The sequence below is a fragment of the Budorcas taxicolor genome, chromosome 1, assembly GCF_023091745.1.
Source record: "Budorcas taxicolor isolate Tak-1 chromosome 1, Takin1.1, whole genome shotgun sequence".
NCBI lineage: Eukaryota > Metazoa > Chordata > Mammalia > Artiodactyla > Bovidae > Budorcas > Budorcas taxicolor.
This window is the reverse complement of record NC_068910.1, coordinates 140,434,221-140,554,799: the sequence shown is the minus strand read 5'-3', so window position 1 is coordinate 140,554,799 and position 120,579 is coordinate 140,434,221. Positions and strand designations below refer to the sequence as shown.

The following is a 120,579-nucleotide window of genomic DNA, read 5'->3' as shown; positions in this document are numbered from 1 at the left end:
CATTCCTTATTCCTTCCCCTCCTCCTCTACTCAGAGGTAGCCACTGTAATCAATGTTTAAACTTCTTATTCATATTTTTATGCCTTTATTAAAGCTCTCTCTAGCACAGAACACCTTTCATGCTTCAAGCATTCTTTATATAGAGCCAAACAAAGTACTGAAGAAATTTCACAAGGTATAACATGACAGCAATTCCTTAGATGTTTTATCCAAGAATCTTCTAAGGCCATTACAGTGCTAACAACTTGAGTTACACATGTTTATCCTGTTTCCTTCTCTTAATTTGAATTTATAGTCTTGCCCTTTTAGTTATAGGTATCATGGGGAAAATAACATGGAGAAAGAAGATTCCTGAATTACGGGTCTCCTGCAGAAAAACTGAGTATGCAATTCTTCTTTAAGAGTATATTCCAATCTTTTCTAGGTGGAAGATCTTTTCAATTTAGACCTTCCTTCATTCACAATTGCTTGCAGTTACTTTTGGTTGAAAAAAAAAATACATCCACAGAAAGTCATGCTGACCTTAGTAATGTTCATAAAAAATTTTATATATGAATCACAAATGTACCTGAGTTCATTAAAAAAATGGAATTATGTTTTATGAGAGATTTATTATTCATACAATTTGTAGATCATTTCATGTATATATATGTGTGTGTGTGTATACATATATATAAATTAGTGGAACTAATGATAGTAACTCCATCACACAAGATTTTTCCCCCAGAGGCTAGGAATATTTTACTATAGCTCACATTGCTGTATCTTGCTTTAGCTCTGTCTTAGGTCATGATCCTCCTCCTTGCATGAGTCAGAACCTGTGCCAGTGTACTTAACATCCCTGGATATGAAGCCTGTTGACATCTTACCCTAGTTGCTGCCAAGTCTCTTGGATGAGAATCCCTTGCTCTGGCTCCATGCAGACTCACTTTCTTCATTGTTGTCTCTTGCCTGCACTCTCGTGGCAGCAATGAAAAATCCCCCAAATGACAGTGGTATCCATACTTACTTTTTATGGTCCTTATTTTTTCACTTAAGAAATGTATTTGTATGTAAGAAATAAATGTCGCATAAGCAAAAGTTAGACTTCAGGACGTGGTTATAAATAAGTTAAAGTTTCCTTTTGGCAAAGTTAGAGTTCTGTCTTTTAAACCTAGTTGTTCCTCTAAATCACTTCAAGGATGTTTACAATCTAGTAAGGTCTAGATTTTTTCTCTTAAAAGTCATTTTTGAAAAGAAAATATTAAGAAATTCACTTTAAAAATATTGTTTGATCAGCATTTTAATACTTCTTTACCAAATACTTTATTCAACAATGTATTCAATACATGTTTCATGAGCAGTTATTATATGCCAACACTGTTCTATGTACTTAGGATTCACATAGGCAAAGATCCAATCCTCTCACCCAACCAGACAGATGTATTGAATAAACATATAAACCTGTAATATCTGCAAGAATAACTGACATGGAGAGGAAAAAAAAGAGTGGGCAGATATGGAATGACAGATAAGGTCAGGAAATATCTCCCTGAGAAGGTGGCATTTGAGTAGACACTTGAATGAAATTAGGGGAGCACGTCATGAAGTTGTTTGGCCAGAGGTTGTGCAGGGTGAAGGCTTTCCAGGAAGAAGGACCAGTTAAATCAAAGGTATTGATGCCAGAATATGCATGGCCTACGAGGAACAGCAAGGTGTCAGGGTGAGAGAAGGCCTCTTCCTTTCTTACAAGAGCAAGGAAATGAAATCAGAGTGGTAGGGGTGATTCCAGTAGATTATGGTATGCACTTTGGATTGTATTCTGAAGAAGATGGAATGCCACAGAGATTCAAGTGCAAAGGAGTAACATTCTTTGACTCTTGTTTGAAAATGTGGATGATTCTGAAGATATAGAGAAAAAACTAGTAGTTACCAGTGGGGAGGGGAAGGGAAGGAGAGGGGAGCAACACAGAGATGGGAAATTAAGAGCTACAAACTATAAAGTATAAAATAAACCACAGGATACATGGTACCACATAGGAAATGTAGCCAGTATTTTATAACAACTATAAATGAAGTATAACCCTTAAAACTGTGAATCACTCTATTACACACCTGTAATGAATAATATTGTATATAAATTATAACTCATTAAAAACTCAGAAAGCAGAAAAAAGAGATTAAAAAAAAGGTATTTGTTTGTGTGTTTCATGTGATTGAGGCACTATATCCATCCTCACCTGAAATCTGTCCAGAGATGTTCAGTTACAGGAGCCAACAAGCTTCCTTCTCTCGTGCACATCAGTATGGGCTGCATTTTCTGTTACTTGCCACCAGGCACCTCCTGTCTGCTAGGAGCAACTTTCCATGTACATGCTGTCAGCAGTTCTCAGGCAGAATGCTCTCACCACCTGGCATCTCAGAACACAGGAAACAGTCACCCCAGAAAATGTGCAATCCATTTGAGGCTAGGTTTGGAGAGTTACATCATGTTCTGAGAGAGGAAAGACCACCTTTGGAGGGTACACTGTTCAAAATTCTGGAGGAATGGATCCTGAGAACTGTCAGAGAACATCACTTGCCATCAGCTGATCTCAGCTGCTCCCTGAGTAGTGAGAGCTGAGCGTCCTTCCTGAAACAGAGGGTCTTTGGCAAACTTGCTTCTGGATACTGATGTGTTTATGGTTTATCCATCAGTTGCCAGAAGCATGGGGAGGAAACTGATTCTGAACGCACAGTCTCTGTGAATACTGACATTCTGCTTCAACATTTATTTCTGAAAATGTTTTACCAGTTTGTGCTCCTTTCAGGACAGTTTGGTTTCATGATGAACAGGACTACCTGGGCTTCTTCTCTTCTCGCTTCTCTGGGGCCAGTGAACCCCAAGGGGTCCAGGGCTGAGTTCAGCTGGCAGATATGGACCTTACATTCCAGTCCCAGTAAATCCTCTGCTAGGCACTTGAGATCTTTTAGGATTGTCATAGGGTGGGCTTCCCAGAGCCTGTTCTCCCCAGCTGTCTTGATTGTCATCAGTTTGAAAGGAATTCTACTCTATTGACCATAAGCATAAACAGCCTGCTGCCAGACTGTTGGGATCTGCATCTTAGATCCCCACCAAGGACTGTGCAAATGACCTTACCTCTCCCTGCTTCAGCTTCCTCCTCTGTAAAATGGAGATAATAAAACCAAACAAACACACATACACACACACACAAATTTTTAAATTTATATTTCAATGGGAGCGTGGCTTTGGTGCATTTTCAGCAGAGACTGAATTGGATACCTGGATTCAATCCACCATCTTTACTGAAACATCTCCATTCACTTTTTTCTTCTCAATAAATATATTTTATTGAAGTTTAATTGACTTACTATGTTTCAGATGCACAGTAAGGTGATTTGGTTATACACATACACATACATTTTTTTCAAATTTTTTTCCGTTATAAGTTATTCCCTTTGTTGCTCGTTACATATCCATTTTTTTAAAAGCAGAAATCTAGCATTCTATTCACACTGAGTCAAACAGGTGGAATCAAAATGTCATACACTTTTTAGTTAGGAAAAAATTCATGTTTTCTAAAATATAAATATTATACATACTTTATATATATATATTACTCCTTGGAAGGAAAGTTATGACCAACCCATATAGCATATTAAAAAGCAGAGACGTTATTTTGTCAACAAAGGTCTGTCTAGTCAAGGCTATGGTTTTTCCAGTGGCCATGTATGGATGTGAGAGTTGGACTATAAAGACAGCTGAGTGCCAAAGAATTGATGCTTTTGAACCAGGAGATCAGTCCGGAATATACATTGAAGGACTGATGCTGAAGCTGAAACTCCAATACTTTGGCCACCTGATGCAAAGAGCTGACTTATCTGAAAAGACCCTGATGCTGGGAAAGACTGAGGGCAGGAGGAGAAGGGGATGATAGAGGATGAGATGGTTGGATTGCATCACTGACTCAGTGGACATGAGTTTGGGTGAACTCCAGGAGTTGGTGATGGACAGGGAGGCCTGGCGTGCTGCAGTTCATGGGGTTGCAAAGAGCTGGACATGACTGAGCGACTGAACTGAACTGATAAGTATACAAAAAACTTCGTAATCTGATTACTCTCTCTCAACTCTCCTATTGCTGCTTCCTTATGAATAACCTGGAAGTCAATCAAAAGTTCTCTTTTCCAGTCCTTGTTGCCCTTATTTTGTCAACATATTTGACACTACGGCCAATCAAACCTTTAAATGAATATGAAACTTAGCAGTTGGATACATGAAGATGGAACTCATGGAGAATTTGGGTTGAAAATATAAATTTTGGGGTTTGTCAGAATATTAGGTTGAACCACATTAATTGTCAACTTTTTTCAGTCAAAATTGTGCCATACTGGCAATTTCATTTACCCAAGGGTTAATAATTAAAGCAAAGAGACTGGATTAATAACTAAAAGTAATAAGAATAGTTAGGAAGGAATAGTTTGAGTACTAAAGTGCAGTCTGAAACACTCCAGCATTTGAAGGTCTAGGAAATTGGGAGGAACCCATAAAGAAAGACACATAGGAGTGTGTGTGTATGTGTGTTTAGTTTTGGTGTACATTCTAGGGGTGGTCAGTTGCCTAACTAGGAATACAAACTGAGGTGTTATAACCTAGGATTTTACCAGAAGGCTACACTTCAAAGAAAATTGTAATAGGAACATTAAGCTATTTTCAAAAAATTTAGATTAATAACAGAAATTTCATAGCACAATATAATGAACATTAGGAATTAGTTTAAATTTGGGAATATTTGAAATATATAGATATGTGAATTGGTTTAAATATTTTAAAGAAATTCCCCACTCTTATTTGGGTAGGGTGTAAGAACCAACAGAGTCTTTCAGTCTTTAATTTGTACAATGGTGCTCAAGGCAGGATTCCAAAATAATGTGTGTGTTTGCACAAATCTTTTATGGACTGTGTAGTTAGAGGCTATAAAAGGATAAGGAATTGAGGCTTTATTAAGTTTTCAGAGTGGATTTTATGACTTTGTGCCTAAATGTGTGTATATATGAATTTGGTTTCAGACATACTTTTTTTATAACCTGGTAAAAACAATTCAGATGGAGTTGCTAGCTTATGTGTGTGTGTTCAGTTGTGTCCGACTCTGTGACCCCATGGACTGTAGACTGCCAGCCTCCTCTGTCCACAGGATTTCCCAGGCAAGAATAATGGAGTGGGTTGCCATTCTCTTCGCCAGGGGATCTTTCCAACCCAAGGATCGAACCCTCATCTCCCGTATCTCCTGCATTGGCAGGCAGATTCCTTACCCTTGCATGACCTGGGAAGCCTATAACTATCTCCAATAATTGGCAGATACCAGTATCCAGAAGAACTCTCAAAAGTGAGCTTACATTGTTTGAATCATTTTTTAACAACATGGCTAGTGGTGTAGATAAGTGAGGGAGATAAATGAGGTAAGTGAAAATACAAAAACTAAAACCAGCCCAAAACAAAAAAATGTATTAAGAAGATGAGTTAAATCATATCTATTACATGGGAATAGTAAGCCAATAGGAGGAAAGCTGAGAATTCACTCCTGGATTTGGCAACATGGAGATCATTGTTAATTCTAATAAAAACAGCTGTTTCTTGGAGCAATGAGGCTAAAAACTATGATTGAAATAGTCAAGAAAGACCAAGAGAATAGGAAGTTGAGATCATATGAATAGATGTATATGTTTTATGGTCTTACAGTGATCATAAGAAATGTCGATGTTAAGGAAAAAAAAGCAATGACCCTTTGGCATATCTCAACTATACTAATCAGAGTCTAGGCAAAAGAAGGCACACTCAAAATAGTTAAACTGGAAAGAATATAATTAAGGGATTATATACAAAGGTATGGGTATGGTTAAGGGAACCAGTAACAGTGTGAAGCTATTACCATTCTGGGCCTGAAGGGGCACTGTAAAGAAATGGTATTATGAGAGACTCATGAGAGCTGGAACTCTGGGAAAGAGGTTTTTAGACAGACATTGTAGTCAGAGAGACACAGTATGACCAAAATTTTGGCCTAGGTAGCATAAAGGAAAGGCATGTAATATACACCCTGACATTTCCCTCCTCCTTTTTTTTGTTTTTTTTAATCTTTTGCCAATGTTGTGCATTGGTCTAACTCAAAAAGAAGCCACAGGGCAAGGAGACCCTGGTGATGTTTTCATAAATGTCACCCTCCCAGAGCAGAGCATGACAGAGGAATGAAGACAATGAATTTGGGGGAGGAAAACAGACAATACTGTTATTATAAATATTCTCTATGACCATGGGAAGTTAAAAAAAAGAGTCATAGAAGGCAGGCAACTTAAAAATCCCCACGAAGCTACTTTTCTAATATTTCTATTTACACACTTAATTTGCTGGTGTTCTTTCTGCCTAGTAATAGGGTTGGCTAACCTTTTCTGAAAATGATCCAATAGTAATTATTTTATAATTTGAGTACAAAGAGGCAAGATTGAAAATATTATGTTGTATTTCTATAAGCACTTAAATGTAATCATTTAAACACATAAAAAGCAGCCATTCAAATCCAGTGGCCCAGGGTTTGCCACCCTCTGGCTTAGAAAATCCGCTCTTAATTTTTTGCTAATCTTAAGTCAATGGCAAGTCCAAATAAACTCTCCTCCATGTGGCCTCTCATACAGTTACTCTTTGAGCTGTTGAGTGACAGAATATCAACTTTTACTAGTTTAAGGTAGTAAAATGTGCTAGCCTAAATTGAGAAGATGCTGGAGGTAAATACCAGAATCCAGAGCAGTGGGAATCTCAGGGACCAGCTGGTTTGCTACTATGGTAACACCAGAACACACCCTCTTCATCTTTACTGTCTTCTTACCTTTACTTCTGTCTTCAGTTTGGCCTCATTGTCTATTAAGAAGAGTCAACCCTCCTCACAAGAAACAATGCTTACCTGTCCTTCTTTATATAATAACCTCAGATAAGTATTCTACTTGACTTGTCTTGGTCACACACCCATCCTTAGACGAATGTATGTAGGTGAGGGAGGAAGCTTGTTGATGGTGGAGAGGTTCTTTGATTGCACAAGCTTGGGAGAGGAGGCCCCTCCCGAAGAGGACTTCCCAAAGGGAGGGAGAATTCTGTTGCCAGGAGATGCTATTTCGGGGAAATAAAAATGTCACAATTATAGACCAATGTGTGACATGCCAGAAGAGGGAGATGTCTGACGCATGTTGTTATCACCCACAGTATCTAACATTGGACTCGCTAGACATTCGTGCATTTTTGATGAATGAATGACTCAGTTCCCTCAACTGGTTGTGAACATTCTCTTAACTCGCCTAGCTTCTGATCAGCGGCTCCCTAGTTCTGTACATTGTAGTAGAGAGTTTTTAATGACCAAACATCATCTTTAGACAGAGTGTCCCAGAGAGCCAGGCACACAGGAAGCATCCTGTGGAAAGAGCCCAAGAATGGGGACTACACCGGCGACAGAAACGACTGTTGTGGGGGATCCGTGCGGCCTTTTGGCCGAGGCCTTCAGGACACAAGGCCCCCGCCGACAGACGCGACCCTCCCTTGGGAGGGAGGCAGGGCGAGGGGGCGGAGGCCCTAGCCGCCGGCGCGTCACTCGGCACAAAGGAGACAGCAGGGAGGCGGCCGCAGGAGCCGATCTGCGCTCGCCAGCCACTTGAATTGCGGTTACAGACCTGCAGCTCCCCTCCCCCTCCCCACCCAGGCCCGCCCGCCTGCCCGCCTTTCTGTCTCCTTTCTCCCTCCGTACTGGCCGGCCCAGGTCCATTTCCGGGCTCCGGGTATTCGGTATTGATCAGGGCCGGGGGCGCGGGAGCAGGTGGCTGCCGCGGCGCAGCCTGCTGCGCCCGGGTCGGTCTCCCGCCGCCCTTGTCGCTAGCCCTTGCACGGCGGCCCGCCCCGTCCTCCGGGCCCGAGCGCTGCCGGCTGGACTTTGCGCCGCGTCGGGCGCTGCTGCTGTTGCGCGCCGGGCCGTGCTCTGTGCAGGCGGCGGCTGGGAAGCCGGAGGCGAAGTGCAGCCCGGACCCCAGGCCAACATGGCTGAAGTCACCATCGACCAGTCCAAGCTGCCGGGAGTCAAAGAAGGTAGGGGCCGGGCCGTGGAGCGCGCGCCGGGCCCCTCCGGCTCCCAGCGCCGGGTCCCTCCCGAGGGAGGAGGGCCTTCCTAGTCTCGGCGGCCCCCGCGGCCTTCGCTTGGCGCCCACCGGGTGCCGGCCCGCCGTGGCCGGGAAGAAATTGAATTCCGGTTCTGCTGCGGGACCTTGGGCAAGTCACCTAAGTTCTGAGCCCGTTTTTCTCCACCGTCGGGAGATGGGGGGAGAGGCCAACACCACTCTCATCAAGTGGTTGTGCAAAGGTTCTCCAGAATAGCCGTGCCGTTAGTGAAAGCTCCAGAGCTGGGTTCCTCTGACTTAACTTCTCTTCTTAAAAATTCAGGCCCAGCCTAGCTGGCTTGAAGGCTAGGAAGTGGGGAGTGGTTGACGTTCAGTTCCTTGTGGAACCTTTGTTTTGAAACTTGACTCTTTCCCTCCTTCTGTCTACGTTTCCTAGCGCTGCGTCTGGCTGGCTGACTTTCCCACCTTTTTCCAGGTTTAAAAGTTTAGTCTGGGCATTGCCCAGCGCGAGCAGCCAGATGGGAAGCTGCTATAAATAAGCATTTTCTCACAAAAAGCAGTAAGCGAGGGGAAGCAGGGGACTCATTGTGATCTCGAATTTTGCTAGTTTCCTATACTGATGTCCAGATGTAAGAGCTTGATTACTACTGGTCTGGCTTGACTTCTAGCAAGAAGCCCATTGACTTCTTGCCTCTTGTCTTCATCCTAGACCCTTTTTTTTTTTTTTTTTTTTTTAACTGAGCTCTTTGGTGCTGGATCGCTGTAATCTTTAGTAATCTTAGGCTGTTATTTGTCCCTGGGAACCATAGAAGTCCCAGAGTGCTATCCCGGCTTGCAGAGATTGCCGTTGTAGTGGATGTCATTTGTTTCAGCTGACTCTTGTGGTCTTAGTTGTCCTGGGAAGGTGGAATTGAGAAGGATCTTTGCTTTCTTGGAATTGTGTGTTTCATTGCCAACCTGATTTGACTCAGGGTCTTGTGGCTGCTAGGGCTGAACCCAGGATCCAAAGAAAGCTTGACTGCTTTAGGCCCCAGAGTTCCAAACACCAGGAGACAGTCGCTGGTTTTGTGTAGAATTTTTAATGCGTTTGGGCCTGTCCTGTTGTTCCTAAAGGATGTTAGAGTTTTTTAGGCCGGAGATTTTTTATCAAGTGGTGTTTTTCAACCCTAGAGTTCCCATCTTGGTTTTGGTAAAGGTTCTTGCATTCATATGTAAATGATTTTTTCTTTGCACGGTCCAGTCTGGAGCTGAGTGGTGGGAAAGGCAAATTTGCACTTTGAAAGTCCTAGTCTTAGAGATTGTCTTTAACCTTTGTGGTATGAAGTTGTGCGTGTGTGTTTATATATATCCTTGCATATATAATGCTTCCTTGAGGGGTGTGAGGAGTAGGATAATTGGAGTTCAGACACAACCTCAATTTGTTAACTAGGGCTTCCCTGGTGGCTCAGTCGGTAAGGAATCTGCCTGCAGTGTGGGAGACCTGGGTTTAATCCCTGAGTTGGGAAGATCTCCTGGAGGAGGGCATGGCAACTCACTTCAGTTTTCTTGTCTGGAGAATCCCCGTTAACAGAGGAGCCTCGTGGGCTACAGTCCACGGGGTTGCAAAGAGTCAGACACAACTAAGCACAGCACGCAGTCATGTAGTGCTATGGATTTACCTTGCTCCATGTACAGGTTAGTGACCTGAAACAAACTTGAAACTCTCTTTCTATGTATGCATTTGTATTACTTTTCGTTCTTTTGGTTTCTAACCAAGACATGAATGGTTTATTCCAGTATATTCTTTTCTCAAGGGTTTCAACAAACACTTTCCATCTATAAATGCAAGATTTTTCCATTGCTAAACTCTGGAGTTTAACTCATTTGGATTGGTTTTCGTTTTGCACAACTTGATATGAGGCAGTCCAGTTTATATAATATGGTAAAGTGGTATGGAAATTTATGTAGCCGTTTCATTAAATGAGAATTACATATATTGATTCACTTTGAAGGTGGTCAGAAATTGTTGAGAGATCATTGTTTTTGTAAGCATCTGATTTTTCTGGTTCAAAGATCATCAAAGGAAATGATACACTATACTAGGAATGTCCTAATGGTGGTGTGGTTTTTGTTCTGGGAAGTATTCACATCTAATAAAGTGTATCTTTCTCTAATATAACTCTTGATTATAGTCTGGTTGCTCTCTAATGATTTTTTTTGGACCCTAATTAAAGAAAATAAAGTTGGTGACCATGATTGGGTAAAACATACACAAACATTGAGACTGTTCTTAATATTGAAACTCCAACTCAGTTTGAAAAGGAAGTTTAGTAATAATTTGCTTAATATTCTGGCATAGATTTTTAAACTCCAGTTTTGAAAACTCTCTACTTCTTGTATTAATGTAAACCTTTATATACAATTACAGTTTGGAATCATTGGGCAAATTCCAGTAGAGACTGAGAATGCGGTGGATGTCTGCCCCTTCCCACTGTCCTTTTCTTTAGGAAGGGACCGGGCACACTGGAACTTTTTTGTGAACGTCTCAACAGAGGTCATGGTAGCAGCTGACTTTAGGGAAGGGGGATATTTGAAAACTTTTTTCTTCTAGGTTAAAATCTAGCACTTGCTTAGTTTTAAGATGGTCAAAGATACTCATCATTTGGACAGACTTTAAAAAAAAAAACTACTTCAATATTTTTACCTTGGGAAATCCGTCTTAAATAGGAGACAGAGATGTGTTTGAGTTCATTTGTAGTGAAAAGAATTAAGTCAAGAATTAAGTCTAAGATGAATTTTAACACACATCATTGTTTCTGGGTTAAAAAGGGTTTTGTTTTTTTTTTTTGAACATCTGCATACTTTTTGTAATGGAAATACTGTTGCCATTGTTTAGAAGTAATGCTTTATTTCTTCGGAAACATTTGAGGTTCTCTGCTACAAGATTTGAAGTAATTCTCAACCATTTTTTTAATATCAGTAGATGTATATTTCGAATGCATCATGCAATTTGTGAATGCTAGACAAAAGTATTCTCCAGTAGAAAAAGGTTCCAACAATATTCCAATTTTTTTTTTAGTTTAGATAAAAGCTTTTTTTTCCCCTTAAAAAAAAAAGCACTTTCATTAGTTAACAAACTTAGATTTTTGGTCAGTTTTAGCCTCTTTGCTGAATTTTCTTTCTGAAACCACAATCCAGACTCCCCACTTTTTGCTCTCTCTGGTCTGATTTCCATCTCTGTGTGTCCGACTCTTTGTGACCCCCAAGGACCGTAGCCTGCCAGGCTCCTCTGTTCATGGGATTTTCCAGCCAAGAATATTGGAGTGGATTGCTATTTCATCATCCAGGGGATCTTCCTGTCCCAGGGATCAAACCCATGTCTCCTGTGTCTCCTGCTTTGACAAGGGGATTCTTTACTGCAGAGACACTGGGGAGGCCGCTTCCATAACTCTGCTTAGTTTTAATTGCTCACTGCTAATCTTGCTCTTTCCTATATTTAGCAAAGGTTTCACATTATCTTAAGATTTTGGTCTGAGAGATGTAGACTGCATCAAAGCCATTTCTAGACTCTAAAGTTTATTAACTCCTTTGCAGTTTTTTAGTCATTAGCGTTTTCCCACTTTTAAACATCGAACACGAAATATACAATCGACAGTCCTCTCATCTACCAGGCCAACCTTCTTTCTTCTTTACTCTCAGCAGGAAGGGAATTTATTATGTATTTTGTATTTTTACTGTCCTTCAAATGGGAAGTTCCAGCATCTCCAAAGTTAGTTTACTCACGATTAGCATCTGATGACCACCTGTGCACTTGTGGCAGAGACATTTCTTGAAATGAAGGTAGCTAGCTATTCTGAGAGCAAATTCTTTTTCTTTAAAGATCAAAGTTAATGCATTTTCAGAAATATGCCTAGAAAGCACTGATTCATTTTAGGTCCAGAACACGTAATGGCGTAAGTCCAGAACTTTAAGCAGAAGGATACAAAATTATGTCTGTTACAGTAAGTTAGTCAAATAGTCCCAGAGATCTAAAGCATGTGGCATGCCCACAAGACACATAATGTGATGGAGGTCTCTAAGAGGTCCGTGTACTGGCTCTCAGACAAACTCAGTTTCTCTTTTCCTCAAAATTCCATAGGTTGTTTTGGAGGGTAGGGGGTGGTTATTTTTTTTTTAAGGAGACCACTGCTAAATCTTGACTTAGGTATGTGCCTTGTTTTTCTTTACCTTGATCTGGCTTCAGATCTTTCACATAGCTCGCAAAGACTCAGCAAATATGTGAATGTGTGAATGAATGAATGAGTAACCCATGACTACTAGATGCTCTCTTGTTAGTTTAGAAATCCTATCTCTGGCGTAATTTCCTGTTCCTTCTCAGCATAACCTCTTAGAGGGCAGAGATAATGCCTTTTAACCTTGCCATCATGTATCTTAGTGCCACTATTATATTTATGAAAATGTTTTATGTATTTTTTCTAGTGTTTTTTTTTCATAGATATGTGTTATAAATGGAATCCATACAAAGTTATGGATAACATAGAAAGTAAAAAAAAGAAAAAGTCATTGCATGCTCTTCCTTATGACTTTGCAGGTAATCATTATTAAGAATAAAATTTTAGTAAAAACATTTTAAAAAATGCTATTTGGTGGTTTGAATTTTTTTGAGTAATATGTTTAATTTTTTTCCCCCTGAGGTAAAATACAAAGCAGTATCATATAATTTGGAAGCTGAAAAACCGTAGATACATATTTTTTAGAAATTTATGTGTGTCACCTATTGTGTGAGGGTAGTTTCACAGTAAAAGGTGCCCTGTAGTGTATGGTGTGATCTTGACTGTGCTGGAAAGGCAGTCCTATAGAGTTCAAGAGTTGTTCAAGCAGTTGTAAAGAACTCTTGAAATTCCACCCAGAATGCCTCTCATATTTGCTATATGCAGGTATGTAGTACCTTCTTAAATAAATACAGTGATTTTTAAAAACTGAAATAGCTGCTATTTGTAAAATAAAGATTATTTTAATAATTCAAGAAAAGCCTTTTTTTTTTTTTAAACTGACAAGTACATAAAGGCCAACTTCTCCCTTGTGGGAAACTATTAGAAACCACTGCTCCGCCAGATTTTCCAGATGAAAATCTGAGAGCCAGGATGGGGAAGTGAATTGTAATAAACCCCTTAGACTTAACGTATCTAAAAATTGCGATATGGGGCCTAAATTTAGAGAAGTTTAGAATTGAGTATTCCACAGCTCAGTCTTCCCTCCTCTCTCCTTTTTCACCTTCCCCTTCCTTTCCCGTCTTCTCCCTTCCTCTCTCTTCTTTTGTTGCCTCTCTGTGTTCTTCTCTCTTTTCAAGTATTCAGTAGATAAAAAAGAATCACTCCTGAGGTATTTCCTTAATGTGTGTGTGTGTGCACGCGCGCTCAGTAACTCAGTTGTATCCTTCTCTTTGCGGCCCCATAGACTGTAGCCTGCCAGGCTCCCCTGTCCATGGAATCTCCCAGGCAAGAATACTGGGTGTGTTGCCATTTTCTTCTTCAGGAAATCTTCCTGACCCAGGAATCAAACCTGCATCTCTTGTGTCTCCTGCATTGGCAGGCGGATTCTTTACTGCTAGATCCACTGGAGAAAAACAATGCTATAAAAATAATGAGTGGCAAAACAATTTCAGAGCTTTTTCTCAAGTTGTGTTAGCAATAATGTTTGATATGAATGTTAAAAAGTTGACTTAGGTTTTATTTTATTTTTTAATTAAAAGCTTTTTTTTGTTGCTTTAAGGTTTTTGTTTTGATTCAGCAAATGAATCGCTGCATGAGCTACACAGGAGGTCATATTCCTGCCTCAGTGGTTTTTCCTACATAGAAGATGCACTTCACCTCTGGTATACTCAGCCTGGAGGGGCTAACGTTTAGAGGCTTGGATATTTTAAGACAATTAAACATATTGTGGAAATAAAACCATGATCTTTACTCAGTCCTCTTCAGAGATGTAGAGTTTTGATTGAGATAAGTGAATTTTTGCCTCAGTAAAAGAAAACAGTGTGATACCGCAAAAATTTAGTAAACTTTTCTTGAAATCCCAGTTTTTTAAGTAAAGGAGTGTATTTTATAAGTAACTACCCAGAACTATAGGGGGAAAAAATAAACCTTATCACAGCTATGTTTGCAATTTCAGATGTAGCCACTGAAAGGATTGTTGGATTAATGCTTTTAGCTGATGACCTATTTAAAAGTGTCTTGTGCTTCAAAACTGTAAAACTAGGGTGCCCTAGATCCTAAATAAGTACTACAAAGGATCAGTTCAGTTCAGTTGAGTCGCTCAGTCGTGTCCGATTCTTTGCGACCCCATGAATCGCAGCACGCCAGGCCTCCCTGTCCATCACCAACTCCTGGAGTTCACTCAGAGTTGCGTGCCTCGAGTCGGTGATGCCATCTAGCCATCTCATCCTCTGTTGTCCCCTTCTCCTCCTGCCCCTAATCCCTCCCAGCATCAGAGTCTTCTCCAATGAGTCAACTCTTTGCATGAGGTGGCCAAAGTACTGGAGTTTCAGCTTTAGCATCATTCCTTCCAAAGAAATCCCAGGGCTGATCTCCTTCAGAATGGACTGGTTGGATCTCCTTGCAGTCCCAGGGACTCTCAAGAGTCTTCTCCAACACCACAGTTCAAAAGCATCAATTATTCGGCGCTCAGCCTTCTTCACAGTCCAACTCTCACATCCATACATGATCACTGGAAAAACCATAGCCTTGACTAGACAGACTTTAGTCAGCAAAGTAAGGTCTCTGCTTTTGAATATGCTGTCTAGGTTGCTCATAACTTTTCTTCCAAGGAGTAAGCGTCTTTTAATTTCATGGCTGCAATCAACATCTGCAGTGATTTGGGAGCCCCCCAAAATGAAGTCTGACACTGTTTCCACTGTTTCCCCATCTATTTCCCATGGAGTGATGGGACCGGATGCCATGATCTTTGTTTTCTGAATGTTGAGCTTTAAGCCAACTTTTTCACTCTCCTCTTTCACTTTCATCAAGAGGCTTTTGAGTTCCTCTTCACTTTCTGCCATAAGGGTGGTGTCATCTGCATATCTGAGGTTATTGATATTTCTTCCAGCAATCTTGATTCCAGCTTGTGTTTCTTCCAGCCCAGCGTTTCTCATGATGTACTCTGCATAGAAGTTAAATAAGCAGGGTGACAATCTACAGCCTTGACGTACTCCTTTTCCTATTTGGAACCAGTCTGTTGTTCCATGTCCAGTTCTAACTGTTGCTTCCTGGCCTGCATACAGATTTCTCAAGAGGCAGGTTAAGTGGTCTGGTATTCCCATCTCTTTCAGGATTTTCCACAGTTTATTGTGATCCACACAGTCAAAGGCTTTGGCATAGTCAATAAAGCAGAAGTAGATGTTTTTCTGGAACTCTCTTGCTTTTTCCATGATCCAATGGATGTTGGCAATTTGGTCTCTGGTTCCTCTGCCTTTTCTAAAACCAGCTTGAATATTAGGAAGTTCACGGTTCAGGTATTGCTGAAGCCTGGCTTGGAGAATTTTGAGCATTACTTTACTAGCTTTTGAGATGAGTGCAATTGTGCAGTAGCTTGAGCATTCTTTGGCATTGCCTTTCTTTGGAATTGGAATGAAAACTGACCTTTTCCAGTCCTGTGTCCACTGTTGAGTTTTCCAAATTTGCTGGCATATTGAGTGTAGCACTTTCACAGCATCATCTTTCAGGATTTGAAATAGCTCCACTGGAATTCCATCACCTCCACTAGCTTTGTTGGTAGTGATGGTTTCTAAGGTCCACTTGACTTCACACTCCAGGATGTCTGGCTCTAGGTGAGTGATTACACACTCTTGATTATCTGGGTCGTGAAGATCCTTTTTGTAGAGTTCTTCTGTGTATTCTTGCCTCCTCTTCTTAATGTCTTCTGCTTCTGTTAGGTCCATACCATTTCTGTCCTTTGTCGAGCCCATCTTTGCATGAAATGTTCCCTTGGTATGTCTAATTTTCTTGAAGAGAGCTCTAGTCTTTCCCATTCTGTTGTTTTCCTCTATTTCTTGGCATTGATCGCTGAAGAAAGCTTTCTTATCTCTTCTTGCTGTTCTTTGAAACTCTGCATCCAGATGGTTATATCTTTCCTTTTCTCCTTGGCTTTTCGCTTCTCTTCTTTTTACAGCTATTTGTAAGGCCTCCCCAGACAGCCATTTTGCTTTTTTGCATTTCTTTTCCATGGGGATGGTCTTGATCCCTGTTTCCTGTACGATGTCGGGAACCTCATTCCATAGTTCATCAGGCACTCTATCTATCAGATCTAGGCCCTTAAATCTATTTCTCACTTCCACTGTATAATCATAAGGGATTTGATTTAAGTCATATCTGAATGGTCTAGCAGTTTTCCCTGTTTTCTTCAAATTGGTCTTATATACTGTGGAGTTATGTAGACTGTTTATTCCCAGATGCTTGATTTTAGAAATCAGCACAGGAATTCCTAGATACTGTGTGCTGTTTGTGTGCTGTGCTTAGTTGCTCAGTTGTGTCTGACTCTTTGTGACCCCATGGAGCCCCCTGTAGCCCACCAGGCTCCTTTGTCCATGGGGATTCTCCAGGCAAGAATACTGGAATGGGTTTCTCTGCCCTTCTCCTGGGGATCTTTCCAATCCAGGGATCAAATCCAGGTCTCCTGCATTGCAGGTGGATTCTTTACGGATTGAGCTACCAGGGAAGCCCAGAATACTGTTGTGTTGGCCAAAACAGAAGAGTTTTTCAGTGAGCTGGTACAGAAAACCTGAACAAACTTTTTGGCCAACCCATTGATTATGCTCTTTGCAGCCAAACAGGGAGAAACTCTGTATAGTCAGCAAAAACAACACCGGGAGCTGACTGTGGCTCAGATCATGAACTCCTTATTGCCAAATTATTATCAGACTTAAAAAGAAGAAAGTAGGGAAAACCACTAGACCATTCAGGTATGACCTAAATCAAATCCCTGATGATTATACAGTGGAAGTGACAAATACATTCAAAGGATGAAATCTGATATAGGGCCTGAAGAACCAGAGGTAGTGATCAAGACCATCGCCAAGAAAAAGAGACACAAAGAGGCAAAATGGTGGTCTGAGGAGTTCTTAACAAATAGCTGAGAAAAGAAAAGATGTGAAAGGCAAAGAGAAAAACAAAGATATACCCATTTGAATGCAGAGTTCCAAAGACTAGCAAGGAGAGATAAGAAAGCTTTCCTCAGTGATCAGTGTAAAGATATAGAGGAAACAATAGAATAGGAAATGTTCCACGGGAATATTTCATGCATAGATGGGCACAATAAAGGACAGAAACGGTATGGACCTAACGGAAGCAGAAGATACTAAGACGAGGTGGCAAGAATACACAGAAGAACTATACAAAAACGATCTTCATGACCCAGATAACCACAATGCTGTTATCACTCATCTAGAGCCAGACGTCATGGAACGCGAAGTCAAGGGAGCCTTAGGAAGCATCACTACAAACAAAGCTAGTGGAGGTGATGGAATTCCAGTTGAGCTATTTCAAATATTAAAAGATGATGCAGTGAAAGTGCTGCACTCAGTATGCCAGCGAATTTGGAAAATTCAACAGTGGCCACAGGACTGGAAAAGGTCAGTTTTCATTCTAATCCCAAAGAAAGGCAGTGCCAAAGAATGTTCAAACTACTGCACAATTTCACTCATCTCACATGCTAGCAAAGTAATCTTCAAAATTCTCCAAGCCAGGCTTTAACAGTATGTGAACCGTGAACTTCCAGATGTTCAAGCTGGATTTAGAAAAGGCAGAGGAACCAGAGATCAAATTGCCAACATCCATTGGATCATGGAAAAAGCTAGAGTTCCAGAAAATCATCCGGTTTGTTGACTACGCCAAAGCCTTTGACTGTGTGGAAAATTCTTCAAGAAATGGAAATACCAGACCACCTGACCTGCCTCCTGAGAAAGCTTTATGCAGGTCAAGAAGCAATAGTTAGAACTGGACATGGAACAACAGACTAGTTCCAAATAGGAAAAGGAGTACGTCAAGGCTGTAGATTGTCACCCTGCTTATTTAACTTCCATGCAGAGTACATCATGAGAAATGCTGGGCTGGAAGAAACACAAGCTGGAATCAAGATTGCCAAGAGAAATATAAAAAATGTCAGATATGCAGATGACACCACCCTTATGGTAGAAAGTGAAGAAGAACTAAAGAACCTCTTGATGAAAGTGAAAGAAGAGAGTGAAAAAGTTGGCTTAAAACTAAACATTCAGAAAGCTAACATCATGGCATCTGGTCCCTTCACTTCATGGTGAATAGATGGGGAAACAATGAAAGCAGTAACAGACTTTATTTTTTCGGGCTCCAAAATCGCTGCAGATGGTGACTGTAGCCATGAAATTAAAAGACGCTTGCTCCTTGAAAGAAAAGTTATGACCGACCTAGACAACATATTAAAAAGCACGGACATTACTTTTCCAACAAACGAGCATATCGTCAAAGCTCTGGTTTTTCCAATGATCATGTATGGATGTAAGAGTTGGACTCTAAAGAAAGCTGAGAGCTGAAGTATTGATGCTCTGAACGGTGGTGTTGGAGAATACTCTTGAGAGTCCTTTTGACTGCAAGGAGATCCAACCAGTCCATCCTAAAGGAGATCAGTCCCGAATATTCATTGCAAGGACTGATGCTGAAGCTGAAGCTCCAATTCTTTGGCCACCTGATGTGAAGAACTGACTCATTGGAAAAGACCCTGATGGTGGGAAAGATTGAAGGTGGGAGGGAAAGGGGACGACAGAGGATGACATGGTTGAGTGGCATCACCAACTTGATGGACATGAGTTTGAGTAAGCTCCTGGAGTTGGTCATGGGCAGGGAAGCCTCCCGTGCTGCAGCTGATGGGGTCACAAAGAGTTGGACACGACTGAGTTGATGAAACTGAAAGTGGAGAGTGAAAAAGTTGGCTTAAAGCTCAACATTCAGAAAACGAAGGTCATGGCATCCGGTCCCCTCACTCCATGGGAAATAGATGGGGAAACAGTGGAAACAGTGTCAGACTTGATTTTTTGGGGGGGGGCTCCGAAATCACTGCAGATGTTGATTGCAGCCATGAAATTAAAAGACGCTTACTCCTTGGAAGAAGTTATGACCAACCTAGATAGCATATTCAAAAGCAGAGACATTACTTTGCCGACTAAGGTCCGTCTAGTCAAGGCTATGGTTTTTCCAGTGATCATGTATGGATGTGAGAGTTGGACTGTGAAGAAGGCTGAGCGCCGAAGAATTGATGCTGTTGAAACTGTGGTGTTGGAGAAGACACTTGAGAGTCCCTTGGACTGCAAGGAGATCCAACCAGTCCATTCTGAAGGAGATCAGCCCTGGGATTTCTTTGGAAGGAATGATGCTAAAGCTGAAACTCCAGTACTTTGGCCACCTCATGCGAAGAGTTGACTCATTGGAGAAGACTCCGATGCTGTGAGGGATTGAGGGCAGGAGGAGAAGGGGACGACAGAGGATGAGATGGCTGGATGGCATCACTGACTCGATGGACGTGAGTCTGAGTGAACTCCAGGAGTTGGTGATGGACAGGGAGGCCTGGCGTGCTGTGATTCATGGGGTCGCAAAGAGTGGGACATGACTGAGCGACTGAACTGAACTGAACTGAGAGACCAAAGTGACTGATTATTTTTAAAAGGACACCAGAAGCATGCATACTCAAAAGAAGTGTTGTTTTTTTTGTTTTTTTACTATGTCATTATTTCAATAATACAAACGTACACATTAAGATAGGTGGGTCTTCATATGATATTGGTAACCATACGCTGACATAAAAGCACTGAAAAGTTTCTAATAAACCAGAGCCAGTGTAAAACCAGTCTTGCTTATATATCAGTGTTTTTTTCTTTTTAGCCAGGTTCATTGATGTATAATTCATGTACAGTAAAGATTCTTCTTAATGTGCACTTCTGAGTTTGACACATGTTTGGTCTTGTAACCATCACAGCAGTCAAGATATAGAACAATTGCATAACCCCCAATTTGTTCTACCCCTTCCTCCCCACCCCAACCAACTGCTGATTTGTTTTCTGGCCCTGTACTTTTTCCTTTACAAAAATGACATATAAATGGGATCACACAATAAATAGCTTTTTGTGTTTGATTTCTTTCACTTAGCCTAATACATCTAATACCATGTGTGTATCAGTAATTTTGTTCCTTTTCATTGCTGAATTCCAATGAATGGCTGTACCGCATTTGCTTATCCATTCACTAGTTGATGAATATTGAGGTGTTTTTACTTTTGGTGGTTATAAATAGTCTCTATAAACATTTGCATACAGTTTTTTTGTGTGTGTGCATGAATGTGTTTTCACTTCTCTTGGGTTAGCACCTGTGCTTAGTTGCTCAGTCATGTAAAACTCCTTGTGACCCTTTGGACTGCAGCTCGCCAGGTTCGTCTGTCCATGGGGATTCTCCAGGCAAGAATACGGGAGTAGATCGCCATGCCCTCCACCAGGGGATCTTGCCAATCCCAGGGACTCAACCTAGGCCTCCTGCATTGCAGGCTGATTCTCTACCCATTGAGGCACCAGAGAAGCCCAAGAACACTGGAGTGGGTACTCTTATCCCTTCTCCAGGGGATCTCCCTGACTCAGGAAACAAACTTGGATCTCTTGCTTTGCACGCGGATTCTTTACCAGCTGAGCTACCAGGGAAGCCCTGGGTTAGAACTTGGGGTAGGATTACTGGGTTGTATGGTGAATATATGTTTAGCTTTATAAGAAGCTACCAAACTGTTTTCCAAAGTAGCCGTACCATTTTGCATTCCTGCAAGCAGTGTATGTGAGCTCCAAATGCTCTGCATCCTTGTCTGTACTTTACATTGTCAAGATATATTTAAAAATTTTTTTAGTGATTTTCTTAAGGGTTTAAATTCTGGTTCTGTTTTTTTGTAGCTGTGATCTAAATTTTAACAGTGTAATATTACCTCATGTGGCTTTAATTTGCATTCTGTAATGACTAGTGATTGGAGACTCTTCTTGTGCTTATTTCCTATTCTTACATCATTTGTTGAAGTGAGTGTTATAAAGTTTGCCTTTAAAAAAACATCAGGCTGTTTTCTTGTTATTGAGCTTTGAGAACTCTTTATATATTTGAATTCAACTCTCTTTCCAGATAATATTTTGTAAATATCAGTGGTCTTTGAACCTTGATGCAGTGTTAGGAGCTCTGCTGTGAGCAGGTTCCTGCTGTACTTGATACCAGCTGAATCTCTTGGAGATGGTCCCAGGAAACTGTAGTCTTTTATACCCAGATTATACATTGGGCTTACAATGGACATTTGGAATATACTGACTAAAAATACTGTGGCCACCGTAATGCAGGGATGCATCCTGCCCTACTTTAATTTTTTGTTTTTTTCAGTAGCAACTCATTACCTTTATCAGGGTTAAAGAATGGCAGCATTTTTTTCCTTTTAGTAGTTGAAATTTGTTCCTCTAGGATAGAGGTTTGCAAACTATGGCCTGTGGGCCAGTCCAGCTACCCACTGCTTGTTTTTATACAGTGGAGCTGAATATAGACTTTACATTTTTAAATGATTGAAGAAAAAGAGGAAGAAGAATGTTTTGTGACAGGTAAAAATGATATGAAATTCAAATTTCTGTGTCTGAAGTTTTATTGGATCATAACTTTACTCATTTGTCTACATAATGTCTGTGGTTGCTTTTGTGCTGTAAAGGCTGAAATGAGTGAGTACAGCAGAGACTATGGTCAGAAAAACTTTACATTGTTTACTCTCTGTTACTCTGTGGAGAAAAGATAATTTCTCTTGGACCATTTCAATGAAACCTTTTAAAAACTTCCCTAATTGATATTTTTTTGATGCTTCATTGATCACTATAAACATCAGTTATCAAAACTCTTTTTTGATATAGTGGTGCATTGTTGGAGACTATTATTGGTTGAACCCATGTGACAGCATGTATTATTTTTGTAGTGACTTTTAAAAATATAGACTTACATCTGATTTTCATTTTTTAAAGAAGAACATGTACTTCTTTAAAAATGTCTAGGTACTTCAAAATTGGTTATCAAAGTAGAAACCTTATGTAAAGTAAGAATAATCCATTTGCCAGTTCTGAGTAAGGGCCAGTGGGGCTCTCATGAGTGAAGTGTATGAGTAAACAAGTTCAACTTTTGAAAAGTTTGCTTATGATTCTTAGTTTATCACTTATTACTGACTCTCTTCAAAACACACAGACCAACATCTGCATGAATGAAGTGTCACTTTGTCTCTTGGAAACTTGCATCAGAAGTACCTAGGTTAATTTACCACTAAACTTTGAAGGCTCAGTGTGTGATGAGCATTTCCAGTTCTGATACAGCTTCTCAATGATTGAAATCAGGGGAGTCTCCCCTGGACTTTTTGGCTTTTATTTTTCCAGTGACTCATAAAGACTGAGTCACTTTCCGTTAACATTACTCAAGGATTTTAATTGCGTTTAGTAAAAGCAGGGATGACTTACAAGGATATCTTTCCCCCTTCTCTGCCTCCCCATCAACAATTTATTTATTTATTTATTTTGGTCTGTTGACTATATAGAGAGTCCATGGTTTGCTTTAAATTATACTCACTAATTTTTGAGTTGCACTTCCCATTAAACACTTTAAAATATTGGCTTTTTCTTTCATATTATGAAATTCTGCTAAATTCAGACTGTTAAGGTTGGCAAATACATTCAGAATTTTTTTTTTTAATTGTCTAGATGGGAAACCAGAAGTAGAGGAGGACAAAGAAGGGACTTGATTAAGATTCATATCCTCCCATCTGCACATGTTCAGTTTGGTCTAACATCTGCCAGCATCTATTTTAGAAAGGATTTTGCACTCTCAGTGTCTGCCTTTACAAACGTTCCTTATCCTGTTAGTGATTGCTGGATTCTAACTTACCATATCTGCTTCTGTTGTTTTCCCAGTTTTCCATGGTCAGACCTCATTATTTTATTTAAGTTGGACTTTAGCTTACCCATGAAGTCTTTCTTTTTTTCTTTTCTCCTTGTAGTTTCCCCATGAAAACTCCAAAGAGCTGATCTTTGAAAAATTATTTCAGCTATGTGTGTGTGTGTGTGTGTTGGAGGGGAGAAGCTGGAGGTTTAGAAAATGGTTAATTAGGGAGCTCTTATTAATAAGACTCCAGTTTAACGTGCTTTTAATATGCCCAAATTCCAGGAACTTGGTTGCAGTGGCACTCAGGCTCCCCAAACTGGGATACCTATTGAGGTTTAAAAGGAGTGCTGCCAAATCATTTATAGGACAAACCCAGACACTTTGTGAGTAAAAAGGGCAATTTTAATAATTGTACCAGAATAGATATATAAGAGATTGCTGAAATACCACAGGTGGTTGGATATGATGATCAAGTGAGGTCCTTGTTAAAAAACCCTGTCTGGATATATAAAGTTTTCATTGACACTTAGAGCATAAGGAATCCCTCTCTTGCGTAGACTGTCTGGAGATTCTTAATGGGTTTTCTATTTCATAACTGATACTAAATCAAACATGAAATCTGTTCTACAGAAGGTAGTAGGATTAAAGTTTCATTAAGCTGTTCATCGTTGAGTCTCCCAAAATTCTGCTTTTAGTTAGTTTTCTCTTTGTTTCCTATTTATCTGTTCTCCCCGAATATACCACCTGAAAGTGGGTAATGGGTGTTGAAAAGATTTGTGCAACCGAGGAGAGGTAAGAAATGCACACATTTCTGATTTCTACTTACTTGTCAGTATGTAACACAACTATCATTCTTTTCATTTTAAATGGAGTAGGAAGCTACCATTTTACTCTGTACGTTTCTGCTTATGTATCTTTTCAATAATTGAGCTCCTCCTAGAATTATTTTGCAGTATTTGCTCTAGTTTACCGATACATTAAATAATTTGTCCAGGTTGAAGTCAAGCTTGTATAAAAATTTAGTTTAAGCAGACTAACTTCTTTGGAAAGAGAGGTATTTTGAACCTAGGCTTGTAAGACTTGGTTTCACATCTCCTCATTACTACTCATTTGATGTAAGAACTCAGAGAAAATGCTCCATGTCTTTCTTCAGTTTCCTTATCTGTTTATTGGCAATAACATTTACTATTCCTGATACATGGATTTTCCATGAGAGTTAATTGAAGAAATGGATATGAAAATTTTTGCAAAATGCAGTCTTGTATATTCAGTCTCAATGATATTACTGTTCAAGTTACCCTGTAATACTCCCACTTATCTTTTTTTCCAGACCATTGTTCTTTGAGCCCTAATCCTTGACATGATATTTCCTTCTGTACTATCCAAATATAGCCTGTTTCTCTCCGCTCATCCTCTCATCACCTCCTCAGGCCCAGTTCAAATGCTGATTCTCTGTTACATCTACCCTGCTTCTTTGCTGTGTCTCCTTAACCTTGTCTCACCCACTGTATTGGTCTGCTAGCTCTCTGTCAAGACAAGCCTGGCAGCAGACTGATCTCAGTACTTCTTGGGGATCCTTATTCATAGGAGATACTCCAGAAAACTTGTCAGACTATCTGACAGGCCGTCGGATCTGAGCTAACTACACTAATGACCCTAGAATAAGAGCTGTGAGCATTTGCCTGAATACAGTGGGACTGGAATTGAGGATTAGAAGCAGTCACTTTCACTTTCAGTTGCATGAATTTTCCCCATCTCTCAGGTTTCTGTAGGAGGCTGATTGGTGTTAAGGTTAACTCAAGGCCTAAACACATAGTAGGTTCCTTTGGAAAAAATGATCTTACTTGTTTATGGGTTGATTTTAGTTATGTGTGACCATATTACTGTGTGTAAACTTTCCAGGATTGTGATATGGTATCATTTCGTTGCTGTTACTAAAGGATCCAGTTAGTTTCTTAGACGGCATTGGATTCTATTCAGAATTTTTATGTTTGCTATTTTCTTCTTTAGATTTATGCTTAGGAAGAGGGGTCAAAGTTTTAACAAAACAGGTCACATGTAACATGTATTTTTAAGTTCTTGATTATGGAGGTGATTGTGAAGAGTGTATGAGTTAGAAACTAAGAAGATGAATGTACAAATTGTAAACTTGCTATGGTTTATGAGATCAGGAGAGAGTAGGAAGGCACGAGCAAAAGAGCTCAAGAGTTTCTTGCTTTGGGGGTGGTATGTTTAATTCATACTTATTTGAGGATGGTTTTGTCAATTAGGACATACAGTTTAGTCTGCTTTAACTTCATTCTGATGTATTAGAAGTTAACCCTTTTAAAAACATGCTATGCTACAAAAACCAATTTATATTGGTAAGTAGATATTATAATGGTATTTTAAAATCATCAAAATGACTTTGAATCCTTAAAAAACAAATGAAACAAGTGAATGCTATAGAGCAGAAAAGGTATTTGGACAGCTTGTCTTCCTGTTCGCTGATGCAGGCTGCCTCTGATTTTCTTTCACTTCCTCTGCAGGGGAATTACATGATAACCAAATATACTGTATTGAAGCCAACTTCAGTAACAACACATAGAGAAATAAATCCAAGGCATCTCGAATCCATTCTAGTTGAATTTAAATTTAGTGATCTTCAAGATTTCTGAGTATGGAAGGTATTCGTTTTCCCAGGCTGTGCTCTGATCACCTTGCCCCAGGTTAACCTTTTAGTAAATCGCACAGTCCACAGTTGAGTTCATTGGACAGTAAATGAATCTTAACATGGTCTCATTTTATCATGAAGTTGAAGGTTCTGTGAGAACCGCTAGTTTAGACAGGAGGAGTCTGCCTTTTTATGTGACACTCCCTGGTGGCTCAGATGGTAAAGCGTCTGCCTGCAGGAGACCCGGGTTTGATCCCTGAGTTGGGAAGATCCCCTGGAGAAGGAAATGGCAAACCCACTCCAGTACTCTTGTCTGGAAAATTCCATGGACTGAGGACCCTGGTGGGCTATTGTCCACGGGGTCACAAAGAGTCGGACATGACTGAGCGACTTTACTTTCACTTTTCAGGGTGAACAAAAGATTATTTTAAGATTTATTGGTTACTGGTGGCTCAGACAATAAAGAATCTACCTGCAATGTGCAAGACGTGGGTTTGATCCCTGGGTGGGAAAGATCCCCAGAGAACAGAATGGCAGCCCACTTGAGTATTCTTGCCTGGAGAATTTCATGGACAGAGGAACCTGGTGGGCTACAGTCCATGGGGTTGCAAAGAGTTGGACATGACTGAGTGACTAACACTTCGACTTTCAAAACTTCTGTGGGTGGTGGTGGTGGTTTAGTCAGTCGTTCGTATCTGACTCTTGTGATCCTATGTATTGTAGCCAACCAGGCTCCTCTGTTCATGAAATTTCCCAGGCAAGAATACTGGAGTGGGTTGCTATTTCCTTTTCTAGGGGATCTTCCCAAGCCAGGGGTCGAACCTGGGTCTCCTGCATTGCAGGCAGTCTCCTGCATTGCAGACAGATTAACCAACTGAGCCACCAGGGAAGCCCACTGTATAAATACGAAAAAGCAGATGTTTGCCCTTTTGAATGGCAGAAATAAGAAAACCATCAGCAACAGTGAAGAAAACAATATCTGGTGTAGAAGAAAGTGTAACGGTCTTCCTGTATGGATAGTCTATATGGGCTGTACTTATCACGTTTTTAGATGATGTGCTTATATACTAGAGACAAATGTATATCACTTACACTGAATCAACTACACTTTATACTACCCTCTGTCTAAGTTGGAGGAATTATTAAAAATAATTTGAACTGTTTCCTTAATAGGTCAGGACATTGAGGTTCTGATTTGGAAAGTTCTGACTGGTATCTGGAATGAAGAACTGGGCTTTTTGTACTTCAACCCTGGAAAGAGATATCTAAATGCATGTAGCGTTTTGGTATCTTACTAAATTTTTGTATAGTAAGATACCAAAATGCTATGTGGATTTGGCAGAAAGCTTTTATAATTCAAGGAAAAGAAATTAGGAAAATTTATCTAGTTTTAGGCATGCAGTATTTTAAATCTGCGTGTTAGTATGTTGTTTAGATTTTGCCTGGCTCTACTTCTACTCAATAGTCTGTTCTCCCACCATACCTGATGGTGATACTTTGATGATTCTTATATTTTGATAAACTGTAACTACATGACTTTCACATAGAATTCTTCTTTGCTTTCTAATCCTTAATATTCAACTGAAAAAGGTTTGGTGTGGTGGAGCTTATTAAACATTCTAGGCATTCTGATTTTCTTTTAACTCGGGCCTGCAATGTATATGTGTGGAAAATGTATTCTCCCTCATGAGAAAACCTATAATGTAGGAAAGAGCTATTGAAATGTGGTCAGCTGTTGATTATACTGTAATTCCTTGCCAGGAAATATTTCCATGCTTTCATAAGAGAAAGTAGTGATTGCTTATTCCATTATAGATTCTGTATTAGGGAAGTGATAGATCTGTGTTAATCAGTGACTTAGTGGGACCTGTCCAAAAGAAATACTTAGTAAAAAATAACTAATGATAAAAATTCATTAATTCTGATAAAAAAAATGTTAGTTGCTCAGTCATGACGGACTCTCTGCAGCCTCATTGATTGTAGCCCACCAGGCTCATCTGTCCATGGAATTTTCCAAGCAGGAATACTGGAATGGGTAGCCATTCCCTTCTCCAGGGGATCTTCCCGACCCAGGGATCGAACCTGTGTCTCCTGAATTGTAGGCAGATTCTTAACCATATGAGCCACCAGGGAAGCCCCCAATTCTGATGATACCAATAATAATTGGAAGTTCCATTTGTTGAACTTCCTCTTACCGAGTGACAGATACATTCTTTGGCCTTTTTAGTCCTCACAACATTTATCTTCATTTCGCAGATGAGAAACCTGAAGCTCAAAGAGATCAAATAACTTGTCTAAAATCTTTTAGCCAATAAGAATGCAGTATTTGAATCCTGATCTATATAGCTCTAAAGGTGTCTTTTTCTTTTCTGAAACACTTTTTAAACATTAAAAATCCAAATCAGAACCATGATGCCATTTTATGTATTCTGTTTACTTCTGTGTGGTTGAAGAAACCTCAGCGTACTCCTTATTGGAATTTAGTACTGAACTTCAATTTTTGCTTCTCTCTTCCATTCACAGAGTTTCCAGTTTTCTTTGGGAATAGAGGACAATCAAAAGTTCACATCTAATTTAAATACCGCTAAGGTGAATACAGATTTCTTCCTCAAAAAGAAAAAAAAATAAAGTAAAATATCTCCTTTGATGAACTATCAATACACGGAAACCCAAAGTGATTGATAGAATCCTTTCTTAAAATCTGCACACAACTCCCTATTACCTGCTTAGGAAGTTTCTGGCTGTACTTTGGAACTCAGGCTCACTTCTTCCAATTTGCTGTTGGGTCCTTAACCTTCTTCTATATAGAGTATTTCTAGGAGAAGAACTCTTGATTTTAGTGTAATCCTGCTTATAAGAGAAATTTCCTGGTATTCCAAGGAGGCCATCCCCTAGTAAGTGTAAAAACAGTTAATTCTAGGAATGTACCCATGATCTTAAGATACTTTACCAAAAAACACATTTTTAGTCAGTAAACATGACCAATTATTGAACATATGGCAGCATATCAGAGTAAGATTCCAGAAATCTCGAGATCACTCATTTGTGGCAACCCACTCCATTACTCTTGCCTGGAAAATCCCATGGACAGAGGAGCCTGGTAGGCTGTAGTCCATGGGGTCTCGAAGAGTCGGACACCACTGAGTGACTTCACTTTCACTTTTCACTTTCCTGCATTGGAGAAGGAAATGGCAACCCACTCCAGTGTTCTTGCCTGGAGAATCCCAGGGATGGGGGAGCCTGTTGGGCTGCTGTGTATGGGGTCACACAGAGTTAGACACGACTGAAGTGACTTAGTAGCATACTTTGAGATTTAGTGCAAGATTACTGGAAATGTGTGTAGAATTCTGACAAATGGTTATCACAGTGGAACTGTGAGTGTCGCAGTTTGCTTTATGGGAACAGGTTGTAAGAATATTTTCCCCATACCTACTTATCCCATGAGCAGTTTTTTTTTTTTTTTTTTAACTTTGAGTATTACTGTTCTCTCAAATTTTTGAAGCTGAAATGAATTTACTAATCCTAACATGAAAGTGCTAGCTTATGTATCTGCTTGCAGAAAAGTTGAAAGTGGAAATGTCTGACTCAAGGATAAATAAAACTTGCAGTAGCTAGTACTTAAGAAAACTTGTCATATGAAGCCAATATAGGCAAAACGGTTTTTCTTCCCTTGGTGTAAACTTGTACTTAAGTTGGGTTGGTGTGATCTTTTGGGTTTTAATGGGCATGACTGGGTTTATCCTACAGAGGTTTAAGGAGATGGGTGGCTTTTCTTTCTAGGCTAAGGCAAACAGAGAAACCAAACCATTTGAGGCCTGCCAAACCATTTGAGGGCTTCAGTGCCAGGAAAAGTACCTCAAATAGAGGAACAGAACGTTGTAGTTTCTTTAGGGATACGCCTGGTGGGCTGCCGTCTATGGGGTCGCACAGAGTCGGACACAACTGAAGCAACTAAGCAGCAGGAGTGAAAATTAAATAGTTTTTTTTTTTTCTATGAGGATATTCATAGTGGAAAATTGCTTTGAAAAAACTGCCACTGCTTATCTAGGGATATTTTACCCTTTTGAAGACCCCTGTAGTTATCAGTGGTCTGCTGTTTTCTACATAAAAGGTTTATCTCTGTTGGAATAGTTTGTGAGTACTTTTTTTTTTTTTTTTAAAGAAACTGACACAACATTGTAAGGCAGTTTTCCACCAATTAAAAAAAATGTAAAAAAAATACAAATTTCCTCTGATGCTTAAGTACCATAATGGTTATTATTACTCATATTACAGGTGAGCAAATGTAAGTGATATTAATTTATTTGAGATTATTCATATAGTGAGTGTTAGAGCTAGGATTAGAATCTAAGTAAGCATAGTCTTAGTTAAAGTGCAAGTGTATGCAGTAGGTATTCACTGAATATCTCCTTACCAGGACTCTATGCAGCGCACTACAGAAAACACTGTTTAAGAGATTCATATTTTCCTAAGTGTAATTTGAGAGTCATCTTCTTTATGAGTAAATATGAAATTTTATAAATCTATTTGGAAATCAGCTGAATCATTTTAAAGCAGGAGTGCTTCTTTTTAAATTGTTTTTATGTAATGTACACAGTAATTAGCTGCTGTGTAAATTCGTATTTTCCTGAATGGTTCTGAAGTGAAGCACCCATGTAAAATGTAATTGTTCTTTAAGAAGGCCACCAAAGATAGTAAATTTAGAAGTCTTCTTTGGTTATGATTAATTTAATTTTATAAGACAGTTGAAATTCACGAATGCGTTTTTTTGCTAATGAGAATCCAAGCATTCTTCGATGAATAATCAGTAAGGTATTAGAGATCTGATAGGTTTATTCAGTAGCGGTTGTATTTCACAGAATCAAATTACTGTAACTGTATTGAATTAACAGCTCACTTTCCTTTCCAGGAGGATATTTGTTCACTTTGTTTCTGTGAGTATATCTGTGTAGTGATTACTTGATAAATGTAGAAAATCTCTTTTTCTTTTCATGCGGATGAGGTTAGCAAAACTACCATCACGTTAAGGCTGAGGAAAAGAAGCATAAAACACTTTAAAATTAAATCAGTAGCTACTACAAGACTAGAAATACATTTAGGATCGTTGATTGCCCATACTGGCAAAGTGAATTATATCTGTTGGTTAAAACGTAAGCATGCATTCTCTCTCTCTTGCTCTCGTGTACACACACACACACTCATGCACACACACACACACACACACACACACACTCTCACGCACACGATTAAAATGGTTTTAAATGCTGCTGAGTGGTCTGGTTGTCTAAACGGATACTGTCCTTTCTATTATGCTGTGATTATTGTTCAGAGCAGGGTTGTCCAACAAATCTTCCATGGTGATGGATGTGCTCTGTATTTCTCACTGTCCAAAATGGTAAGCACCAGTCCTATATGTATTTAGCACTGGAAGTGTGGCTAGTGAGACTGAGGAATTGGATTTTTATAATTTAATTCTAGTCAATTTAAATAGATAGCTATATGTGACTAGTAGCTGCCATAAACAATGTGAAAACAATTTTTTTTCTGACCCTAGTGGATAGAATAATGGATGGATAGAACATACAGAATTGGTTCAGTTTAAGGAAATCTTTTCTAATACCTGTTCCATCTGATGCTGGGCTGTCTGAACGCCTCCTGACTTGGGTTTTGGAGAGTTGTAACTTTTCTTGGGTAACGTTTTTATTTTGTTACTGCCAGTACAGAAAGTTTGGCTTCAGAGCACCATTCCATAAAGTTTATGCCTGTAGCCCAGGAAGCTTGTGAGGTACTTTGTGGGTATTTTTTTTTTTTTTTTGTAACCATTTATGGTAACTTGAGTCAGATATTTCCTAATGGAAAGTCTTCCCTCTGTCCAACAGTTCTACCGGGATGAGTAAAATTTGCTGTGTTTTCACGCTGCTACCTCCTTCCCTGTTTTCATTGTCCTTTTTTTCAGTATTTTTCTCATCGCCAGTCTTTCTCCCTGTCATATGGAAATTTCTGACTCAGCCATTTTCACTTTTCCAATAAGCTATCCAGTTACTCTGTGGTCTCTGATAATGATGTAGATGGTTTGTGATATTAAAGTACTGCTTCTGATTTGAGGACACATTATCTCAGCATTTTCAAACCCACTTGCCTGCAATCTAGTGTGTCTGTGGTTAGCTATAATATATCTCCTTGCCAAACAAGTGGTTTGGGTTACTGAGGTTTTCATTTAACTTTGAATTGGGGGAGGTTGAGGGGGGCAGAGAGAAACTCAGGAACCTATTTTGATAAATTGCATCAGTTAAATGTTTGGATTAAATCACTTATTCTGCTTTTTTAACATCTCTTTACTGAGCTCAAGTTTGTGCTTTTTATTGAAGCTGTGTGTGTATGTCTGTATATATGTAAACACAAGTTTAAAACTCAAACTGTGTATGAGTCTATTATATAACTTAATGTTTGCTACTAAAGTTCCAGTGTGTTAACTGACCTTGCTTTCATTTTTGGTGCTAGAAAAGCATTTCTCTTCAGTCAGGAACTGGTGTTTTTTTCTCCTTTTTGATAATGAGAACTGAGCATCTTTTCATATTTTCCTGATTGCTTTGGTTCTCAGGAGGATCAGATACAAATTTGGAGCCTCACGTAGACTTTGTTTTTGTTAGCATACTTTTTTCCTTAAAAAAAAAAAAGCTTCTTCTCTAATCTTAAGGAAACAGTATTAAATAATTAAATTGAGTAAATAAACATTGCAACTGCAACTCATTTTTTCTTCTAGTAAATATTTGCTGCTTCACCGTTTAGATGCTTAAATAGGATTAAAAACATATATCTATCTTTTTATTATAAAATTTTATAAAATACTATGAAAGGGATTATGAATAATAAGATTCCATTTCATGATAGATAAACTAGAAAATAAAATATAAATACGTTTTAGAAGAAAAATAAGCTACATTATAGTCCTACAGTACATAGTGAGTGTTAGGACTTTGATGTTTATTCTTTCTAGTATTTTCTAAATGAAATTTAACTTGAAAAACCAGGTATTTCAACCGTAGTCCTGCTCAGTCATGTGTGACTTTTTGCGATGCTGTGAACTGTAACCTGCCAGGCTCCTCTGTACATAGAATTTCCCAGGCAAGGATACTAGGGTAGTTGCCATTTCCTGCTCCAGGGGTTCTTCCCAACCCAGGGATCAAACCCGTGTCTTCTCCACTGGCAGGCACATTCTTTACCGCTGAGCCATCTGGGAAGCCCCCTGCTCTGTAGTATGGGCATATACTAGACAGGCTCAGAGATCAGCCTTGGGCTCTGCTCTTATTGTGTCTAGTGCCTTCAGGACTTCCTTCACCTGGGCATAGCTCATGTAATATGCCACGTGAATAGTCATCTATCATGTATGCAAAATAACAGACTTCTGAGTGCCAGCGGTTTTTTATAAAGCATTCACATACATTCTAGGAAAAGGTGAGTGCTCTGAGGCTGAAACTAGGACCAGGGAATGATATCTATAGATTAGCAGGAAAGTCCTTCCACAGACAACTTTGTAGTTGTTTGAAAGCTATATGGAAAGGAAGTGGGCTTCCTGTGGTTAAATATTTAGGAGGAGTCCAAATGATTATTTGGACAGGATACAGTTGGACATGGCAGCTACTCACACTCTTTCTGATAATCGGTTTTTATAATTTTAAGGAAGTGATGAATCAGTCAGCACCTTTTTATGAACAGTGACTGACATTTAGAAATATTTGAGGAAACTTGGGAACCTCAACCCATCATCCAGGAACTTTATTGTTCTCAGTGATATTTTGAGGGGATTAAAGCCTCTTGATATTCTAAGACATTTTGGATTTCTGACCAAGGTGGTGACTTTGTAGATCAGATACTTGGTGGAGCTTTGCAGAAAATCTTGAGTTACACTGTTCTGGTCTTTGCGTTTTTTTTTTTTTTTTTTTTTTTTGTAAAAAAGGGTAGCTTTCTGTCTTTCTGTAATGTTTATGGAAGGATAATTAATTTTGAAAACATCTTTCTGTTACTAGACTTCTTATGACTCCCCCTCTATCCCCTCTTTTTTTTTTTTGTCTCTGTCAATTTTGACTCATTTTCCATTCACCTTATACTTAATTTATTAACATTTTCGAATCTTCAGGACTATTTAGCAGCCTGCGGCTCCAGTATTCTTGCCTGGAAAATTCCACGGAGAGAGGATCCTGGCAGGTTGCGGTCCTTGGGGTCACAAAGAGTTGGACACGGCTGAGCGAGTGAGCACAATTGTAGAGGACTTCTGAGGACATGAGACAGTTTTTTTCAAACGAATAACTCAGGGGATTAGCTCCAGATTCTGAAAATTCATGCCAGCTCTTTAGTGCACAGAGTGTTCTGCTTCAAAACACCATGTACAGCCTATGTACCCTGTCAGGTTGTTTAGTCTAACAAACATGTCCTCATGTATACACATTTTTTGTAGCCTTGAGGTCTAATCTGAAAATGCCACATATTTAACTATGTGATTCTTGGCATGTTATCCCAACTTGCAGAGCCTTATTGAGTGACGTGCTTAATTGTCATCTGAAGGAACCAACAATTAACCACCTTCCTGAGTGTACAACTTTTCTAGGTATCCTAGGAGTCTGTCAGGTCGTTTTCCTTTCCATTATAATACATCTGAAATCTGGATGTTGGGAAGAGAAACCCTTTACTGTCACTTAAGGCTGTGTGGGTATATGTGAAGCTCCTTAGCTTTGTTTTGGTGGAGAATCAGGATGGATCACACCTCCAAAAAATATCCAATTTCATGGCACATCATTTACACTAGTCATTTTTCTCAGGATCCATCCTTTCTATAGGGATTTATCAGAAAACTATCATCCTAGGCACTGGGATAAACGTTAGCAAGAAGATCGTAAGATTTTTTTCTGCCTTTCAGGGTCTTGAATGTTTGCTGGGAAAACAAATGAATACATGTATTTATAATATGATTAGTTCTCTAGTGTTATGTTTATTACATGTTATGAAGTCATTGGGGAAAAGAGCATAAGTAAATCTCAGTTTTGTAAAGTGTCAGTTGTGATGGTTTTGGTTGTATGTCCTGTAGGATTGGGTGCATAAAGAGGTGACATTTGAGTGAAGTTTTTCTGAAGGTTGATTATGAATTTTTTAGAGAGTGGAAAGGTGCCACAGGCAGAAGGGAAAGGGTCCCCACCCTCACCATGTATATAGTGGTCATTGAATTCCCCTCAGACTTGTATGGCTCTCCTGTTCTGTGTGTTTCACTCCCACACTGACCAACCAAGAAAAACTCAAACCAAAACCAATAACCATAAAAATCCCCAAACAATTGAAACATTGGTTAGTGATTGGTTAGCCCTGATCAGTTGTACAATATGTGGAATGAAAATCTTTGCCTTTCACAAAGTAATTGCAGAAATCTCTATGTACTTTGTGGGCAGTTTAGTAAGTAGGGGTAATTATATCAAGGATAGTAAGTACAGGAAGGTGGGTCTGATTTAATTACCATATTTTATAGATTTCTGCTGAGAAGGACCCTCTGTCTCCCAGACAGCTGGAGTAATCAAAATAAATTGGAAAGAACAGGGGATTTGGAGACGTGAGATCAGAAAAGTAACACTTCCTACCATTGGCTACTTTTGACCAGGAACAAAGTAAATGAAAATGGAGCAGCTGTGCTGTTAACATCAGCCAAAATTAGGTGCCACTGTGTTCTCTCTGTCATACTGTACCTCAATTTTGTTCATTACCACAAGATGGAAATTAGAATCACTAAAATTCAGAGAAGGATCAAAGGTTTCAGTTACCATTTATCCCTAAAAAAAATCAGTTGCTCAAGCATTATTTAGATACTATTCTAGTTGTTTTCAGCTTTCTATCTGAAAGTGGGGAATTTCACTTTTCAGAGTGACCCAGGGACTCAACATTATTTTGAGGCTCCTAATTTTGGGGTTATTTGGGGGCTCATAATTGGGGCGAGTGGTTAGGAGAGTGTTTCCATTAAGAGACAAAGCTGAGCATCTCTAAGAAGCTGATGGCGGTGGTGATGGATGGGGGTTGGTTTTGGAGTTGATTTCAGTGGTGGTGATGTCGCTGTCACCTTACTACCTATACATAAACTTTGCTGGGATTGAGAATATGGAAGATTTGGCATTAGGATGAGGTCTGTTCACAGTTTACCTGCATCCCATTTCTCTTCTACTGAGGCAGTTTTATTAAAACTTTAAATACAGGGTAGAGACTCTTCTTTAATGGTTTAGAGACATTTCTCTTGTAAGGCAGTGAACTAGGGCAGTGAACAAGAGCTTAGCGATTTACATATGCTATCAGTTCTTAAAATTGTCTTTAGCAACTATTAGACACATTAGTTTGAATTCATTGATACTGTCTTACCAAAGGAAAGGAAATCTATTGATTTTTGGATGGAGATGGGGGAAAGTTGTTAGATCCCAAAGGGAGATTTTCCTTGGAATTTCCCACTGCAGTTACTACCTAGGGTTTTTCTTATAGGTCATCGGTGAAGCACTGTACAAATGACAGGAATTTTTTTTTTTTTTGTCCTTGCTTTTCAAAAGTGAACATAGGCCAACTGTGATTGTTAGTGAGATAAAGTAAACTATGTCCCATTTTTATTGCTCTATTTTAAGACTTGGAATCCACCTTCTGACCTGAATTTTATTTCGTCCTCAATTTCAAAGAACCTAACTCATATTTGTTTTATCTTAATTAGTATTTAATAATACCACACTTTTCTGACATACTTAAATACAAACCCATTTCTTCTACGAGTTCTTTGAACAGAAGTATTTGAGGCGAGAATAGTTCAGTTTGGTTTCCAATTCATTTGCTCATTTGTTGTGTTGTTTTGGTCAAGGCACTTTATTTCTCTTAACCCTAGTTTCCTCATAAATAAAGTGAGGATACTGATAAAACCTCTATCTTTAGAAGGTTAGGAGAAGTAGGTGTGAAAGTGCATTGTAATCCCCAAAGTACTCTATCAATGTCAATTGTAGTTGACTGTTATTACCAAACTTTTCAAGACAAAACATCTTCCCCATGCATAGAATGTGTATCCATGTGTACAGAAAAAAGGAAAGCAAGCCTAAACCCAGCTCTCAGTATTGAGTATATATTCCATCTGCTACTAATAGCATTTACACTAAAACAGAATAATTCACAAAATTATACCAGAACATAAAAGGTAATGCAGACAGTTGAAAGATACAGTTTCTAGTGAATGTATTACTAATCTAGGCATTTTTATGTGGGAGGAAGCTTGTTAAGATTGAGTCATAGCAATTGTATTTTCAGAATGTTTGCAATGTGGGTAAAAAAATGACAAAGGGGAATGACTTCTTTACTCCTGTTTTAGTTTGTATAGTTAAATGGTCCCTCTGCTAAGAATGCTTACTGCTTAAACCTTTCTTTGACATTGGCTTTGAATATTAGCTACTTTAAGGTTTCCTCTTACAGCTCTGCAGGTCACCCCCGTTCCTGGCGCCTGTCCCTCCCCCTCACTCCCCTTCATAACAAGCATAACTGCTCCATTTTTCCTCCTCTAAAGAATTTTCTATAGGTTTTCATGTATGTTTGCATCACTTAGTCATGTTTGACTCTTTGTGACCCCATGTGCAGCCCACCAAGCTCCTCTGTCCATGGGATTTTCCAGGCAAGAATACTGGAGTGGGTTGCCATCCCTTTCTCCAATAGGTCTTTATAACCTTTGTCAAATTTATTTTTTTGTCTGTTAACCTGTTACTTCTACCTGCTTGATGACTTGTAAATGACTTAACCCTTCTAATAATAGAATTCAGCAAATGTTTGTTCAATAACTGTGTTAACTAGGTGAATACTGTGCCGTTTATTTATTTAAGGGGATCCACAGATGAGTGAGAATCATCTTTCTTTTCGAGGAAAATAGGTGGGAGATCTATAAATCTTACTTCCCATTTATGGGACTTGCTTGCTTTTATGTAAACTGTTCCACTGTATATATGTACATATCTGAATTTTAAAAATCACTAAAACTCTGTTCTTTTCATGGGAAAGGAAGGGGTTTCTAGTTTTTATTTGAATGTCTGGATAATTTTACAAGCCTCTATGATGCTGTCATCAAAAACAGAGCTTAATTCTTTCTATTCATAACATATTGTCTTCATCCTTTGTCTATGGAACTCTGACTTTTTTTGACCAGTTTTTCTTCCTTTTTTCCCTATTAATGAGCATCTCCTGAAGTTTTACTTTATGCTACATCCAGCACTAATCGGGTGGAATATGTAGAGACTGCAGGGTTGGATGAGAATGGAGAATGATGCGATTGGCTATTCATGGCAAAAAAGATAGCCTGAGATTAGGGTGAATGAGAATGAACATGGGAGGGAAAAGTTTGAGAATAGGGAGGGTAAAAGCCCATGGTCCAGTGCTTCCTCTTAAATGTGCCTGCAGGGAAACAGTCAGATAAGTTGATGCTCTTTATTCTCAGTACAGTTTCTAGCTGTTTGCTTCAAAGTAGATTAGAGGAGGAGCAAAGATCCTGTCTGAACTTGTCCTGACTGAGAAGTGTTTTCTGTATTTCCCAACCTGGTTACTGATTCACAATAGTGGCTGGTTGTGTGACTTCCCCATCTTGCATTAGAGTAGCAATGCAAAGAATGCAGAGGCTGATTTTGAAAGGGACTAGGGAGGATGTATAAGAAATTATGGATTAAGCAAGTAATATTTCAGTATAAATGAGATGATGATTTGGAAGTTTTTAGTAAACCTTAGAGGCTCTCTGTGTATTGCAGTATAGCCTCATGCAGTTAGGGATGTGTGTATGTGTGTACATTTTGTAGTCATGGAAGATCTTCTAGGTTCTTTTCTAGCTCAGGCCGTACCCATATTTTGTGGGTACCAGTTCAGCCTCTACTGTAATAAGACTGAAGGTCAAATAACAATAATTGAATATATTTCAGCCTTACTTTTTAAACATTAAGAAATGATTGAGAGGAGTCATTATTAAGTTAATCATAAGTTCATAAAGTCCTTGGCTTATTATGATATGTCAGTGATGTCATCATGTTTATGGTTTAGCAATGTGTGCTGCTACTAAAATAAAAGATGTGAATTTTATAAGGTTTTATATTGTTTTTATATTAACAGTTTTAGTTGTAGAATTTAAGCGTAATATATATAAAACATCACAAAAAGTACAGAAAACATAGAAAATAAATATATATAAAATATACCATAAAAAACCCAGGAACCTACCACCTGAATTTAATAGATGTTAATATTTTGCCTTATTTGCTTCAGTCTTCTCTGTTTGTAAAGCAGTGGAACAGGATATGTGTTAAAGGCACACTTGCTCATGTACTTGTGTCTCTAGGGGTCACTGCTTTTCTCGATTCATTTACATCACTGCTGCTGCTAAGTCACGTCAGTCATGTCTGACTCTGTGCGATCCCATAGATGGCAGCCCACCAGGCTCCACCATCCCTGGGATTCTCCAGGCAAGAACACTGGAGTGGGTTGCCATTCCTTCTCCAATGCATGAAAGTGAAAAGTGAAAGTAAAGTCGCTCAGTCGTGTCCGATTCTTCGTGACCCCATGGACTATAGCCCACCAGGCTCCTCCGTCCATGGGATTCTCCAGGCGAGAGTACTGGAGTGGGGTGCCATTGCCTTTGCTACAGGTATATGTATCCATAAACATATTTTTAATGTCATGCTGACTTCTTCACATGGTTATCCACATGAAAACTGCACTAATTTTATAATTTTTATTTTATTCAGCATAATATTAAAAGCATAGAAAATATATATTTTTGATATAACTTTTTGCCCTAATAACATAAGTTGAAGTGGCTTTTAAACTTTTTTGAATGTAATTGGAGAATGATAATTTTTTACATTGTGGCCTATTGCATGTCACATATGCATGTATGTGTATGTAAAGCTGAAAAAAATTTCTCCAAACCATAGTTTCCTCTACTGTGTGTGATATACTCTATTTTCCAGGTTGTTCATTCTGAGATGCTTGTCCCAGGCTCAATAAATTGCTTTTATAATCTAATAATAGGTTGCCATCCATGGTTTGAAAAACATTAGTTTAAGATTAATCTAAAAAATTAGTCTTAATCTAAAGTTAATACTGCCTTTAGTTTGCAAATAATAAAAGCTTTTGTAGTTTAATAAATGTACTTCAGATAGTAAGGTAGTGTGACTCAGCGGTAAAGAAACCACCTGCAGTGCAGTAGACACAGATGTGGGTTCAGTCCCTGGGTCAGGAAGATCCCCTGGAGGAGGAAATGGCAGTCCACTCCAGTATTCTTGCCTGGAAAATCCCACGGACAGAGGAGCCTAGCGGGCTACAGTCCATGGGGTCACAAAGAGTCGGACACAACTGAACAACTGGGCACTCATATTAAAATAGCATTCTTCTGCCAAGAGGTTTGATTGCATTCATTTTGGCTAACTCATTCTGAATATTTGTTTTCCACGAACTAAATCCATGCATGTCTAGCCATTTAATTAATTGATGTTAATTATTAATAGCTAAGTGTTTTAGAAAAAGCATGTTAGTCCTTGTATCTCCTTTCAGTCTGTCCTGACTGTGGTCTACCATGAGTCCAGGAGGGCTGTCATGGTGTCAAGAACAGAAGGAATTCTTGCTTGCCCAAAAACTGACTCCCAGCCCTGCCACCAAGAGTCTGTGTATAAACCCTTAATAAGTCTTTTCTTCCTTGTGGGCCTCATTTCCTCACCTATTAAACAGAAGGTTTAACTAGCTCTTCTTAAAAGTAGGTTCATTCTGTGAAATATGGGAGAACTTTGACCTGGGCCTCAGTTATTAAAATTTTATGAGAATATATCTGGTGTGAAAGAATAGGACTTTCTATTGAAATTGCTGGTTTTGAGGTTGTGTTTGAGCCAGGGGTCAGCAGGTGATATTTGGTTTAATATGTTGAGTCAGAAATGACTTTCCATCATAAAGCCTTTTCAGAGTAATCTGATGTCTCCAAGCTCTGCCTACTTTTTTGTTTCATTATCTCTCAATCAGAGACAGGGCTGTGTGAATGTGAATGTAAACGTTTATAAGTGCTAAGAATGGCAAAGGAATATTTCTGCATTGTGTTTTAATTAAATGTCCTCACAGACAAAACCAGAGCTGCAGGAAAAAGTCTGTAAACTCTGGTAGAAACCCTGGAGGACAGGTTCCTGAGTTCTACACATGGCAGGCATCTGAGGCTTTGGGAACTTTGCTCTTTAATGTGAGGTACATGTTTGGAACAGAATAAGGATATATCACCTAAGCCACACGTCCTTAAACAGAACAGTATTTTTCATAACAAGAGTCCTTCGTGTGTATGTTTGCTTTAAGAAACAGTTTAAATTACAGTTTGGGTGGAATGAACCTTTAAGACCATCTCTTCCTATTGGTGTCTAAAAAAATAGTCCAGGAAATACTCTGCGTGGCTGTCCAGGTGGAGGCAGATAGTGGCAGATGCTTAGTTCCAAGGTTCCTACTGTCTTTTGGTTTGCGGATTCTTTTTAGGTAGCTCTACATTTAGAGAAACCTAGAGAACCAGTTCTAACTCATGGGTGAGAGTGTAGACCCACTGAATGTGACTGCATTTTAAGTTGAGATATGCCCTTGCCTGAGGGGCTAATAAAGGTGTGTTTTTCCCTGAGAGGATCAGGATAAAGGTAAGTCTCTGGGAGAGGATCTGTGGCATAAGCTGTGTGTATGTGTGTGTGTGTGTGTGTGTGTGTATGTGTGTGTGTGTGCGCGCTCAAGTCTCTGGGAGAGGATCTGCGGCATAAGCTGTGTGTGTGTGCGTGTGCGTGTGTGTGTGCGCGCGCGCACGCACTCAAGTCTCTGGGAGAGGATCTGCTGAACCGCAGATGGCTGAGGCATAAGCTGTGTGTGTGTGTGTGCACGCGCGGAGATGGCTGAGGCATAAGCTCTGTGTGTGTGTGTGTGTGTGTGTCTGCGCTCACATTCAGTTGTTCTGTCGTGTGTGTGTGTGTGTGTGTGTGTGTATGCGCTCACATTCAGTTCTGTGAGGCATAAGCTCTGTGTGTGTGTGTGTGTGTGTGTGTCTGTGCTCACGTTCAGTTGTTCTGTCGTGTGTGTGTGTGTGTGTGTGTGTGTGTATGTGCTCACATTCAGTTGTTCTGTCATGTCTGACTGTTTGTGATCCCATGGATTGTATGTAGCCCGCCAGGCTTCTCTGTCCAGGGGATTTCCCAGGCAAGAGTACTGGAGTGGGTGGCCATTTCCTGCTCCAAGGGATCTTCCTGATCCAGGGATCAAACCCTTCTCTTTTGCATTTCCTGCATTGGCAGACAGGTTCTTTATCACTGTGTCACCTGGGATCACTGAGGCATAGGCCAGATTTCCTTTGATCCTTCTGACCATGGAAAAACTCAGATTTTCTCCGCTGCAATATGTAAAACATTCTTAACTCTTCTACTGTCACAGCAGCACTTGCCCTCCTTTTATAGACATGGATTAGAATTTCTGGACCTCATCCTTAGGCCAGGGTCTCACCGTTATTTTGTTACTTTGTTGTACACCTGTACTTGGCATTGAGCAGATACCATCTGGATTTGTGTGAATGAAGACTTTTTACCAACTAATTATTCTTTTGTACATCGCCAGTTATAAAGTTGATCATCCTGAAGTATTAGAATGGATTCTTTGAAGTCCTGAACAAAGCCTCTTTTTTATTATGTTGAAGTACTACTAATGAGCTTTCCTGTCTGCCCTTCTCCCTCGTGCTCTGCAGTGTGCCGAGATTTTGCTGTCCTGGAGGACCACTCCTTGGCTCACAGCCTGCAGGAACAAGAGAGTGAGTAATAGCCCCCTGCAAGCTCCTCCAGTTTTCTTTTTTAGTGGTAGCCTTGAGGCAGATTTCTTAGGGTAAGGCGGGGAGAAGACAGAGTCATCAGGGTACACCACCCATCATCCCAAGGGATCTGTCTAGGCAGGTGACACCTCGGTGAAGAATGCACTTCTCGGTGTTTTGAAGGGAGACAGCTGCTGGGGATGAGAAGACCGTTGGGTGTATTGGAGGAAGAGAGGGACTTGAGCCATTTCCTTTGCTTTAATGCTGTAGGAGGGATACAGTGGTTATATGGGGATCAGGAGTATGTAGAAGGCTGGCATAAGAATAGGGGTCCAAATACCTTTACCTAGATTGGTAAAGATACCAATTGGTAAACATACCTATTGGTATCTAGATTGTAGGGTTTTCTGAATATTTATGTATGTAATTATGAAAAGTAAATCTAAGTTATGTGTTATACAAAAGTACATATATGTGAACTTTTAATTTGTGTGTCAGTATAAAAATCAAGTGTTGAAAAATGTAGTTTTCAAATGAAGTGGCAACTTGTGGAGCAGGAGGAGCACCGGCCCTGGCTTTAGATGGTTTGAGTAGACGTTTAGGCATTGCCACTGCTGACCAAATACACGTGACTTAACCTTTCTGATTCTCTTTTTCTTTAATGAAAAGATGAGAATGCCAACTCCTATGCTGCATAATATGCAGCATTACTGAGAGTATACGTGGCAATGATGGCTGTGAAGTTCTTTTTAATTGAAAGACTCTTAAGTTTATTCTTAAAAGTTTGTTACGGATAAGCCAAAGCATTGTAATTCCTCTCTCCAATCTTCCTGTCCAGTTGAGCATCACTTGGCATCGAATGTTCAACGGAACCGTTTGGTCCAGCATGATCTGCAGGTGGCTAAGCAGCTTCAAGAGGAAGATCTGAAAGCCCAGGCTCAGCTGCAGAAGCGCTATAAAGACCTGTGAGGACTTGGGGAGTGGGAGAGCATTGTGCCAGGACGGGTTTTCAGGGAAGAGGACTTTCGGTCTGTCCCTTTGATTCCTTTCACTATTAGATTATAAATCCTACAGTGACGATCCCATAGTTTTTTTTGATTAAAAAAAATTATCTTTGTTGTTGGAATTCCTTTCTAGGTTTTGGGGCATGCAGTTTCTGGTAGGACTTAACACTTTTCACTGATGGCTTTGAGCCAGTTGGTCCAGCTCTGTGTCTCACTTTTCCTTAACTGTACACTGGGGAAATGATCTCTGTCTCCTCTGCCTCCTGTGGTTTTGGGGGGAACTAGCAAAATACTGGATGTCACAGAACTTTCTGAAGTCTACTGGGTTCCTTTACTATTTCCTAGTAATGTTTGTTGCTCTTATTTTCCTTGAACCCCTTACCTTTTGGGGGGAGGGGCATGCCACTTGACTTGTGGGATCTTAGTTCCTTGAGGGATCAAACCCAAGCTATAGCAGTAAAAGTGCCAAGTTCTAACCACTAGACTGCCAGGGAAATCGAGAACCCCTTGCTCTTTACATAGAGGCAGAATCTTCTGGAAAGTTCTGAATTGTACCCTCCATTCTCTTCATAACTTCAGTGTCTGACCAAAATTATTTCTCCATCTCCTCCTAAATAGAGAGATCGTGTCTAAGGTCTCTTCCATCATAAAGACTTTTTAAACTTCTTTTTTAATGTTTTGAAAGCTCACAGAATACATCTCTTCTTAGAGAGAGGTTCCTATACTTCAATCTGTAGTGGTAGACTTAACTCCAAAATCGTTTTGAGGAGGAAGGAGTAAAGGAAGAAGTGAAGGGACCCTTCTATTTACTTTGTTTGTCTTATTTAAATAAATGAGAGAGCCTATTACTTTTGCCATCTTTAAGGAAGGGTTTTTCTCTTCTGTTATTTGCAGAGAGGACTTTATTCATTGTTTTATTCAGTTTTCTTATTTTGTTCATAAACATTCTTATTGGCTCTTGCTAAATAACCCTTTCAACCATGAAAGGCACCAGAGAACACACATATGAATAAAACATAGCCATTGTTTTTAAGGGACTCAGGGAAAAAACTCTGAGCACTGCCAAGGTGACATGCAAATTCATGAAGAATTCTGTATTTTTAAAACTAGATTAAATACTTTTTGGTAAGGTCAAAAAAGTGAGTGAATGAAAAGAGGATATAGAAATAATAAATGAGTAGATTTTTATTTTCAATTCTGTGGTTTGAATGGTTCAGAATCCTATAATATTATATCTGTAACATGAAGTCATTAAATCCCAAAACTTTTGTAGCTAATGAGACGACATGAAAGGGCATGATTCACTGGTTAATAGTGGCAGGACCGGAAGTCAGGTCTCCAGGTATCTTGTCCAGTAATTTTCCTGCTAGTGACTAAAAAAGCTTGCCATTTCCACTTCCGGCCTGCGCTCTCTCTCACGTGTTCCCTTCCCCCTTTCCTGTCCGATGTGCATGTTCTGCGTGTACATACACATCCCTGTATGTGCACCCGTCTACTTTCATCTCCAGCTGTCTATTTCCAAACATGTTGAAAAGGACCATTTCCTTATACAAACAAGGATAGTGTTCATCCCCTCACTTTTGTTAGAATAGAATGTGGGGATTTCTGTTCCTCCAGAGAAGTTAGGATATTACCGCCACCCCCACCCCCAACACTTTTCAGGTACAAAAGGCTGCTTTCAAACAGGGAGTATACAACCAAGACTAGATTCGTTGATACTCTTAAGTTCACCTGGCAGGGCAAGAATCAAAGGGAATACCGGTTTAGCAAGTGAACTGCTTGTACAAGCCACAACTGTAGTTTTGTTCCAGCATCTTTTACATAATAAGCTCTAAGCATATGTATATCTCTTTAGATAACAACTAAAGGTTGTAAGGGCCATGTAAACAGTGGCTCCCCAGCAGTATCACACTCTATAATAGAGTTAAAAGCTGCCTGTTAACTTTTCCTGGGTTCAGGAAGATCCCCTGGAGGAGGTCATGGCTACCCAGTCCAGTATTCTTGCCTGTAGAATCCCATGGACAGAGGAGCCTGGTGGGCTACATTTCATAGGGTTGCAAAGAGTTGGACACAACCAACGCAACTTAGTCTAATCTGACTGTTCCTGAAACCAAAAGACCATCTTTGTGATATCCAAACCCCATTTCTTGATGAAACTGCTATTCATTTGTGCTGTTTGAAAGGACGTGTTTCTCACCACAAAATGATGTGTCTGGTTTCTCCCACCAAAGTATATTGTGGGGTTCTGAGCACAGGACGGAGATTTATTTAGTTTTGTGTCCTCAGTGTTGAGCATGGTGCCTGGATGACAGCACATGTTGTGTGAGTCTTTTTTGAATGCACGAATGCCAATACAAAACAAAACTATGGTAGCAGCAGTATTACAACCTTTGGTTGCCTTAGTGGCCTGAGTGTTAAGAAAACTGACATCAGCCACAGAGGTTTCTCCTGGCACCTGAAGCTGTGGAATATACATCCACCTCCCCATTTTTAAAGTTTTATTGAAACTGGAAACAATGTACTTAATTAAAAATTTATAAAAATTGTTTTGAAGTCATACCACCACCTCTAAGTGACCACAGTATTACTGACATTTTAGTGAATTCACTCTTACTTTGTTTATGTGTACTTTGTGCATACTTGGATATTTGCGGATCTTATTCTCATAGTGTACATCTCCTTTGCAGAATCTTGAGGGACTGTGGTGGTGGTTTAGTCGCTAAGTCATGTCTGACTCTTGGCAAGCCCACAGACTGTAGTCTTCTAGGCTCCTTTGTCCATAGAGTTCTCCAGGCAGGAATACTGAAATGGGTTGCCATTTCTTTCTCTAGGGGATCTTCCTGACCCAGGAATTAAACCTGGGATATGATCATACAGAAAAGGCCTGGAGCTTTCCATTATAGTATCCGGGGATCACATTCTGATCCTACCACTTATTTTCTCTGTGACCTTAGGGAAGTGATTCTACTACTCTGGGCCTCAAGTTTTTCTAGCTATAGGATGTGACGGTATTGACCTCTTTGCATCATTATTGTAAGAATTAAGTGAGATAAAAATATGCCCTGGCTCATAGTGAGTATTCAGTAAGTTGTGTTGTGGTTCGAAAAATCATTCCTTGTGTTTTCCATTCATGTTGTTTTTTCCTTTGTTTTTTTTAGTGAACAGCAAGATTGTGAAATTGCTCAGGAGATTCAGGAGAAGCTGGCTATTGAGGCAGAGAGACGACGCATTCAGGAGAAGAAGGATGAGGTACAACTTGTTTAATACCCCTCCACCCCGTGGAGGAGGGCTGCTCAGCTCTGACTCTCTGTATTCACAGGCTTAGTGTAGGGTTGCTGGGTGGGCAGGAGAGCTTTCCCTTTTTGGGGGTGCATAGTCCAAGTGTTGCCCTGTCCATGGCCCACCGTTTATTGTCCTTTGGTCATTGTTTAAGTGGTAAAATCTTAAAAGATGATAATGGTTACTTTGACAAAAAGTGTGGATTCACTTCTGCAGGGCTGCCGTAACAAATCACTGCAAACATGGTGGCGTAAAACAATAAAACTTGACTCTCTCACAGTTCCGAAGGTTGCACATTGAAATTAAGGTGTTGGCAGGGCAATGCTACCTACTAGCAGAGATCCCTTCTTTGCCTCCTCTTAGCTTCTGGTGGCTCTTGGCAGTCTGCATTCCTTGCCTTGTGGTTGCATCATAGCAGTCTTTACCTTTGTTGTCACATGGCTTTCTTCCCTGTATCTTTTTGTCCTTTCATCTTCTTGTAAGGACACCAGTCATTGGATTGAGGGCCCACCCTAATAGAGGATGATCTTCTCTTAAATAATTCTGTCTGAAAGACCCTATTTTTAAATAAGGTCATGTTCTGAAGTTCTTGATATAAATGAATTTTTAAGAGGTAATTCAGCTCCATACAAGATATCTGTCTATGGGTTATTCCCACAACTTTAGGGAGAGCAAACCTTGAATGTAGCCTGAACAGGAGTCCTGGACTGGTCTTTGCTCTCCCTCTCTTTTCTTAGTGGGTTCACTTTCCTATGATACCCTGCCACAAAACAGTGATCCATTTAATTCTGTATATATATTTTAAATTGTATTGTTTTTAAGCTGAAAATGACTAAAATTAGCAGTAGTATATGGTTTGTGAAAAGACTTGAATTTGTACTCACTGATCATTGCTTTTGCGTTATGTTTTCAGCATTTCTTACAAACAATTCCTTTTTCATTGTGTTGACTCTGTATCTGGTTTTTTAATACCTATTCTCCTATTCTTGGCCCTTGTCTTAACTTATAATAAAGAAAAAAATGATTTATCATTTTTCATAGTAGTATGACCATATGATATTTTGTGTACTCTCCTGGGCACACTGGCACATACAAGCACCCTATTAAACAGATATTTCAGGGTTATCAGTGAACCAGCCTGCATCTTCTCTTTCTCCTACTGAGCCACTCTGTTCCTCTGGAACTCCTTGTTCAATGCCAGGCGAGTGTGAGACACCTGGTGTGAGTGTATTTAGATATTTCTTTAAGAAACAAACCATGATTATGTGATGATCAGAATTGTAAGTAAGAAAGAGGGATTCCTTTTCATCTTTCTGTTGTCAACACAGGAGCTCTTTCTTACTGCAGGATGTGTTGCTTCTCTATAGTCAAGACTTCCTTGGAGATGAGTCTGGAAGCTGAAAGAAGTGATTATGTTTTATAGACAGGAAAGCTTCTATTTTAAAAATCACAGAGTAATGAAGTTGGCTTCTTATAAATGCTCCTGGTGTCCTGTAATATTTTTTCTTTCCGTTCAGGGGAAAGCAGTATTAGGGAAAACAGATGCCTGTGGAATCTAAATAGCAATCACAATAAATAATCTCATTGTTATACTATATAAAGTATGCAGTGTTGTGAATAACTGCATTTCTCAGATGAAGAAATTAAGTCTTAAAGAAGTATATGAATGACTGGTCCCCGGCTATAGTAAGATGCCAGGGAAATGTCTCTGCAGTTCTGAACTATAGTAAGATGCCAGAGAAATGTCTCTGCAGTTCTGACTGCCTCTGACTTGGGTATACTGTGACACAACATAGAACATGTAAACTATGGAGTTTGAATCTTGTCTGTTTAACTTTTAGCTGAGACTTTCATCATCTCATTTAGCCATGTAGACCCTCAGGTTCCAAACTGAAGAAGGTATGATAACTACATTACCCTAAAGGGCTGCTTTGAAGTTTAAAATCATGTATTTAAGGTCTCTGCTACATATTAAGTTAATAGTTGTTCTTTCCTCTTTGCTTTCTCGCCAGGTGTTTGCCCCACCATTCTCCCTTTGTAACAACTCTGATTTCTCTAATAGAGAGATATGTGCTGAATTAATAGGTGGGGGTGAAATAAGCAGAGTTAAGTGTATTCCAGTATGGTATGATTTGAGGAGTCTTTAGGGGTTTTCTTGCCTTTACAGGCCTCCTATTACCTCCACTACTGTTTGACCTACTGAAATGTTTCCCCTTGTCCAGTGCAATGGAGAGATGAGATGAGGAATCTAGTTGTGGAGGTTTAATGAGACTAGCCTTTAAAAACTCAAGACTTTTTTTTTTTTCCAGACATTTTTGAGTTTCACTGATGCCTTAGTTTAGAATATGGCTGTCCTGTCAAGAAGTTCTTTAATTGTAGAAAAATGTGATTTCCAGCTGACTAGACTGTTTTAATATTAAATAAAATTTGCATTAAGTTTGATGTTGAAGGATGTATGATGATACTTATTTGTATAATTTAGTCCAAGGCGCCTCATAGTGGAGACTGAAACAACAGCGCTAATTTTTCTGGCCAACTTTGCGTTGCCTGTTACTCGTCAACTTTCTGGATTCTTTTTTTTTTTCTTTTTGTTATATTTTCCCTCTTTTTGTGCTCTTCTGCTTCCTTGTAGAGTCTGCTTAACTAATAAGTTCTTATCCAGCAGCAGGGCTGTGGAAAACTCCTCTCTGGATTTTCATCCAGATCTCTTTTTACAGATTTTTGGAGTTAACTCTCTTTTGTAGCTTACAATCATCCAGAACAACCCGATGTAGAATTCAAGATTCTTTCCTCTTGGGATAGATACTTTTTTTCTGAACAACATTGTTCATGAGAAGTAGAGTTATATGACTTTCTGTGGGTGAATTAGCATGTCTAACTTTGTGGTATAATTTTATTGTGTTTTTTAACAGAGCACAAATGTAGGCAGGTAGCATTTCCATTGGGGAGACAGATGTAGAAGAGTTTAAAAAGATCTGTACTCTTACCACCATGTGGCTTCTTCCCTTCCTTCCCTCTTTTTCCTCTTTCCCTCCTTCCTGTCTTCCTTTTTTTTTTTAAACTCTTACATGGTGTCTTGAATATCGTAGTAGTAGCAGCGTTTCTTTCGTGGCGCCCTATTGAAGGCACATGTAGCCTTTGGCAATACTGGACTGAGTTTATGGGAGTACTTACCTCATAATCACATGAGTTTGTGGTTAATATGGGTGGACAAATTTTATTGGGATCTTTCTCTTTGGTCACAGGTTTAGCATTTGTCAATATTGTTTAATCAAGCCAAGAAATGTGTTTTTAGTTGATTTAATTTAGTTATTCTTAAATAACTAAAAAAATAAATAACTTAAAACTCTTAAATAGCTAAAGACAGTTCCAGAAAAACATCTACTTTTGCTTTATTGACTATGCCAAAGCCTTTTGACTCTGTGTATCACAACGAACTCTGGAAAATTCTGAAAGAGATGGGAATATCAGACCACCTGACCGGCCTCCTGAGAAATCTATATGCAGTTAGAACTGGACATGGAACAACAGATTGGTTCTAAATTGGGAAAGGAGTACGTCAAGGCTGTATATTGTCACCCTGCTCATTTAACTTATATGCAGAGTACATCATGCAAAATGCTGGGCTGGATGAAGCACAAGCTGGAATCAAGATTGCCAGGAGAAATATCAATAACGTCATATACTCAGATGACACCACCCTTATGGCAGAAAGCGAAGAAGAAATAAGAGCCTCTTGATGAAAGTGAAAGGGGAGAGTGAAAAAGTTGACTTAAACTCAACATTCAGAAAACTAAGATTATAGTATCTGGTCTTAGTACTTCATGGCAAATAGATGGGGAAACAATAGAAACAGAGAGACTTTATTTTTGGGGCTCCAAAATCACTACAGATGGTGACTGCAGCCATGAAATTAAAAGATGCTTGTTCCTTGGAAGAAAAGATATGACTAACCTAGACAGCATATTAAGACAGCATATTAAAAAACAGAGACATTACTTTTCCAACAAATGTCTGTCAAGTCAAAGCTGTGGTTTTTCCATTAGTCATGTATGGATGTGAGAGTTGGACTATAATGAAAGCTGAGTGCCAAAGAATTGATGCTTTTGAACCATGGTGTTGGAGAAGACTCTTGAGAGTCCCTTGGACTGCAAGGAGATCCAACCAGTCCATCCTAAAGGAAATCAGTCCTGAATATTCATTGGAAGGACTGATGCTGAAGCTGAAGCTCCAATACTTTGGCCACCTGATGTGAAGAACCAACTCATTAGAAAGACCCTGATGCTGGGAATGATTGAAGGCGGGAGGAGAAGGGGATGACAGAAGATGAGATGATTGGGTGACATCACCGACTCGATGGACATGAGTTTGAGTAAGCTCCAGGAATTGGTGATGGACAGGGAAGCCTGGCGTGCTGCAGTCCATGGGGTCACAAAGAGTTGGATATGACTGAACTGATCTGAATTTATTCTTAAATAAAGCTCTTAACTACTTTGTGTATATGTGAATATTGATTTACATACATGCCTTTGAACCTAGGTACAAATATGTGTGAATGTGAAACTATTTTAGGGAAAGCCTATTTTTTTTCTTAAATAAATAGTATCTTGGCCAACCATGTAACAAGAAATCTGTGGCACTAATCCAACAATTTGGAGCCATTTATAATGTGAACTATTCAGGGATAAACATAATAACCACTTTACATTAAAAATTAATCTAATGTGAGCCATGGTACTTTTTCATAGCATTCTTAATGTGATTAGAAATTCATGGTCTAAAAATATATCTATGTAAATTGGTAATATCTAGAAAATATCTCAGGTAGTAATAATTTAAACTACGTAATTTTTTTCCCTATGTTATGGCACTTTAAAAATAAGTTTACACATATATAGCCAGACGGAGAGTGAGTGGGAGGCCTCTGGTTGATAAAACTAGTCTCTCCTTTTATCCTAGTTATATTGGTGTTTTTATGGCCATGAATTTGGTACTGTCTGTTCTTCTGGTCTTGCAGAGTAACCCTTTTGGGATTATACCTGATTTGCATTTCCTACTGAGTTAGATGTTAATACAGTAATTGCTAGGTAACAAAAAAGTTTAGCAATCTAATGGAATGGATTTCCTTTTTTTAACTCTTCTGATAGTCATTTGACAGTCACATTTTCACATCTCCCTTAGATTGTCTTTATACCCAAGATTTTCTCATTTTGAATCCCACTACTATTAGGATAGTGGTGAAAACTTTAAGGGAGAAGTAACCCTGATATAAAATTGTATAAACCATAAAAGTACCCAAAGGGATCCAACAGTTCAGTAATTTGTCTTCTACTTAAGAAAGTTGCATGGGGCTCCTCTGCACCTTACTGTGTGAATGTCTGTCTTAGAGCACTCATCTTTGCATGTCCTATATTATGTTAATCATTTTGCTTCTAGCACTTAAATGGACAAGAACATTAATGATAATGACCATGTATCTTATTTCTCTGTAGGAGGTCTCTAGCAGAATATGTGAGCCATTGAAAGGAATCAGTGAATCTTTTTTTCTTGACATAGCATTCCTGTAGCATTTCAGGAATCCTTAACTCTGCCTTTACTTATGCTCACAGCTTCCCATTTTCCAGAGATGAGTGTTATTTCAATAAGTGTGTTTACTTAGTCTTCTGTGGGAGGAGAGGAGGGAGGCTTAAGAGGGAGTGGATATATGTATAATGATGGCTGATTAGTCGTATGGCAGAAGCCAGCACAACATTGTAAAGTAATTTTCCTCCAACTAAAAAATAAATTAAAAAAAGAGAAAGTCTTCTGCACAACAATTATTTCTCATATTAACCCAAAGTAAGTCTACCAGATTAATATTATTAATTAAAAAAATAATTGAATGTGACTTCAGAAGGATTTTGGAGTTCTTTTAGATTTGTTTTTTCCCCAAGTTATATTTTGTCAAACACTAATTTAGTAAGGTTTATATATGTGTATATATTTTATATAACAAAAAGACCTCTGTCACAAAATAAATTTGGAAATTCCAGGGTTGCAAGAAGATAACATTACTTTTCTTTCATTAGAATGTTAACATGAGCCAATGTGTTTAAAGAATTAGATATAATACATGTTTTCTGTTTTTTTTTTTGTAAATCTTTGATACCCGTGTTCTCAGAAACAGCTTGGGAAATGCTGTTGTAGACTAACCTTTAACAGGAAGGAAGCAGAGGATCAAGGAGGTTGTTTATGTCAGGGGTGACTAAGCTGCATCCAAGCATGGTGACTAATAATTGCTGTCTTTAGCTTGTTTCAGGGAAGTTGTTTTTTTTTTTTGAAATCACCTAACTAAACCTACTGTGCAGTAATGTTGGAGAGCAGGGAAGAGAGCTGACTTGGCTGAGCCGTGGTTTATAGTATAGCAGCAGATTTCCGTTGAAATCCTTTTTCCTTTCCCACCTCAAGTACAGCTAGCTGTTCGTACTCTTCTCAGCCAGAAGAAGCTTACTCAAAAAAAAGGAGTTGAGATGTTAAAAGAACAAAGGTTTGGGTGCTGAGATGCATGACACATTGTGATTATTATTTTTCTACTTGGTTAAAAGCACTCTTTTTGACCAGCTAATACATTGTACAAAACGGTATCACTTTGCTTCTCTTTGGTTCATTTTTGGCTCTTCACATTGAGAAAGTGCCCTATTACTAGGTATATATTAGGAATAAATTTGATAGCAGGAAAGCAATTACAAAGTCCCTGGAGGGCAGTTTAATAATTATGGCTGGCAGTTGGACCTGGTAGTTTTCCTTTATATTTTTATTCAGTTACATAAAGGGGGACTTTTTGTTTTCGGTAAAACAAACCACTTAAGAAAATGCAGTGTTGGGTGTTCAGTCAGCATGACAGTTGAGGGAAGTGTTTACATTTTCTTCCGGCTTTCCTAGTAAGATGTATATGGATTTAGGAAATTCTGAAGTAGATATTAGTGTGAGGAGAATAAATTATCTTGTCACACCTGTCCCTAACTGATTACTATATTGCTTTGTAATGCATCAATGTAATGAACCTGGCACAGAGGAGGGCACCCAGTAACATTTCCAGAATTATTACAGTGTGTACTGGGATGTTAAGACATTTGTCTTTTAAGGTTCACTAGTTCAGACTCTTCATTTTATAGATAAAGAATTCAGGCCCAAAGAGATTCATTTTAATAGTTAATGTTTTTCTTCCAATGTCTCTGAAGCATCTCTGACTTGAACTGCTGCTGCTGCTAAGTCACTTCAGTCGTGTCCGACTCTGTGTGACCCCATAGACGGTAGCCCACCAGGCTCCCCATCCCTGGGATTCTCCAGGCAAGAACACCGGAGTGGGTTGCCATTTCCTTCTCCAGTGCATGAAAGTGAAAAGTAAAAGTGAAGTCGCTCAGTTGTGTCTGACTCTTCACAACCCCATGGACTGCAGCCTATCAGGCTCCTCCATCCATGGGATTTTCCAGGCAAGAGTACTGGAATGGGGTGCCATTGCCTTCTCCTGGAACTTATCAAATATATGTATGTATTCACACAGTTTCATGAGAAATTTCCAGCATTGAAGTCAGTTACAGAATATATGTTAATGACATAAATTTGAATTTAGGCCTATTTCGTGAACATTAGAAGCCACGTACATGGATGTGTGTGTCCTTACACGCGTGCTCAGTCACTCAGCCGACTTGTGTCCGACTCTTTACAATCCCATAGTTTGTAGCCCACCAGGCTCCTCTCTCCATGGCATTTTCCAGGCAAGAGTACTTGAGTGGGTTGCCATTTCTTCCTCTAGGGGATCTTCCTGACCCGAGGATGGAAGCCAAGTGTCCTGCATTTCTTGCATTGGCGGGTGGATTTTTTACTGCTGAGCCACCTGGGAAGCCCTCCAAGTATACTGATAACCTCTGCTAATTCATCTAGCCTCAGCATCCAACTTATTTCTACACTGATATAAGAGAAATTAAGTCATTCAGATGAATTTTATTTGCCTTGCAGTCTTAGTATATTCTTCATTTGACTTATTCAGAAAAATGCAGAAAGAATGGTAATTAATTCTTGCCTCAGAAGTAAGCCCTTCAGAACTGCCTGTGATTTTTATTACCATTTGTATCAGTGAGTACGGTTGCTATATTTGTAAGATCTTTAAGAATCTAGTAACATCTAGGGATCTTCTTTTTTTTAAAGTGTACATAAACAAAGTTTATGTGCTATTTTATTGGGCCTTTTATAGAAATAATCTTCAAATTCCGAACTCTATCTCCAGCTCAAAATCTTTAGGAACTTTTCATCCTTTACATTATAGACTCCAAACAGGGAGGAGGGAGGGGGTTCAGGATGGGGAACATGTGTATACCTGTGGCGGATTCATGTCGATGTATGGCAAAACCAATACAATATTGTAAAGTAATTAACCTCCAATTAAATAAATTTATATTTTAAAAAATTGACTATTAAGAGTGCCTAGCATCCAGCCTCTGTCTGTTAAACCTCATCTTTCTCTAACACCCCACGTACTATTGGTTGTTTTCTAGAGTGATGTCCATTAAAATATTTATCACTTTGCTGGTGGTGTTCTCAGCAAAGAATATCTTCCCTTGCCTGTTGGAATCCAGTTCTTTGTTTAAAACCTAACATTAATGTAAAGCCTTGAACCAATTCATATAAGCAGAAGTAGTATTCCCTTTTTTGTGTACTCATAGGCATTTCCCCCCCTTTTTTTTGAGACATTTACAATTTTATTGTGTTATAGTTATTTGTGTATTGCTTGTTTTCAAAGTGGGGTGATGATTTTTTAGGGGATGAAATCAGAATGTTATTTGCCACTCAGCAGCTGCTGAAAACTTGCCTGGAGATGGAACATAGGGGAGACAGGAGGAGGACTGTTTTCTGTTTTTTTTTTAGTTAAGACAGCCATCCTCTATTGCAAAGCTAAATCACAATCAGCTGAAAGATTCTTTAAAAAACTTTTTTTTAATGAAATCACTATATATATACATTACTGTATATAAAATAAACAGCTAATGGGAAGTTGCTGTATAAAACAGGGAGCTCAATGTAATGCTCTGTGACAACCTAGAGGGGTGGGGAGGAGGTTCAAGAGTGAGGGGACATAGATATGCTTGTGGCTGATTCATGTTATTTTATGGCAAAAACCAACACAATATTGTAAAGCAATTACCCTCCAATTTAAAACAAATTTTAAAAAAGGTTATAGATTATGACAGTCTTCCTCATTCAGACTTAGTGAATCATCATCTTGGAAAAAGGGCCCATAAATATGTGTTTTAAAAATTCTGTTCCATAACCAGTTTTAGGAATATTATATTTGAATATCTTCAGGTTGAGTTAGATTTAAATTTAGTTAAAAAACCTTTCTCCCTCATCTGTATCTTACGCGCTTCCTGTTGAGCAGTCGTCTTTGACATTTGGACAGGGTGAGCGTAATACCGGAAGGTCTGGAAAACCATAGGCAGAGCCGCGAAAGCCTGGAAGTGGAATGTCAAGCCACTGACCAGTAGGGTTGCTGTGTGGCATCTCTTATTTCTCTGAAGTATTTACTTTTCTTCTCTCTGTATTTGCAGGACATTGCTCGACTCTTGCAAGAAAAGGAGTTACAGGAAGAGAAAAAGCGAAAGAAACACTTTCCGGAGTCTTCTGGAGTCAGTGCTTATGGTGATAGTTACTATTATGAAGATGGAGGTAACAATTCCTGTCTTTAGACTCAGTTGCAAGACACCCTTTAAATTTGTCTGTAAAGTGACTCTAGGGCCCATTTGGATTTGTGGTGAAATTTTATCTTATCTAATGAATCCATCTGTTCTTTAGATGGATGACTAGAGTCATTTTTATGGCTGTAAAATGTGAATATAGTTTAGCAAAATCTGACGTGTTCTTTTGCACTGTTGCTACTTAGAATGTTATATTACATTCTAAGCACATAAACTAGGGTATGGAAAAATGGCAGAGGAGTCTCTGCCTCAAGGAAATCTGGGCAGTACTGTTTGAAGCCTCAAAGTAGCATAAATGATAAAGGAAGTACAGCATTTATAGATTACTGGATACCAGAGCTTTTTTCCCATGCCTCTTATCTTTTAAACCTAGGCCAATGGATCATCCTGCTGGTGACAAAATTGAATATTATGATTTTCTGTTGAGTGTTTGCTTTTGATGCTTCTTTGCTATTTCTGCCATATAGAAAGTTCTCTAGAGACCCCTTCTCTAGTGCTTGCTTCTGCAGTGTGGTGGTGATGTGCTGGTGGTAGCGCTTGTGGTAACGGTGATTCTTTATCTTAAAAGTATGTTGGGAAATGAGTATTTGCAAGTATTATTTGCTTCTTTTTAAAGACATGTCAAAGGAAGGAAATCTCGTATAGTTTTAGTGTCAGCGTTTAACTGTAGTTCAGCTTGGAGACCATGTGCTGTGCTGTACCTAGTCTCAGTCGCATCTGACTCTCTGTGACCCCATGAACTGTAGCCTGCCAGGCGCCTGGGGATTCTCCAGGCAAGAATACTATAGTGGGTCACCATGCCCTTCTCCAGGGGATCTTCCCAATCCAGGGATCAAACCCAGGTCTCCCGCACTGCAGATGGATTTTTACCCTCTGAACCAACTTGGCTTCTGTGGTAGCTCAGTTGGAGACCATACTTAGGATACCAAATACCAACCAAATAACATCTAAAGGCAGCTTCTAGAGAGTAAAGATTTTAAGATGAGTAATCCCCAAGGCCCCTGAAACTTAATTGTCTGTTGCTTTTCTATAGTATCATAAAACGTAAGTAGGTATTTTTCTTTGGTGAGTAGAATGGAAAGTATGTGTATGTAGATAATAGGACTATTATAGTTGAGTCTTCCAGTCACATTGTTCCAAATCTTTCAAAATGAGTAGAGCTCAACTCTTAGTAAGCAGACTGAGCTCAACACTTAGTAAGCAGACTGATTCTCTACTTGTGGCTCGGTGTGTTCTTTCACATGTGAAATGCTCAACTCTTTTTTTGATAGCCATTTTCCTTATCCGGGTTTTTCTAATAAAATCATGTGATATATCATTCAAGAAGAAAAACTGCCAGTATTTTTCTCTACTAGAGATCAAAAGGTAAAGAGTTACTCATCAGCTTTAAAATCTTAAGAGATATGATCTGGTGTTTTTTTGTTTTTTTGCCAGAAGGCACGTTCATTGCAGATAAAAATATAACCATTCTAAACTTGAATCTAAAAACATTAGGTTGGTAAATAAGTACACTAAAGTACTGATTTCAGCAATCCTCTTTTAAAACCTTACAGTTACTTGAATTGGGAGTCAAACCTGGTGGTTTTGACCAGAGTATTGTCATTGTAATTTATCTCTGTAGACTGTGTTAAGAATTCAGTAGATTTTCAGGGACACCTAAATTTTTAAAAAATTTGTATTTAGTGCTTTTGTAAAGTTACAGAGAATGCTGTATGTGCTTTTCTTGGAGTTGGGGCGGGGGGATTGGGAATAGGATCTAGGGGTCTCCTGAGTGTGTACTTGTAAAGTACTGTTGGAATTTCTCTTCAGTTGTGTTGTTGCTGGGAGATGATACATTGCTGAACATGTGATCTTCGTTTCTATGCCTTTGAGTTAGACCAAGGTGAATTCCATAGAAACCACATTGTAGTCCACCTGACATTTACAAAACAGCTGTATGTTCTTTGCAGTGGCCCTTTCCCAACACATAAGGGATATTCTTCAATTGTACTTCTCTGCCTTTGCGTGCAATATAATTTTTGTCTGTCTTACATAATAATCACAGCGAATCATATGGAAGTGGTCGCTTTAGCTTTAATTTTACTTAAACTTTAATAAATTAATCTTTAAAAAGTAATCATTTATAGATTTTCTACAAATTTGGAATTATCCAAAACCCCTGTCAGATTTATATCAACTGAAATTGTATATCTTATTTATGAATCCATGTTTCTCTTTCAAAGCCACTCAGCTGTATGGCTGGCATATTAGAGATTTTTTTTAAGTCATTGTCTTTGGAGTCATTAGACCTTGATTCAAGTTACATCCCTTCCTTAGAAAAATTGTAATATTAAGGAAGTTATCCGCTATAATCACTGTAATCCTTTTTCTCATTTGTAAAATGGAGATTCTAAAAATATATCCTTCACATGGATGTTGAAAAGATTAAACAATAGAATTTTTGTGAAGACTTATTAAACTTTAAAGTACTGTTATTTGTACATATATTAATGTAAAGTGGACTTCCCTGGTGGCTCAGATGGTAAAGCGTCTGCCTGTAATGCGGGAGACCCAGGTTCGATCCCTGGGTTGGGAATATTCTCTGGAGAAGGAAATGGCAACCCATTGCAGTACTCTTGCCTGGAAAATCGCATGGATGGAGGAGCATGGTAGGCTACAGTCCATGGGGTCACAAAGAGTCGGACACGACTGAATGACTTCACATTTCACTTTAATGTAATATGTGTATTAAATAATATTTGGTCTGTTTAAACAAAAATCATTTTATTTTGAAAGACAAACATGGAAGAATACAAAATGTTTGCAAATATATGTGTATGTGTGTGTGTGTGTGTATATATATATATATATACACACATGCATACATATATATATGTATATGTATATACATATGTATGTATTGCCTATAAGGAAGTTAATTATATTTGCCAAATAACTTGGTCTCAAGAAATATAGAAGTCTCAATCCTTAAATGGACAGGGTTTTAAAGGATTCAAACATTCCTCCATCCGTGTCTTCTTTTTTGCCCCAGGTTTAAAGATATCACAAGTGATCACAATAAATATTTTTCCCTATCAACTCTATGAAAATGTAGTAATAGCCCAGTTCTAATTCTTGCAACACACTTCCCTAAAGTACAACTGTTAATATCTGTTAACATATTAAAAGAAGTAAAAATAAAACAATCATGACTTCACAAGTCCATGTGAAAAACAAAACCTTTCTTTTCTCTGTTTGGGTTTTATAGGCAGGCTTCACTCCTGCAGTTTTCTGTGGGAACGTTGGTATTAACACTAAACCATTGTTTCCTCCTTGTGATCATCGTTTAAGTAGCTGGTCAGTATTATGTTAATTCACAGCAGTAGTAAATAGATTCTTTCTCAGTTGTCAAGATACACTTAAAATAATAGTTTGCGTAAAGCATACTTTTTTATTACAGAGAGGAATTGTTCTGTTTCACTTTTGCTTTATGTAAAAAATAAATTCTATCGTAAATTATGAAGATAAATACCTCTACAGACTTTTTAGAAGACAGGTTTTAATTTAGACATCGTCTTTGAAGCAAATGTTCTTTTCTTCTGGAAAGCTCAGGAAGAAACCATTTAGAGTTTTGAGTGCAAGCTTTTTTGGCATCATTGATGCATTTAACACATATCTATATCTCCCCTTCCTGAATTCCCTCACTAGATTAACAGTAACAAACATTAACAAAAGCAAAGAGCCCAAAACCAAACCAAACAAACAAGGAAACCCTGATAAATAAGGAAAGGTATGGTTATTTATTTTTTCGACATTCCATCCAGTTGCAAGAGCTGCTTCAAATGCAGTTCAGCAAATGACTAATTCCAGTGGGGAATCTTGGCTGTTGTAGCAATTTTCCATGGAATTAGGATTTCTTTTTGTTATTTCCCCATTATAGTAAAAATCTTTGGAAATGTTAAATATGCCCTTGGAATATGCGTTGTTAATTCATTTCCTTTGTTTTCATAGTTTGCTTGTTCCTAAAAAAGCCCTGAAAACAAAGCACCATGTATGTGCTGTTTCTCTAGTTTGTGTTAAACTTAGGAACTTGTATATTTAGCACTTGTTGTATTTCTATATACAGAATACAGTATCATAAAGTTTTTTGAAATGGGTTTGGGAATTGGCTTCTTTTTATGTATTCCGTTATGGCATCTATTTTTAATTATTTTCCTCTGCACAGCTTCAAGTAAGATTTGAAACAGAGTCATCCAAAGATAACAGGGTCATTTACTCACGTAAAATTCTCCTTTGCTCCCTCTTCTTCCGCACTGAACTGTAATTTTTCTGGGGATGTTTGCTTTGGCCACCTAAGGGGAGAGGATGGAGGAATACAAAATCTGTGGATCATCTGTCTGAACCAAATAGAAACTAGCAATATTCTGATCTAAATTTATTGTTATTTCCAATAAGAATATTTGAAAGTCTCTGACTGGAATCACAAAGTATAGTTCTTTTTCTATTACTCCCCTCCCCCACGATATACTAGTTCCAAATTGATTTTATAAATAGAATAGAACACTTAATGACTGGAATTTTTGTTATTGGCAAATATTAAAGCACTATGTTAATCCTTCCCTAATCATGATCAAGCTCTTCTTTCAGATTTGTTTCATTTAATTTCATTTTAGTTTTATTACCTTTTTGGCTATGTACCTAGAATCCTTTATGTATGCACGGACCATTCCGGCAAATACTCATCCATTCATTTCAGTTTGTTAAACTGAAAAAATGGTCTTCTTCATTTTAAAGTATATTAAGCTTGAGGCCTGTCTCCATCCTGTAGTGAGTTCATACTCAATCATTAAGCTAACCTGCATTTGTTTTTCACGTTCCTCCACCTCCGCTCAGACCAGCCACGGTCAAGGAGGGCAAGGGAGCTGGGTTCAGGAAGCTCAAGGCCTTGTAGACTCCAACATGAGGAAAAGACTGTGAAGCACAGGAGGGAGAGACCTAGACATCCCCAGGAGAACTTGGGAGGACCGGAAGAGCACAGTTCGTCAGAGAAACCTCCGTCATCTTCTAGCTCGGGTCAAGTGAGGGATGATCCCCAAGTTAACACTGAGCCCGAAAGAAAACGCTGTGGCCACGAGAGGCTCCGGAGACCTCCCCTCCCCAAGATCAGCGGTGAGGTGTTTCTGAGCACCGAATCGGATGACTGGGAGGCTCACTCTAGCCATCGAACGCGGAACTGGGAAAAACAGTTCAAACATCAAGACCAGCTCTCTCCCAAAACCTCACGGAAAGCGGGGCTTCCCTGCAAGGAAGCCGTTTATAGGAGGGACCATGGGCAAGGTGAGCACAGAGAGAGGAAACGCAGGCCCCGGACCCCTCCCTTCTCAGAGAGTGAGGAGCAGCTCCCGCTCCGAGACACAGGTAATGAAGGCCAGCCTGGTCAGAAGTGCTGCTACCTTGTATATACGTGCAAACAGATGTATCTGTTAAGCACCGTAGACAACATGGCCTTTCTCTCTGGTTTATGCTTATGGCTTTGAAATAAATCCTGGACCAGATATTATAAAAGGTATTTACTTAATCTCAAATCTCAAGAAGGAGAATATCTGTGCCTTTTCCCTTCTGCTTTCTAAGAGAATACACACTCCTTGCAGGGTTCTTCCAGCCCCACAATTGCAGTGGAGGTACTCGTCCCAGGTACAATTTTTAAACTGCCAAGACCTTACATCAGAGATTCTGATACTAAAGCAGTGCTGTTGAGTTTCTGATTTTGATTCCATGAACCCAGAAGGTCTAATGACACCACCTTCATAATACTTGCCTCCAAAGAAGACTTACAGGGCTGGAAGTACTGGATTTTCTTCACCTCATCTTTCTCATTTGTGAAGTGAGAGATGAGACAGACGGTCTTTTAAGATGGTGTTTTTCAAATAGTGAGCCTGTAGTGTGTTTTCGTCAGAATCAGCTGGGCTGTCTCCTAAAAATGCAGATTTCTGGATATGTGTTATCAATCCCTTGAGTGCCGCCTGGCAACTCGGGCTTGTTTTACCAGGAGGTGATTCTTATGTACTTAGAGTTTGAAAACAGTTGTTTTGAGTTCCTTCCTGTGCTTTAACCAGCTTCAGCTCTACAGCTGGTGCTCTGAAGCACCAGTGTCAGCTAAGTTCTTGGTACTTACTTAGGAATGAGGTGAATGAGCTTCCAGTTTCTGGCATCCCTGAGGCCCTACTCTGAAGCCCGTCACTGACATAATAATGGTTCTCTCCATGCCTTTCTGGAAACTGCTGCTGTGATGTTTTTCCATATGGCTGTACCACTACAAGTCGTAGCACTGGCTGTCTGGTGTTTCAGTTAGACCGTACTCATCTCCCTAGTTTTGTTTTGCTCTTATGGAATGTTTACAGAGACTCAGGGGTTATTGAGGGGAAAGTACCAAGGAGGCGACTCTTCTTACTTCCTTCCATTTACTGTTGCCCAGCCAACCTCTGCTTCTGGTTTGGAGAGTGGTTTCTAGGTTGCAGGTTCATGTTGATTCTTTTGGTTCCCCCTATCACTTTATCTCTTCCTGTCATGTTACTCCTTTAAGTTTTTAAAGGGCTTGGTGATAAAGAAAATGAAAATCCAGGTCAGCAAGTATCTATATGGCGCAAATCTTCTTGCCTCAGGCTTTATGTTCAGGGATAGATGCTTGGATCTGAGCCTCAAACAGTTCATGAGTCCAGCCTCAAACAGTTCATGAGTCAAGCCACAAAGGTGGATATGTAAATAAGCAATTGCAAATTTGATACACTTTGAACAAAGAGCTCTGGGGCAATAGAGGAGAAAGTGATAAAATCTACCTGGAGTATGTTTTTAAAGTTACTTTATATCAGATTTAGAAAGACATTGGAGTCCAAAAAGTATCAGGGAGGAAGGGTGATTTCACCGACCTCTGTGTTTCTGATTTTGTGACTGCTACTAACTAAGTGTGCTCTGAGGGCTGGTTAACCTCTATGGCTTTTTTAGTATGCTCAAGGGTATTTTAAACAGACTCATAAAGGGTGGAAATAATATGAAAGAAACTCAGTGACTCACAAACCCTACTACTGGAGTTGTAGGCAAATGTTTTGTTCCTTTTAATTTAATAGCATAGGAGTTTTAAAAACAGTGTGACTAGGCAGTTACTAAAATGGCAGCAACATAGCTGCTAGCATCTGTCATCTTATTTTCAGCTTACTTTGCAGATTTCACCTACAAAGACTTTGTTGGCATTTGATTTTGTGAGCCACCCACCACCCTAGAATAGGTCAGAAGATTACATTAAAGTATAATCATGTACTGGTGTCTGTTCTTGCTGTTGTAAAAGTTCTTAAAGTTGTTAGCATAGGCCAAAGTTTTGTTTAACCTAATAATGAAGAAAGCAGCAGGACAACAAAGCTCTTAGAACACTGGTTTGTGGGACGATCCGTTGAAAAAGGAACACAGAATAAAATTGCTAAATTAAATATAGGATTGTCTAATTTTCTAAAGAGCAGTAAATCCATGCTACCTTTGAGGGTAACATTGCTATTGGGCTATTAGATTGAAACAGCTTATTAATTTTCTGCAGTTTAACTTCCAGCCTCTCAGAGCCATTAAACACCATTCTATGATATTTCCCAAGACTGGCTTCTTACAAAATATGCGTGAATGGTATCAGGATCCGTGTGTCATCATATTAGCTTATTCCATAGTTTGAGATAAGCTTATCTTGAATACCAGTACTTTTAGCAGTTTTATTTTATCAAAATTTCTTTAAAGGTAAGCTTTCTTTGTTTATTGAGGGAGGCTCTTATTTTCTCAAACTGGAGAATGATGAACAGAAAAAGATAAGCAAGAATTTGATTAAAAAGTCATTGTGGAACTGTTGAAAATATGGCTTACCTGGTTTTTTGAAAGCTGGTTTCCAGATTATGTTTAGGTTGCCAAAATGAAGACCACCATTTTCTTAATTTCTTTGAATTAACTATATTTAATAACATTTAGAAGCATCTCTATTTTCTGTAATGACAGGCTTACAGTGTACTATCTGAAATTCCTTCTTAGGTACTTAGAAAAGCTCTTTTCACCTTTGGTATGAAATATGCTGCAGTTAGTCCGCAGTCTTGTCAGTCTAGAAATCTAGTATTCCAGGATGTAGAAATTTTCTGCTTAATGAGATCTACAAGTTCCAAACAGAGAGTTCAAATAAACTCTTCTCTCTCCCTCTAAATATTTAACCTAGGGAGAAATTGCCTTAAAATTTAACAACATTTATTTTTATTGGGGTATATTTGACATATAAGTTTCAAGTGTAAATTTGTATATGTTGCAAAATGATCACCAGAATAAGTCTAGTTAACATCATCACCATACTTAATTACAACTATTTTCTTGTGATAAGAACTTTTAAGATATATTCTCTTAGCAACCTTTAGATGGACAGTACAATACAGTCTCCATACTGTACATTATATCCCCATGACTTATTTATTTAATAACTGGAATTTTGTATTTTATGACTTTCTGTAACCATTTTGTCTATCTTCCAATGCCTCCTCTGACAATCACAAATCTGTTCTCTGTATCTTTGGGCTCAGGATTTTTTGTTTTGTTGTTATGTTTTAGATTCCACGTATAAGTGAAGTTATATGTTATTTACCTTTCTCTCTATAGTCCAACTCTCACATCCATACATGACTACTGGAAAAACCAACGCTTTGACCACACGCACCTTTGTTGGCAAAGTGATGTCTCTGCTTTTTCATATGCTGTCTAAGTTGGTCATAACTTTTCTTCCAAGGACCAAGCATCTTCGTCTTTTAATTTCATGGCTGAAGTCACCCAACTGCAGTGATTTTGGAGCCCTAAGAAAAGAAAGTCTGTCACTGTTCCCATTGTTTCCCCATGTATTTGCCATGAAGTGATGGGACCAGAGGCCATGATCTTAATTTGATCAGATGTTGAGTTTTAAGCCAACATTTTCACTCTCCTTTTCCACTTTAATCGAGAGACTCTTTATTTCTAATTCGCTTTCTGCCATAAGGGTGGTGTCATCTGTATATCTGAGGTTATTGATATAAATCCTGGCAATCTTGATTCCAGCTTGTGCTTCGTCCAGTCCAGCATTTCTCATGATGTGCTCTGGATATAAGTTAAATAAGCAGGGTGACAATACACAGCCTTAATGTATTTGGAACCAGTCTGTTTTTCCATGAGAGTTGGACTATAAAGAAACCTGAGGGCCAAAGAAGTAATGCTTTTGAACTGTGGTGTTGGAGAAGACTCTTGAGAGTCCCTTGGACTGCAAGGAGGTCCAACCAGTCCATCCTAAAGGAAATCAGTCCTGAATATTGGAAGGATTGATGCTGAAGCTGATACTACAGTATTTGGTCACCTGATGCGAAGAGCTGACTCATTTGAAAAGACCCTGATACTGGGAAATATTGAAGGTGGGAGAAGAAGGGGATGACAGAGGGTGAGATGGTTGGATGGCATCATTGTCTCAATGGACATGAGTTTGAGTAACCTCCAGGAGTTGGTGATGGACAGGGAAGCATAGTGCAGTCCGTGGGGTTGCAAAGAGTCAGACACGACTGAGTGACTGAACTGAACTGAATCTTTCTCTTTGTTACTTTACCTACCAAGGTGCCTTCAGGGTCCATTCCTGTGTTTGTAAATCAGTCAGTTCAGTTCAGTCACTCAGTCGTATCCGACTCTTTGCGACCCCATGAATCGCAGCACGCCAGGCCTCCCTGTCCATCACCAACTCCCAGAGTTCACTCAGACTCACGTCTATCGGGTCAGCGATGCCATCCAGCCATCTCATCCTCTGTCGTCCCCTTCTCCTCCTGCCCCCAATCCCTGCCAGCATCAGAGTCTTTTCCAATGAGTCAACTCTTCGCATGAGGTGGCCAAAGTACTGGAGTTTCAGCTTTATGGCAAGATTTAATTCTTTTTATGGCTGAATAATATTCCTCTGTGTGTGTATGTGTTTGTGTAAATCTCACATTTTCTTTATCCATTTATCCATCAATGGGCACTTAGGTTGTTTCATGTCTTGGCTGTTGTAAATAATAATACAGTGAATACAGGGTGTACATATCTTTGAGTTTGTATTTTCATTTCCTTCAGATAAATTCCAAAAGTAGAATTACTGGATTGTATGGTGGTTCTAATTTTTTTTTTTTTAATTTTTTTGAGAGACTTTTATACTGTTTTTCATAGTGGCTACACCAATTTACATTCTCACCAACGGTGCACAAAGATTTTCTTTTCTTCACATCCTTGCCAGCACTTGTTGCTTCTTGTCTTTTTGATAATAGTTATTCTAAAGGTGTGCCGTATGATACCTCATTGTGGTTTTGATTTACATTTCCCTGATGATACAGTGATGTTCAGCACCTTTTTGTACCTGTTGGCCTTCTGCGTGTCTCCTTTGAAAAAGTGTCTGTTCAGATCCTCTGCCTATTTTTTAATCAGATTGTGTTTTTGCTATTGAATTGTATGAGCTATTTATATATTTTGGGTGTTAACCCCTTATCAAATATGTGATTAGTGAATGTTTTCTCCCATTCTTTTTTTCTTCCATGCCTTTTTGTTTTGTTGACGGTTTCCTTTGCTATGAAGAAGTTTTTTAGTTGGATGTAGTCCCACCTGCTCTTTTTACTTTTGTTGCATTTGATTTTCATGTTGAATCCAAAAAGTCATCTCTAAGAAAAACGTCAAGAAGCTTACTGCCTCTGTTTTCATCTAGGAGTTTTATTGCTTTGGGTCGTATGTTCAAGTATTTAATCCATTTTGAGTTAATTTTTGTGTATGGTGTCAGTAGATGGTCAAGTTTCATTCTTTTGAATATGGCTGTCTAGGTTTCATAGCGGTATTTACTGAAGAGACTGTCCTTTCTCCATTGTGTATTCTTACCTTCTTTGCCATAAAATTGACCATATATGCATCTGGGTTCTCTGTTTTGCTCCATTGATCTGTGTATCATTCTCTCTCTCTTTTTTTTTTTTTTTTTGGCTGCACAACTTGCAGGGTCTTCGTTCCCCAAGCAGGGATTGAACCCACACTCTCAGCAGTGAAAGCTCGGTGTCCTAACCACTGCAACCCCCAGAATTCCCGTGTGTCATTCTCTTTTTAGCTGCCAAGAAGTCATAGACTTAACACCCTTTCAAATCAATTAAGACTGTTCATTTTACCATTGCGTTTGAATGCCTTCCAAACATCCTTTACTGATATTAAAGCCAAATATTTTCTTAGTTAGTTTTATGATATAGAGTAGGAGGCACAGCCATAGAGAAAGTTTAGTTCTCAAAATGTGAGTGCATTTCCACTGTGTTTCTCTCACCAGATGGCTTACTTGAAGGAACAGGGTGTGATCTCCCCTTTGTCCTCAACTAGGCTTTGGACTGCTCTTGGAAGTGTCATTTTCCTGTAGATGGGCAGGAAGTGATATTGTTAGTCACTCAGTAGTATCTGACTCTTTGCAACCTCATAGATTGTGGCCCACCAGCCTCCTCTGTCTGTGGAATTCCCCAGGCAAGAATACTGGAGTGGATTGCCATGCGCTTCTCCAGGTGATCTTCCCTACCCAGGAATCGAACCCAAGTCTCCTTAGTTGCAGGCAGATTCTTTACCGTCTGAGATACCAGGAGGCTCTGTAGATGGGCATATGGTACAGAAATCTATTTTGTCCACTGACTTTTCCCAGTGCTCATCTAATTCTATTATGTTTCCCTAAAATCTTCCTTTCTAGTTATGACCAAACTAATCATAATTCAAGGAGGTTTATCTACTTTTGGGAGTGAGTATGCCACTGTTTCCTGATTGAAACCCAGGAAGAAACCCAGGTTCACTAGTCTTCACTTGTGGTAAGGCACATGAGCCTGTGGCTTTTGGTTTTACCACAGTGCTGGATTTAAAGTTCTATAAGACGCTGCACCAGATAAGTAAACTCTTCATGTGCCCAGAATTTAGTTGTATTTTTTTCCTTTACTTTTTCCTCTTTTATTTAAAGCAAGTGAATCATGAAGTAAGGCATTTTGAAAAAATTATGTTCATGTACAGTTAATTTGATGGACATAATGCACTAGTAGTTCCAGAAGTGATACACCCAGTCCATCCTAAAGGAGACCAGTCTGGGTGTTCATTGGAAGGACTGATGCTGAGGCTGAAACTCCAGTACTTTGGCCACCTCATACGAAGAGTTGACTCATTGGAAAAGACCCTGATGCTGGGAGGGATTGGGGGCAGGAGGAGAAGGGGATGACAGAGGATGAGATGGCTGGATGGCATCACTGACTCGATGGATGTGAGTCTGAGTGAACTCCGGGAGTTGGTGATGGACAGGGAGGCCTGGCGTGCTGAGATTCATGGGATTGCAAAGAGTTGGATACGGCTGAGCGACTGAACTGAACTGAACTGAACTGTACAAAGGCCAGATCTCACCCATGCTACAGGTATTAGGATCTCAGGGGTTTGGTTTAAAAATGTTCACGTGTATTTAACGTATTCCAAGTGATTCTGATGTATAGACATGATTGAGAACCACTAATATAAAGAAATAGGCAACTAGGAGTAAATTACTTTTCCTCCCTTCAGTGACACAGTTACTGAAAGTCACTGTTCCAGATGGTTAATCTTGTTCACTGCATAAAACATTTTTATTATTTTTGAACATAATACATTGTTGAATACATTGTTGAAAAATTGTAGTTTATAAAGGATATCAAGAGGGCAGTACACACAATTTTGGAATAACCATTAGCATTCACCACTTAAGAGTTTTAAAAGGAATATATGCTGCCCTAGTGGCTCAGATGGTAAAGAATCTGCCTGCAATGATTCTTTATGATTCTTTAAGGTAGGAGACTCAGATTTGATCCCCTGGGTCAGGGAAGACCCCCTGGAGAAGGGAATGGCAACCTACTACCAGTATTCTTGACTGGAGAATCTCCTGGACAGAGGAGCCTGTTGGGCTACAGTCCATGGGGTCACAAAGAGTTGGACACGACCAAGTAACTAACACACATAACATTTCAAAGTAAAAAGTCAAAGTTCCCTACTAGTCTTCCTGTTCCTTTCTCCTCAGAGCAAATAAAACTCTTAAGGTCATTGTGCTCTCTGACATTTCACTTATGTTACATCCTCCTTAAAATTTAACAACATTAAACTGATCAAAGCACTGAGAGAGATCTAAAGCAAGTGAATTTGGAGGCTATCAGAGCAAAACCCAGGGCACAGCCACTGGTTGGTTAGTAGGGACTGCCACAGAACTCCCAGGTGATGCTGTTCATGTCCTCTCTGAAGTGAGGTCTGCAAGGCTGAGGCAGAAAAGTGCAAAGCCTCTCAGCTCCTGCAGCCTCACAACTTGGTCTCTTCAGAATTGCAACTAACTTTCTTTTCTCCAAATTCTTTTTATTTCAGGGACTTAATCTTTTTTCACTTCCTGTTTTACAAAACCTTCACTTAGAGTTCTTTGTGTGGTTTACTTCTGTTGGAGAAACTGAGAGGCATTTTTTACCAGGCAGGTTTGGGTGGGTAACTGTGTTTAAATGTATCTCCTCTCCCATGCCTAGGGGAAAGAGTTATTTCCATCACACCCTACACTGAATTTTAGAGTCGACACAGTATTGTCACAGTTAGATACTGAAGACAAACTTCTTTTTCTTACATGTTGCAACTTCTCATGAAATTACTCAATAGCCTTATTGCACTGACTTTTTTCTAGGAATGAAGCCCAGAGTAATGAAAGAAGCAGTTTCTACTCCGTCACGAGTGACCCACAGAGATCAGGAATGGTATGATGCTGAAATTGCCAGAAAACTTCAAGAAGAAGAAATTTTGGTGAGCAGAATTTAACACAAGATTTTAGGTTAATCAGGTTTCTCTGTGAATTGAATCAACCTTGGCATTTATATAATAGGTGTTTTAGTCCTTTCTGTTGAGAAACTGACACCTTTTTTATGGGTGTAAAAAGCAAAACAACAGGAATGAAGTGTCCGGTTTTATTCACTAAGTAAGCATTCAGTTCAGTCCAGTCGCTCAGTCGTGTCCAACTCTTTGTGACCCTGTTGACTGCAGCACGCCAGGCCTCCCTGTCCATCACCAATTCCCAGAACTTACTCAAACTCATGTCAATTGAATTGGTGATGCCATCCAACAATCTCATCCTTTGTCGTCTCCTTCTCCTCCCACCTTCAATCTTTCCCAGCATCAGGGTCTTTTCAAATGAGTCAGTTCTTCACATCAGGTGGCCAAAGTATTGGAGTTTCAGCTTCAACATCAGTCCTTCCAATGAATATTCTGGACTGATTTCCTTTAGGATGCACTGGTTGGATCTCCTTGCAGTCCAAGGGACTCTCAAGAGTCTTCTCCAACACTACAGTTCAAAAGCATCAGTTCTTCGGTGCTCAGCGTTCTTTATAACCCAAATTTCACATCCATACATGACTACTGGAAAGACAATAGCTTTGACTAGATGGAACTTTGCTGGCAAAGGGATGTCTCTGTTTTTTAATATGCTGTCTAGGTTGGTCTTAACGTTCCTTCCAACGAGTAAGCATCTTTTAATTTCATGGCTGCAGTCACCATGTGCAGTGATTTTAGAGCCCCCAAAAATAAAGTCAGCCACAGTTTCCACTGTTTCCCCATCTATTTGCCATGAAGTGATGGGACCAGATGCCATGATCTTCGTTTTCTGATTGTTGAGCTTTAAGACAACTTTTTTTTTTTTTTTTTCAAGTCACTCAGTCGTGTCTGACTCTTTGCGACCCTATGGACTATAGCCCACCAGGCTCCTCCGTCCATGGGATTCTCCAAGCACGAATACTGGAGTGGGTTGCCATTTCCTTCTCCATTAAGCCAACTTTTTCACTCTCCTCTTTCACTTTCATCAAGAGGCTTTTTAGTTCCTCTTCACTTTCTGCCATAACGGTGGTGTCATCTGCATATCTGAAGTTATTGCTATTTCTCCCAGCAATCTTGATTCCAGCTTGTGCTTCCTCCAGCCCACCATTTCTCATGATGTGCTCTGCATATAAGTTAAACAAGCAGGGTGACAATATACAGCCTTGATGTACTCCTTTTCCTATTTGGAACCAGTCTGTTGTTCCATGTCCAGTTCTAACTGTTGCTGCCTGACCTGCATACAAGTTTTTCAAGAGGCAGGTAGGGTGGTCTAGTATTCCCATCTCCTGAAGAATTTTCCACAGTTTATTGTGAGCCACACAATCAAAGGCTTTGGCATAGTCAATAAAGCAGAAATAGATGTTTTTCTGAAACTCTCTTGCTTTTTTGATGATCCAGTGGATGTTGGCAATTTAATCTCTGGCTCCTCTGCCTTTTCTAAAACCAGCTTGAACATCTGGAAGTTCATGGTTCACGTATTGCTGAAGCCTGGCTTGGAGAATTTTGAGCATTAATTTGCTAGCATATGAGATGAGTGCAATTGTGCAGTAGTTTGTGCATTCTTCGGCATTGCCTTTCTTTGGGATTAGAATGAAAACTGACCTTTTCCAGTCCTGTGGCCACTGCTAAGTTTTCCAAATTGGCTGGCATGTTGAGTGCAGCACTTTCACAGCATCATCTTTTAGGATTTGAAATAGCTCAACTGGAATTCCATCACCTCCACTAGCTTTGTTTGTGGTGATGCTTCCCTAAGGCCCACTTGACTTCACATTCCAGGATATCTGGCTCTAGGTGAGTAGTCACCCCATCGTGATTATCTGGGTCATAAAGATCTTTTTTGTACAGTTCTTCTGTGTATTCTTGCCACCTCTTCTTAATATCTTCTGCTTCTGTTAGGTCCTTACCATTTCTGTCCTTTATTAAGCCCATCTTTTGCATGAAGTGTTCCCTTGGCATCTCTAATTTTCTTGAAGAGATCTCTAGTCTTTCCCATTCTGTTGTTTTCCTCTATAACTTTACACTGATCACTGAGGAGGGCTTTCTTATCTCTCCTTGCTATTCTTTGGAACTCTGCATTCAAATGAGTATATCTTGCCTTTTCTCGTTTGCTTTTCACTTCCTTTCTTTTCATAGCTATCTGTAAGGCCTTCTCAGACAGCCATTTTGCTTTTTTGCATTTCTTTTTCTTGGGGATGGTCTTGATCCCTGTCTCCTTTACAGTGTCACTCACTTACGTCCATAGTTTATCAGGAACTCTGTCTATCAGGTCTTTCAGAGATGGCAATGGCAACCCACTCCAGTACTCTTGCCTGTAAAATCCCATGGACAGATGAACCTGGTAGGCTGCAGTCCATTGGGTTACTAAGAGTCGGAGACGACTAAGTGACTTCACTTTCACTTTTCACATTCATGCACTGGAAAAGGAAATGGCAACCCACGCTAGTGTTCTTGCCTGGAGAATTCCAGGAACGGCGGAGCCTGGTGGGCTGCCCTCTATGGGGTCGCACAGAGTTGGACACGACTGAAGCAACTTAGCCGCATCATCTGTCAGATCTAGTCCCTTAAATCTATTTCTCACTTCCACTGTATAATCATAAGGGATTTGATTTAGGTCATAGCTGAAGGGCCTAGTGGTTTTCCACACTTTCTTCAGTTTAAGTCAGAATTTGGCAATAAGGAGTTCATGATTCGAGCCACAGTCAGCTCCTGGTATTCTTTTTGCTGAATGTATAGAGCTTCTCCATCTTTGGCTGCAAAGAATATAATCAATCATCAGGGTCTTTTCATATGAGTCAGCTCTTCGCATCAGGTGGCCAAAGTATTGGAGTTTAAGCTTCAACATCAGTCCTTCCAATGAATATTCAGGACTGATTTTCTTTAGGGTGGACTGGTTGGATCTCCTTGGAGTCCAAGGGACTCTTATGAGTTTTCTCCAACATCACAGTTCAAAAGCATCAATTGTTCGGCACTCAGCTTTCTTTATAGACCAACTCTTACATCCATACATGACTGCTGGAAAAACCATAGCCTTGACTAGGCGGACCTTTGTTGGCAAAGTAATGTCCCTGTTTTTTAATATGCTGTCTAGGTTGGTCATCTTGTCTAGACTAGAGATCTCTTCAAGAAAATTAGAGATACCAAGGGAACATTTCATGGAAAGATGGGCTTGATAAAGGACAGAAATGGTATGGACCTAACAGAAGCAGAAGATATTAAGAAGAGGTGGCAAGAATACACAGAACAACTGTACAAAAAAGATCTTCACAACCAAGATAATCATGATGGTGTGGTCACTCACCTACAGCCAGACATCCTGGAATGTGAAGTCAAGTAGGCCTTAGAAAGCATCACCACAAACAAAGCTAGTGGAGGTGATGGAATTCCAGTTGAGCTATTTCAAATCCTGAAAGATGATGCTGTGAAAGTGCTACACTCAATATGCCAGCCAATTTGAAAAACTCATCAGTGGCCACAGGACTGGAAAAGTTCAGTTTTCATTCCAATCCCAAAGAAAGGCAATGCCAAAGAATGCTCAAACTACTGCACAATGGCACTCATCTCACACGCTCAAAATTCTCCAAGCCAGGCTTCAGCAGTACGTGAACCGTGAACTTCCTGATATTCAAGCTGGTTTTAGAAAAGGCAGAGGAGCCAGAGATTAAATTGCCAACATCCGCTGGATCATGAAAAAAGCAAGAGAGTTCCAGAAAAACATCTATTTCTGCTTTATTGACTATGTCAAAGCCTTTGACCGTGTGGATCACAATAAACTGTGGAAAATTCTTCAAGAGATGGGAATACCAGACCACTTACCTGCCTCATGAGAAACCTGTATGCAGGTCAGGCAGCAACAGTTAGAACTGGACATGGAACAACAGACTGGTTCCAAATAGGAAAAGGAGTACACCAAGGCTGTATATTGTCACCGTGCTTATTTAACTTCTATGCAGAGTACATCATGAGAAACGCTGGACTGGAAGAAGCACAAGCTGGAATCAAGATTGCCAGGAGAAATATCAATAACCTCAGATATGCAGATGACACCACTCTTATGGCAGAAAGTGAAGAGGAACTAAAAAGCCTCTTGATGAAAGTGAAAGAGGAGAGCGCAAAAGTTAGCTTAAAGCTCAACATTCAGAAAACGAAGATCATGGCATCTGGTCCCATCACTTCATGGGAAATAGATGGGGAAACAGTGGAAACAGTGTCAGACTTTATTTTTGGGGCTCCAAAATCACTGCAGATGGTGATTGCAGCCATGAAATTAAAATACGCTTACTCCTTGGAAAGAAAGTTATGACCAATCTAGATAGCATATTTAAAAACAGAGACATTACTTTGCCAACAAAAGTCCGTCTAGTCAAGGCTATGGTTTTTCCTGTAGTCATGTATGGATGTGAGAGTTGGACTGTGAAGAAAGCTGGGCACTGAAGAATTGATGCTTTTGAACTGTGGTGTTGGAGAAGACTCTTGAGAGTCCCTTGGACTGCAAGGAGATCCAACCAGTCTATTCTAAAGGAATCAGCCTTGGGTGTTTTTTGGAAGGAATGATGCTAAAGCTGAAACTCCAGTACTTTGTCCACCTCATGCGAAGAGTTGACCCATTGGAAGGGACTCTGATGCTGGGAGGGATTGGGGGCAGGAGGAAAAGGGCACGACAGAGGATGAGATGGCTGGATGGCATTACCGACTTGTTGGACATCAGTTTGAGTGAACTCCGGGTGTTGGTGATGGACAGGGAGGCCTAGTGTGCTGCAATTCATGGGGTTGAAAAGAGTCGGACACGATTGAGTGACTGAATTGAACGAACTGAGGTTGGTCATAACTTTTCTTCCAACTCGTAAGCATCTTTCAGTTTCATGGCTGCAGTTATCATCTGTAGTGATTTTGGAGCCCAAGGAAATAAAAGTCTGCCACTGTTTCCACTGTTTCTGCATCTATTTTCCATGAAGTGATGGGACCGGATGCCATGGTTTTTGTTTTCTGAATGTTGAGCTTTAAGCCAACTTTTTCACGCTCCTCTTTATTATGCACTGTATAATTTGGTAAAGGTAGACGCTTTTCTGTCTAATGATTGCTGGGAGAAATATCAATATCCTCAGTTATGCAGATGAACTGAACTGAAAGACCTGTCCCACCAGATTGTCTCAAGCACAGGGTGCCTTACTCTACGCTGAACTCCCTCAGGTTATGTTGAAGGTCAACAGCTGCCACAACGGAGGGTTTAGTCTTTACAGAGGCAGATGGCGCTTGCCCTATTTGTTCAGTTGTTGGCAACAATTTCGGAATGTCCCAGCTTATATTTGGCAATATATATATGTATAATTGAATACTGTTAAGCTATGAAAATGAGGAAATCCTTCTGTGCAACAGACTCTGTGACTGAACTGAACTGGCTAATGAAAGTATACAAACTGATTGTCATCTTCAGGGATGTTGATCACAATTGGTTTCAAATGCAGTGGGTTTTTTTTTTTTTTTTTAAATGTAAGCTTTTTTTGTTTTTTTCTAATGGCCAACTTAGGTTGCACTTAAATTATGCTTTTTTGTATTTTCTGTACCATAGGCCACCCAGGTGGACATGAGAGCAGCTCAAGTTGCTCAGGATGAGGTGCGTTCATATTAATTTGTTTAGCCATTATTCTTTGGAAATACCCCAGTAATTTTCTACTTACAGCTTTGCAATTTTTGTTTAGGAAATTGCTAGACTCCTAATGGCTGAAGAAAAGAAAGCTTACAAGAAAGCCAGGGAGCGGGAGAAATCATCTTTGGACAAAAGAAAGCATGACCCTGAGTGGAAGGTAGAGTCTGTTTTGTCTTTAAAGAGAAAAACAGGTAAAACTATAATGGGGAGTCCTTTTTAGGGTATGCTCACAGATATTTTTAGGGCATATAAATTATCTGTCTCTTGTATGTGAATCTGACTTATAAGAGTTGTTTCACCGTGAAAAATCATATTGAATTCTTGAAAGTAACTATGTAAAGAAGTTACTTATGAGGTTGAAAAACTCATTACCTTCATTTTAAGAGCTATTGAGAGGTAGGTGCCTGTGGCCACAAGCAGACATAGTTTTTTACTCTGCTTGCCTTCCAGGAAAATGCAGCGTTTCCCACATGCTCTTAGATTTCCACAGGGGCCTTTCCCTCTTCTTTGGACTTTTCTGTTCGCTTATATTGTCCTTCCTTCTTGGTCCTATGCCAGCTGTCTCTCTTGCCTCTGGCATCGCTTGATCCATGGCAGATGGACAGCCGTTCTTATCACCAGCCATCATTGCTTATGAAACTATCTAGCATGAGCTTCAATTGTTACCTTCTTCTCGTTAATCAGAAATGGTAGAGACAAAATAGACAGCGACTGCTGTTCATTCTGACGCAGTCTAATTGTTGTATGTGGTGACTGCAAGTTTAATTGAACAGATCTTACTCATTAGTTTCTGTGTGCAAAGCACCACTCTGGACTTACAGGGAGAGACAAAGATAGATTTTCCTCAGAATAATGTATAATGTTGGGAAGAAGACAGACTATAGACAGCTAACAAATGTGAGGTCAAGCTGGCTGAAAAATGCATAATGGAAAAACAAAAGGAGCTGGAGTGATGATTTATACTGTAAAGGCTTTTAGGGAGGCAGTCTGTACTGGGCCTGAAGGATGCAACCAGGTGTGTGTCCATGATATGGTTGAGGTTGCGCTCGGTTCTTCTCCCCGCTTCCCTCCCTCTCTCAAACAAAATCCTCCCTTGGGCTGCTGGTCCTGTCACAGTCTCAGCATATGTTTTGAGAAAAACAAAGAGAAAGTATTGTAATAGTATTTCTCTACTGTTGCCTGTGGCTCAGTTATGAATCTAAAAGCAAATGAAAATATTATTTCCCTGTTATCTATTTACCCTGTTCGTAATTCAGGATTTCTCCAAACAGAGATATATCATTTTCATAGAAGGCTTCCCAAATGCTCTTGTTACGTAAATTAAGCTGCAAGTAATTGCCCAAGAGTTCCTCAAGTTCTTTGTTAACTCAGCTATACTGGAAGTAGGTATTTTTAGAGGTTACACATCAGGAAGGGAAGAGGAAGAAGGTCACATTTCTAGCAAGCATCAGGACTTCTGGTATTTTTAGATTCTGTCAGTGTGGCTGGAGTTGTTTCTCTCCAGAAAAGTTGGCATGAATATGCTTTATTTCTGGGCTTGAAAGTTATCATCCCTAAGTCAGATGTTAAGAAACAAGTTTAATAGCATGAAGCTGGATTCCATAGACTCTGGGAGTCCTCCAGTTCTGTTACTGAACCAAACTTGGATCTGCTCGCTCTTGTACAGTAAAGCAAATCTACTGATATACCGGGCTGTGGTGAAGCAAAGTGTAGCATTTATTGTAAGGCTCCATACGTGCAGTCAGGGACAGCTAGTACTCAGAAGGCCCGAACTCCCTGGTGGGTTTCAGGAAAGCATTTTTAGAAGATCTGGAGACTGTGTACTTGTGGTCATCAGGTAGTTCACGTCTTACATCTGGTGGGGGTTTTCACATCTGTAAAACCACTCCGGAAGTGAGCACCATATACTTTTATCGAAGTACTTCATAAGAGAGCTGAAGCAGAGGATATGGGGGAGGGGGAGGCTTGAGAGATTCGTGCTCAGTTACGGTTCTTGACAGCTACATGTGGCTGCCTTGTTACTAATGGGTGACCAAGCGCACCTCTGTGGTAGAGCCTGTTTGTGAGGGTTTAGTCCACTCATCTGGTTGTACTGACAACCTGCAACACTCTTTCATAACTGTAATTTTTGGTCTCTAAGTGACTTGTTTAAAAATATTTTATGTTGCTAAGCTAGGTGTAAGTAACCTAAAATTACAAAAGGAGAGTTTGACATTATTTAGATAATCTATAAATCTAATCTTTCTCTGTTTGCTGTTTTCTGGGTGTGTGTGTGTCTTTTTTCTTTCCCCCTTAGCCCAAAACAGCTAAATCAGCACACTCAAAGTCAAAAGAGAGTGATGAACCTCACCGTTCTAAGAATGACAGACCAGCACGGTAAGATGACACCTGAAAAGGGGAGTGAGGATCTTGACCTTGGGGTGAGCAAGGGATACTGGCTGCCTGGAAAGAGTGTTCGTTCCTTGGAGAGGAGATCAGAAATCTGCAGTTGTGAGGTGGTATCAAGTCTCGTAGGATTATTTTCAAGCTTTTTTTTCTGTTTTAAATTGTGTTGAACAAGTCAACTCAGAAAGATGGGGAATTTTACAGAAGCTGAGGTAAGGAGAGATGCACTTTTTTGTTAGGACCAGTTCTTATTTCTGGAGTCACTGAATTGACTGCCCTCAACTAAGAAGGGACGAGGTTAACCATTTTCTTAAGTAAAATCTCAGGTTTTAAATGTTTACTGAGTTCCATGATCACATGGGTGTGTACGTGACATTTACACATGTCTAAATTCATTTCCGTGTGAGTCTCAGTGTCCTAGGCAAATATTCATTTCAGTCATTGCAGACTGTTCTTCATCCCACTGCAACAGGTAGCTCTGGCTACAGTATAGATATACTTTCTAACTTCTCTCAGGCGGTCTGGGGTCATGGTTATGGAGCAACTGCTACTTTTCCACTGCAAATTGTCAACATTTAAGTCTTTGGGAAGCAACCTTTATTTTTTCTTTATTGCTTTCTGTTGCTTTGGAAGGAAAAACTGATTGGAAGAGGAAAAGAGAACGTTAAAAAGAAAAAGACAAAAGTAACACTAAATCTAACGTTTGAAAACTCTAAAATTATTGAAACTTTGTACAGTATTTTGGTCCTGATTCTTAATGACATATTTACTAATTATTAAAGCATAAGTTTTATGACATTGAAGAATATACACTCTTGTTGTCACTCATTGCTCACGCTTAAACTACTAGACTTATTTCCTCAAATAGAATGTATTTCGTGTTCTTGAAAAGCCATACTCTATTTTTAAACTCATGGGCTTTCAGAAGATAAATACCTTTCAGAAAATTATATCAGACTGTAAAACTTTTAGGGCACAGTAGTGTATTTTGTTTAATTGTGCACAATTGGTTCTTACAGCTTTTAGTTACACACATGCCAAATGTCTTTTAAAGCAAATTTTAGATTTAGTTCAGCTTTATTTATATCCCTGCACAACATCCAAGTAAAACAAGAAGAACTAATCTGTTCTCAGTAGGTAAATAGGTAGGAGTTGCTTATTATGCCTTTTTTTTTTTTTTAAATAAAGGGAATTAAAATCATCTTTAGAGTTATTTTGCAGCCTTTGAAGTCCTTGGACTTTTTAGAACACCAGTATTTTTGACAGCATATGATAGAACAGTCTGAAACGTCTATTTAAAGGATTTATTAAAGTTGAAAGCAACTTTCTGAAATGTAAATGGGTTCGCTTAAAAACATTTGATATATTGAAAGAATGAATAGTCAAATGATCCTGTGTTAAAACTGGCCTTTGTAAATGAATGAAAAGTGGCCTATGACTAGTAATACTGAAGTCATTTTTTGACTTAAGAATATTTGTCTTTATTAAAATAAAAAAAATATTTTTTAATCAAAAAATAAAGTACTAAAAGAAAAAAATCTTTTTTGCAGAAAGACTCTATATATGGCAAAACAAAATGAATAAGACTTTTATGAAATCTGTGTTTTCATAGTTAAAACTTATAGTTTATGATCTTATTATAGATAACTTGTACAATTAATGTTAGAAGGTATGCTTTGTTAAGGTTAGATTCTGTGGTTTCCTCTTTCGGATTTAATCATGGTGGAAGATGAGTTAACCATTTGTACAGAAAGAGATGGTTTCAAGGACTGAGAAACTTGGAGCTTGCTAGTTCAAGATGTTTACTTCAGTTTAGAACCAATAGTGGTACAGGGGAAACAGATTCTCATGGAGAGCTTATAACAGTCATGGTTAAAAGTCGTTTTCATTGTCCATTAAAGATTTCTACTCTAAAAAAAAGAAAACTAGTTGGCAATCTGAATTAATTCCAATTCTTTGTAATTGGAAAAAGTTTTAACCTAAGTTCTAAACTGTTTTAACTATAGGATTTTATGTTAATAATGCTACTTGGTATTTTGTTTTTGTATTTTCTCTTAGAAAAACGTAAGGATTTTATAAATATCATTTGGTTCCTACAGTGTTCTTATGAATATGAAATATAATTTTTCTCCAATTATTCATTTATCTAGTATTTATTGAGCTCCATAATAATTGCCCAGACCCAGAGTAAGTGGCAGTCAACAAAAATTTTCTTGCTCTTAAGAAATTCATAATCTAAACAGAAAATTATGCAACTAACTACTATGATTGTGTTAAATGCTAAGGATGAAAAATGCAGGTTGTTAGAAGATCATAAGGAAACATTTAACCTAGTCTGGGTGTCTGGGAAGGCTTCTTGAAGAAATGAGTTTTGAGTGAATTCTGAAGTATATTTGGTTTTATCACTAGCTTAAAGATATAAATCATTTCATAAGAACAGTTGGAAACAGGTAATCCTAATACATCAGAAACTATAAAACAAACTATTAGTTAGCAAGATTTTTCCAACTTTGGATTTAAATACCCTGAGCTGAAATAACTGTCTCCAGTGCAACAAATAATTTGGTAGAACCCCTGGAAGCATTAACCCAAGATTTGTTCTCCACATGAGCAAAAAATTAATAAAACAGCATACCAGATAACTGAGGGCATCCTAGGCTGATCTGTTTATCCTCATGGGGGCTATCCTAGAGGATTTGTTGACATCCTAAACTTTGTTCAACACTTCAGCATCCCTTTCCTTGGTGATGAGTTTTTCTGACAGTACCAGTTGGCTTGTGTTTCTCTAGTATTTGGTCATCTAATGAGGATTATAAAAAGAGTAAAATAGAGACCCTGCCACCCTGATTACAAATCCTGTTTTCTTGAGTGTAAGTTACTTCTTTGGTTAACAGTCTTAATTCTGGAGTCAGATTGCTTTGTCTCAACTTTACCTGCTAAGACTTATGTTACTTTTTAAAGGTGAATGTTCTAAATGTCTGTGAATAATGAAAGAAAAACACTTATTTAATTTCTAATATTTATAAACAAATGATTCCATGCTCTTAACACACAATTTGAGCACACCTTTGGGAAACACCAAAAAAATGAGAGATTTTGTTTTATAGCTTTATCAATGCCTAGTGTCTGCAAAAATCTGTTATATAATTAAAATAATAAAAGTTTGGAGTGTTAAAAATTTCCCATTTTTTTTTACAGTTGTCTTGTTTTGACATGAAGTTGCACATGTATTAAAACTGTCCTTTCCTTCTCTAAGCTCTACTCTGCCACCTAGTGGTTTAACGAACTTTGCTCTAAATTTCCTGTATTGACCAATGTCCAATCTCCCTCCCCTCTTAGCTGCTGCCTTCTCTCCCTTAATTACTTTCTCCCCCCCCCATTCTGTCTTTTCCTTTCTTTCTCTTTTTCTGCGAAAACAAAATATATTTCTCATTAATGGCAGTGATCATATCTATTAATCTTTGTTTATCTATGCCTTAGCACAGTGAATGAATGTGAATGTATGAGTCGCTCAGTCGCGTCCGACTCTCTGCGATCTCATGGACTGTAGCCCACTAGGCTCCTCTGACCATGAGGTTCTCCAGGCAAGAATACTGGAGTGTTTCCATTTCCTTCTCCAGGGGATCTTCCTGACCCAGGGATCGAACCCAGGTCTACCGCATTGCAGGCAGATACTTTACTGTCTGAGCCACCTGGGAAGCCCACCAGTGCCTCACACTTGTTAGATGCTCAGAAGATACTTGTTTTTATTGAATTATGTGCATCAAAACAAACAAGTTAAATAATTTATCCAAGGTTATACAACTGGCTAGGAACTACCATGAGGATTCTGAAATATTCCGGCTTTGCATCTCCACTGAAACTATGTTTTCTAAGAGATCCAGTGAGGGGTGGAATTGTAGTCATCTCTACGTAGAGTGTCTCTTTAAATCTTGACTTTTTTTAGGCCACCACCACCTGCCATGACAGATGCTGAGGGTTTGGATTACACTCCTTCTGGAAACCAGCATAATTCCACACGTCACTACTCAAAGTCAGAGTCTTCTCATAAAGGTAAGACAAATGTATATGGTCAGCTGTAAGATCGTTTTTAATAATCGCCATGCTATAGTGGAAAAGCCAGGTGCTATATTATAGATCACTAGAGTGGAAAAATAAGTTAGTCTTTTGAGCAGATCATTATATTACTCTTCATTTATTAGGGGGCTTCTCTGATAGTTCAGTTGGTGAAGAATCTGGCTGTAATATAGGAGACCACGGTTCGATTCCTGGGTTGGGAAGATCCACTGGAGAAGATCATTATGTTCAGTTCAGTTCAGTTAAGTTGCTCAGTCGTGTCCGACTTTGTGACCCCATGAACCGCAGCTTGCCAGGCCTCCTGTCCATCACCAACTCCCAGAGTCCACCCAAACCCATGTCCATTGTGTCAGTGATGCCATCCAGCCATCTCATCCTCTGTCGTCCCCTTCTCTTCCTGCCTTCAATCTTTCTCAGCCTCAGGGTCTTTTCAAATGAGTCAGCTCTTCGCATCAGGTGGCCAAAGTATTGGAGTTTCGGCTTCAACATCAGTCCTTCCAATGAACACCCAGGACTGATCTCCTTGCAGTCCAAGGGACTCTCAAGAGTCTTCTCCAACACCACAGTTCAAAAGCATCAATTCTTCAGTGCTTAGCTTTCTTTATAGTCCAGCACTCACATCCATACATGATTACTGGAAAAACAATAGCCTTGACTAGACGGACCTTTGTTGGCAAAGTAATGTCTCTGCTTTTTAATGTGCTGTCTAGGTTGGTCATAACTTTTATTCTTCATTTATTAAAAAAAAATGATTTAAAAACAGAAAGCAGACACCTTAAATTGAATGGAAGATTTTCTGTGTGCACTTAGTTGAGCTTTGAACAACACAGTTTTGAACTGCTCGTGTATCCATTTATACATGGATTTCTTTTTTTTCTTCCTGTAGTGAATACTGTAGTACTACACCATCCATGTTGGTTGAGTTGTTCAGGGGTCAACAGTATTTATTTGCATTTTCTCCAAGGAGAGTTCATAGCTTTTATCAGATTCTTAATAGATGGCTATGTCCCCCATTTAGATCTGTTGGACTTTTACTGTCCTGGCTATTGTTTCCCATCTGCCCATGACTCTCTCTTAATTAGATTAAAGTACACAGATAACACATACACATCCCAGAAACACTTCACACAGAAGAAAAACGGGGCAAAGAAAATGAGGAAAGAACATGAGATCTAAGTTGGACCAGATCTTTAAAGTGAAAGGAATAATCAGGTCTGTCTTCTTTACCAATGATAGGCATTGACTTAATGTGTAATTTTATGACAGTCATAAAATGAGATAATGAAAATGGAGTTTCTCATATTAATTTGCTCATCTAAAAGTAAAGGTGAGTTTAATGGTGTCAGCATTGTCGGAATTATATAAGTAAAATACATGAAAGCAGATTGCAATAGACTTCACAAATATTAGGTCTTATTAGTTGATGTTTTTTATTTTTTATGTTTTTTGAAGATTTCTTAGGTGGTGTTTTCATTATCTTTTCCCAAATCTAATGATTAGCTTTCCAAGCTTACTTAAATTTTCTTTTCTGCAGTGACATACAAGATACCAGTGCACAGGTGCCACTCCAGACCCATTAAATTAGGATTTTTGAGGACATGTTTTGCCAGGCATTGTATTTTTTTTTTAAATCTCTCCTTGTTATCCTCCAATTAGAAATAAAAATAATAAAAAGCTCTCCTTCTCCTGCTCCCCTATCATTCTGCCATTTATCCAGTGTTGAAAATAAGACAAAAAGATGAGGTTAGTTGAACATTGTCAAAACAACCCATACACTACGATTTTCATCAGTTGGTGGCCTTTTCAGCATCCCTTGTTTATTTCTTTCTCAAATTATATACAAGCATTACTTTTAGGAGGTGCATTCCTGTCCTTGCCATACATTTTATACGTAATACTAAACCAACACATTGATTCTGAATATAAGTACAGTTTCCCTAGGTACCTTGGTTCCAGATTGGTTCCAGAATTCCTGAGGATTTCAAAATCCCTGGATTCTTAAGCCCTCTTATATAAAATGTCCTGGTATTTGCATATGACCTACGTACACCCTCCCCTAAACTTTAAGTCATCTCTAGATTACTTATATTAATAATGTATAATACAATGTAAATGCTCTGTAAATACTTCAAATGTATGTCAAATTCAAAACTTGAACTTTTTGGGATTTTTTTTTTCTGAATATTTTCAATCCATGCTGGATGGAGAACACACAGATACGGAGAGCCAATTTGTATGCTTACAACCAAGAACAAACAAAACACATGAACCATTTGAAATGCATAGAAATATAGATAACATTGTTTTATTTGAACAGGAAGAAAAACAGCATCTCAGAGATTTTTTCCTTAATCGTTTTTCTTCCTTTTTCCTTCTCTCCTCAGGTTTCCATTATAAACCGTAAAAACCTAGGAATCTGCCTTGAAAACGGACTCACTGTAGCAAAATTACTGGATGATACAGAACACATTCCACGCTTACTTTTTTCTTCCTCTATTTTGTATTCCTGAGATTTATCCTCAAGTGTTTTTTGGACCATGAATATTTTTCATTCATTTAAAATATTTTGGTTATTCCTGATCACTTGGGCAGTACAAGAAAATCTAGCTTCTGAATATTGGCCATCTCTATGGAGCATATACTTCCTGGGGTATAGTATCTAAGAGCTCTATAAAATGCCATTTTCATTAGGTATGGAGTATTGATATTTAATGAATAGGCTTTACTTAGCAGTTAGGATTTTGTGGAGGTAATGATTGAAGTAAAACATAATGTTTGGATGCAATGCAGAATAAAAGAATATAAGAAATAGCTTTTTTGGTGCATTAGTGTATGATACATTAAAAGATAAGAGACTTTTGCTTTTTTTTTTTTTTTTTGGCTATTCAGGGAAAGAAAAAAATCACAACCATAAAGTATTTAAAAAGAAAAATAAAAAGGAACAGTTGAAATATGTAACTGACTATAAAGACTGTAGAGGTTTTATGTATCCTTACACACCCTTCTGGGAAAATTTGGCCTAGATGTCATTCACTAACACCGTCTCTGCTATTGCCTCCAAAATAGCAAGAATGCTAAAGCCTCTGAGTGTTGAACCATTTTTTAGTACTTATTGGCAAAAATTTAATTCTAAGAAGTTTTAACTCAAGTCTGCAAGATCAATTAAAGATGAAAAATTTTGTATCCCTTCTCTTATTTTACATTTATGTATAAAGCCAAGGGAATTAGAATTGGAAAGATGTTTATGTAAGTAATGATGCTGTCATTTTCTCTGGCTGTAAGACTGAATTTTTCCTCTTGCATATAAAACATAGCAACATTGGTTGGCAACCTCTCAAAAAAATGTTGTATATCTGTCAGTAAGCAGATTAATTGGACTCGAAGTTGATAAAGAAGTTCTTCATCCAATTATTTGGTCCTGCACATACGTTAGTGACACATGGGTGCTGGATTCCTTTGTGCCAGACCTTAAACCCCTCTTCAGGAAATCTGGAATTTTTGTTAATCTTCTAGCCTCATGGAAATGCTTCTTTTTCCATACCAATTAGTTAACATAAATATCAGTCATGTTGCATACTCAGCATATTTATACTTGAGAAAAAAGTTGCTAATCCATTCCTTTCTGGCTGGGAACTGCCTTCTGTTTGCCTTGTCTTTTGAAATAGCCTTTCTAGTTGGACAATATTCATGAAGTTTTTTAGACTAGCTTCTCAGAGGATTTGGGTTTTTCATTTTGAGGAATAGCTTTAGTTTCATAGTTTTTGGATTGTATGAACTTAAGCAAAGGATACTTAAGAGTTAAGTTTTGAGAAAATAATAATCTAGAAATAATATCCTTAAGGTTGTAGTCATTTTGGAGAAATAGGTAAAGGGGAAAGAACATAACTGTGCATGTCCAGGATGAAATGACTGAGGAAGAAAAATCTTCAGTTAAATAGGCAAGAGGAGACCAAATGGAGGTGCTAGCCTTAAATCAAATTCCAGAAGATGTTTTCAATATCAAAGGTTAGGCCTTTTGATTCATAGTAATGCTATATTTTTCTTTGTCTGCCCTGTGATTTGCTTCATGTTTTTAAAAGTTTTTTATACTAGCTTTAAAGAAAAGAAAAACAGTGTATTTTTATTTGAAAATCAGGCAAATGGGCAACATCATTTGCCATATTTTTATTTTATAAATGTTTATTTTTCTATCTCATACAATCATCAGTTCTTCTTTTCATATTCTCCATTTATCCTCTCATGTACTACTTCATGCAATCATATTTATTACTGTAAAATGCTAACTGGGTATATTTTACTCAAAAAATATCAGGTCACTTTACACATAACCAGGATATTAGTGTTTCAGCTATGTTAGTAAGTGACCAAAGGTAGTATTGCCCTCATTACACACAATTCAACATCTGTATTGAAAATTCATTATTTTTTTTAATGTTTTTAAAAGATCAGAGTTTTTAAATATTTTAATTTAATTTTTTTTTGTAAAGCAAACATTTTTTAAGGAGTATCAGAGTAATTCTTTTCCTGTGAATAAGAAGACACATCAAACAACCAGTTGAATTCCTCTTATTCTCATTCAAATAGTGTAATTGTTAATTATTGTTGATTTTGAGACTGTAGAAGCAACTGTGTGTGTCCATGGAATTTTCCAGGCAAGAATACTGAAGTGGGTTGCCATTTCTTACTCCAGGGGATCTTTCCAACCCAGGGATCGAACCTGGGTCTCTTGCATTGCAGGTGGATTCTTTACCACTGCGCCACTGGAGAAGCCCCATTTAGAGGCAACTAGCACTTTATTTTAAGAAACTGCCAAACATCTTCACTGTGTTCTCTGCTTTCCACTTGTCATTTTTATATAAATATGGAAACATTTATTTTATTTGTTTTCCTACTGCTGGAACACACACAGTTTAATTTTTAGATCTGTAGTGTATTATGCTTTAATGTTGTGATGTAATCATTCTGGCCTTGGAAAATCTTCCTGTTTCTATACCTCTGTTCTCCCAGGGGCCAGACCCCGTTAACATCAGTGTTACTGAATGAGCACAGTGTGCTGTGGAGCCTTGTCATGAGGCTGCTGGACATGGACACCGCATCACCCCAACCTAACTTTTTGTAAGTCACCACCTGGAAGCAAGGTTAGGAAAGGGTCAGTTTAAATGTTCTGAGTTGAAAAAAAAATGTGACTGTATTGTCAAATTGTTGTTAGACATAATTTTATTGGGCGAGGGGACAGTTGCTTCACATGCTTTAAAATGACATTGAGATTTTTAGAAGGTGACTTTGCACACAGTGACTTAATATTTATCAAGTGAATTTACAATAACCAGCAGCAGACGAACTGCAGAAAAGACTTCATGGGTTTTGATCATAGGGAAACATCTAAAGTAGAAAAGATACGGATAGATGCTCCCAAGAGGAAAACCTTTCTAGAATAGCAGTGGCCACTTGGATCTGGATCAACATATTCCAAAAAGCATGACCTTGGGCCTTGTGCTCCACTGAACTCGCTTGAGAAAATTGGGAACCAAACCTGTTTTCCCCTTTTTTTTGCGTGGCCTGCAGCAGAACTGGACGATGAATAAATCCATTGCTGACTTTGTCCATACCCTTCGCACAATGTCGGGACTTTTCAGTATAAAACTTAACGTTTAACTGATAATTATTTTTCTTTAATGCTGTCCGATATTCTCCGAATTTTGTCTTGTGCCAAATTGCTCTTTAGAAATCCCTGGTATAATATGGTGCAGTCGGTTTACCACATGAGTGGTTAACATTTTTGGGCCTTGATTTTTAATGAGTGTTGCCTTTATATAAAAATCACGTTGGGGGAGATTATTCATTTATTCAGTGTTGATTTTCTTGAAAGGTAACTGTGGTGATTGTAATGTCCTCAGCCTGTTAAAGGCACGAGACTGCCATGTAAGCAGCTTTCTGAAGAACTGAGAACAAAACAGAACTTGCTCTCAAAGGCTTGTTTCCCTTTGGTTTGTGTTGGGGACTTCAATGCAGAAAGGAAACACTTCAGGTAGATTTCACTGTTACGTAGTGTGTCATATTCTGATAACATCAGTTTTTTAGAACCAAACATACAAAAATAAAAACCTGCTGTTTGAGCAAAAAGAAAAAAAAAGAACATTTTTAATAATACTTTGTCTACTGCTTACAGCGCAGAGTCAGATGAGTGACTAGATAAAGTGTTTTTCCTTCTGTCTGGTGGTGCCTGTGTTTTAAAGCCATAACTGCTGGTCTTACTGGTGATAGGATCTTTTTTCTCCCTCGTCCGTCGTAGGTGGCCTACGACACCAGAGACTGTCCTGATAGTGCTGTGCGGGGCGCAGTGTCACCTGGGGTTCTCCAGCAAGAGTCTCTGTCATCCCTGGCGGTACATAAGATTTTCAAAGGGAACAGCTGGGGCTGCTGTTGCCCCTGATGTTTAACTCTCATTAGAAGTGGTAGATTTATTTCTAGAAAAGTCAAGAACAGAAGGGTAAAGAAAGAAACCCTCACTTGTACACAGTCACTTCTCTTATATGAGACTTACACTTACGTCAGCAACGTCTGTGAGGAGCAGTATTGCCTTAAATTAGTTTGATTCTGACCGAGGTCAGTGTACTGTATTTCCTATAGATGAGTGACTGTCAACTCTCCATTGAGGTATCAGATTCACAGGTGAGCCCTAAACCTCCTTGTCATCAGACGTTTTGGACTTCCTCCCAACGAGCTGTGGGTGACGTACGCACTGATAGGCGTGTCATTTCATTTCAAATTGCCTCTCAGTCTGTGAATGAGCAGTGGCATGATCAGGAATGCTGGTGGTTGGAGAGTGAGGATTTCCTGAGCATATTCTTCAGGTGATCACTTCCTGAATAGTTGAGAGTTGACTGTCTTCATTTCCTATGGTGTTTGTGTAGAAGATGTTTCCAAAGGTTCTGTTACGCAGTGAAGTCAGTTATTCTGTAAAAATTTTGCTAACACTCTTATGTATTGAAATGCATACATACATTAACAAAAAAGGAGAAAAACCAAACAAAACAGAGACATTTACTCAAATGGGAGATTTGTTGATGTGAAAAGTATTTCTATTTTATTACTTTCAAAAGAAAATCAGAAAAACTTTTGCTAGGGTAGGGAAGACACCAGAGTGGTTTTTTATGTTTGCATTTGATGCCACAGAGTAATACAATGTCATCTAAGTAATCATGTTGATTTGTGGAAATGTCTGGTCCTAAAGATCACTCTTTCTGCCCTTAAATATTTGTGAACACTGCCTAGAAATATGTTCCTAATAGACTTAAATGTTTTTGTGTATTCTCAGCAAACTAGAAAATGTTTCTCTCACTTTTGAGTAAACATGTATAGCCTAAGGAGCTGGCACTGTGCTGATTTCAGCATTTCAGATAAGGACAGAGTTAATTGTATAACTTAGTGCCTCGTGACTCATTGCTGAGGTTCATACAGAAAGAATGGAAGAATTGAAAGACAGGGTCTGAGTGACATTTCCTTCACAGAAGAGCAAGGATTAAGGACAACAAAGAGAAAGGTGAGAGGATATACTGTACACCTCATATGCTTGGGAGACGCTTTTGTTGCCCTGAGTTTTGGACCATAACTGCTAAAATAGTTTCTAGCTGTTAGATATAATGGGAAGGTTTTTGATGTTAGAATTTTTAAAATTTCTCATTGAATTAGCTGCTGGAATCCTTGTAGGCTATAACTTCAGGTTTGCCATCAACTGAAAACCAAATGTCATTTCCCAGCTATAGCTGTATTTTCTACCTGCCTCTTAAAAGCAAGGTAGTATTTGTTCATGAAGTATTATGAGATGATAGGGTATAGAAATGATATTCCAAAGTGAGAATTCTCGGTAAATGCGGTGGTCCTTAAGAAGAATCCATCCCAACACACTGTTGTATCCTGAGAGGTGCTGAGTTACAAAGTACAGGAGTTTTTCATATGAATCAAGTTGCTCAGGAAATTTGAGGTGCACTCTCATTTGTCTCAAATTTTGGAAAAGTATGCTCTTGAGAGAGATTAATAACTGCACAGTGCCCAAAAGGTTTTGGATGCTTTGGCAAAAAAGCCCTTTGACATTTAGAATGTGGATGTTTAAACAAATGAGATGTTATCCCAAGCACTTACCAGTTTGTAGCCAAGCCCTAGGGGAAAGGCAGCTTTGACATAGTTATTTCGCAGAATTGAACAGAACCTTAATGGAACAGAGTTACTGGCCTCAGTTCAGAAAAAGAGGAGGCCACCTCAAATCACATGCCTGTCTAGAGATTAATGAAACTGAGAGACACTGTGGATGCCTTAAAGGTGACTGATACTGGGTGCTGGCGGGTATATGTGCATCCTTCTGGACGAGGCTTATGGAAACAGACGGTTTCAATTCACCTTCATACAGCACACATTCCTGCTCATGACCTCTTCGGAGAAAGTGAGAAAACGAGGTGCTGGAGACGTTCTCGTGTCTTGGGCGGCTGAGGTGGTGATGTCTCTCCAGTACTCAGGCCTCCCGTCAGTGCCACTTATACATCTCCATCTATTCATCTATGCAAGCTTGTGTTTCAGTGCTTCATTTTTTACACCTTGCATCCCATTTGATTCCTTTAACGTCAGGTTTAACATTGATGTTATGAATAATTTTTAAACCAAAGTATTGTATAAGTCTGTGTGCTTGTTTTCCTGAGTGGTTGGAGGCAAACACCAACCTTGTCATTTTCTCTTAATAAAGTCACTCGTTTGTTGCATCAGTGGTCTCTGTCTCATGTTTTCTTTACTGTATTCGAGGACTTGGGGAGTTCTGGGAACATGCATTTGTTTTTTCTTTATAAAGTTAACCCTAACATGTCATTTAATAACAGTAGCTTTTTCTTTTACACTGGTTACTGTAACCATATATAACATTATACTGATGCCTGTGTGCTGTGCTTAGTCACTCAGTTGTGTCCGACTCTGTGTGACCCCATGGACTGTAGCCTGCCAGGATCGTCTGTCCGTGGGGATTCTGCAGGCAAGTATACTGGATACTAGAGTGGGTTGCCATGTCCTTCTCCAGGGGATCTTTCCAACCCTGGGATCAAACTCAGGTCTCCCACATTGCAGACAGATTCTTTACCATCTGTGCCAGGGAAGTCCAAGAATACTGGAGAGGGTAGGCTGCCCCTTCTCCAGGGGATCTTCCTGACCCAGGAATTGAACTGGGGCCTCCCGCGTTGCTGGCAGATTCTTTACCAGCTGAGCTACCAGGGAAGCGTATATTGATGCCTAGTACATTAACTCAATGTATTCAACTCAATGTACTCAACAAGTATTCCCAAGTCCAAATCCATTAGAGAAATGGCTTTGTTTTGTGTGTGGTGGTTGATAGCTTGGCTGATTTATTTGAGAGAAAAACAGATGCGCGAATGTTCACACAATAATCTGAATGATTATACTCCATGAGGCCAAAAACAGTCTGCACCATACATGTATTCCATGGATGTTGAAAATAGGCATCAATAATAACTAACATTGAACATTTTAGCTTTATGAGGTGTGTTTCTTTAATTTTGTTTGCTAGACTAGCCATGATGTGGAAACTGATTCTGCAGAAATTCAGCTGGTTACTTAAAGCTAAGACACAATTTTCAATGACTATTAAACTGATTTAAGAGAGATAACTATTTAAGTTTCCCTGGACCAGAACCTAGACTACAGTTTCTTCTTTGGCAAATGTTACAGGGAGTCTAAGTGATCTCCATTATGTATTTATACTACTGTGAAAATGTGCTAAGGAAACCCAATCCAAAATTGGAGTTGGGAAGCCACGAGAGGAGGGCTCTCACACGTCCCACGCATTGCTGCTCGTGTAATTTAGCAGGAAGAAGGAAGATTTCCTCTCTCACTTGGCAACTCTAAGCTGCCCTATGCTTCAGCCAATGAGAAGACACCACCACTTTGAAATCTCATTCTCCTCAAACAAACTTTCGTTTGAAATAGCCCTTCGCTTTGTTCTGCTGACTTGCTTATGTTTCAACATAGCTTGCTTGTCCCAAATTGCAAGTCCTTTTCCCAAATACACTCATTTTTGCCTAAGCAAAATTGCTCTTTGCTCTGTTTTAACACTGTGTCAGTGCCAGACACCCAGGGAGCACCAGTGATGTGCAGACATTACTCTTCATTTTTTAAGTTGAAGAAATTTTGTGTGCTGATTCAGCCTTCAGTTTCTAAAGAATGGATGAAGCTTGGTAGGGATAAAAGTTAGCACACCTAGAAGACAATTAAAACTTTTAAGTGCGTAATTAAGGTAACTTCCTGTAACCTGCAGCAGGAGGTACCCAGTATTCTTGGATAGGTCTCGTGCATATGCCTGGGTCTGAGTGTCAGGCTCTGGCCATGTGCTGTGGAGAGGAAGCGCACGAGACACCCCGTCCTTTAAAGGCATCCAGAAGAACCATAGCCACCTCCTACACTCTGGAAATTTGGAGACATCTCTGAGAGGACATTGGGCTATGCCATGTTAGGGTAGGGATTTGAAAAATCTCCCACATACCAAGAGGCAGAAAGATCACGTGTTTTCCTCCCTGTTATATCTGAGTCAGATTCTTAAACAAACATGAACCGAACACTGCAGCAAAGCCACGATGAAAGAAATCAACAGGAGTAAGGAGACCTGGGTCCTAGTCCTGGCTTTGCTGTGAACTTCTCAGGGCCTCGGGACACCATTTAACCTTTCTACTGATAAACTTGTTGCAGTGAGGGTTGGTAATCTGTAAGCACTCCTTCAGCTGTAACATTCTAGGATCCCTTTACGATGTGTCAGGTTCCTTTAAGATGCTCCTGAAAGAGAAGAATCTCATGCGTTACTGGAGGCCTGGAAAACCACAAACTTCCTAGGCATTCATTTGAAAGGCCTCATTTCCGACCTTGTATCCTTTAAAAAAACTGTGCTTAATTTTGACAAATATATGTTTAAGAGGTACAGTGTGTTTTGATGTACATATACACTGTGAAATGATTATCACAATCAAACTAGCATAACCATCACCTCTCATAGTTAACTCTGTGTGTGTGTGTTGAGAACACTTGGGATCTACTCGTGTGTGTGTGTGTGTGTGTGTGTGTTTGTGTGGAGAACACTTGGGATCTACTCGTATAGCAAATCTCAGTATGGAGTTTCCTTACAAAATTAAAAATAGAATAACTGTTGTTCAGTCACTAAGTAGTGTCTGACTCTTTGCAACCCCATAGACTACAGCACACCAGGCTCCCCTGTCCTCCACTATCTCCCAGAGTTGCTCAGATTCATGTCCATTGAGTCAGTGATGCTATGTAATCATCTCTTCCTCTGATGCCTTCTTCTGCCTTCAGTCTTTCCCAGCATCAAGGTCTTTTCCAGTGAGTCAGCTCTTCACATCAGGTGGCCAAAGTATTGGAGCTTCAGCTTCAGCATCAGTCCCTCCAATGAATATCCAGAGTTTATTTCCTTTAGGATTGACTGGTTTGATCTCCTTGCAGTTGGAAGGGACTCTCAAGAGTCTTCTCCAACACCACAATTCAAAAGCACCAGTTCTTCAGTGCTCAGCTTTCTTTATGGTCTAACTCTCACATAACAGTACATAACTACTGGAAAAACCATAGCTCTGACTATATGGACCTTTGTCAGTAAAATAATATCTCTGCTTTTTAATACACTGTCTTGGTTTGTCAGGCAATGGTTTTTCCAGTAGTCATGTATGGATGTGAGAGTTGGACTGTGAAGAAGGCTGAGCGCCAAAGAATTGATGCTTTCGAACTGTGGTGTTGGAGAAGACTCTTGAGAGTCACCTGGACTACAAGGAGATCCAACCAGTCCATTCTAAAGGAGATCAGTCCTGGGTGTTCTTTGGAAGGACTGATGCTAAAGCTGAAACTCCAGTACTTTAGCCACCTCATGCAAAGAGTTGACTCATTGCAAAAGACTCTGATGCTGGGAGAGATTGGGGGCAGGAGGAGAAGGGGACGACAGAGGATGAGATGGCTGGATGGCATCACCGACTCGATGGACATGAGTCTGAGTGAACTCCGGATGTTGGTGATGGACAGGGAGTCCTGGCGTGCTGCGATTCATGGGGTTGCAAACAGTCAGACATGACTGAGCAACTGAACTGAACTAGTTTGTCCTAGCTTAGGAAGCTGTCAAAGAAATTAAGGTCGTGTCAATATATCCCCAGTCAGCCAAAGAGAGGATAATTTGTGCATCAACAGGGATAATAACTGAAATGGATAGAAACATATCAAATATGTTTAAACCAATGATTTAAAATGATTTTATCTGCTTAAAACGACCCACACTGATCACCTGTGGCAGATGCTGTGGTGGTTTTTGTTCAGCTGCTAAGTCGTGTCCTACTCTTTTGCGACCCCATGGACTGTAGCCTGCCAGGCTCCTCAGATGCTGTGGGTCAGTTTGTTATTTTGAAAACTAGTGAATAAGATCAAGGATTTATTCTGCCAATTAAAAAAAAATTAAGATCTATACCTTATTGGTGAATAAATGAATTGTTGATTATGATAAACTTCCCTTTATAGAACATTTTAACTATTAGTCAAATTTTTTAAAATGACAGAATGATATAATCATTTTGCAACCCTCAATTAATAGATCTATACAATGATCACCAACATTTGGTATTTTGAAAGGAGGGAAAATTAGGTATTATATCCTTCCAAATGAAAATAACAATATTATCAACAAAATTACCAAGTTTCTGTGTTTATCCACTAATATATAGGAAGTATAAGGCATTGAGGACCATTTTAAATAGCAACATAAAATTGAACTGCAAAATTCAGACTGATAAACTTTATCAAACAAATAGCAAAAATTCTTCAAAATAAAATATGCTTGTGAGGACAATGGAGAACTGGGAGGGTATAAGATGCAAGCAATACTTCAGTTGAAAATAGACTGAAATCTATAAGGGGATATGGGAAATGTGAATGCTGACTGGATATTTGTTGATATTAGGAATTTAGTATTAATTTTTTTTGGTCAGGGATATGGGAAATGTGAATGCTGACTGGATATTTGTTGATATTAGGAATTTAGTATTAATTTTTTTTGGTCAGATAATAATATTGGGGTTGTGTTATAAAGAAAAGAGTTCTTTTATTTCAGAGATACACACTGAAATATTTACAGATGAAATGATATGGTGTCAGGGGATAGGATATAAATGAGCTATAAAAAAGAAATGATTGGCCACATATCAATAATTGGGAATGGGTAAATCGGGTTTATTATGTTATTCTCTCTATTTTTGCATTTCTTTTTCTTGGGGATGATCTTGACCACTGCATCCCTTACGATAAAGGACAGAAATTGTATGGACCTAACAGAAGCAGAAGATATTAAGAGGAGGTGGCAAAAATACACAGAAGAACTATACAAAAAAGAGCAAATAACCCCGATAACCACGATGCTGTGATCACTCACCTAGAGCCAGACATCCTGGAATGTGAAGTCAAGTGGGCCTTAGGAAGCATCACTACGAACAAAGCTAGTGGAGATGATGGAATTCCAGTTGAGTTATTTCAAATCCTAAAAGATGATGCTGTGAAAGTGCTGCACTCAATATCAGCAAATTTGGAAAACTCAGCAGTGGACACAGTACTGGAAAAGGTCAGTTTTCATACCAATCCCTAAGAAAGGCAATGCCAAAGAATGCTCAAACTGCTGCACAATTGTACTCATCTCACGTGCTAGCAAAGTAATACTCAAAATTCTCCAAGCCAAGCTTCAACAGTACGTGAACCGTGAAATTCCATATGCTCAAGCTGGATTTAGAAAAGACAGAGAAACCACAGATTAAATTGCCAATATCCGTTGGATCATCAAGAAAGCAAGAGAGTTCCAGAAAAACATCTACTTCTGCTTTATTGACTATGCCAAAACCTTTGACTGGATCACAACAAACTGTGGAACATTCTGAAAGAGATGGGAATACCAGACCACCTGACCCGCCTCTTGAGAAATCTGTATGCAGGTCAAGAAGCAACAGTTAGAACTGGACTTGGAACAATGCGCTGGTTCCAAATTGGAAAAGGAGCACATCAAGGCTGTTTATTGTCACCCTGCTCATTTAACTTATATGCAGAATACATCATGCAAAATGCCACACTGAATGAAGCAGAAGCTGGAATCAAGATTACTGGGAGAAATATCAATAACCTCAGATATGCAGATGACATCACCCTTACAGTGAAGCAGAATTAAAGAGCCTCTTGATGAAAGTGAAAGAGTAGAGGGAAAAAGTTGGCTTAGAATTCAGCATTCAAAAAATGAAGATCATGGCATCCGAAAATTCAACATTCAAAAAATGAAGATCATGGCATCTGGTCCTGTCACTTCATGGCAAATAGATGGAGAAACAATGGAAACAGTGAGATACTTTATTTTGGGGGGCTCCAAAATCACTGCAGGTGATGACTGCAGCCATGAAATTGAAAGATGCTTGCTCCTTGGAAGAAAAGCTATGACCAACTAGACAGCATATTCAAGAGAAGAGATACTACTTTGCTGACAAAGGCCTATCTAGTCAAAGCTATGGTTTTTCCAGTAGTCATGTATGGATGTGAGAGTTGAACTATAAAGAATGCTAGAACCGAGAATTGATGCTTTTGAGGTGTGGTGTTGGAGAAGACTCTTGAGAGTCCCTTGGACTGCAAGGAGATCCAACCAATCCATCCTAAAGGAAATCAGTCCTGAATATTCATTGGAAGGACTGATGCAGAAGCTGAAACTCCAATACTTTGGCCACTTGATGTGAAGAACTGACTCACTGGAAAAGACCCTGATGCTGGGAAAGATTGAAGACAGGAGGAGAAGGGGACGACAGAGGATGAGATGGTTGGATGGTATCACCGACTCAATAGATGTGAGTTTGAGCAAGCTCCAAGAGTTGGTGATGGACAGGACAGGGTCACTAAGAGTCGGACGCGACTGAGCAACTGAACTGAACTCTCTCTATTTTTATATGTGTTTGAAAATGTCCATAATAAGGGTCACTAGTGGTAAGGAACCCACCTGCCAATTTAGGAGACAAGAGACAGTGGTTCAATCCCTGGGTTAGGAAGATCCTCTGGAGGAGGGGAAGGCAACCCATCCCAGTTTTCTTGCCTGGAGAATCCTGTGCACAGAGGAGGTTGTGCCGGTTATAGTCCATAGGGTCGCAAAGAGTTGGACATGACTGCAGCAACTTGGCACACATCAACGTCCATAATAAAGTTTTTTTAATGACAAGGAAATAAGTTTTGAAACGAAAACTATGAAGAGCTACAGTAAAGATGTATACATGCTGCAGGCAAAAGCAAAAAGATCTTGGGTGAAAAGTCAGAAATACAGAAAGGAATAAACATATATGAAAAGTATATATTTGTTGGTAAATATAAGTGAATGATGATCATCAGAAACAATAGTAAGGTATCTTGGCAGTTTAAAACAAATATGCAAAAATTGTATATGAATTATAAAAATGTAAATGGAGTTAAAGCGCCATAAAGCAATATTTCTCAAACTTTCAACATATGAATCACCTAGGGATCTTGTTAAATCATTTGATTTTAATCAAAAGGTCTAGAGTGGGACTGGAGATTTTGAATTTTAACAACCTCCCAGGTGATATTTATGCTGCTGGTCGCAGAACATACTGAGTAGCAAGGTAAAGTTTCTGCAATATCTTGGAAGAGTAAAAATGCTAACTTTTATTAGACCTTGGTATGTCAAATATGCTTGCTGTAATCTTTATTATAACAAAAAAAGTAGTAAAAGAATGTAAGACTACTAAGATAGAGAAAATACTGAAGGAAATGGAAAAATAAAATATAATCAATCTAAAAGGAACATGGAAAAAGTGAAATAATTAGAAGGCCAGCAGTTAGATGGTAAATTCAAACCAAAACATTTCAGTAGTTTGTGAAGTGAACTAAACTGTGTGTGTGTGAACTAAATGTTCCAGAGAAAATCCAAATTTATGCTGCTTATAAGAGAAATATTTAAAATATATGATTCAGAAAGATTGAAAGTAAAAAAAACAAAAAACAAAAGATGTTCCATGAAAACACTAACCAAAAGAAAGCTGTGATAAATTTCAGAAAAAGCAAACTTTAGTAAAAATATTACTAGCAAAAAAGAGGAACATTTTGTAAATTTGCAAACTTCACTTTACCAGGATGATTTTGACAAAATGATCAGTAAAGTTTTCTAACAGTTAAAGCTGTTAGGCTGCCTCAGGAATAGTAAGTTATCTACCAAGTTATGGTCCAATCCCAGTGAAATTAGTTTCTCCAAACATGCAGGCTGTTTTATAATTCTATTTTAGATGTAAACAGAATCTTTCTAATACAAACAGTTTCTCAAGGTGAAATAGGCTACACTGACAAATAGTGATTTCTAACCAAATACAACCCTGGCTAGGACTACATCTTATTCTTGCCTAGCACAGTATCTGACATATAGTAGAAACTCAGTGTAGAAGTTTTCATGGTGAATTGATCCGTGGAAAGAAGACTCATAAGGCCCTCTCCAACTCTGACATTCTTGGGACCCTCATAACTATGCAGAGTGTTAAAAAATTATTAAAGAAGACAATTTAGGTGACACAAACGAACTAAGCAGACAAACTGTGAAGCAGAGTCTTCTTTTGGAGAACTGTAAAATGGGGTGAAAGGCTGGAAGCGTTTATAGGATGAAGAATAAAAGAACAAGGGAGAACAATGCCAGCATCATGGTTGAGTGAGGCATTTCCTTTGTCCCTTTCAATCTACAACCAATAGAGCATCCACAACTCAACAAAGGTTCCTCCACCCACCATACCAGGATGCTAGAGAATTCTACACATGTGTACATCCAAAGGTGGGTGGATCAGAGGAGATAAAGCCAGGGGAACACTGGAGGCTGTGCCTGTAGCCTGGTCCCCTGGACGTGGCAGATGAGCCTGCAGCCCCACAGAACCCAGGATCAGCAAGAAGAGTGGTGTGCAGTCCCCCAGCCGTAGTGGTGCCTGTGGCCACAAGTGACTGAAAAGCAGAGGTGGGTGTCAGTCGCTCAGTCCTGTCCAACTCTGTGACCCAATGGAGTACAGTCCACCAGGCTCCTCTGTCCATGGGGATTCTCCAGGCAATCATACTGGAGTGGGTTGCCATTCCCTTCTCCAGGGAACTTTCCAGACCCAGGGATCAAACTTGGGTTCCCACATGACAGGCAGATTCTTTACCATCTGAGCCACCAGGGAAACCCAGCTGAACAGTAGAGGTAGTGGCATCTGATACCACATCTTTTCGACTGTGGAGGTGCCCACAGATTTGGCCCCTGACTGGCCTGCAGTGTGGCACCTGGGAAGCTGACAGCACTGGTCAAGGCAGACCCTGGCTCCCTGTCTTCCCATTTCTCTCCCCCTGTGGCAGCAGGAACTGAAACTAAACAGATCTTTAATGCTGCCGAAGTGCTCACCACCTGAGTGCTCCAGGCAAAGTGCCAGCATCCCCAAAGGCACCAGCAGTGCTAATCAAAGCACTTGACCAAGCCTCTTACAGAGGCGGAAGAGGGTGATGTAACCAGAAACAGCTCAGAGAAGAGAAACCAAATGTTGGGCTATAGTGCCACTTACTGGGAAATAAAAGAAAGCCCTCTCATTCCCAACCCGTTGACTCTTTAGAATCAAGTTAGGAAAAAAAGAAAGCTTTATCTCAAGTAGAAATGCTACTTTCGTAGTATTTAGTGCTTTCACTACTTTAAATGCACCAGCAAAAGAACAACTCTTCAAACAACATGAAGAACCACAAAAATGTTGTATCACAAAAAGAAAATGACAGTTCTCCAGAATTCAAACTTAAAGTCACAAAATATTAGAATCTGTTAGAGAATTCAAAAGTAGCTGTCATGAAGAAACTCAACAAGCTGCAAGGAAACTCAGGAAAGCAATTTAATGAGTTCTGCTGCTGCTGCTGCTGTCACTTCAGTCATGTCCGACTCTGTGCGACCCCATAGACGGCAGCCCACCAGGCTCCCCTGTCCCTGGGATTCTCCAGGCAAGAACACTGGAGTGGGTTGCCATTTCCTTCTCCAATGCATGAAAGTGAAAAGTGAAAGTGAGGTTGCTCAGTCGTGTCTGACTCTTCGCGACCCCATGGACTGGAGCCCACCAGGCTCCTCTGTCCATGGGATTTTCCGGGCAAAAGTACTGGAGTGGGATGCCATCGCCTTCTCCGTTAATGAGCTCAGGGATAAAATTAATGAGCAAGATTAATTAATGAAAAAATTAATTTCCTTACCAAAGAAATTAAAATTCTGAAAAAAGAACCAAACAAATTCTGAAGCTGAAAAGCTTAATAAATGAGATGAAGAATTCATTTAAAATCATTGGTAATTGAGCAGGGGATTTGGAAGATGGACATAGTGAGCTTGAAATAGAAATGATACAGGTAGAAGGGAAATGACAATTAAGATGTAAAAACGTGAGAAAATTTTCTAAGAACAATCAACTCTTTTAGAAAGGGTGACACTAGGGTAATGGGTAACCCAGAAGGAAAAGAGAGCAGAGAGTTTATTGGACTAAATAATAGCTGAGAACTTCCAAAAATGTAATATTTTAACCTTAATTTTTCCGATAATAAGTTCTGGATTATGGTGTGTATTTTATACTCACAAAATCTGTCAATTCATACATTTCAAGTATAGGAATCGGACTTGGCTAGTGGCTCCTCCAACAAACAGCACAGGTCTATTACATAACATCAGTTCAAATGGAGACTAGGAGAGTCCCATTTTAACATGTTAACTAGCTCTTATACAGCAATGGAAGTGAAGGCATTTTGGAAATTATAAAGTGATTGATCAGTAACAAATGGTGTTTTCTAACCTTCAGTTCAGTTCAGTTCAGTCGCTAAGTCCTGTCTGACTCTTTGTGACCCCATGAACTGTGCAGCATGCCAGGCCTCCCTGTCCATCACCAACTCCTGGAGTTTACCCAAACTCATGTCCATTGAGTTGGTGATGCCATCCAACCATCTCATCTCAGCTATTTTTGAATTCTAACCTTCACCAGAGATACCAAGGGAACATTTCATGCAAAGATGGGCTCGATAAAGGACAGAAATAGTATGGACCTAACAGAAGCAGAAGATATTAAGAAGAGGTGGCAAGAATACATGGAAGAACTGTACAAAAAAGATCTTCACGACCCAGATAATCATGATGATGTGATCACTAATCTAGAGCCAGACATCTTGGAATGTGAAGTCAAGTGGGCCTTAGAAAGCATCACTACGAACAAAGCTAGTGGAGGTGATGGAATTCCAGTTGAGCCCTTTCAGATCCTGAAAGATGATGCTGTGAAAGTGCTGCACTCAATATGCCAGCAAATTTGGAAAATTCAGCAATGGCCACAGGACTGGAAAAGGTCAGTTTTCATTCCAATCCCTAAGAAAGGCAATGCCAAAGAATGCTCAAACTACAGCACAATTGCACTCATCTCCCATGCTAGTAAAGTAATGCTCAAAGTTCTCCAAGCCAGACTTCAGCAATAAGTGAACCATGAACTCCCTGATGTTCAAGCTGGTTTTAGAAAAGGCAGAGGAACCAGAGATCCAATTGCCAACATCCGCTGGATCATGGAAAAAGCAAGAGAGTTCCAGAAAACATCTATTTCTGCTTTATTGACTATGCCAAAGCCTTTGACTGTGTGGATCACCATAAACTGTGGAAAATTCTGAAAGAGATGAGACTACAAGACTACCTAACCTGCCTCTTGAGAAATCTGTATGCAGGTCAGGAAGCAACAGTTAGAACTGGACATGGAACAACAGACTGGTTCCAAATAGGAAAAGGAGTACGTCAAGGCTGTAGATTGTCACCCTGCTTATTTAACTTCTATGCAGAGTACATCGTGAGAAACGCTGGACTGGAAGAAACACAAGCTGGAATCAAGATTGCCGGGAGAAATATCAATAACCTCAGATATGCAGATGACACCACCCTTATGGCAGAAAGTGAAGAGGAGCTAAAAAGCCTCTTGATGAAAGTGAAAGAGGAGAGCGAAAAAGTTGGCTTAAAGCTCAACATTCAGAAAACGAAGATCATGGCATCCGGTCCCATCACTTCATGGGAAATAGATGGGGAAACAGTGGAAACAGTGTCAGACTTTATTTTTTGGGGCTCCAAAATCACTGCAGATGGTGACTGCAGCCATGAAATTAAAAGACACTTACTCCTTGGAAGAAAAGTGATGACCGACCTAGATAGTATATTCAAAAGCAGAGACATTACTTTGCCGACTAAGGTCCGTCTAGTCAAGGCTATGGTTTTTCCTGTGGTCATGTATGGATGTGAAAGTTGGACTGTGAAGAAGGCTCAGAGCCGAAGAATTGATGTGTTTGAACTGTGGTGTTGGAGAAGACTCTTGAGAGTCCCTTGGACTGCAAGGAGATCCAACCAGCCCATTCTGAAGGAGATCAACCCTGGGATTTCTTTGAAAGGAATGATGCTAAAGCTGAAGCTCCAGTACTTTGGCCACCTCATGCGAAGAGTTGACTCATTGGAAAAGACTCTGATGCTGGGAGGGATTGGGGGCAGGAGGAGAAGGGGACGACCGAGGATGAGATGGCTGGATGGCATCAGGGACTCAATGCACGTGAGTCTAAGTGAACTTCGGGAGATGGTGATGGGCAGGGAGGCCTGGCGTGCTGCGATTCATGGGGTCGCAAAGAGTCGGGCACTACTGAGCGACTGAACTGAACTGAACTGAACTGAACTGAACTGAACTGAACCTTCACCTAACTGTAAATTCCATGAGTTTGCCTGTTGTACCCAAATATTACCAGCAGAGGGCGCTCGGAGCTGACAAGTCGTCTTTAACTTGGACGTACTAGAGACACACTCTTACTGACTGGATTGGCTGGATATAAAAACCAATACAGTGGTTCAGTTAGGGAAAATCATACTCTTACAAAACAAATACCTTATGAAACTATTAGGTGCTAATTACAGAAATTTTTATAATTGTGATAAGTAGAATTTACATCAATTAATGCATCACCCCCATAGTCCCACTGAAACACAAATACTTTTTACTATGAATAAAAGTTCCAGGCTCTTTCCTGCACATAGAATTTAATTCCATGTAATCATGGTTATATTAAGGGGAATGTGGGCTCAGAGAGATCTGGGCATGTTTCAAAGCTGATGAGATTGATCAACCATGATGAAAATAATTATTCAGAACTTGCACTATTAATAGAGAAATTCCACTACTCATAGAATAAAATTTCTGATATGGTGAGGAACCAGAGACACATAGTCATATATACATATATATATATATATATATATATATATGTATATATATATACACATATGTATGTATATATTTAAGTATTTGGCCGTCAGTTCAGTTCAGTTCAGTCACTCAGTCGTGTCTGACTCTTTGCGACCCCATGAATCGCAGCACGCCAGGCCTCCCTGTCCATCACCAACTCCTGGAGTTCACTCAGACTCACGTCCATCGAGTCGGTGATGCCATCCAGCCATCTCATCCTGGGTCGTCCCCTTCTCCTCCTGCCCCCAGTTGCTCCCAGCATCAAAGTACCAATGAGTCAAATCTTTGCATGAGGTGGCCAAAGTCCCAGAGTTTCAGCTTCAGCATCAGTCGTTCCAAAGAACACCCAGGACCAATCTCCTTCAGAATGGGCTGGTTGGATCTCTTTGAAGTCCAAATGACTCTCAAGAGTCTTCTCCAACACCACAGTTCAAAAGCATCAATTCTTTGGTGCTCAGCTTTCTTCACAGTCCAACTCTCACATCCATACATGACCACAGGAAAAACCATAGCCTTGACTAGACAGACCTTTGTTGGCAAAGTGATGTCTCTGCTTTTCAATATGCTATCCAGGTTGGTCATAACTTTCCTTCCAAGGAGTAAGCGTCTTTTAATTTCATGTCTGCAATCACCATTTGCAGTGATTTTGGAGCCCCCAAAATAAAGTCTGACACTGTTTCCACTGTTTCCCCATCGATTTCCCATGGCTATAGTTTGGGGTCAAGGACATTGAACCCTTAGTGGTCTAACATGCCATTTATGTGGGCCTTGACTCACAGCACCTGACAGAAGTTGTTGTCACGGAAGTTTGCATTGATGGCAAAGGAAACAGATCTGGGAAGGGCAAAAATGTATGATGCTGATCTTGAAGGCAATCCTTGAGTAACCAGAAATTTGTGTCAATTTCTAGGCAAAGAATTCAGTAATGAAACAAAGGCTCCTAGAGCAAAATGAGAAAAAAATATTATTTCAAGGTAATAAATTTGAACTGTTTTTAGGCCTCACACCATAGGATTTTAACATTAGATAGATTTGGTTTAGAAGTAAGTTTTTGACTCTCATGATGGTTGTGTGACTTGAACAAATTAAATATTAACTCTGAAACTTAGTTTCCCTACCTAAAAATGGGGATAATAAAATCATCTACTTCAAAAATTTACAATGCCTTTTTCATAGAAAATATTCAATGAATGGTGGTTGTAATCAAAACTAAGGGAGAAAAACTTAAGACATTTATTGATAAAAGCCAGAACATATTCAAACTGGAAGGATGTTCTGAGTTCATCAATAATAAATTCAATGATGGGCAAGTAAAAACAGGAAGAAGCCACGAGATGTTCAAGATCAAACTGCAGGATTATCAAGATCTCTAACTTTTTGTTAAAATCTGTAAGTTCCTCCCCTTTGCTCTGCTCCCCTCTCCTCCTTTTCTCTTCTCTCCCTTCCCCTTCTGTCTTCTCTCTTCTCTTTTTCTTTCCTCTTGACAGCTGTAAGAGTTAAGAGTTTTTTCTTTCTGTAGCATAAATCGGTTTTCCTTATTTCCAGTCATTTGACCTTATGCCCTCCAGCAGTTTTGCTTTCTCTTCTCATGACAGTTCCTCAGACATTTGGAGTCAGTGACTGTCTCCCTGTAGTCATCCCTGGATCCTCAGTGTCCTTTTGTGACACACCAGGGCCTTGGCACTGCTGATCACCTCTGTGCCTGTCTTAGTCTATCTCTGTCCCTACACCTTACCTCCCAGCTGAATCCCACAGCGCTGAGTAGGGCCATCACCATCTTAAGTATGGACACAGTTCATGCAGTTAAAGCCCATGTGCATGCACGCTAAGTCGCTTCAGTTGTGTTCAACTCTTTGTGACCCTATGGACAGTAGCCCACCAGGCTCCTCTGTCCATGGTATTCTCCAGGCAGAATACTGGAGTGGGTTGCCATGCCCTCCTCAAGGGGATCTTCTTGACCCCAGGATTGAACCCATGTCTCTTAACATCCTCTGCATTAGCAGACGGGTTCTTTACCACTATTACCACCTAGAAAGGCCAAAAAATTGGGGAGCTGGCTGACCAAGAAGATGGCAGGTTAGAGCCTCCAAATATAAAGCCCACACTGATTTTTTTAAAATATAAATTTGTTTACTTTAATTGGAGGTTAATTATTTTACAACATTGTATTGGTTTTGCCATACCATTTTTATGGACTTCCCCAGAAGGGCAGATGGATTTTTTTTCAACAAAGGGCAGGGCTTGCTCATTTTGCAGATCTGCCTGTCATCTACCTTTGATGATGTTTTGGGCATTCTGATTCTGGAAAAGGGGGTTTATGTGCAGATTTGAAGAACACTGGCTAAGGCTTGGGTGATTGGCAGATGCTCCATTTAGAAACCTGGAAATTGTCTTTCACAGTCAGAGCCCCTGAGCCCCGCCACAGGAAGGTGGAGAGAACGAGGCTATAGACAGCCTCTGGCAACGTGCTTCTTCCTTAGAGAAGATGAACCAGAGACAAGGGGCATGTGAGCTCCAGGCTTTGTGCCAACACTGGCCCTGACAATCTTTTGTCATCAAAAGCAAAATAATTGTTCCTTTTTGAGAAGGATTGTTTTTATTTTTCCAAGTGTACCCTTTGACCTACTATGAATCTAAGTGTTCTTTAATTTACAAGATGTTGTGATGGGAAGTAGAATTTTTTTATCTGCTTACTTGGAAAAATAAAATTTGGCCAACTGTTGACCTATCAAATTAGAGAGTATTACTCTCTAATTTATTTACATACATTAAATAATACTTTTAGATACATTAAATAATGTTTTCACTTTGGAGAGAAGGGAAAAATTTTCCTTTACCCTCTTAGGGTTCTTGGCAGGGTCTGAAAATTAAACTGACAAGGGTTTAACAAGAGAAAAGCATAATTTTCACATGTCCATGGGAAGTTTTACAAGAGAAGGAAGACCTGAAGAAATGACCAAATCAGGAGGCTTTTATATCTTTAAGACAAAGAAACAATGTTCTTGCTGTTTAGTCACTAAGTTGTGTCTGCCTCTTTGTGACCCTATGGACCGTAGCCAGCCAAGCTCCTCTGTCCATGGAGTTTCCCAGGCAAGAATACTGTAGTGGGTTGCCATTTCCTTCTCCAGGGGATCTTCCTGAGCCAGGGATCGAACCCAGGCCTCCTGCATTGGCAGCGGATTCTTCATCACTGAGCCACCAAGGAAGGGCAAAGAAACAATAAACCCATGAAAAAATGGCAAGATGGCAAGGTGTTTGAACTTGAAGTTCTAAATGGTGAAGAAGTAACTGGGAAGACAAAGGCAAGTTTAACAAGGTTTATTTATACAGATTCCTCAGCTCTAAACTCCCCAACTCAAGGAGTAAGTTGATACAAGGGAGGGAACCATCACATGAGAGGTTTATGACCTGTTTCAGGGAAGAAGGGCAAGGAGGGAAGGTCAGGATGAACTTTCTAATTCTGCTTTTTTCTCAAACTCTTCCAGCCCCAGATTTTCAATATGCCCAGATGCCATAATTTAGGTTTGTCCTGGACCCATCTACCTCCTGAATACTAATTTCCACATAATTAAGAGTCTGTGAGTAGAATTCACTATGTGTTCAGACCAAGAGCTTTGCCAATACTGACCATCTTACTTCTGTAACCTCCCAATGTACAGAAAAAGAAGCTAATAGGTGGCAGGACCAATGAGCACAGTAGACTGTTTTCAGTCCTACGTGGAATTGCCTCTCTAGGTCTTAATCAGATTCTTGAAACACTGTGAGCCTGGGAATGTAGCCATGCAATGGAAGTGTGCGTCACCCAGAAAGTGAGGTAGGAAGGAAAGCATCTGTGTAGCCCTGTGCAAGTCAGCTCAAATCTCTGGGTCTTTGTTCACTCATCTTTAGACTCTATGTGGTGAAGGCCCCTTGCCGCTCTAAGAATCAAGTTTTTAGCCGTGTCATTAATTACATACATACATTCCATGAATGGAATGTAACAGGAAAGAACGAAGGACAAATAAGTGAATGAAAAGAACTGGGGCTTCTTTCCTCATATTTGTGTTGTGTGGTTTGGGAGAGTTCTTCTCTCCTGGAAATATGTAGCTAGTTCTAAGGACAAACCCTTTTGCTAAAGAAGAAAACAAATGATAGGAAAGAGAAAAGTGTGCTAGAGTAGGGCAAAGGAGACAGACACTGTAATCAGTTGCTGCGCTCATGGTGTTGCTGGGAAATGACCTGCCCATTAGTCAGGCAGGACCATGGGGCATAAAGAAAGCCATCAACCCAGAAGGGAATGGGTTATCTTGGTAAATGCCAGATCTCTTCTGCCCTCTTCCTCTCTATTTTAATTGACATGTTCAGTACTCTCTGATCTATAGCAATTAAGAGGCAGCTTCTGCCAGCGGAAGCTGGTCAGGCCTTTGTATCTGACACCAGAACCAGAGGGAGAGCTGCCACGGGAGTCTGTGCTGTCAGGAGATGACAGGGACCTGTGGCAGGAGTAAGTGCCTTCACCCAGAGGCAGCCTTGCTAGTGAGATGAGAGCGGGCTGCAGCAAGTTAGCAGACACAGAGGAGTGAGCTGGCAGAAAGAATCACATCACATCTGCCGGAGAAGGTGATCAAAAGCAACAGGACTCAGGCAGCTGGCAGAAGGTGACCCTGGATACTCATCTGCTTCAAAAACACAGCTGATCCTGACATTTGTGAGGAAGTAAATGAATGTGTTCAAGATAAGGCTTGACCAAGTTTTTTTTTTTAATAAAACTTCTCTCACTATTTAAAGAAGTAATTTATTTAATAATGTAATTAAAAGTTTTATTTGATAATTTATTTTTGTTTTTGCTGCGCTAGGCCTTTGTTGCTGCGTGGCCTTTTCTCTAGCTGTGGTGAGCAGGGGCCACTCTCCAGTTGCAGGGTGCAGGCATCTCATTGAGGTGGCTTCTCTCGTTGCAGAGCACACACTTCTTATGGAATCTGGGTTTCAGTAGTTGTGGCTCTTGGGCTCTAGAGCACAGACTCAGTAGTTGTGGTCCACGGGCTTAGTTGCTCCATGGCACGTGGGGTCTTGCCAGATTAGGGGTTGAACCCGTGACTCCTGTATTGGCAGGTGGATTGTTCACCATCCAGCCAAGAGTGAAGATCTCGACCAAGTTAAACTCTGTCTTTCTGTCTCTGAATTTAAAAGCTCCATCCTTGCTATTTGATCACTTGCTGATTATTATGAAATAGTATTTTGTATAATATCTATACTCTTGGATTTTCAGTCTCTCAGTTTTATTCCTCGGGGAGCTCTGCCAATATTCATCTGAACGCTTCCTTAAGCAAGAGACTCAACACTTGATTTTTCTTTACCTCCCATCAGTTCAGGGACAGATGTTGAAAGGAAAATCAGTTTCATTCCAAGTTCAAAGAGTATATTTTGCTGAAAGCCATGCCTGAGGCAGAAAAGTAGTATGTCCAATTTTTTATACGAAAAGATATTTTAATCTTCTGGATCATGGTTTTTTGTCACGTTCTTTGTTTATTGTTTCATTCAGCTTGTGACTTCGTAAAAAGAAAGGGTCACTTTCTTATAGAGGTAATTTAAATTTTCATTTTCCATAGAATCACATGGTAGCTATTTGGGGTGGCACTCTCAGCTGGAAAAGATTTACCATTTTTAAATAAATATATTTACTGCAATTAAACCAATTATAGTTTATTCATCCTGAAGTCTTAAATTTTCTTAAAGTTTTATTTAAAGCATACCTTATGTCTTAGAAAGCAATTCATGCTTCTATTGCAGATTTCTACATTGTGGAAACTGAAGCTCAAAGTGATTAAAGGATCTTCACTGATGGCAGACAGGTCTTGGATTTCTTATCCTAAACCCACCCCTGTGCTCTTTCCAACCTGCTGTTCCACCTCCATTTTCAAGGAAAAATCTATTATTTAGTGGTAAGTAATTGATCTCTACATTTTTATTCAAAATGTGGTCTAGCAACCAGTGCCATGCCCTACCCCCAACCCTGGCAGAATGTTCAAAAGCAGAATCTTTGACCCTAGCCCAAACCTATGAAATCAGAATCTACATCTTAACTCTATTCTTGGAAGAGTCATGTGCATGTTGAAATCTGCAAGATACTAAGTTCTCAGATTGGACTTGTAATTGATGGATATATTTGGTTAGAGTAGCCTCTCAGGCTTTATAGGATTGGAAAACAACACATGTGCGTATATGTTTTCATTTCAATTCATAAAGCTATTGATTGTCCTTTACCTTAGCTTGTTACATGACAGAAGTTCAGCATTACAAATAACTAAAGAGATGATTCGTTAAAATCAAGTAAAACCTAGGAATGATCTTTAACATTACACTGACTATGGGATAACCTAAGTATTTAGGTCCTGTCTTAATTGGAATATTGGGCTTCCCTGGTAGCTCAGACAGTAAAAGCATCTGCCTGCAATGTGGGAGACCTGGGTTCGATCCCTTGGTCAGGAAGATCCCCTGGAGAAGGAAATGGCAACGCACTCCAGTACTCTTGCCTGGAAAATTCCATGGATGGAGGAGCCTGGTGGGCTACAGTCCATGGGATTGCAAAGAGTTGGACATGACTGAGCAACTTCACTGGTTAATTGGCGTATAATAATAGGGATTGTGATGGTACAAAAGGACTTTTAGAAATGAAATGGGAAGGTGTGAAACTGGGCTCTGCCCTTCCACTGAGAAATAGGCAACTGATTACAGACTCAATCTTAAGACATCTTTTGTAAACATAAGTTAAAAGCAGGGACCATTCCTCGTCTTCTTATGTATGAATTTTCATACCAGTGATAAGAGGAGGTCTGGCATTGCAGACTTAAACTGTTTTATTGCTGTTATGGAATATCAGCGTGGGGTGACTGCTGCACACTGGATTTTCATCCGTCTCTTATTTTCCCTCTTCTCTAACCATACAGTCTCTACCTTGTCCTCCTTCCTCTCATGATTCCAGGAATTTATTAGAGTACCTTTTTCTGTAAAATAATTTTCTGTTTAACAACAGAAATGCCTTTTGAAAAAATAAAACAATCTCAAAACCTTCCCTCCTGCTTAAAACCCCCAATGTCTTCTATTTTTATAAGATTAGGTTAAAAATTCTTAATAGACCTACATCTTTTAAAAAATATTCATTCATTTATTTTTTATTGAAGTATAGTTGATTTATAATGCCCCAGGTGTACAGAAAAGTGATTCAGTCATACACATACATACATGTACGTGCATGTTTTTCACTCACTTAAGTCATATCCTGCTCTTTGTGACCCCATGGACTGCAGCACGTCAGGTTCCTCTGTCATCCATTATCTCCCAGAGTTTGCTCAAATTTGTATCCATTGAGTCAGTGATGCTGTCTAACCATCTCATACTCTGCCATCCCCTTCTGCTATTGCCTTCAATCTTTCTCAGCATCAAGGTTTTTCCAATGAGTCAGCTCTTTGCATCAGGTAAACCCCGAAAAAGACACCTACATATATGTGTCTTTACCATTACAGGTTATTATAAGATATTGCATATAGTTTCCTGTGCTATACAATACATCCTTATTGTTTATCTATTTTATATATAGTAGTGTATATATGTTAATCCCAAATTCCTAATTTATCCCTTCCCTACCTCTTACCCCTTTAGTAACCATAAGCTTCTCTTCTGTGTCTGTAAATATGTTTCTGTTTCATGAATAAGTTCATTTGTATCATTTTTTTTTTTAGATTCCACATGTGAGTGATATCATAGAGTACTTGTCTCTTGCTGAATAGTCCTACATCTTAATGTTCACCCTGATTTGACTCTTACTCAACTTATTAATGTAATGTGTGATCCTTGATTGGTCCCAGATAAGAAAAAGAAAATTTCAATTCTATAAAAGACAGTAATGGGACAATTAGAAAAATTTAAATAAATTCTGTATATCAGAAATATCATATCAATGTTAATATCCTGCTTTTAATCTTGGTAGTGTGTTTATTCAAGTTAATATCCTTCAGTTTAGAAAGCTGCATGCTACTGCTTAAACAGGTATCATTTTCTCTGTGGCTTAATCTTAAATGGTTCAAGAAAATAAGTATAGTATACATGTGCATATACACACAGAGGAAGAGTGAAAGAGGCATGCACACAGATAAACATAGGCAATAGAATAATATTTAGAGAATTTAGGTGAAAGGATTTTAGGATTTCTTTGTAAAGTATTATTACTGTAGCTATTCTGTAAGTCTAAAATTTACATGAAAAAGAATTTGGACACCTAGTCATGTAGATCGTTGTTTTGTCATTACACTTAGACCATTATGAAATCTTAATCCACAGAATATCTTCATGATTCATTTTTGAATGAAATGGAGGCTTATAAAGAATAAGCATGCTATGATTCAAGTTATATAAACTGTGCATACACATATATTTTGAATAGAAAATAGACTGAAACAATAAGCTTATAAATGGCAAAGATATCATTCCTTAGCAGTGAGATTTATGAGTAATTTTAATATATTTTTCTTTTGCTTATCTATTTTTTCTTAATTTATTCAAATGGCTGTATTATTTGCTGAAATGAAAAAACAATAGTTATTATACTTGCAAATTCTTCATTAGATTTTATTCCATCTTGCTTAGAAATTAAAATTACAAGTAATAAATTTATTTTTCATCTTAATTTGCAAAACATTAGTGCCTATTTTAACCTTGCTGAAATCAGAAATTCAATGGTTTCTCTTGTATTTGGTTTTTCCTATTTGTTTATGTGGAGAAAAATTGAAAACAATCTCTTGTTCTTTCCCAAAGTTTAACCAATTTTTCTCACCCACTTTAACACTTGGAGTTTAACTGAAGCTGCTAAAGAAAGGGCAAAGTGAGTCATCTGGATAAGTATGTATGCAATTGTCTTGAGCCCATTTGGCAAAGGTGCTAAAAAGTGCTTTGTCAGGTGCAGAGAGAAACTAAAGACACAAAGGCCCTAGATACTGTGTCTCTTGAAGGGATACAAGTAGTTACATGTTTATTTAATTAATAATGCCCCCCAGTAATTGACTTTGGCCCCATCAAGACAGTCATGCACATGAAAAAGTAATTTGGCAATTTGGAGCTTTCATCAAAAAGGACAAAAGATTAAGAACTTCAAAAAGGCCGGGTGAATTTTTTCTTAGATTTTATCTCTTTTTCATCCATTATCAGCCTTGGGAGAAAGACTGTACTTTTTGAAAGTTATCAATACTTTTTTCTTACTTCTTTTCTAGTTAAAAGCCATGTATATCGTAGATAAATTAGAAATCACAGAAAAGAAAACAGAAGGGGGAAACATTTTGTAATTCCAGAACAAAAGATGACAAGTCATTTATTAATACATTCTCCTCAAGCCAAATGTACATGCAAATACACATATTTATTTTATTAACATGGGATCATATTATTTTGTAAATAAAGGTTTTCTATGTAAATGTTCCACTGAATAATTTTACCATAAATAACTGAACCTAGTTCACATTTATTTCATATTTATGTCATTTCAATTTTTTTCCTCTCTTCCCTAAAAGGGACACCATTTTGATGACTATCTCTATAGCTAAATCTCTGTGCACTTGTATATTTGCTTAGGTCAAACTCCTGGAAATATGATTACTGTGATTTTTTCCTAAGGAATTTTGATACATATTTCTTCTTTCAGAATGAATCAATGTTGTATACTCTCACTTTGAAAAACAACTTTATCCTGCATAACCTTGCCCAATATTTCTAATCCTTGAAAAGCTGATAGTTGAAAAATACTATGTATTCTAAATGGCATTTCCTTGCTACTAGAGAGAGTAAACTTTTTTCCTATCCTTATTGGCTATTTATATTTATTATATAAATTTTCTTTTCTAACTTGTAAAATACTAAAATATGAGAATGCCAGAGATGAGTTCTTTTTTCTTTCCTTTCTTTTTTTTTAAACTAGGGAACCCATTATCAAATAAAACATTGGAAGGAAACTCTGTATAGAAAGTGGATAGAGTGTAGCCACACAAGTTGAAGCAGATTGTCAGGGAAGGAGAACAAGAGTCAGGGAAATATTGCTGAGCAAGGGAGGAGAGATTTGCAGAAAGAATGGAAGGGAGAAGAGTCTGAAGGCCAGGAGACCAGGTTGTTGTTGTCATTGTTGTTTAATCACTAAGTTGTGTCCAACTCTTCTGTGACCCCATGGACTGTAGCCTGACGGGCTCTTCTGTCTGTGGACTTTTCCAAGCAAGAATAATGGGGTGGGTTTGTTCTCCAGGGAATCTTCCCAACCCAGGGATCAAACCTGTGTCTCCGACATTGGCAGGTGGATTCTTCACCACTGTGCCATCAGGGAAGCCCAGGAGATTAGGAGAGGACATATAATCATGCCAGTGACCAGGACGACATTGTCTGTATTTACCATGAATTGGGAAAATTTCAGGTAAATCTGATTACTGCTTTCTCCTTCCCTCTCACTGACTCTTTTGAGTTCTTCAAACTTGGAGCATATTCCCAGACTTCATTCAGTCTGAGGTAGGAAAAATCGGGAAACCACGATTGTAACTTAGTTATTGAGTTCTGTAGGGCTAGAGCTGCAAAGACAAAAAACACTCAGTTCAGTGCTTCTCATGCTCAAATATGCAAACTTACCCTGAGACTTATTAAAAACATAGCATTGAGGTGGGGGGTTATGTTCTGCCTTTTTAATAATCTCCCAAGAGATCCCCAGGTTGTTGCTCCAGGGAGCACACTGAGGAAGAAAATCTGGTCCAACTCCTTTATTTCAGAGAAAAATCCCTGTAGACTTAGAAACGTGAAGACTTCTATTATAACCACCCATATGGCAAAAATACCTCTCCCCACAACACACACACGCACAACTACCTGGGATGCTGAATAAAAGGTAATCGAGTATGGCTGTTTCACTTTGCTGTACAGAAGAAACTAACACAGCATTGTAAATCAACTATGCTCCAATAAAGAAAACAATTTAAAAAATAAAAAAAATTTACACAAAAAAGAAGATAGGTAACTGAGATTTTACTGAAAGTACACGACTGAGCTTGAAGTAAGAAATCTCCAGGAACACTAGGAAAGGACTGAAAACTAGAGAATAAGTTCATGAACTGCAATGGTACACATGGAGAACACTCACCTCATTTTCTAAGCGACTTCCAGAGAGCCAATGCGACTTGATCAAAATTACGTTTTTGTAAACCCAGTGTAAGCACTTAAATATTAACCAATAGAAACTGAGGAAGATATTTTTGTATTATTTTTCAATATAAAATTATACAATTTTTAAACATTATACTGTTTACAGTTATTTTAGAATATTGACTATATTTCCCATGTTGTACAATACACCCATATAGCCTATCTCATACTCAATAGAAACTGAAGATTTTGGCAAATAATAATGGAGGAAGACCCACATATCAGATTTGAAACAACTTAATGCTACTATGATTAATAAAAACAGAAATAGACAAATACATTGGTAGATCAGCATAGAGAGCAGAAACAGTACACCGGTAAATATGTATTTTCTTTGTATCTATGTAGTCTGCATTTCAATTCAGTGGAGGGGAGAAGGTAAATTTAATAATGATAATGGGACAGCTTACTTTCTTTGAAGGAAATCAGGAACGGTACACTGCAGTCCAAATGTGAAATAAGTTATGTAATAAATGTAAAATACAACTGTGAGAAGAAAATAAAGGATACTCTTTGTATAAATCTTAGGAATCCAGAAGCCCTAAATAACAAGAGGACAAATTTAATCACATAGAATAAAAACTTCTGCACAGCCAAAGGTCCTATTAAAACAAAGTCACGAAATGAACAGTCATCTAGGAGAAACAACCTAATGCTTATTAATAAAGGATTGCTACACCTAATATAAAAAAAATTTCCCAACAAATGAATCAGAAAAACACAAACAACCCGTAAAAAATTTTTTAAAAATACAAACAGATGGTCTGGAGAAGAAATGCAGATGGGAACTTTATGGTAATCGGAGAGATGCCAATTAAGACTACAGTGTCTACTCTGCCTGACCAGTGGTGTTGGCTTAGGTTTGAACTGTTAAACTCATGAGAGAAAGAATCGGCTTTATTCAGCACCATGTTTACTTCACTCTAAGACAGGACAAATGAAAGGCAACAGCAAATGATGCCTGGCACTCTGAGTGGGGTCTTCTGACTATTAGGCAGGATTTGCCGTATCCCTTTATCTCCACACGCTCAGGACACGCATGATCACAGGGACGGAACTGGGCTCTTGGACGCCATCAGCCCTGGATTTGAATACCCTGCTAACTGTACCAGTGCTGGTACAGCAGCAGCTGAACAATATCATTTATTTTTTACTTGAAAAAGCATCTTGATGATAATGTGCAGGTGTTTGGCCCAGTACATCGACTTCAAACTTCTTATCATTTATCTTGGATATGCTTTGGACATAATTCTAGTTGTTAGCAACATAGGATTTAACCAAATGTCAAATATATATGTGTATATGTGTGTATATACATATGAGAAAGTGAAAATGATAGTTGCTTAGTCATGTCCAACCGTTTGTGACCCCATGGGCTGTAGCACGCCAAGTTCCTCTGTCCCCATAAGGAATTCTTTAGGCAAGACTACTGGAGTGGGTTGCTATTTCTTTCTCCAGAGGAACTCTTTCATGAACAGGCCTTACAAATAGCTGTGAAAAGAAGAGAAGTGAAAAGCAGAGGACAAAAGGAAAGATATGCCCATTTGAATGCAGAGTTCCAAAGAATAGCAAGGAGAGATAAGAAAGCCTTCTCAGTGATCAGTGCAAAGAAATAGAGGAAAACAATACAATGGGAAAGACTAGATATCCTCAAGAAAATTAGACATAACAAGGGAACGTTTCATGTAAAGATGGGCTCAGTAAAGGACAAAAATGGTATGGACCTAACAGAAGCAGAAGATATTAAGAGGAGATGGCAAGAATGCACAGAAGAACTGTACAAAAAAGATCATCATGACCCAGATAATCACAATGGGGTGATCACTCACCTATGGCAAGACATCCTGGAATGTGAAGTCAAGTGGGCCTTAGGAAGAATCACTATGAACAAAGCTAGTGGAGGTGATGGAATTCCAGTTGAGCTATTTCAAATCCTAAAGATGATGCGTGAAAGTGCTACACTCAACATGCCAGCAAATTTGGAAACCTCAGCAGTGGCCACAGGACTGGAAAATGTCAGTTTTCATTCCAATCCCAAAGAAAGGCAAATCCAAAGAATGCTCAAACTACTACACAATTGTGCTCATCTCACACTTTAGTAAAGTAATGCTCAAAATTCTCCAAGGCAGGCTTCAACAGTACGTAAACTGTTAACTTCCAGATGCTCAAGCTGGTTTTAGAAAAGGCAGAGGAACCAGAGATCAAATTGCTGTTGGATCATTAGAAAAGCAAGAGAGTTCCAGAAAAACATCTATTTCTGCTTTATTGACTATGCCAAAGCCTTTGACTGTGTGGATCACCACAAACTGGAAAATTATGGGAATTCCAGACAAACTAATCTGCCTCTTGAGAAATCTGTATGCAGGTCAGGAAGCAACGGTTAGAACTGGACATGGAACAACAGACTGGTTCCAAATAGGAAAAGGAGTACATCAAGGCTGTGTATTGTCACCCTGCTTATTTAGATTCTATGCAGAGTACATCATGTGAAATGGTGGGCTGGATAAAGCAAAAGCTGGAATCAAGATTGCTGGGAAAAATATCAATAACCTCAGATATGCAGATACCACCCTTAAGGCAGAAAGTGAAAAAGATGAAAGTGAAATAGGAGAGTGAAAAAGTTGGCTTAAAGCTCAACATTCAGAAAACTAAGATCATGGCATCTGGTCCCATCACTTCATGGGAAATAGATGGGGAAACAGTGGAAAGAGTGACAGACTTTATTTTGGGGGCCTCCAAAATCACTGCAGGTGGTGACTGCAGCCATGAAATTAAAAGATGCTTGCTCCTTTGAAGAAAAGTTATGACCAACCTAGACAGCATATTCAAAAGCAGAGACATTATTTTGCCAACAAAGGTCCATCTAGTCAAGGCTATAGTTTTTCCAGTGGTCATGTATGGATATAAGAGTTGGACTATATAGAAAGCTGAGCACCGAAGAATTGATGCTTTTGAACTGTGGTGCTGGAGAAGACTGTTGAGAGTCCCTTGGACTGGAGATCCAACCAGTCCATTCTAAAGGAGATCAGCCCTGGGTGTTCATTGGAAGGACTGATGGTGAAGCTGAAACTCCAGTACTCTGGCCACCTGATAGGAAGAACTGACTCACTTGAAAAGACCCTGATGCTGGGAAAGCTTGAAGGCAGGAGGAGAAGGGGACAACAGAGGATGAGATGGTTGGGTGTCATCACCAACTCAGTGGACATGAGTTTGAGTAAACTCTGGGAATTGGTGATGAACAGGGAGGCCTGGCATGCTGCAGTCCATTGGGTTGCAAAGTGTTGGACACAACTGAGTGGCTGAACTGAACTGAAATATGTATGAGTATATATTTGGAGCTTCCCTGGTGGCTCAGGTGGTAAAGAATCCTCCTGCAATGCAGGAGACCTAGGTTAGATCCCTGGGTTGGGAAGACCCTCCTTCCTTTTGATAGAGTTCAGTTCTGTTCAGTTCAGTCGTGTCCGACTTTTTGCGACCCTATGAACCACATCATGCCACGCCTCTCTGTCCATCACCAACTCCCGGAGTTCAACCAGACCCATGATGCCATCCAACCATCTCATCCTCTGTCATCCCCTTCTCCTCCTGCCCTCAATCTTTCCCAGCATCAGGGTCTTTTCAAATGAGTCAGCTCTTCTCATGTGGTGACCAAAGTATTGGAGTTTCAGCTTCAACATCAGTTCTTCCAATGAACACCCAGGATTGATTTCCTTTAGAATGGACTGGTTGGATCTCCTTGCAGTCCAAAGGACTCTCAACAGTCTTCTCCAGCACCACAGTTCAAAAGCATCCATTCTTTGGTACTCAGCTTTCTTTACAGTCCAACTCTCACATCCATACATGACCACTGGAAAAAATATAGCCTTGACTAGACGGACCTTTGTTGGCAAAGTAATGTCTCTGCTTTCTAATATGCTATCTAGGTTGGTCATTTGATAGAGTATGAATACATATATATCAGATTGTAGCAGAAAGAGTGAAAGAAAGGAGGAAACAATTTTATTCTATAATTGACTATGTTTTCTTTAAATTACTATGTGTTAAGTTGCTTCAGTTGTGTCCAACTCTTTGTGACCCTATGGACTGTAGCCTGCCAGACTCCTCTCTTCATGGAATTCTCCAGGCAAGAATACTGGAGTGGTTTGCCATTCCCTTCTCCAGCAGATCTTCCTGACTCAGGAATTGAACTGGGGTCTCCTGCACTGCAGGCAGATTCTTTACCAGCTGAGCTACGAGGGATGCCCTTAAATAACTATAACAAACAAATGTTACTTACAAGTTTTATTTAAGAAATAGTTGGCTTCAGGGACTTTTGTTAAGGAAATAACAGTATGAGTTCAGTTCAGTTGCTCAGTTGTGTCTGACTCTTTGCGACCCCATGAATCGCAGCACGCCAGGCCTCCCTGTCCATCACCATCTCCCGGAGTTCACTCAGATTCATGTCCATCGAGTCAGTGATGCCATCCAGCCATCTCATCCTCTGTCGACCCCTTCTCCTTCTGCCCCCAATCCCTCCCAGCATCAGAGTCTTTTCCAATGAGTCAACTCTTCGCATGAGGTGGCCAAAGTACTGGAGCTTCAGCTTTAGCATCATTCCTTCCAAAGAAATCCCAGGGCTGATCTCCTTCAGAATGGACTGGTTGGGTCTCCTTGCAGTCCAAGGGACTCTCAAGAGTCTTCTCCAACACCACAGTTCAAAAGCATCAATTCTTTGGTGCTCAGCCTTCTTCACAGTCCAACTCTCACATCCATACATGACCACAGGAAAAACCATAGCCTTGACTAGCATCAGGTAATGCTAAATCTGATCCCAACATAATAACCTGTGAAATAAACTAGAGAATGGCTTTCTAGAGTCCCTGGTTCTTAAAGAGCATTTAGGTCTCACCAAGTGAAGCCTATTGCTACCATTAGGGAGTGTCTGTGACTTGCAGAAGTATTTCTTCTATGGGTGTTGTACTTGAGGGAGGATGAGATTATTTAGTAACTCCAACTTCCCTGGCAACCAGGCTACTAAACGTTTGAATTAGCCTGTGTTTATTTTGTTGTTAATTTGTTTTATTTTTGGTATCAAAAGCCTCTAACACCTGACTCCCAAGGCTGAGATATTCAATCATAAAGCCAACATTCCCCAATAATCTGGTCAAGTTCACATATAAGCTTCTCTAGTCCAGTAATGTTAATTGTCCAAGTCTAGGATAAGTTTCCCTGGTGGCTCAGAGAGTAAAGAGTCTGCCTGCAATGTGGGAGATCTGGGTTTGATCCCTGGGTCGGGAAGATCCCCTGGAGAAGGCAATGGCAACCCACTCCAGTACTCTTGCCTGGAAAATCCCATGGATGGAGAAGCCTGGTAGGCTGCAGTCCATGGGGTTGCAAAGGGTCAGACATGACTGAGCCACTTCACTTTTAGGAGAAGATTCCAGGGGCCTTAGAATTGAGGTTCTCTATGTGGTCTCTTTCATTCTGAAACAGATGGGAATACCAGACCACCTGACCTGCTTCTTTAGAAGCC

General features: G+C 39.3%; 1 protein-coding gene and 1 non-coding gene across 2 annotated transcripts; both read left to right on the top strand.

The window, feature by feature from the left end:
• Positions 1 to 8,046: 8,046 nt before the first annotated feature.
• Positions 8,047 to 85,054, top strand: CCDC50 (coiled-coil domain containing 50). Its single transcript, XM_052645200.1, has 12 exons — positions 8,047 to 8,095; positions 42,464 to 42,526; positions 43,362 to 43,488; positions 46,686 to 46,776; positions 56,391 to 56,508; positions 61,410 to 61,934; positions 70,243 to 70,358; positions 75,988 to 76,032; positions 76,118 to 76,222; positions 78,362 to 78,441; positions 82,397 to 82,503; positions 84,912 to 85,054. Exons 1-12 carry the CDS (start codon positions 8,047 to 8,049, stop codon positions 84,929 to 84,931), a joined length of 1,446 nt encoding a protein of 481 aa, XP_052501160.1. The 3' UTR covers positions 84,932 to 85,054.
• On the top strand, positions 59,041 to 59,112 carry TRNAY-GUA (transfer RNA tyrosine (anticodon GUA)). Its single transcript has one exon. It is a non-coding gene; the product is annotated as a tRNA-Tyr (tRNA).
• Positions 85,055 to 120,579: the final 35,525 nt, after the last annotated feature.

Excerpts from the sequence above, each read along its gene's own strand:
- CCDC50 (XM_052645200.1), top strand. The coding sequence starts at position 8,047 with ATGGCTGAAGTCACCATCGACCAGTCCAAGCTGCCGGGAGTCAAAGAA. Across the intron at positions 42,527-43,361 it reads CAGCCTGCAGGAACAAGAGA|TTGAGCATCACTTGGCATCG; the intron begins GTGAGTAATAGC and ends CTTCCTGTCCAG. Across the intron at positions 43,489-46,685 it reads CAGAAGCGCTATAAAGACCT|TGAACAGCAAGATTGTGAAA; the intron begins GTGAGGACTTGG and ends TGTTTTTTTTAG.